Source organism: Crinia signifera, chromosome 6, assembly GCF_055691185.1.
Source record: "Crinia signifera chromosome 6, ASM5569118v1, whole genome shotgun sequence".
Classification (NCBI taxonomy): Eukaryota; Metazoa; Chordata; class Amphibia; order Anura; family Myobatrachidae; genus Crinia; species Crinia signifera.
Window position 1 is genome coordinate 288,241,907 of NC_139222.1, and position 144,179 is coordinate 288,386,085.

Consider the following 144,179-nt stretch of genomic DNA (forward strand, 5'->3'; position numbering starts at 1 on the left):
GGGCGTGGAGTGAGAATAGAATAGTGTGGCGAGCGCAGCGAGCCACCGAGCCCGAAGCGTGGCGAGCGCACGCGTATACCGGTGAAGTTATACGCGTCCCCTCGCGGGGCTCGCTGCGCTCGCCACGCTTCGGGCTCGGTGGCTCGCTGCGCTCGCCACACTATTCTATTCTCACTCCACGCCCTAGTGGATAGTAGGGGAATGAAAAGGTCGGAGGACGCGCACCGCCGCCCCTCGCGGGCTCGCTGCGCTCGCCACGCTTCGGGTTGACGTCTATCGTGGGGTCTAGCCCACTTAGTAACATTTGGGGGGGCAATTAAAAATAATCTGGTGAAAAAAATAAAAAAATCGGGTGAAAAATCGGTCGGTCGGATCGGTCGCATCGTATGCGACCAAATCGCATGCGATGCGATCGATCCGATTTTTTATCTTACGACCACAACGATCTAAATCGTTGTGGCCGTGCTAGGAAACAAGTACCAAATTTTGTATACTTTAAAATAGAAAAAACAATTTCAGCCATAACTCCATCTTTTACATTTGTGATTTCTGTGCAACTTGTGATTTATTAAGAGAAACCCCCCCCCCCCCCAAATAAAACGCTGCATATTACATTTGGCCCCCCATTTCACTAGAGCGTAATGCTCTTCCAATCTAACATGAATTTGCTGTAATATATATGCCATGTCCTGAAGGTATGTTGGAAGGCCAAGAACATGACATAGGTGAAGATCTACAAAGGTGCTGGCATCTTCAGATAATCTACCCAGTCCCAAAACTATTGGTCTTCTGGTGGTTCAATCAAGTTCTTGTGCTCAGCCGGTAGGACTATGACAGGACTACTACCATATTGTAATGTCTTCTGTTCTTTTATTATGGATTGGCTACATTAAAAGGGCTGACCCTATTTATCAACACTGTATGCTAATTATATCAATTGAGTATAGTATTTCCTGTTTCCAAACCTGTTCTTGTAGCTTTACAAAGGCATGGAAATAAACATTGCAGTGTAACTCACTTATAAGTGATTAGATCTGACCCCAGCACATACATACTGTAGACATACAAAAGGTATTCAGTTGTCCTTTTTCTACAGTCCTTGGTCCCGTGTATGCATTCTGGATCCAATATCCACATCCAACATTGAGGAGGACGCAGTCAAGTGTGCGCTTTATTTTTCATAATGTAGTCAAGCAATCTGGAATATTTTACTTTAATGCTGCCTATGGAGCCTGTTAGCCATACACTGCAATGGTTAAAACTCCTTTCCCCAGTTGCTGAGCAGCCCCAGTAACCTTTGGAGCACTAGGACCCAGGGACATGCAGCAGAATCCCTGAGGAGTGGAAAGCTGAGGAGGGCTGTGAGCAGGATGGAGCAGGAAGCAGGAGAGGAGAGAAGGCGACATTTTAGAGATGGGCAAAGTGACTAACTAAAGACTCTAAAATTATCTCCACAGCGTCAGGCCTCAATTTGTTAAACACCACACGCACAAGACAGGGGAACCATTTGGTACCAGACAATGATGTAACACACGGATGTTAGTGGTCACTGGTGTAATAGAGGTGTGATACACCAGGAAGTAAAGCAAGTGGGAGACACAGACAGATGGAGCCCAGCTCACTTGGGGGGTTATTCTGGTTTGTAGGTTATGAACGTACGCTGGCGGATCAGGTTTTTTTTTGTTCTGCGCATGCGTACCTTCCGCAATGCGCAGGCGCGGCGACTTCACAACGCTCACGGACGGGTCTTTCAGTGCAAAAAAACCTGTCCGCAAGAGTACGGTCATTGTGCGCGGCATAGGGGTGTTTTGAGGGGAGCGGCCGAAATAATGAGGGAAACTGGGCGTAAACATGGGCGTACACGGGGGTGTGCACTAAAAATGTATGGTGCTACAACCGTGCATTTCGGACAAAACAGGCGGACGCAAACGATAACTCCAGACCACCCCTATAGATACCGTATGAGAGCGGACGCCTGGGTCTGCTAATTAACGCTGATTAGTACTCAAACACATACACCTGAATGTAATAAACAATGCAGCAGCCTATTAAGTCCAAACCATTATTTCACTACCTGCAAGCCACACACAGCCCACAAACACATTGGAAGCTTATCTTTCTACACTTCTTAAAAATGTAAAGGTTGGATTCATTTTAGCTAAGATTAATTTTAAGACCGGCTTATATATGTCAAGGTAGTTAGTTTATAACCATTTACACACATTCAGTAAGTGGCTATGCTCATACTTTAAACAGCAGGACATTCAATATACACAAGTCGACATGTGTCAACCATTTCACTCTTAATACAAACATAATTTTTGGGTTATGATAAAAATACATAAACCACATCTAAAAGCTACGAGGATGTTTCAGCAATGTCCTAAGGCCATGGCCACTATTTTGCACACAATCTTTGTATTGTAGCCAAAATACATAACTTAACCACTTTCATATCTGCTATGAATTGGATGTAGCACACTCTGGATGTAAGTGGTGGATATGAACATGTGCATGGCCATGGAGAGGGTTATACATGGCAAACTTGAACAACACTTCACTAAATGCATCAAAAAATCAAGGTCAGTAAGTACACATAAATGTACTAGGTGATTCATCGCGCCCTACGGGCGCTCTTCACACCGTCGTAAGGGGCTGCGCCCCCTTAATTTGTGAACGTTTGTATATGAGAAATATGGTTAGAATTGTATGAAAGATGCCCTGTATTGCAACTTAGGTGTCCGGAATCGCGGGAGGGGGGGTCGCGGGGGGTGCCGCGAATTGCAGGAGGGGGGGTTGTGGGGGGGTGGATGCTGCGAATCGCAGGAGGGGAGGGATTGCAGAGAATTGCGGGAGGGGGGTTACGGGGGCGGGGGTTGTGGCGAATCATGGTAGGGGGGGTCGCGGGGGGTGTGCCGTGAATCACGGGAGGGGGGGTTGCGGGGGGGTGGGGGGGTGTGACGCGAATCGCCACAAGAAAAAATCAACACAGAAAGGTCAACACATGTAAATGTTGACATAAGTGTGGCACTTCATTGGTGTCCATGTCGACACATGAGAATGAATATGAAAACATTCAAAAAATGAAAAAAAAACTTCAAAAACTCATGTCAACCTTTTTCATTGTCGACCATAGCCATGTCAGTGTTTTCCATGTGCAATTTAATTCTGGAGCTGCCGCGAATCGCGGGGGGTGCCGCGAATTGCGGGAGGGGGGGTCGCGGGGGTGGGTGCCGCGAATCGCGGGAGGGGGGTTACGGGGCGGGGGTTGCGGCGAATCATGGGAGGGGGGGTCGCGGGGGTGTGCCGTGAATCACGGGAGGGGGGGTCACGGGGTGGGGTGCCGAGAATCGCGGGGGAGGTGTGTGTGTGTGTGCCGTGAATCGCGGGAGTGGGGGTTGTGGGGGTGGGGGGTGGGGGGTGTGTGACGCAAATCGCCACAAGAAAAAATCAACACAGAAAGGTCAACACATGTAAATGTTGACATAAGTGTGGCACTTCATTGGTGTCCATGTCGACACATGAGAATGAATATGAAAATATTCAAAAAATGACAAAAAAACTTCAAAAACTCATGTCAACCTTTTTCATTGTCGACCATAGCCATGTCAGTGTTTTCCATGTGCAATTTAATTCTGGAGCTGCCGCGAATCACAGGGGGGGGGGGGGGGTGTGCCGCGAATTGCGGGAGGGGGGGTCGCGGGGGTGGGTGCCGCGAATCGCGGGAGGGCGGGGTTCACAGGGGTTCCGGTGGGGGGTTGCCGCGAATTGCGGGAGGTGGGGGGTCACGGGGGTGCCGCGAATCGCCGGAGGGGGGGGGTTGCGGGGGGTGTGACGCGAATCGCCACAAGAAAAAATCAACACAGAAAGGTCAACACATGTAAATGTTGACATAAGTGTGCCACTTCATTGGTGTCCATGTCGAAACATGACAATGAATATGAAAAAATTAAAAAATTAAAAATAAATCTTCAAAAACTCATGTCAACCCTTTTCATTGTCGACCATAGCCATGTCAGTGTTTAGCATGTGGCATTGCATTTAATCGCAGGAGGATGGTCGCAGGGGGGGTGCCGCCAATCGTGCAAGGGGGGGTCGCGGGGGGGTTCTTTTTGCCGCGAATCGCGGGAGGGAGGTCGCGGGGGGGGGGTGTTTTTTCCGCGTATCGGGGGGGGTCACGGGGGAGGGTTTGCCGCGATTCGCGGGAGGGGGGGGTCGCGGGGTGGTGGTTATGCAGCGAATTGCGGGAGGGGTTGTGGGGGGGGTTCTTTTTGCAGCGAATCGCGGGAGGGGGGGTCGCGGGGGTGTTTTTGCTGCGAATCGCGGTAGGGGGGGTCGCAGGTGAGCGGGTGTTTTTGCCGCGAATCGCGGAGGGGGGGGCGCGCGGGGGGGAGGTTTTGCCGCAAATCGCGGGAGGGGGGCGCTCACCTGGTGGTTGTGGAGTAGCAGTGCTGGGCAACATGGGAAGGCAGTGGGTGTCTGGCACTGTCTGTGGGCTCACTGGGCTGGTTCTCTGTCACATACCTCCCAACATGACCATCTCCAGGAGGGACACAATGCTCTGTTTCTAGACTTCCCCTTAATGTATGATTGCCATCACCTGTTTTAAACAGGTTAATTTCTCAGAAAGGTGTTCAGCACAGATGAAGGCAATCACACATTAAGAGGAAAGTCCAGGAACAGAGCGTTATAGACACAGACACCCACTTTGAGTGACAGATGTAGCCAAATATATAGGAGATTATTTGGTTGACACAAGAAATTACAAATACACCACTTGGTTTTTAAATGTGAAAGAATTTATCTTCTGTTAAGCATCACAGCTTTTTTTAAAATTTAATGGCATAAATAATATAATTACAAAAATAAAAATCTGCCAGAACAACAAGTTGCATATCTGCAAACATGTGTTACCCAGCAACTGCAATCTCCTATATATTTGGCTACATCTGTCACTCAAAGTGGGTGTCTGTGTCTATAACGCTCTGTTCCTGGACTTTCCTCTTAATGTGTGATTGCCTTCATCTGTGCTGAACACCTTTCTGAGAAATTAACCTGTTTAAAACAGGTGATGGCAATCATACATTAAGGGGAAGTCTAGAAACAGAGCATTGTGTCCCTCCTGGAGATGGTCATGTTGGGAGGTATGTGACAGAGAACCAGCCCAGTGAGCCCACAGACAGTGCCAGACACCCACTGCCTTCCCATGTTGCCCAGCACTGCTACTCCACAACCACCAGGTGAGCGCCCCCCTCCCGCGATTTGCGGCAAAACCTCCCCCCGCGCGCCCCCCCCTCCCGCGATTCGCGGCAAAAACACCCGCTCACCTGCGACCCCCCCTACCGCGATTCGCAGCAAAAACACCCCCGCGACCCCCCCTCCCGCGATTCGCTGCAAAAAGAACCCCCCCCACAACCCCTCCCGCAATTCGCTGCATAACCACCACCCCGCGACCCCCCCCTCCCGCGAATCGCGGCAAACCCTCCCCCGTGACCCCCCCCGATACGCGGAAAAAACACCCCCCCCCCCGCGACCTCCCTCCCGCGATTCGCGGCAAAAAGAACCCCCCCGCGACCCCCCCTTGCACGATTGGCGGCACCCCCCTGCGACCATCCTCCTGCGATTAAATGCCACATGCTAAACACTGACATGGCTATGGTCGACAATGAAAAGGGTTGACATGAGTTTTTGAAGATTTATTTTTAATTTTTTAATTTTTTCATATTCATTGTCATGTTTCGACATGGACACCAATGAAGTGGCACACTTATGTCAACATTTACATGTGTTGACCTTTCTGTGTTGATTTTTTCTTGTGGCGATTCGCGTCACACCCCCCGCAACCCCCCCTCCGGCGATTCGCGGCACCCCCCGTGACCCCCCACCTCCCGCAATTCGCGGCAACCCCCCACCGGAACCCCTGTGAACCCCGCCCTCCCGCGATTCGCGGCACCCACCCCCGCGACCCCCCCTCCCGCAATTCGCGGCACACCCCCCCCCCCCCCTGTGATTCGCGGCAGCTCCAGAATTAAATTGCACATGGAAAACACTGACATGGCTATGGTCGACAATGAAAAAGGTTGACATGAGTTTTTGAAGTTTTTTTGTCATTTTTTGAATATTTTCATATTCATTCTCATGTGTCGACATGGACACCAATGAAGTGCCACACTTATGTCAACATTTACATGTGTTGACCTTTCTGTGTTGATTTTTTCTTGTGGCGATTTGCGTCACACACCCCCCACCCCCCACCCCCACAACCCCCACTCCCGCGATTCACGGCACACACACACACACCTCCCCCGCGATTCTCGGCACCCCACCCCGTGACCCCCCCTCCCGTGATTCACGGCACACCCCCGCGACCCCCCCTCCCATGATTCGCCGCAACCCCCGCCCCGTAACCCCCCTCCCGCGATTCGCGGCACCCACCCCCGCGACCCCCCCTCCCGCAATTCGCGGCACCCCCCGCGATTCGCGGCAGCTCCAGAATTAAATTGCACATGGAAAACACTGACATGGCTATGGTCGACAATGAAAAAGGTTGACATGAGTTTTTGAAGTTTTTTTTTCATTTTTTGAATGTTTTCATATTCATTCTCATGTGTCGACATGGACACCAATGAAGTGCCACACTTATGTCAACATTTACATGTGTTGACCTTTCTGTGTTGATTTTTTCTTGTGGCGATTCGCGTCACACCCCCCCACCCCCCCGCAACCCCCCCTCCCGTGATTCACGGCACACCCCCCGCGACCCCCCCTACCATGATTCGCCACAACCCCCGCCCCCGTAACCCCCCTCCCGCAATTCTCTGCAATCCCTCCCCTCCTGCGATTCGCAGCATCCACCCCCCCACAACCCCCCCTCCTGCAATTCGCGGCACCCCCCGCGACCCCCCCTCCTGCAATTCGCGGCACCCTCCGCGACCCCCCCTCCCGCGATTCCGGACACCTAAGTTGCAATACAGGGCATCTTTCATACAATTCTAACCATATTTCTCATATACAAACGTTCACAAATTAAGGGGGCGCAGCCCCTTACGACGGTGTGAAGAGCGCCCGTAGGGCGCGATGAATCACCTAGTTGTGAAATAAATGTGGACACCAGAATACGACCTGCAACACCCAGGGAGAATACTGAGCACGATACACACCAGCAAAAATAAAACCTGCATTTCAAGAGGTCAAATTAAACAGATTACTGCCATTGGCACGAGAATGGATAGATTTAGAACTCAGGAAGTGGATCCCCAGTGCAAATTAAAACATTTGGGGTCCAAACACAGAGGAAGTGACTCAGGTGTCATTATTTTAGCCCTTTTTTCCCCTTCTTGGATGAGGCCTTGGGGACAGGGGCCTTGGGGACAGAAGCCTTACGCCGTCTTTGGCCAGTGGACACAGGAGGGTCAGCAGAGGTGGAAGGTTGTGGAGCAGCTTGGGGTGGGGCAGCAGATGGGTTGTCGTCCCTTTTAGGACCTGGTGGTGGTGAGCAGCTCTGCCACAATGTCATTGTGGCGGCTGAGTTGTTGGGCAATGCTTTGCATGCCAGCCGCCAGAATGTCATTCTGGCGGTTGAAGGCCTCAAACTGCTGCCTGTTTGTCTCCTTCCAATCCACCAGAAACTCCCCAAACTGCTGCCGACGGGCTGCAGCCTCCACCCCTTGCTGCTCGATCCTGTCCAGCAGCTCTATCCACCTGGCATCCCATGTGGCCTGTGGCTGGGGAGGTCGTGTTGGTGGAGGCTGGTCCACTTGTGGCTCTGAAGGGGAAGATGCTGTCGGTTCCTTAGGAGTATTTGCTTGTTCTAGGATAAAAATTTAAAACAATGTCACCATCACATACACAAACAATATCTCTTACCACAAACAATGCATTACTGTAAATTACCGTCAAAAGCAGCAGCAAAGACCTCCACCGGGAGCTCACTATCCATATTGGATACCCCCCTGACCTTGGCCACATCAACCACATCCAACGTCTCCAGCTCCAGGGGGTATATTCCAAACTGGTTGGCATAGGCCCCCTCCCGGTGGATATGCTGTGTTTGTACCAGTCAGTCATCTTCCTCTTCAGTACAGTTTTGAAGTCTGTCTACCTACAAAATCAAAAAATAAAATATCATCATGAGATATGTGCACCACTGTACTACTGCACATCATTACTACGTTACATTTCCTAGTGTGGGTGATATGTTTTCTTTTCTGCCTACATTTGCCACACACACATTTATGTCACCATTATGAGGCATTACAGTGTCTCATATCACTCATTAGGCCGCTAAATGCACATACATAGATCACTATGCTGAAATGACAGCAGCCATGGGCAAATGATGCTCCTCCAGCTGTTGTGAAACTACACATCCCACCATAGCTTTACAGTGTTGATATTATGGAGTAATTAGACTATGGGAAGGCATGCTGGGATGTGTAGTTTCTCAAGAGGAAGAAGGGAAAGACTCTCTCTTTGTCGGGGCACTCTTTTCATGAAAAAGTTTTTTAACAATTCAAGAAAGTATTGTAGGTTTGACAGAAGGAAAACACAAGGGAACCCAAACACACGGTAATTGTTAGAGAAATTAGTGATACATTACTTACGTTTGTATATGAAATGGTTTAAAAGAATTTCTTTAAAAGTAATTTATTAAAACTAAGCACTAGACACAGACAAAACAGTAACACAACCAAACAGATACATATAACATACAACGATTAATGAGCTTGTATTGGAGATAGCACTTGAGTTTATGGGGCCTATGGCAATACGTTCCTCGTGGGAAAAACCCTCCCCTAAGTGGGCAGTAGTTGTATTTATACAGGGGTCTCAGTCCCCAATTAGGATGCTCTTCCAAGTTTGTAGCTCTAATATCGACAGTTTTTGGATAGGGATCAAATTAATCACAGAGAAAAAGAATACATCAATATATAGCTTCTTAGATGTAGGGTGACAGTATAATTTAGTCTATCCAGACACAAAAGACATTGCTTCCTCTGGATGTCTAACGTAACGACACACTGTTCGATTACAGATAACCTGTGTCGGTTCGGTTCTGTTATGGCACAACTATATGAATATCACGAGTTATGTGAAAAACTGTCTCTATAGAATACTGCTGTGTTACAATCCCTATCACTTGTCATTCCGCATACATCTGTATGGTATAGAAATAATGTACTTATGCAAATGGTGGAGTAAGTACATCAATTTGTACAGTAATAGTATCAATCACACATTAGTAGAAAATAGCGAAAATATAGCTTCTATAGATAAAGGAAGCACTGTCTCCTCTCCCATAGGGAGTAAGTGTGGGAAAAGATTAGAAAAAGTGGGGAAAGGGGGAAGGAGAGGGAGAGAAATAGATTTGAAAGAAAAGACAAGAAAAAGGAAGGAAAGCTGGAGGAAGTCAGAGAAAATATTGTTACCTCAAAGGTGACAATTCACCAACTTTATATACCTATAGTGTGCTGGAAATGATGAATTCTCGCAGTGAGGTCTCCCTCATCTGTTACTCGTCACCACCCAACATACCAGCTGCCTTCTGTGATAGTTGGGCCCTCTATGTATTGTGGGAAGTCAGACCTATGCTCTCTGATTCTACCCCACAGCACTGCTGCTGCCCAGCTCTATATACCTATGACCAAATGGGGGTACACAGGTTTCCTCACTGGGGTCTCCCCCCTCTGTGTACTCAGGTTTACCTCAAGTTGGTCAGCTTCCTTTAGCATATGATGCCACGGGGCTTTAGAGGTATTGCGGGTAAGCGAGTCCTGGTTATGTAATAACCAGCACATGTGGTAATGTTATACATGTATATATAGTAAATACCGTAAGTTAATGAACTATGGTCCCTCATAGAGGGAATAAAAGAAACCAGAGACCTTTTTACAGAAAAGTATGTGAGTGTCATCAGAGACTGTTAGGTGAACTGAAATGCCCCTCACTTTAGGCATATTGGACTAGTCTGTTTGCTTAGTCCATGCGAAGGAATCACGGACTGAACTATTTCTCCTGCCACATAGGGGAGAAAATCTCTGAGAACAGCCACTGTGAAGTACTAATAAAGTTGGGGAGCTCATGCCACAAATCCGCATGCAGAGGCATAAAAAAAAGGCAGGGGGCCGTTTGGAGGTGACAGTTGACCAGTTAGAGAGGAGAGAGACTGCAGAGCGGCACAATATAGCTGAAATGGAGAGCTGCTGTGTAAAGCAGAGTAACGCAGCTGGGGAGAAGTGGAGAGCGGCTGGAAATAGCAGAGCTACGCAGCAGTGTGGACAGCGGTGCTGGTAGCAGGCAGTCCCGCATCTGCTGTCAGCCAGCGGAGATCTTCCCCGACAGTGTGCACAGAGCTAGTGCCGGAAGAGGATACCTGCGCGAGAGGACCGCGTCGCAGCACCTAAAGCCCAGGACCGAGCTCCGGTGATCAGGTGTCCATCACCGACTTCAGGGACACTGATCCGCCGGGCGGCGTGACACCGCCCGCTGGGCGGACCCGGAGCTGCGGACGCCAATAGGAGGTGAGCCGGGTAGGAGAAGGCCGGCACTGGGCGGCGCCCGGAGACGGAGGTGCGGCTGGTTCATAGTAAAGCCATCCCATAGTGGGCGGTGCACGGCGACGGAGGCGCGGCCTAGGGAAAAGAGGTGAGCGCCTGCTATAGAGAGGGAGCGACATTCAGTAGAAAAGGTGGGCGGAGCAGTACAGCCAGGGGCACGGCAAGCACAGACTGGAGAGGAAGGGGAGTACAGTAGGAGTGACGCACTTAGGTACTCCCCACCGCTGGTCATGACTTAAGAGGTGTATTAAGCTATAACAGGTGAAAGATAGAGTGGAGAGAGGTCATAAACGGATCTAATAAGCACCTGGAACATTTGCAGTATGCCATAATCTGCCTGAAAGGATTGTATACAAAACGGAATCTGTGTGTAATAATACCTGATCAGTCTTTAGAAACGCAGCCAGAATATAGCACCCTGTACAGATAAGACTGACAGATCTTTGAGCACAGACCAGGTATAGCCTGTCAGCAGCATTAGGAGACAGCCAAACCTAGTTCAGGTTACAAGAGGGAGCATGCTAAGGATAATGCAATGATTCTAGCAGAGTAACCTTTCACTAATCGCAGGGAGCAAGGGTGTCAGAGTGCACACTTAAGTGGATACAAAGACTTGTTAACAGCACAGCACACTTACCTAGGAAGGGAATGCCATTGTTCTTCAGAAATCACCACTGTAGTTTCTACGATTAAAAAACAGACAGGATCAAGTGAAGCCTCTTCAGGGTTACAGAGCATAAATCCAGCAAGAGATCCTTATTACCAGCGGCATTATTAAAGACGAGAAGTCTAGTCCACTAAAGCACAGGATTACACATTTTAGCAAAAGGGTTGATACTTTGGACAGAAAGTTGCTGTCAGAAATAAACAGTTTATTATAAGGAAACAGTGAAAGGCGCTGTGGGTGATAAAGCACAGTGTATATTCAGGACTTTGCAGCTCAATAGGACAATCCGTAGATTAACTGGAAATCCTTTGATACATAAGTTGAGCTGTCAGTATAAAATTGAAACGTGTACTTAAAATGGTAAAGTTGTCTTTAGTCTATGCATGGTAGATGTGTATAGTAATTGAATTGTTAGAAGAATAACGCTGAATTTCGTCGTTTGTACTGCATTTTAGCTAATTGAAATAGGCGAGTTTATTGCATTGTTGACAAATTGATATTGTTTTGCTGTTATATCTGTTATACGTGGTTATGCATTGTCTCATATCCTGTTAGAAATGAGAAGTTATATATATATATTTAATATAATATCGAAAAGTATAAATAAACACCTTATTATAAAAGAAATTGCTTATACTTACCGACAAGAGAAGATCCTTGGCAGCAAAGAAAGGAAGTGTGCAGAACCTACAAAAGATAAAGGTAGAAGAAAATTACAATAAAAATTCTGGTACATTACAGTTATAGGGGTTGCAGGGAGAGAGGAACAAAGGAAAAGGAAATATGGAAAACTGCTGTCCTTTGGGTGGGGTATGTTCCCCTGATTAGAATAAAGCCAGTGCAGGGTGATTCATTCCCTTATCCCTCAGGATGAGTGTTTCCTTAGAGGGATGAGTAGGATAAGTACAGCTATGGTGCTAATGGCTGGATTGCGCTGCTGTCCGACACTTGCAATAATTGTATAGGTGGAGGATGAGCGGCATGCAGCCTATAGTTTGGCTGTTCGCAGTTTAAGATAGATATAGAGTGTAAGCAAGTGCAGGGAACCAGAGAAGGAGAGGGGGAAGAAAGGAGGGAAGGAGACAGTGGATACCTCTAATTTCACCCCGGGGATCAAGTCCTTGATCTCCGCCGGGTTTGCCGCTGTGTCAGGAGGTGCGTGATCCCCGCTGTCTCTGCCGCTTGGCGTGTGCGCGTCTCCAAAAGCTGCCGTCAATCAGCGTCTATTATGTGTGCTCTGGAGCTGCCGCAAGTCAGAGACTGTCAGCCGGGGAAGCCCTCAGCGGGATGCACGGGTGTGCAGGTGAGAGGAGGCACTAGGTAAATGAGCCGGTGTCTCCTACGTGCTGTAAATCAGCATATCTCTTACATCAGCGGGATGCACGGGTATGGGTGACAGGAGGCACTGGGTAAGTAAGCCGGTGTCTCCTGTGTGCTGTAAATCAGCGTATCTTTCACAGACGATGTGTAGTTTCTCAACAGCTACATGTGCACAGTTTGGACATCCTTGTTTCATTAGCATCATATGGAACATGTTACTACAACTCTTTTTCTAAAACACACTTGCTGTTGTCCCATCACATACTTCACATGAGCAGAACTGTGCCCATAACCTCACCTCACACCAATGGTGCATGTTTCATATATAAATGTTGGTTATTAGACATGGTTGTGTTCACATGTGTCATTGAGCACTATCTACAAACACACCTTTCTATTATTCACAAAACATACATGTAACATATGTACACACAGATTTCATTATCAGGGGGAGAAACACACTTGCCTTTTCTTCACTGACACCAAATCCCTTTCCACTCCTGACACCTGATTCACTTTCTCTGTGATCTTCTCCCAAATCTTTAGCCTTGTACTGGGAACCGGCCTCCTGGGAGCTATTTCTATCCATTCTCGTGCTCGGGGCACTAAAACTCTCAATTCTGCCTCTTGAAATGCAGGGTTTCTCTTTTTGGTGGTGGTATCCTGCTCAGTACTCGTTTTCTGGTGGCCCCAGTTCTCTCACCATGCAGTTGGTGTGTCACACATGTTTGCAGAGATGCAACCTCTTGTTCTGGCTGGTTGATTGGCCCTTGTTGAGCTGGTGGAGTTGTAACAGTGCCTGTTAGTCAGGGGCCCCCTTGCTCTTGGGCCCTCCTTCTCCGCTCCTGTTCCCTCTGTCTCAAACTTTCAAGCAGGGATTCAGCTCTTGCTCTCTGTAGGGCGTCCTCAGCTGCAGAATCATCTGAGCTTGACATGTTTGCAGCAAATATGGGCTGCATCTGACTGGATATTTATATGCTAAACTCCCGCCTTGAACAAGGGGTATATATTTTTCACTGCAATGTAGTAGCTAATTTCCGCTGATAATTCCCAATCTCAACGCACCTGAGCATTCACCTGTACATGAACATACACAGGTTGTTGACCATTGTGTGCTACATGGATAAATGTGTGCACATGTCATTCCAATGATCAGTGTTTTCAGTTGGTCTCTGTTGGAGTATGTGTATGCTTTCTTAAACAAATTTTAAAACATACCAACATTACAATGCTTTCCTTACATTTGTTATGTGTATTAATTTTTCATACAACATGTTGTATGTGCGTTGTTATAAGTGTATGTATTAGTACATGGTTGCGTGTATAATTTTTCACTCACTCCATGACGAAATCATTGTTCTGGCCCTGATTTTAACTACTAATGTAGGAATTAACTCACCTGCACAGAAACTGCTTTCTCACCTATCAAGTTGCTCTGCACATGTGCTGACACAAACAAACTAACAGGTAAATGGTGGATATGAACATGTGCATGGCCATGGAGAGGGTTATACATGGCAAACACTTCACTAAATGCACCAAAAGACCAAGGTCAGTAAGTACACATAAATGTATTATTTGGTTGACACAAGAAATTACACATACAACACGTGGTTTTTAATTGTGAAAGAATTTATTTGCTGTTAAGCATCACAGCTTTTTTATTTTATTTAATGGCATAAATAATAACATAAATAATATAATTACAAAAATAACAATCTGCCAGAACAAGAAGTTACATATCTACAAACGTGTTACCCAGCAACTACAATGGTGAAATAAATGTGGACACCAGATTACGACCTGCAACACCCAGGGAGAATACTAAGCACGATACACACCAGCAAAAATAAACCCTGCATTTCAAGAGGCCAAATTAAACAGATTACTGCCCTTGGCACGATAATGGATAGATTTAGAACTCAGGAAGTGGATCCCCAGTGCAAATTAAAACATTTGGGGTCCAAACACAGAGGAAGTGACTCAGTTGTCATTATTTTGGCCCTTTTTGGATGGGGCCTTGGGGACAGAAGCCTTGCACCGTCTTTGGCCAGTGGACACAGGAGGGTCAGCAGAGGTGGAAGGTTGTGGAGCAGCTTGGGGCGGGGCAGCAGATGGGGTGTCGTCCCTTTGGGACCTGACGGTGGTGAGCAGCTCCGCCAGAATGTCATTGTGAGTCTGAGTTGTTGGGCAATGCTTTGCATGCCAGCGGCTTGCATGTTGCCTGTGGCTGGGGGCGTCCTGTTGGCAGAGGCTGGTCCACTTGTGGGTCTGAAGGGGAAGATGCTGCCGGTACCTCAGGAGTATTTGGATCTTCTAGGATAAAAATTAAAAACAATGTCACCATCACCTACACAAACAATATCTCTTACCACAATCAATGCATTACTGTAAATTACCTGGAAGCTCAGCAGCAAAGACCTCCACCGGGAGCTCGCTATCCATATTGGATATCCCCCTGACCTCTGCCATATCCACCACATCCAATACCAAGAGCTCCAGGGGGCTATATTCCAAATTGGATGGCATAGGCCCCCTCCCAGTGGACATGCTGTGATTGTACCGGTCAGTCATCTTCCTCTTCATTCCATTTTTGAAGTCTGTCCACCTACAAATCAAAAATAATACATTTAATCAGGAGATATGTGCACCACTGTGCTACAGAACATCATTACTACGTTAAATTTCCTAGTGTGGGTGATATGTTTTATTTTCTGCATATTTTTGCCACACATACATTTGTCACCATTATGAGGCATTACAGTGTCTCATATCACTCATTAGGCCGCTAAATGCACATACATATCTCACTATGCTGAAATGATAGCAGCCATGGCCAAAGTGTGATCCTCCAGCTGTTGTGAAACTACACATTCCACCATAGCTTGCCAGTGTTGCTATTGAGGAGTCATGTAACTATGGGAAGGCATGCTGGGATGTGTAGTTTCTCAACAGCTACATGTGCACAGTTTGGACATCCTTGTTTCATTAGCATCATATGGAACATGTTACTACAACTCTTTTACAACAACACACTTGCTGTTGTCCCATCACATACTTCACATGAGCAGAACTGTGGCCATAACCTCACATCACACCAAGGGTGCATGTTTCATATATAAATGTGGGTTATTAGACATGGTTGTGTTCACATGTCATTGAAGTGTAGCACCATCTACAAACACACCTTTCTATTATCCTCAAAACATACATGTAACATATGTACACACATTTGATTATCAGGGGGAGAAACACACTTGCCTTTTCTTCACGTACACCAAATCCCTTTCAAATCTTGACACCTTGTTCACTTCCTCTGTGATCTTCTCCCAAATGTTCGTCTTTGAACTGGAAGACAGCTTCCTGGGCACTAATTAAATCCATTCTCGTGCTAGGAGTAGTATAAAACATTCAATTCTTCCCCTAGAAATGCAGGGTTTCTCTTTTTTGCTGGTGGTATCCTGCTCAGTACTCTGCCTAGATGGTGCAGATCGTTTTCTGGTGGCCCCAGTCACCTCACCATGCAGCTGCTGGGTCACAAATGTTTGCAGAGATGCAACCTCTTGTTCTGGCTGGTTGCTGGGCCCGTGTTGAGCTGGTGTAGTTGGAACACGGCCTGTTTGTGAGGGGCCCCCTTGTTCTTGCGGCCTGCTCCTTCTCCGCTCCTGTTCCCTCTCCGCTCCTGTTCCCTTTCCGCTCCTGTTCCCTCTTGCTCAAAGCTTCCAGCAGGGATTCCGCTATTTCCCTCTGTAGGGCGTCCTCAGCTGCGGAATCATCAGAGCCTGACATGTTTGCAGCAAATGTGGTCTGCATGTGGCTGCATATTTATATGGTAAACTCCCGCCTTGCACAAGGGGCGTATTTTTCTCCCCGCAATGTAGTAGCTAATTACCGCCGATAAATCCTGCTTAAATTACACAGGAACAACGCACCTGAGCATTCACCTGTACATGAACATATGCAGGTTGTTGACCATTGTGTGCTACATGGCTAAATGTGTGCATATGTCATTCCACTGATGAGTGTTTTCAGGTGGTCTCTGTTGGAGTACGTGTATGCTTTCTTATCTAAATTTAAAAACATACCAACGTTACAGTACAATGCTTTCCTTACATTTGTTATGTGTATTAATTATTCACACAGCAACATGTTGTCTGTGCGTTATTATCAGCGTATGTATTAGTAGATGGTTGCGTGTATAATTTTTCGCACACTGTATATACAGTACCTGTCTCCTTACATTGAATGCATAATGTATGTTCTGGTGTGCATATCGGAACGGTCAGCGAATCTTTTCATTCGCATACATATTGTTAATGTAAGATGGATTAATAAAGTTAACAATAAAAAAACTTAGTTTCCACCAATCCGCAACCAACAAAAGTTATATATGTACCTGCAGTTAATAACTGCGCCGTTGCCAATATGTCTACAGCAAGGGCTGCGCCTTTTAGCCAGGTGGAGCTGCTGGCGCTGGTCCAGGTGATGGACTGGGGGCCCAGGGGCCCATATGTCTCCATTATGGAGAAGCGCCGGGTGTATACTGTACTGCCTGACGACGGATCCATTAAAGAGATCCGAAACGTTGCAAACGAAATTTATGAGCTTGTGAGTCTTATTGAGGGAAGTGAGTGCCAGGTTGTTGATATATAGATATATATATATATATATATATATATATATATATATAGTACAGAGGAAGACCGCACTCGCACTCATCTAGTGCAACTTGGGGTGCCTTATAAAGAGTGTATATTTTTATGTATACACCCAAACATAGTCCAGGATTCCCACACTTTTGTGCAGGATATAAGGCACTCGCCGGAATTAAGAGTATTTGAACTCAAAAATCAATCATCAAAGGCATTTGGTTTATTTCACAAAAGGTGCTCCATATGCTCCAACGTTTCGGTCCCTGCCTTGGACCTTTGTCAAGGAGCTTGTTATGAAGAGAGAGCCAGCGTGGTAGTAGATGAAAGGAGCCTCCAGGATAGAGAGTCAGCACCTTATATCCTGCACAAAAGTGTGGGAATCCTGGACTATATATATATATATATATATATATATTTGTATTCAAAATTATTCAACCCCCACTGAAATTGAATGTTTTGGCCAGTTTGACATTGATTTTGATCATTCAGTCATCTTGCTTACATTTACATGAAAGAGGCACTTGTAGGTCAGAGAAATATAAACTTATGTTTATAATGAAATAACCACAAATGTCTTTTCTGTGCTCACATCATTATTAGTTTTTATTCAACCCCCAAGTGACATTCAATCTTAGTACTTAGTACAACATCCTTTTACAGTTATAACAGCTTTTAAACGTGAAGCATAGCTTGACACAAGTGTCTTGCAGCGATCTACGGGTATCTTCGCCCATTCTTCATGGGCAAAAGCCTCCAGTTCAGTCAAATTCTTAGGCTTGCGCACTGCAACTGCTTTCTTTAAGTCCCACCAGAGGTTCTCAATCGGATTTAAGTCTGGTGACTGCGATGGCCACTCCAAAATGTTCCAGCCTTTCCTCTGCAACCATGCTCTAGTGGACTTGGAGGTATGCTTGGGATCATTGTCCTGTTGAAAGGTCCAACGTCTCCCAAGCCTCAGGTGTGTGACGGACTGCATCACATTTTCATCCAATATCTCCTGGTACTGAAGAGAATTCATGGTACCTTGTACACGCTGAAGCTTCCCTGTACCTGCAGAAGCAAAACAGCCCCAAAGCATAATTGACCCTCCGCCATGCTTCACAGTAGGCAAGGTGTTCTTTTCGTCATATGCCTTGTTCTTCCTCCTCCAAACATAGTGTTGATCCATGGGCCCAAACAGTTCTAATTTTGTTTCATCAGTCCACAGAACACTATCCCACAACTTTTGTGGTTTGCCCACATGACTTTTGGCATAATGCAGTCGACTCTTCTTATTCTTGGGAGACAGCAAGGGGGTGCGCCTGGGGGTTCTGGCATGGAGACGCAGTGTGCGCCTTATTGTCTGAGCTGAAACTTCTATACCCACATCTGACAAATCTTTTTTCAGTTCCTCAGCAGTCACACGGGGACTTTTATCCACTCTACGCTTCAGGTAGCGCACAGCAGTCAAAGTCAGGATCTTCTTTCTTCCACGACCAGGTAGCATTTCAATAGTGCCCTTTGCCTTGAATTTGCGAATGATGCTTCCTATGGTGTCTCTTGGTATGTTTAACTTCTTTGCAATCTTCTTATAGCCATTGCCCTTCCTGTGAAGACAAATCACCTCTTCTCTTGTCTTCCTGGACCATTCTCTTGACTTCACCATGTTTGTAACCACACCAGTAAATGTCTAGAAGGAGCTGAGTATCACAGTCATTTTAAAGCTGCCTAATTGGTGCTTATTATGCTTGATTGGTGCTCGGTGACATCCACAGGTGTTTTCAATACCTGATTGAAAACACCAGAATTAACCCCTCTTCTTCAGAGTGGTAGTCTTTAAGGGGTTGAATAATTGTGGCAATGAAGAAACCACAAAATAAACATTTACTACTGTGTTATATAAACAATTGATGTCATTTTAGTTGCATTTGGTTCTTTAAAACGTCCTTGTAGGATTTCATTCTGAATACAATTCCAAATGTACACTATAGTCCCTAAACCCCTTTACAGCATTGGGGGTTGAATAATTTTGAATACAACTACTGTATATATATATATATATATATATATATACCCTTTCACTGCGCTAGTAAGAGTGTGGCTGCAACTTTATATATTCCCCCCTGGAAAAAAACACAAATGTACACAGAAAGAATATAGAGTGCACCTTCCAATGTATAACCACCACCTCAGATTATTCAATCAGACACAGTAGTCATCATTAATATTGGTAAAAAAATTATACAGACATTTTATTAAAAACAGGTTTTTAGCAGCATGAAGTGTTTTTCAATAGTATAGCGAGTCACAAAATTTTCATCATAGATAACCTGACGCGTTTCGTCACTCAGACTTCCTCAGGGGCATACATAGACTCTAGATGGTGAAAAGAGAGAACCTTAGTATATACATAGAGGGGATTTTTATGATTCCCTCCACCCAAACGTATTTTTGAGTGATTTACATACCGATGTTAGAATGCAACTTAATCATAAGATCAAAACAAAAATTGGGTCCGGTTCTTTTTTGGTCCCGAATGGACTTGATATTAGTCACTGGTCTCTGTAAACATTATATGGTGCCAGTTTTAGTGGATGAGCATTTTATAATATCAGATAAGGGATTTTTTGGAGCGATGGTACATACCAACTGCAGTGCGGCATCCGTGTATACGGTCCAAAACAAACAGGTTCAAAATGAGGGGACTTAACCGTAAGTCCTTTTGGATTGAGAAAAATCTACAAATGTCAATATATATGATATATATTTAAATGCCAAAGACTCCACTAAATGTGCCAATATATCCAACAAGAAACTTCAAGAGTGACGTTTCATTTTATGACATCCATTAATAACTGTATATATATCCTCCGTTGTAGGATTTTGCGGCTGTGGTCTATGGTTGGTGGTGCTCCCAAAATAGAGTTCAATGTTTAAACTGAAAAAATGGAGTCTGGAGGCGACTCAAAGGGAACCGACAAGGCTTTTTGGGGCACACTTTTATAAACAATATGAAAATATAAGAATGTAATGATGTCTACATATTAAAATGTAACTTTTAATGCTTCAACACTTAAAATAAAGGTTTGGTTCATCCCTCCACTTTGAAGGAATAAATCGGAGAATACCCAACTCAATGGTGGGTTTCTAGATATATACAGCGAAAATTTCTTTATACATCAACTGTTCCTCTAGAAATACAGTAAATAAAAAATCATTAATTTGACATCTGAATTTTTTATCGTGGAGGAAAATAACAGTTGAGGTGGCGCAGGACACACCTCCTTGGTACCGGGAAAAGATGAAGATGAAAATGCTGGGGGACAGTGAATGGAGGATCAAGAAATGGGGTGAGAGGAAAGAGAAAAAAAGATAACGGTCATGCATGACTCCCACAGCGCATTTGCTTCTGCTGTTATGGTGAGCTACAGCACCGACTATTCCCTGTTAGTTCCCCAGACAGGTACTGGGTCGGCCCATCACTGTTTAGCTTCTGGGTTCGGATGGTACCAGGCGATTTCAGTGAGGTATGGCTGTAAATGAATAATGAGAGAGCAACGCTGATTCGAAGTGAGCTAGAGTGTGCTTCTGCTGTTGGCTAACCCCTGAGAGTCCCTCCCTGTTACCATGTAAGCATTGCAGGGAGGTAGATTCTGGTGATGCCAATGAGAAAGTCACTTAAAATTAGGATTGTGGATAGGATAGATGGTCGGATGTGTTAGTCTAGACCCCACTTCTGCTGTCCACAATCGTACACAGTATAGGATTGTGGATGAGAGAGAGGGGGCAAGGCAGTCCTCCCTTGAATGAGAAGAAAAGATAGCGTTACCGCGAGTTGCCTGAGTTGATGTAAGTGATAGTTACAGAAGGATTGAAGAACATTGGAAAAAATGAATGAATGTACCCTCAGTCCAATAGAAGGCTAGTGTTCCGGGTGTCAGGGTTTAATTGTTCTGACCACCCGGTTCACCCCGGGGTTTGTTTAAACACTGTTATTGAACAGAACATTGAAGGTTCGCTCTGAGGTTAGGTTCTTATACAGGAGGTTCTGTTTAGGGGTGATTATTACCCTGAGACAGTCTCCACACCCTGCGACTGTCTCTTCAGTTACACAGTGGTAACGACAAAATTAGCATAAAGTTCACTTGGAATAAAAGCTGTTGTAAAGGTAAATGGCAGTAGGTGCCGTGGTATAAAAAAAAAATGAAATTTAGCATAAATAAGGCGACAAGAGTTGTAAAGTCACATTAAGTAATATCAGGGAGAAAAGTCACCTGCTGTCTGTAAGGATTAAGGCTATGTCAGCACAACATACATATATAGTGGACCTTTGAACTCCACCATTAAGTATTGGTACAGTATTCGTCCGGTGTTTTAGGAGTGCGTAAACAAACAAACATGCACCAATTAATCTGCACAATAAGCTGTGGCGTGTGTAGGTGTTTGTCAGGAATAATGCAAGGTCAAACACAGTATAGCGTATAAGCCTCTAGGCAAGCCACTCTAAGTGAACTGCCCCGCCTATTGCTACCTGTATAGGATAGAGCTATGTCAGTTAAACACCAGTGTTAACGGCTCAATAACATTAATTGACAAATAAAGTGCTGGTGCACTGCGTAACCAGTGCTGTGACTGGATAGTGCTACTTGGTGATGGGGTGCTGGCAGGCTTCTGCCTGTTTTTACCTTAGCACTCGCAAAGCGGCCGAGTGCCGGGCGGCGTATCGACCGGTAAGCACCAAGGGGTAAAAGGGGATGGCAGGGCATATCCCCCTTCAATGGGGGAGCTGGCAGGCTCGAGCCTGGTTTACCTTACTGCTGGTGGAGCTGGAGGCAAATGCCGGAGCGGCGTGTCTGGGGTGAAACAATGGAGAGGGTGTCCTCGGGGAGGTGTGTCCTGCGCGTCAGACATGTGTTTCGCTATGACGCTTGGTCACTGACGCGTGGAGGAGAAGGGGGGGAAGCCCGTCTAATGACGGAACTATCAGCCAATCAATGGGCGGCGCCGCTGATTGGCATCCGAAGCAGCCAATCAGAGGTGGCCAGTGCTACTGTCATACAGACAGTCAGTGAGTCACGCTGGTTTACACTGTTTAATGTAAGAGGTGCCGTGCCGGCATGTGTGAGGGGGACACTCAGATGCGAGTGGTTCCTCATAGTAGGATAAAGGTGACAGTATGATTAACTGCCTAAATGCCACGTAATGCCGTGCAATGGAATTGGCCTGTTGCCGAACAGGGACCTGTAAGCGATGGGGGATGGTAAATGTTATAGTAATGTGTGATGCTGGACGGGGAAGGCTGAAAACTGCTAATAGCCATTGCGTTGGAAATGAAAGTAAAATTAGAAATGAAATGTAATTACAAAAGGGGCTTGGATTGGAGGATAGAGTTGAAGTGAGTTATATTGCCCACGTCAGAGGGGATAAAAACTCCTCTTGCCAGGATGGGGTCTGTATGATAACAAGGGGGGTAGTTTGCCCTAATAGCTGTCACACATCGTGACATAAGTGGTGCATAGCATAGTTGGTGCGGGATGGTGTCCATGCAATAAGTAAATAGTGTAGCTGGGACAGCTGATGCCTATATGGCAGTGCCCTCCGATTGGCCGTATGGTGGGCAACTGATGTCTATCAGATGGTTGGAGCTGTATCCTGGAAGGAAAGTTTTTACCTGGAGATAGCTTGGTATCGCTTGCCAACATGGACTCACACTTGGAAGTAATTTATATATATATATATATATATATATATATATATATATATATATATATATATATATATATATATATATATATATATATATAATGTGTGTGTGTGTGTGTGTTACACAATTTGACAATCAAGTGCACTGTAACCAACAGTTATAAATACATGACAGCCATGGTTATAGTTGATAGAAAACACCACAAGCAAGCTAACAAATGGTGACCTGCTGACTTGGGTGTCTCAGAAAGCCTTGTATGAAAAGGGTATATGGGGTTTGAGCACTTTAAAGGTTTGAGAGGGTAGGTGAATGAAGATTTATTGTAAGAATGCACTAAAGTTGATACCCTCATTAAGGCCATTTGGTGCAAGTGTCCCTAGTTGAAAAATCCACCAACTCTCTCTTCTGAGTAATGCTTTGTTGATGTCACCCCCTCTTCTGCCTAGGTAAATTTGCTCGAGTCCAAAGAAAAGGAGGGCGTCGGTGTTAGTCATGTACTTGCTGGAAATGACGGGTGTGGTGATGGTTTTAAATTTCTTGCGGTCATTAGTTGCATTTCTTACATTGCTTATGTGCTCAAGGATTCTCTGCTTGAGAGGTCGCGAAGTCATCCCCACATATTTGATCTGGCATGCGCAAGTGATGCAGTAGATCATGTTGAGGCATTTACAATTATAGAATCCCCAGATATTGATGGCATCACCATATCTGTCAGTTATGGATGTAACATTTGTATGTCCCCCTTGGGGAGATTTGCTTTAGTTGGGGGGAAGTGGGCACTGGTGTTATGTAACAGGCTGTTAGTTGAGGTTGTTTTCCTGTACAATTCAGTCGATAAAATGTTATCTCCTCGGTAGATGCGAAGGTCTAAGAAGGTTATGCTGTCTTTACTCCATTCAAATGTAAATTTCAGGTTTAGATTGTTATTGTTTAGTTTGTGGATGAAATCTGTGAGATGCTGGTGGGTGCCTTTCCATATAATCAGAATATCGTCGATATATCGCATCCAGCTGTGTATGCACTCGGTATCCATTTCTTCCTGAAAGACAAATTCTCTTTCCCACCATCCAAGGAAGAGGTTGGCATAGGTGGGGGCACAAGCTGCCCCCATCGCCGTCCCCCTTCCCTGGATGTAGTAGTGGTTGTTAAAGACAAAATCATTTTTGTGCAAGACAAAGTCTAGTAAGTTGAGAAGAAAGTCATGAAATTCGGTGGTGCCCTCCATTTCCATGAAGTATTTTACTGCCTGTATTCCGAAGTCATGTTTAATGCAGTTATATAATGATTCTACATCTAAGGATACAAGAAGATGGTCCTCCTCCAACTGAACATCGTGAAGTTTTTTCAGGACGTCAGCCGTGTCCTTTGTATATGACGGTAAGCTCGTAACGTGATGGCGGAGGTGTACGTCTAGGAAAGTACATGCGTTTTCAATCAGGGATCCGTTTCCGGAGACAATTGGTCTCCCGGGTGGTTCATTCAGGTTTTTATGTACTTTGGGTAGTAAGTAAAACGTGGCTATTCTGGGATTTGGATTTTTGAGGAACTGATGTTCCGGTTTAGTGATGATCCCGTTGGCGAAGGCTCCATTAGTTATTCTTTCGTATGCCGTTTGAAAGTTGGTGGTAGGGTCAAATGGGGTCTTGAGGTAGCATGCTTTGTCCTCCAATTGTTTATGTACTTCCTTGAGGTACATCTGGGTTGGCCACAGAACGATGTTGCCACCTTTATCGGAAGGCTTTATCTGTACATCCTGCCATTCCCGAATTTCCTTTATAGCCTTTGTTTCCAGGTGTGTGAGGTTGGTATTGAATCTGTATTTTTTCTTTTTGTTGTGATGGAGATTGTCCAGATCGCGGGATACCAATTTTGTAAACACCTTCACTTCAGGACATATAGTGTCATTGGGAAAGAAGGTCGATTTTTTTTCTTGCAGATAACTCTACTGGGAGGTGTTGTTTCATCCTCGTTCTGTAGGTCTTCCAAATCTTGGATCGCCTGTAGCTCACTTGTGGTCCATTCGGTGGAGGTGCCGTTTGTCCTATCTTTTTCTCGTTGTGCATGGAATTTGGCAAGTAATAGTTTCCTTCCAAATAGGTTTATGTTGGTTTCCCATTTGAAGCGATTGAAGGTTTTAGATGGGGAGAAGGAAAGGCCCTTTTCTAAGACTTTGATCTGAGTTGGAGTTAGGTCATGGTCTGATAGATTTATAATCTGGAGTTTTGTGGTCAGTGTGTCTGTTGTTGTCTGTTCCGTTGAGACTGCCTGCTTGGCTGTCTCGGCTCCCATCTCGACCAGTCTCTTCTTCTGTTTCTTCCTCCCTCTTCTCATCTTCCTCTTCCTCTGTATTGGCCTCGTCCACTTCCAAACTCTAAAAAATCCTCTGAACCCCTGTTGTGGGTATTGGCATACGAGTTTCGCTATTATCGCTGGAATATTCTGATGGGGAGGGAGTACCTCTTGGTCTGTAGTTGGATTCTTGCCTCTGTGTTTTTTGGAATCTGGTCCAATTGAAGATTCTGCCAGTGGCAAAGTCGTGTTGGTCCCTGAGAAATTTGCTTCTCTTGCGTTCTAAAATTATTTATTCGTACTTGTCTAGGTCCTTTTTGTTTTTTTCAAAATTATTCTGAAAAATGGGGTCAGTTTCCCACTTCTCTAATTTCTTCCCCAATGCCTCAATTTTCTATGTGCATTCTTCCAATATGAGATGGTTGTGACGTATTAGGATTGACATTAGTTCTTGTGAGCATTTAAGTAGGCTTGCTTCCCATTCCTTCCTTAAATTTTCCGTGTGTAAGTTGAAGGCTGGAAAGGTTTTTGGTCTGAGGCCTCTTGGGGTTATTTTCTGTTTGCAATAATTTTCAAGGCTTGACAGATCCCAGCTTGATCTAGTTTGTTTTTGTAGGATTTTTTTAAGGGTGGTTAGATCTTCCTACATATATATATATATATATATATATATATATATATATATATATATATATATATATATATATATATATATATATATATATATATATAGACATTTTATTAAAAACAGGTTTTTAGCAGCATGAAGTGTTTTTCAATAGTATAGCGAGTCACAAAATTTTCATCATAGATAACCCGCCGCGTTTCGTCACTCAGACTTCCTCAGGGGCATACATAGACTCTAGATCAGTGGTTCCCAACCTGGGGTACTAGTACCCCTGGGGGTACTCTGCAGACCAGTTGGGGGTACTTGAAAATAATATTGGTAATGGCGGAAGATGAAAGTCTTTTGATGGCTGAAGAAGACCCATTGCTATGGAGAAGAACCATGTTGTGTCACTTATGGTTCTGTCTTCAGCGTCATCAGTGTCTCATTGTGCTTTTGCTTGAATAGCAATCCAATGTGAGCTACCCATGCTGCCCTCAGACAGCAATCATCTGCCCTGACCTGACACGGGTGGAAGAAGCAGTGGCATTAATCCTACAGGTGTAAGTGGGAACCCTGGAGACCATACACAGCCAGCGGCCAGACACGGAAGGGCACTAATCCTGTCAGCTACTCCTTCATATAAGGACATGCATAAGGATACGCATACCGCTCACTTCCACTCCACTCATAAGTACTGTCTATATTTTAAATTGAGAGGAGGGGGTACTCATCAATGAAAAGCCTAATCAAGGGGTACGGGAGAGAACAAAGGTTGGGAACCACTGCTCTAGATGGTGGAAAGAGAGAACCTTAGTATATACATAGAGGGGATTTTTATGATTCCCTCCACCCAAACGTATTTGAGTGATTTACATAACGATGTTAGAATGCAACTTAATCATAAGATCAAAACAAAAATTGGGTCCGGTTCTTTTTTAGTCCCGAATGGACTTGATATTAGTCACTGGTCTCTGTAAACATTATATGGTACCAGTTTTAATGGATGAGCATGTTATAATATCAGATAAGGGATTTTTTGGAGCGATGGTACATACCAACTGCAGTGCGGCATCCGTGCATATGGTCCAAAACAAACAGGTTCAAAATGAGGGGACTTAACCGTAAGTCCTTTTGGATTGAGAAAAATCTACAAATGTAAATACATGATATATATCATTTCTATGCCAAAGACTCAACTAAATGTGCCAATATATCCAACAAGAAACTTCAAGAGTGACGTCTCTTGGTGGCGTTTCATTTTATGACATCCATTAATAACTGTATATATATATAATCAGCTTATAACCACATGGATTTCATATACTTAAGTGGTTACATACAGTTTATAAAGGGTAACAGATAAATTAAACTTTTTTTTTGTATGGTGACATAAATAACAAATGGTAACTATTGTCCCATTTCCACATGGAAACAAAAGTACAATAAAGTATCAAACAGTGTGAACACAAACTGTTTTTACATAAAGGCATGGAAATCAAACAGCGGTATGTAGAGATTTTCCATATAGGAATACAAAGTAACACAAATACAGATCAAGAGAGAGATATATGGAGACGTATAGTTTAAAAAAGGGTGCTTACCGCTTACTAGTATCCAAGTGTATGCATGCACTTCCAAGCTGCAAGTGTCTCTAATGCTGAACTGCGCCGCTATATGTAGCGCTATGGGGCTGACGTCACTTCCTGTTTTACGCTCTGATATAATAGATTCCTTGCTTAATTAAAAACTTAAGACCTAATCATTTTGACAGAGGGGTATGGAGCTTAAGACTGCACTAAGGGCCTTATTCTGGTTCACTCGCAGAGGCAAATTCCTTCTCAAAAGGACAAAACCATGTGCACTGCAGGTGGGGCAGATGTAACATGTGCAGAGAGAGTTAGATTTGGGTGGGGTTTTACTTCAAACTGATATCTATTTTACAGTGTAAAAATAAAGCAGTCAGTAGTTACCCTGCACAGAAACAATAAAACACCCAAATCTAACTCTCTCTGCACATGTTACATCAGCCCCACCTGCAGTACATATGGTTTTGTCCATTAGAGAGTGATTGTGCCTTTCCGAGTGAATCAGAATAATCCCCTAAGTGTGAGTCTTATCCCGTCGTTACCGTTTTAAATAAAGGTGCGCATCAGCCCTGAGCGGGCTTGCGTTCCACACTTGTCACATAGCACTTTGCCCGGAAGTGTCTGTCATCTGCGTACCACTTGCTTTCCGAATGTGTGAGTAGGCTTTGTATTCTATCCTGTATATAGGGGTATAGTTTTACGTGATTATTTATATATAAAGCCTGTGGTATATTAATTACATAGTTTCACATGTTGTTTTTTTAATATAGATAAAGCCAGTGATATGTAGATTCTCCGATCGTGCTAATTGTGGAAAATACCTAATGTATCTAAGGGAGCTTTTAAAAAATCTTAATAAATTCCAATATTGGAATTCTTAATGTTAAAGTTGTGCTAACGGTGGTGGATGAAAAATACCTAGGTACTGTGGAGGACTATAAGTGATTTAGTCCTGAAAATATTAATTGATAATAATAAATAATAAAAAAAAATTAAATAAAAAAATTAAGTAAAAATAAGATAACAAATATTTAATATCTCTGCTAAGTGTCTCCATATTTACAAACCATCACTATCATTGCTGCAGTGCAAATACAGGGGATTCATACTCTCAAAATAACCCAACTGGAACTCTCATACCAGTGTAGGTTTACTTCTACATAAATCTTGCTAACAGAATGAAGACATGGAAGTGATAAATTCACAAGAAACCATTGTGTCAGGTGAAGAATGAAGAAAGAAAAATGACAGTAGAAGTAATAGAGTACTAGTGTGATCTAACTTGATTTTGGTTACCCCAAAAATGAGACCATGTCTATGTTTTCATTAAGCCCTTGAGGACTCATAGTCTGAAACGCGTTGGCAGAGGGGACCTGTAAACACTGGACAACACATCAGGACTGGAATACCGACAGAAAGCATCCAGAAACGCCTGTGGTTTGTCATCTTATGCTCTGTTTGTCTGCTTTTACACAGTAGACCATTTCATCTTGTGAGAGTCCATTGTTTACACCCATTTTTTTATATTGTATTGTTTTGAACATATTAAAAACATACTTCACCATTCTGGACACCTATCTCTCTGGTTCTTCTATGTGGAACAACTTGGAGAGGATTGAAGTATTCTTTGGAGTCACATCACTCCCTCAAACCAAAGTGTGAATAGTCCACCATTCATTTAGTGGACCACAGCACAGGGTACGGTTTTCACCATATAAAACCCATTATTGGTAGAAACTGCATTTGAAGTTATCAGACTATATGTGGTTTCTTTCCTTTTTTCATGTCACATGAGCAACCATTAGAGACATCTATGACGGAGTTGCGTCTGGATACATGAAGAGAGGGAGCGCTTGAAAATACTGTCGGTACTCTTTCCTACATTTGTATCTGTTCTGTGTGTTGGGTGACAGATTCACCAGACAGTTTTAAGCTTGCTCCCAAGCGCAGTGTTTTATCTTGTAAATCTCTTTGATAATAAATCCAATAGGTTTCTCTTTGATAATTTTTGATCTTTATCTCCTCCTCTCAGATCTGTGTGGATTTGCTCAAGAACTGTAAAGTTTAAATTGCTGGCATTAATAAGAAAATTATTCTTCTCCATAAAATGCCTTGGTAGGCTATGCGTGGTGATCTTATTTTAGGTATTTCGCATGTGTTCTTGGATTCGTAGTTTAATTTGGCGTTTTGTTTTCCCTATGTACGCCAAGCCGCATCCACAGGTAATTCTATAGATCACGTATGTGGAGTTGCAGGTAGTGGGTGAATTCAGTGTATGTTCTCTATTGTTTATCATGCACTTAAAGGTTGTTTTTTCTAAGAAGCGGCAACAGAAGCATTTTCCGCATGGTGAACACCTGATCACTTTGTTCAGGAAGTTCATATTTGGACTTTTCTCGGTGTTGCTCTTTAGGCAGCTTGGTGCTACAATGCTTTTCAGGTTATTGGCTTTCATGTAGATTATAGTAGGCTTTGAAGGCAGGTGCGGACCCAGGATCGTATCTTTCAAGAGTATCACCCAATGTCTTGTGAGGATTTTTCTGATCTTCTCATTCTCCTTATTATATTGAGTGATGAAGGGCCTACTTTGTTGGATGGTCGAGTTGGCTTTCTTTGGATTAGTAAGCATTTCCTACCTTGATCTTCTTGAGGCTTTGGTCCTAGCTGACTCAATTCTTTGTGGATCATAACCTCTGTCTACGAATCTTCTTGAGAGCATTCTCGACTGTCTCAGTCATCCAACTTGCTGCAATTTCTTCTTCTTCTGGAAAATTGAGCGTACGGGACGTCCTCTTTCCACCGAGATTGGTGGCAGCTGGTGTACGGAATGTAACTGTTTGCATCAACCTCTTTAAAGTGCGTCTTAGTGATGTTCTTTTCTGATACCCCGGTGAGGTTTAAGTCCAGGTACTCAATGTTTTCTGCCAGAGCTTTATAAGTGAATTTTAAATTGAAATCATTTGTCTGTAAGCTGGTAATGAAATTTTCCACACTTTCAACGGTCCCCCTCCAAATAAAGATGAGATCTATATATCTCCGATAGAAGATTACATGTTCTGCCAGGTTTGAGTTATGCACATATTGCTCCTCCCATACTGCCATTAGAAGGTATGCTGGGGCAACTTTTGTGCCCATCGCCGTCCCATTAGTTTGAAGATGGAATTTTTCTTTAAACTTAAAGTAATTGTGGGTTAGTATATAGTCTATACTTTTCAAGATAAAGTTGATCTCCTCCGGTGTGTTCTTTTATGTCTCAAAAGGATAGTTTTAACTGCTTCGATTCCTCTGGCATGTAGTATCGAAGAGTAGAGGGCTTGTATGTCCACGGTTATCCACAAGAGATCTTCTTCCCATATAATTCCTTCTATACTCTTCAGCAAGGTGCTTGAATCTTTCAGATGTGATGGGTTTAAAAGTACATATGGTTGCAAGAGTAGATCAATATCAATGAAGTGTGACAGATTACTGCTCAGTGACTGGATTCCTGCAACAATAGGTCTACCAGGTGCGTGTGTGTGTGTGTATATATATGTGTATATATAAATATATATGTGTGTATATATATATATATATATATATATATATATATATATATTATGTATATGTGTGTGTGTATATATATATATATATATATATATATATATATATATATATATATATATATATATATATATATATATATATATATATATATATATATATATAGCAATATTGGCCAGCACTCAGACTGAAAACAGCAAGTCAAATAGAAAAAATGACAAAACCCACGGGTAATGCTGTCAACGTTTCGGATAGTGAAATCCTTTATCAAGACATAGATGCAGACATGTACAAGGTTACTTACATTTATAGATGTGCTAATAAACCAAAGTGCCAAACCGTCACCTGCACGCTGCCGGGGGCCTGATGACGTCATTGGAGCGCCAGTGCTCCTACGAAACCGGGGCGCCCGGAGGCATGCCAATCAAAGTGTCCGTTACCATAGTGATCTAACAAACAAAACACGTAAAAATACTAGATGAGAAATACGGTAAGAAATACAGTTAAAAACACACGAGAAATACACGAATCTACACGGTACTGGTTGTATCTATGCAAAATCAACATGCAGATACATGTAACATTACGATAAAGCACTGTGGCTATGAGCGGCTGTGCGCGCTGGAACCTAATGGAGGGTGCTGAAATCTAGCACTCACGGGTCTGTCAGGTAGAACTGCTGTGTACATAGTTCACACCAGAGGCAGTTGGTAAACAACAGAAGGCTGTTTATAAGAAGCAGGAAAAGGACAGTTGTTCATTTAGACCTAGTGGGCTGACAGTCTGCAGGCGGTGTATCCATTTCGCTTCAAGCTGCAGAAGCGCACGGCCTCTGTCACCACCTCGCCTGTTGGGGGGGACGCAATCAATAATTTTATACCGTAATGTTGGTAATGGATGATTTAAAGCCTTAAAGTGCCGGGCCACTGGCTGGTCGGAACCTTTACCCTCCAACGCTGCACGAATGCTGCAGCGGTGCATCGCAATCCATTCTTTAAACTGGCGGATCGTTTTTCCGATATATAAGAGGCCACACGGGCATTTGATATAGTAAATAATGTACTTACTGGTGCAAGTGAAGGGATAATTAATCTTAATTTTATCCCCTGTACGGGGGTGCGAGAAAGAGTCTCCTATCTCCAGGCTAGCACAAGTGATGCAGCCTAGGCATCTGAAATTGCAGTTTTTGCGTGTCAGAAAATGGGCTGGTGTGGCAGAGGTGAAGTCAGAGATGTCATTATGGACTACCAAGTCTTTAATATTTCTACCACGTCTGTAAGACGGAAGAATGGTGCAGTTTTTTAAGGATGGTAGGTTGTTGTCCTTATTTATAATTGGCCACATCTGTCTCGCTGTCTGCATATTGCGCTCACTGGCGGTGGTGAATTTTTGGGTCCAAATCACTTTATTACCAATTTGTTTGGTATTGGGTGAGCGTAATACAGTCATCCTATCAAGGGAAAGGACTTTAGTCATGGTATTAGTAAGAAGTTTATAAGGGTACCCCCTGGTCAGGAAGTCCCCCAGCATACGCTGCATCTCTCTCTTGGCTTCATCCAAACTACTACAGATTCTGAAAGCCCTCAGAAACTGCGAGTAGGGCAATCCCCATTTGAGAGCGGGTGGGTGGTGGCTGGAACCGAGGAGCGTGGTGTTTCTGTCTGTCGGTTTTTTAAAAAGAGAAGTCATGATTTCATGGTTGTCAGATAGATGTATTTGTACATCCAGAAAATTCACCTGTGTGGTGCTACACGTATACGTGAATTTAATGTTAGAATCAGCTGTATTAGCGAATTCCATTAACTGGTGAAAGCTATTTTCATTACCAGACCAAACAATAAGCATACTTCAAGGGAAAAGGGGAGGGGGTGGTGACCGGTGCACAAGAGATAACAATTTAGTTCAATTTTTTTATGAAAAGAAATAAGAAACATTGGATGTAGAAGCACTCTACACTTGCATCGAGCACAAACTCGGATTGGCAGCAGTAAGATATTTCATCAGCATGGAAGGGATGACCGACTTTGGAGAATTCCTACTCAGATTACTGGAATTTGTGCTTAATAAGAACTATTTCACATTTGACGATAAGTTCTTCCTCCAGACCCGGGGAACAGCGATGGGCGCGGCCTGCGCGCCCACGTATGCCAACATGTTCCTCGGGTGGTGGGAGAAGGAGCATGTCTTCTCCGAACAAAATGAAGTACACACGAACAAAGTCATATCATGGCTAAGATACATAGACGACATTATGGTGATCTGGCAGGGAGATGAAAAAAGCCTCATTGAATTCATCAAAACACTGAATAGTAACAACCTGAATTTAAGACTGACATATAATATTCATCATGATGAAATCACCTTCCTAGATGTAGCTATATACCGGTCAGATAACAACAAGCTGGAGACCAAACTATACAGGAAGGAGACTGCCACCAACAGTCTACTTGTCAGCAGCAGTGCACACTTCCCGCCCACTATAAAGAATCTCCCCAAAGGGGAATTTCTACGTCTAAGACGCAATTGTTCGACAGAAGAGATGTACGAAATCCAAAGTCAGGCACTCTGCAATAGATTACAGATACGAGGATACAGCAAAAGATCCATTAAGAGTGCCAAATACAAGGCGTTGAAATGTCAGAGAGAAGATCTTCTGTTTTCAGATCCCAACACACGAACCAACAGAAAAAAACCCGTCACAAGATTCATAACGAACTTTTGTGACCAATGGCAAGATCTACAGGGTATAATCCGCAAGAATTGGCACATTCTTGAGATGGATCCTGACCTTGAGGATATTACATCTATCGGACCACAATACAGTTGGAGACGGGCCAAGAACCTGAGGGACAAGCTTACCCAAAGCCACTTCCAAAGAACACCGAGAGTTAAACCTAGAGTCACGGGTACATTTCCATGCGGTAAATGCAAGGCGTGTGCATACATCATTAAAAACAGTAAAATAACCAATCGATTCGGCAAGACACTGGAGTTAAACCTATTCATTACATGTGAGACTTCAGGAGTAATATACTGTCTAGAATGCCCCTGCGGACTCCGATACGTGGGGATGACTAGCAGGAAGTTCAAACTCCGCCTGCTAGAACACGCCAGCAACATCCGCAATGCCGAGGCAGATACCCGAAAATTTAAAAAATTAACCTCAGTGGCCAGACATTTCTTGACCAGACATAGAGGATCACCCCAGGAACTCAAGGCTTTCGGTTTGGAAAACATTCGGTTGGGGATCAGAGGAGGAGACCTTAGTAAAGAATTACAACGAGCAGAAAGCAAATGGATCTTCTACCTCAACTCTGTCAACCCACACGGCCTGAACGAGAACAATAGCTTTGAATCCTTTCTGTAAAGTAATTACCCAGGCCCTTAGGATTTCCATCACCAGCCCTCCCCTCTCCATAACACAACTCTATACCCCCTCCGGGTGGCGCCCTTCTTCTTTCCCCCCCCCCCCCTTTTCCCTTTTTCCCCCCCCCCACTACCTGTCCTCTTCTCCTTCTTTCCCCCCCCCCCCCTTTTCTCCATCTTCCCCACTACTTCCATTTTTTTATTACAACCTTATCCCCCCATTGTCGCGTCCTTTAGCGGCCTCGCCTTCACATAAAAATAACCCAGACCCTCCCAGGTCCTTTACCTTAGGGATTTCTGTCCCCCTTTTAGATAGTATATAATCAACAATCCCCTCATTAAAATTATTCTATCATCACTACCTCAAACCTGCACACCGCACTAGCACATCCCTATCAGTACCTTTCTTGGTCTACTCCTATTCACTATATACACACAAGTGATGACTTTGGACCTCATAAAAGAGGCCTTCTTGCACTAGTATACACTTAGGCATCACTTAAACTGTTACTGAGTTTCACCTATTTTCACATTTCAGTTTTGTTTTAAGCACCCACACCTCGTGTATATTTCCTTATATTTCTAATTCAGTACACAGCTGATCATGTAGGCACCCACTAGTCACCTCAGGCACCAGGGGCTCACAACCCAGCTAGCTTCCATACACCTTTAACACTTCATCTCAGTTCACCTCTGACTGGAACTTCATCCCCCTTCTAGTCTAAATATTTATACTTGTTCGGCTCCGAATGGACTTATAGTCCCTAAAATCCTGACACTTTGTCAAGATGATATGTAATCATAAGACATAAAGGTCTGCCACAACATGTCGGACGTTACAACATGATCCAACCATGTACCTGAGTTGGATGGGCTTCACTTAATAAATATGCAACCACCCATATGGGAGCATCGACATGCTATGGACGACACAGAAGCCCGCCTCAGCACGTCAGAGGACGTAAATTAGTCACTCTGTTATTCTCTAAGTTTAGCCAGTCTTATACTCGCACTAGACCCTCATCCTTCAGACTGAACATAACAGCGCGCCGACATGACCAAGGACGACACATGGGTTTACCACAGTTTGTCGGAGGGTAAAATGTGGTCACAACGCTCACCACAATTGTGTCAAACCAGCTTTATAAATACGTGACCTACCCCCTTCCCATAATAAACCCCCCCCCCCTCTTTCCTCCTCTTTCCCCTCTCATTTTCCCGTGCTTTCCCTCTTCCATTCCCCTTCCTTTCAGCGGACACTTTGTGGCGCCTTATAAATAAACGTACTACTAAACGTACTACTACTAGCCCATTACCCCATGAGGGTTTCTCATTTTTGACTGCTAAAATGCCAAATCGTAGCCTGACATTTTATTATGAGAACCACAGTCGGCAACTTCAACAACTCTCTGCATCCAGGAAAACTACAATGTGACCTAATAAAGACCCTATAAGCATATGCAAAAATGGGTATAATTCAGCACTCGCTACGCTACCCCTTTTTTCCTTCACCCTCATGCCTGATTCTTTATATAACTCCCTCCCAATAGAGGTGCTTTATTACCTATACACATATTCCCTGTATATGAGTATCTTCTTATTCCTTCCTAATTTTTCAAAAAAAATTTTAAATAAAATGTTTTAAGCAGCTTAACATGTAAACTTCTATTAATTAGATCTATACCCTCTAATACAAAGAGGGTTGTAGAAATCAGATAATTGTGTAACATCAGTAACCAATATGACCTAATTAACGCTAATGCACAACATGCAGACCAGTTAAAAGGCGGACACACGCCCTACCTAGCCACACATTGACCCTGAAGAAGCCTGACCTCAGGTGAAACGATCGTTGGTTCTGGTTCTGAGGGAGTGACGCTTGCACCGCGCGCCTCCCATTCTCAGCCGCCTCAGCCGCAGCAGCAGTCGGAGCTGACCGTATCCCCGACACAGGACGGCTCCGGCATCTGACAGACAGCTCCTGGGGAGAGACGCAGACACTGTGCGCCTCCCCGCTCTAGCCGCACCGCTCACGGAAGTGGCTGATACTGTCCGGGACTGAGAGCAACTGAGCGCTCATAGTGGGACACAGACGGTCCCTCCTAGTGCACGGAGTGCACGTACAGGTACCAGTTCTACCGCATCCCCCACCCCTCCTTCCTGCCTGGCTCCATACCTTACCCCCCTTCCTTCACTCTCTGCAGTTCCCAGTCTATATCCAACTCTCCCAGCTTATATCTATTCAGCCGGACAGGCACCGCTCACCCTCCACCAGTGTACACCTTGATACAAGGGGAAGACAGCAGTGCGCCCTGGAAGGCCTTTCTAATTCTTTCCTCTCAGGGATCACACAACAGGTTTGGGTTAATCAGTAACTCACCCTGCGCTGGACTGTGTCCATTCAGGGGAACCTGGCATACCTACCTGACAGTAGTATCCCACTGCATGATCTGTGATAATAAATCCCTTCTAGTGTAATATAAAGCCCGCTCACCCGCCATACCTTTAAAGTCCACCAACTAAAATCGATGGAAACTTGCTTGGGGTGTATGAAGGTACTATAGGAGAAGGGTGACCTCTCCTAGCAATACAGTATTCTACCTCGAGTGACAGGTATACAAAGCTGGGCAGCAGCCGCTTTTTCACTGAAGGGTTAACACAGACCTTTTTCTCTTTCTCACTGACCCCACATTGAGCAGGGTGCCTCCCCCACAATACCCACAAAAGCCCACCCCTACCAGGTGGAAGCTAGCAATGAGAACAGGGGCAGCCTGCCAGAGGTGAAAGGAGACTTTCTAGCCTCTAACCAGACAATTCCACCATTGCTACAGGTATATAAAGTTGGTGGGATCACCCATACTCTTTGGGTACTGTCAGACCCCTGACCCCCATCTATATCCCCTCTTTCTTTCCCCCCCATTCCTTCCCCTTTTTTCCTTATTTCTTCTTCACCTTACCTTTCCCCGTCCCCACTTCCCTCATTCCCCATACCCATCCAATTACACTGCGGGAGTACCTGTTATACTTAACGTCACTCATCTGTAGAGCTAAACACGATATCCGTGCACACAACCACCTATCTTGATTGTACATTTATAGGCCTGTTGCATGTACTTAATCAGAAAGTCGCCCTGAATAGCACAGCCTAACCTGTCGACACACTAGCCGCTGACACCGATAACAATAACCTTCATTACCGGTGATTAGAAGTGTATATCAGCGGCAGTGAAATCTGAATGTTAATAATCTGTACTGTATGCACGTATTGTTACATATTTTGACTGCTCTGCTGGATTGAGGATTTAAAAATTCTTTAGCGAATACTTATGCCCGCCGTGGCAGCAATAGGACCTCAATGTGTGAAGAAGTTCTGATACCTTAATGATAACTATTGAATGTTCCTAAAACACTGAGACCTGAATACTGCAAGGTGTACAAATTGGCCCTTTGTGGCGGTTATGTGTTGTATATCTAAATATTGATACTTGAATTTTGCAGCGTGTGATAATTGACCTTCTGTGGCATTAATCCGATACTCAGGTAAAGGAACATTTCCTGTGTGTAAATGTGACGGGTGCATTTCCACCCATCCAGCCTTTATTACATACAGCAATTTTGTTGCAATAACTTATGTATAAAGTTACAACACAGGAGCTAAATTGTGTATGGTTACCAGTAGTGGTATCAGACTGTGCTGCATTGCAATACCCTGCTGCACAAATGTTTGTTTATACGTATACATGTTCTTGTTTTGTCTACATGTTTGTCTAGTATATTTTAAAGAGTTTTCATTAAAAGCTACATTTTAATATTAGTAACATTCTCACAAATAGGACTCGGAGACAGCCCCATTCATGGGTACTGCAGCTCTGTTTTCCTAAATACCTTGTTATCTAGTATTTTCAGCCGGTTACTTTTCTCATTTCTGGGCCACACACTGGCAAGTGGTCTGTGAGGTTCACTCAATACCTATATATATGTGATATTATCATTACTGTCTAAATCTTAACAATCCAAGAGTGCCCCAACAAAGAGAGAGTCTTTTCTCTTCTTTTTCCAGCAAACAATAAGCATATCATCAATATAACGAAAGAATGCTACAACATTACATTTGATTTCTGGTCTAGACAAAAACATATCCTTCTCGATTTCAAACATAAAAATGTTAGCCAGGCTCGGGGCGACGCAAGAACCCATTGCGACCCCCGAGCGCTGGACATAAAATTGTTTGTCAAAAATAAAGTAGTTTCGTGAAAGCGCTAAGTCCAATAGTTCAATGAAAAACGCCGCATCTGGACCTTTATAGAGCTCACTGCTCTGTACCGCTCGTTTAATGGCTTGGATGCCTCTTTGGTGCGGAATGTTAGTATAGAGTGACACCACGTCAACTGTACAAAGGATGCATTTAGACGGTAATGGGGTCAACTCATTCAGTTCCAGTAGAAGGGTATTAGTATCTTTAAGGTATGTGAATTGCTTCTGCACAATGGGCTGGAGAAACATGTCTAAAAATTGGGACACCACATAAAAAAGGGAATCCCTGGCTGATATGATCGGCCTGCCAGGGGGGTTGATCAGATCTTTATGTAATTTGGGGATTGTATACAGCACCGGAATTTTAGGGAATTCAACGGTGAGTGCCGTGCAAATGTAATCAGGGATAATACCCGCTTTCGTGCCTGCTGCCAGTAAAGAGTCAAGTTCATTTTTATAGGTGACTGTGGGGTCTTGGGGCAATCTTTGGTAGACAACAGTATCCGCTAATTGGCGGTGAATCTCATTCCTGTATGCATCAATGTCCTGCACCACAATCCCCCCCCCCCCTTTATCAGCAGTGCGGATAACAATATCCTTATAATTACCCAATGCCGTCAGAGCCGATTTCTCCTCCACCGATAAGTTGTAGGTGCCTTGTCTGGAGTCCGTAACACCAATTCTGGTCTCCATAAAATTCAGGTAGGCTTTGATGTTGGGGTTGTGCGTCTGCGGATCGAAGTAGGATTTTTTAGCCAAAGTGGGGGTGGTTGGCGGTGTGTACGTGGAGGTGCCAAAGTGTTCTTTAAGCCAAAGTCGGCGTCCAAATTTGTACAGATCCACTCGATCTTCAAATTGGTTGGCTGAAGTGGTGGGAACAAATGAAAGTCCTTTCTGCAGAACTGATGTCTCAGCGGGGGTTAGGATTCTTGAAGAGAGATTGAATATCAGGCTTTCTTGGACGATTTCTTTTTTTCGGAGTTTGATCCACTCGTCACCTCTGCGAGTACGGGATCTAGTAGCGGGCCACCTCGTGCCCGTGTCTTCACTCCTAAAGGGGGTAAATGTTGGAATCTTCCCCTGCCACGTCCTCTGCCACGTCTCTTTTGCGAATTTACACATTCCGAATCACTGGATGTAGGTTCACCACTGGAGCGATCAGTCTCAAATCTGTTTCTTCTTCTATAGCGTTGTTGTCTATCCTGGGGTTGTTCACGACCATATGCCCAGCTGTAGACTTTGTACTCTGCGTAATCTTTATCAACTGTGTCACTTTTGGATTTTTTAAACGCAATGAGGTCCAGCTGGTATTGGTCAATTTGAGATTTCAATTTTAGCAGCCAATCTTGAGATTTGTCCGATTTTATGGTGTCTGTGTGTGTGGTTTCAAACACTCCAATTTTCTTGCGGACCTCGGTCAGCTCCCTTTTGGATTCCTCTATGACGAGAAGTATCAGATCGTACGAGCACTTGTTAAGGACCGCAGTCCACTTGCGACAGAATTCTGGGCTGGATCTGCCGATTGTCGGAATGTTCTTAATACGAAATCCTTTTGGGATTTTTTTACTGCGAAAATAGTCTGAGAGTCACTCCATGCAAATAGAAGTCTACTTCCCTCTTTTTAAGTCTGGTGAGTTGGGTAATCAGTGTATATATATATATATATATATATATATATACAGAAATATATTCCATCTTCTGTATACTATATACTTCATACACTATTATGACATGTAAGGCCTTTAAATTAAGTTATTTAGCGTAAATATCTGTCTGCCATGATGTAATCAGTATACATACCGTGGAAGAGGTAATCAGTATCGTGTATTCACCCTAAAAATACAGAGATACACAAATACCCTTTAATCCTTTTATTGATCAGGACCCCCACAAACCTTAATGCAGCCCTCTACATACATACAGAAATATATTCCATCTTCTGTATACTATACACTTCATACAGTTATATGACATGTAAGGCCATTAAATTAATAAATTATTTAGCTTAAATATCTGTCTGCCATGATGTAATCCGTATACATACCGTGGGAGAGGTAATCAGTACCGTGTATTAACCCTAAAAATACAGATACACAAGTAAGCTTTAATAATTTTATTGCTCAGGACCCCCACAAACCTTAATATGGCCCTATATAGAAACATAGAATTTGACGGCAGATAAGAACCATTTGGCCCATCTAGTCTGCCCCTTTTTTTACCCTTCAGGTAAACTCATCCCTTTTTAATCCTTATCTCTTTGTAAGGATATTCATATGCCTATCCCAAGCATGTTTAAATTGTTCTACTGTCTTAGCCTCTACCACCTCTGATGGGAGGCTATTCCACTTATCCACTACCCTTTCTGTGAAGTAATTCTTTCTAACATTTCCCCTGAACCTACCTCCCTCCAGTTTCAGTGCATGTCCTCGTGTTTTATTACTTGTTTTCCTTTGAAGAAAATTTCCCACCTGTACTATGTTAAAACCCTTGATATATTTGAAGATTTCTATCATGTCCCCCCTTTCCCTTCTCTGCTCCAAACTATACATTTTAAGATCTTTTAGTCTATCCAGGTAAGTTTTGTGATGTAGGCCATGAACCATTTTAGTTGCCCTTCTTTGTACACTCTCCAATGTATTTATATCCTTCTGAAGATATGGTCTCCAGAACTGGACACAGTATTCCAGATGAGGTCGTACCAATGACCTATAAAGTGGCATTATTACGTCTTTTTTTCTGCTACTGATTCCTCTCCCTATGCAACCAAGCATCTGACTAGCCTTCCTCATTGCTTTGTTACATTGCCTCCCTGCCTTTAAGTCACTTGAAATAGTGACTCCTAGATCTCTTTCCTCCTCAGTAGTTTCCAGGGTTTTTGAGTCCCAAGTGCATAATTTAGCATTTTTTAGCATTAAACTGTAGTTGCCATTCTCTTGACCAATTCTCAAGTTTACTTAGATCATCAGTCTTTTGATTTACCCCTCCTGGTGTTTCTACTCTGTTGCATATCTTTGTGTCATCTGCAAAAATGCATACTTTCCCTTTAATACCATTTGCAATGTCACTAACAAAGATATTAAAGAGCACTGGTCCAAGTACAGATCCCTGGGGTACTCCACTGGTAACATGTCCCTCCATAGAATGCACTCCATTTACTACAACTGTCTGTTTCCTATCCTGCAACCAGGTTCTTATCCATTTAATTGTTTTATAATACAATCCCACACTTTCAAGTTTATTTAGCAGCCTGCGATGTGGGACAGTGTCAAATGCCTTACTAAAGTCTAGATATGCCACATCTACAGCCCCCCCTTCATCTAGTATTTTGGTCACGGAGTCAAAAAAGTCAATGAGACTTGTTTGGCATGATCTCCCTGCAGTAAAACCATGCTGTTTTGGATCCTGTAAGTTGTTTAATTTAAGATATTCCACTATTCTTTATTTTAATAGAGTTTCCATTATTTTCCCTACTACTGATGTAAGGCTCACTGGTCTGTAGTTACTTGCTTTTGCTTTGCTTCCGCTTTTGTGCAGTGGAACTACATTTGCTTTTCTCCAGTCCTCTGGAACTGCACCTGTATCTAGTGACTGGTTGAATAAATCTGTTAATGGCGCTACCAACACATCTTTTAGTTCTTTTAGTTCTTTTAGTATCCTTGGATGCACTCTGTCTGGCCCCATTGATTTATCCACTTTCAGTCTTGAAAGTTCTGTTAGGACTTTCTCCCTAGTAAATGTACCTCCATCTACCTTATTTTTATGAATGTCCTTGCAACTTATCTGTGGTCCCTTCCCTTCTCCTTCTATAGTGAATACAGAGCAAAAGTAATTATTTAGATGATCTGCAATTGCCTTGTCTCCCTCCACCAAATTCTCAGTGTCTGTCCGCAGTCTTATTATTCCTCCATTTGATTTTCTCCTTTCACTTATACAGTATACTTTAAAAAAAGTTTTGTTTCCTTTATCTACTGACAGCCATTTTCTCCTCAGCTTGTGCCTTGGCACGCCTGATCACTTTCTTAGCCTCTTTGCGTCTGGCAAGATACACTTCTTTGTCATTATTATTTTGAGTCTGCTTGTATGTAAAGGCCATCTTTTTTGCTTTTACACTAGTTGATACCTCTTTAGTAAACCACACTGGCTTCCTTTTCCTGGTACTTTTCTTAACCCTTTTGATACAAAGGTCTGTTGCCTTTAGTATTGCACTTTTTTTCTCCACCTCTCCTTTCAAATTCATCCAATCCGCTAATGAGTCGCTTAAACATATCCCCATTTTTGCAAAGTCAGCCTTCCTAAAATCCAACACCCTAGTTTTTGTGTGACTGGAGTTGGACCCTGCCTTGATACTAAACCATACTGCTTGATGATCACTGGATCCCAGGTTCTCACCCACATATATGTCTGATATCCTGTCACCATTTGTGAGTATTAAATCTAATAATGAGTCTTTGCGAGTAGGCTCCCTCACCAATTGCTTGAGAGAGGCTCCCTGTAGGGAATTTAGAAATTTGACACTTGTAGATGATCTTGCAAAAGACTCCTCCAAATTCACATCAGGTAGATTAAAGTCTCCCATGATTATGACTTCTCCATTTAAAGCCATTTTAGTGACATCAAGCAATAGGCTCCTGTCCAAATCCTGCCCCTGGCCTGGTGGCCTATAGATGACCCCAGTACGAATAATGTCCTTCTCCCCCATTTCTATGGTCACCCAAAGGGCCTCAGTTTTTTCTTCAATGTTTTGTATTAAAGTAGCATTTATGCTTTTCTTTACATACATTGCTTCCCATTCTGTCCTTCCTAAATAAATTGTATCCTGGTATAGCTATGTCCCAGCCATGGTTCTCATTACACCATGTCTCTGTGATAGCCACAATGTCTAGGTCATCCCTTGTCATTATTGCAATTAGATCAGGAATTTTGTCTCCTAGGCTTCTAGCGTTTGCACACATAGTTTTAAAAATTTTGCCTGTGCATCTGTTATTCCTAGCCATGTTCATACAGTACAATATCGAAATCTAAAGTTGAAATTACCTGTTTGATGATGTTGTTCAATGTCTGTTTTTATTTTTTTACTGTTCAGAAAAGCTGCAGGTCACTAATTCTAAGAATATAGTGAGTCTGTTCAGGTCGGGCTACACCTGAACACTAACGGCCAAATGGTCAAAGGAGATAATTTGCACTGTGTTTGAGTAGACATCAGGCAGAATGCAACACTAAACTATGCTTCACTGAACAACATCCCCAAACAAGTAATAACAATTACAATCAATTCATTAAATCAGAACTTTTCAAATCATACAATAGTTTGCATAACACAGAAATAAAGAGAGCATATTGGAGAGGAATTACATACTCTTGAGATATCAATGCAGTCCATGTGTGTTTTTGTTGATTTGTAGTAGTTTGCCTTCAGTTTTCCTTCGGTGTAACGCAGGTATAACGCTCGTAGTTATGACTCCGTTTTCCCACTTTAAAACGGCCCACTTCAATACAGGGCCACAGCTAAACTATGGCCACAGCCGTATGCAATGAGAACTAATATACTCTAACAATGCCTTCTTCCCAATTTCCAATAATTGGAATCTACACCCTCAGTCCCCACCCACTGCTATAAAGAGCAATAAAAGTGGCTTACAAAAACAGTTCTGGCATTCCAGGATACTATATCTCATTTAGAATAAAAAATACATGTCTCACTACACACAGGCAAGGTACTGTTGTTATTTACACAGTTCAGATATTTGGTTGAATTTACCTATAAGACAATCCCACACACAAGGGATGCAATGTTCTGCAGTGAAGACACTTGGTTGCAAATGTACCCAGTAGAGTTCAAAAGCATGTGGATGTTACAGCAGAGAGAGATAGTCTGCACGTATGCCTGTGATAAAGTTGAATTTACCTGTTGGAGACAAGGATAGAGGAGGGGTCAGATGAATCAACGCAGGTATAACGCTCGTAGTTATTGTGAAGACTCATGGGTGCACGGAGGGACCTATCGCTCGTATCCGCCTTGAGAAAGGCAGTGTTTACAGCATTGGACAGTCCCGGGAGAACTTCGGTTCGCGGATCACACAGTAAGGCCACAACAGCGAAGGTACAAAACGCACCTTTATTTCATATTAACTGTACATGAAAACCATAACCACACCACTAACACTACACAATACAGGTAGCCTACAATATACACAGCACACACTAACTATATCAGAACCACACAAAGATTAACCCCTCCCTTCCACAGTCAATAATCACCTTGGGCAGTCTCTGAGCTGGGGGCTTAGCAGGGGGCAAATCTCCGGTGGATGTATGGGCTCCACTGAGCCAGGGCCGATGCCCGCTGCTGATCCTGCAGGTGGTGAATCCCAGCCGCTTGGCCTGTGGGTGCCGTCGGGGTGTTGGCACGCTGGATGCAAACGCTGGCGGTGGTATGGGCTCCACTGAGCCAGGGCCGATGCCCGCTGCTGATCCTGCAGGTGGTGAATCCCAGCCGCTTGGCCTGTGGGTGCCGTCGGGGTGTTGGCACACTGGGTGCAAACGCTGGCGGTGGTATGGGCTCCACTGAGCCAGGGCCGATGCTCGCTGCTGCTGTTCTGGTGGGGTCTGGAGGGACCTCAGTCTCCTCCCCAGGGCCGATTGCCCGCTGCAGGTGTTCTGGTGGGGTCTGGAGGGACCTCAGTCTCCTCCCCTGGGATCCTGCCTCGCCGGGTCAGGGATCCTGAATGGAATCAGAATGTCGAACCCAGAGCTGTTGTTTCAGCCCATTTTATCCTTGAGTTCTGCGACCGGATTGGTCGTTGCTTGAATCCTGAGATGTAAATGCCCCTGAGTCCTGTGTAGGGATTGGCTGCTGCTGTAGCCCTGGAAGCTTGTTGTTCTCTGGGTCTCTCTGGCCCCCTGCTGGTCTGGTGCCGGCCAGTCTATAACAAGTCCCCGGGGAGAACAAAAGGCCAGGAACCATTGCTGATAAGGGGGCGGCCCAGGTGTGAAGTCACAACAGACCCTATTGTTGGTTGTGAAGTCTCAGCCTATTCAGCTTGCTGATGCTTCCTGTGAGGGGGATGAGATAGGGGGGTGTCGGCTGTCCGCATTAGACAACAAGATATTACACACATGCAATAAACCATACATTACTGTGATAGAGGCATATCAGGCTCAGGAGTATATGCCCTGATGGGCGCAATACTTATAAACACGCGGTACTATTTCCCATCGCAGACAGACATCTGGTATGTAATAAAGTCCTGTCCTAGAACTATAGAACACACAGTCCTGTGGAAGGCTCTATTAGTGTGAGAGGCACGGCTCCCATGAGATGGCAGGCAGGGTGTTATATTGGGAAAATGTTGTTAATTCAGGTAAGAGAGTGTCTGGGTCTCTGGGCTATATTTAGGAATCTTGGGGTGCCTACCCCCTCATGATCCAGGTGGGGGTGCCCAGAGGGTGGATCATGACAGTTATGACTCCGTTTTCCCACTTTAAAACGGCCCACTTCAATACAGGGCCACAGCCGTATACAATGAGAACTAATATACTCTAACAATGCCTTCTTCCCAATTTCCAATATATACATACAGAAATATATTCCCTCTTCTGTATTATACTGTATAACATCCCTCTTATACCTAATACCTCGCCCAATAGGCCCAGCATAAATTTCAGCTCCAGGCCAATGCAGACCATAATCTGACACTGACTGCAGGTGGGGCAGATGTAACATGTGCAGGGAGAATAGATTTGGTTGGGTTATATTGTTCCTGTGCCATGTAAATACTGTCTGCTTTATATTTACACTGCAATTTAGATTTCAGTTTAAAGACCTCCCCCCCCCCACCTAAATCTAATCTACCTGCACACATGTAATCAGTCCCACCTGCATGGGGGTGATTCAGCAAGGAATGGATAAGCAATCCCAGCCACTCTGGTTTGGTGTTATATATAAGCCCTCCTATTCTGTTAACCATCACTCGTACCACCTATTGCTCAGACTTCTGATTACATGGTATATATACACCGGATGCACTCGTACCACCTATTGCTCAGACTTCTGATTACATGGTATATATACACCGGATGCACTCGTACCACCTATTGCTCGGACTTCTGATTACATGGTATATATACACCGGATGCACTCGTACCACCTATTGCTCGGACTTCTGATTACATGGTATATATACACCGGATGCACTCGTACCACCTATTGCTCTGACTTCTGATTACATGGTATATATACACCGGATGCACTCGTTCCACCTATTGCTCAGACTTCTGATTTACATGGTATATATACACCGGATGCACTCGTACCACCTATTGCTCAGACTTCTGATTACATGGTATATATATATACACCGGATGCACTCGTACCACCTATTGCTCAGACTTCTGATTACATGGTATATATACACCGGATGCACTCGTACCACCTATTGCTCAGACTTCTGATTACATGGTATATATACACCGGATGCACTCGTACCACCTATTGCGCGAACTTTTGATTACATGGTATATATACACCGGATGCACTCGTAGCACCTATTGCTCAGACTTCTGATTACATGGTATATATACACCGGATGCACTCGTACCACCTATTGCTCAGACTTCTGATTACATGGTATATATACACCGGATGCAATCGTACCACCTATTGCTCGAACTTCTAAATACATGGTATATATACACTGGATGCACTCGCAATATACGGTGATATTTTGTGCTTGAAATGCACATCCAGTAGATCTATAGTAGGTTATTTATCATTCGTTAGACAGCAACTAGGTTGGCATGACTGAAGGTCGACAGTCAAAAAGCCAACATCGGGTTTTTCCACTTTTGACATTACTGCAGATAACCAATGGGCACCAAGGACTGAATAGGGAACACAACCAGAAAGCAAGTTTGTAGTATGTACACAGAATTGTTTCATGTTTAACCCCATGGTGGTAGGTTTTATTACCATGTCACCCCTCCCAGGCGGGTATTAAATGATGACTTGATCACTTAAATTCATATTACAATAATTTAAAAATACAATAAGCAGATTTCAAAATATTTTGCCATGAAGGCCGAGTATATAAGCAAAATTCTAACAAATTCTAATACTTTTATATTCACTTTCTTCTGAAAGGCTGAAATCATCTGCAGATTTATCTTCCATAAAAGCAAGAATGTCCTCAGCATATCCTCAGGTTGACATATATTTGGTCAACATGCATTAGGTCGACCATGGAAGATAAACATGACTGAAGGTCAACAAAATCATTAGGTCGACATAAGGAAGGTCGATTATGGGAGGTTTATAAAAAAAAAATTGGCACCAAATTTCGACAGTCGTGGACACTGAAGCGTAGTGATGCACTCACCATGCTTCAGGCACGGTTCCTCACTACACTTGGCACACTTTTATTCTCCCACCATGCCCTAGTGGTTGATAGGGCATGAAATACTGCCTGTCGGCTCAAAAAAAACGTGAAAAACCCCATGTAGACCTAATGTCTTGTCAACCTTCAGTTATGACGACCTAAACATCAATATCAGACTGCATTATCTTTCATGTTTTCATTTTTTTATCGATTATGCATTATACTGCCATATCTTTTTGATCTTGAATATAATTAATTTTTGCAGAAAAATCTACTCCACATTGAATTAATAGTGGTGAATACAGACCTTGTAACCATTAAATAAATAGATTATATATAATAAATTTGTCTGCCATGATCATTATTATTTATTTTTAAGGTGCCACAAAATAATTGTGATATTCAACGGCTCTGAAATTAGGATGGTGTGTTTCATAATGATTAATTGCTTCTAAGAATACAGACTGTTGGCCATCGAGATTACCGGGTGGTGGGCCCATGTGTACATCATTTGGCGTGGGCGATGCAACCTGTTCATCATTGGCGGCCAGCGTCTCATCATCCGGTGATGCGGGTGCCTGTGACTGCACTTAATTAAGAACCTGTTCATGCGGACATGTGCTAGTCGCTGTGCCCTGCAGTGTTTTATCGTTCTCAACCTGCATAACCATTTTAAAGCTTTTTTTCAATTTTGCTTGTTGGAATAATTGTGACATTTTGTAAAATGCATTTGTTTTCATTTGTGTTTTTTTCTTCTTACAGACATTTAAATTTAAGATGCGTTTCAAGCCGTGTCCCCACATTCAAAGTCATGTATGTTTCAATAATTCCTGGGAAATGATGTACAGTATACTACAAAACCACCTGTGTATGCATTCCACTCAACAATTTGTGATGTTACTTCAATATAACGGTTAATAATGCTTTCGAGAATATATTTTTTACCCTGTGGGTGATTTTTATACTCCCCCATTAACGCCTTCCCAAATTCAGCCATGTCTTTTGTTATTTTCTCCATGAAACTGATACAGTATCTGAAGAAAGCCGCCCTATCAATACATAATATTGTAATTCACCCACTGAGTCTAGTTGAAATGCGTTTTCCTGTCCAACAGATGCAGTGTTTGTTAGTGTAACAACACCGGGTGAGACCCTTCCCAGTGGCGTTGTGCTAACAGACTCTGTGGGATCAAAACTACGTTATCAAAAGACTATCCGTTGTAAACACAGCGGGTATTCCTGTAACCGCAGAAGAATTCTCATCAATAGTATTATGTGTTGTGTGGTGTTGACTCTACAACGGGTGTAATAAAAAATTCTTCAGCATTATATCATTTAACGAATCATCGCTAGGCCTGTATTGTGTTTTTGTAATAGGACTTTCCTGCGTATTGTATATTAGGATTGTCTCAGTTTGTGTCATGTGTGCAACCTTGTTGTCTTTACAATACAAATGGTGGTAACAAGCGCTGTCGCCCCAAGATGTAAAGATATATTAGCTGTTTGAAGTCCAAAATATTGGAGGTCAGCTTCAAATGATGTTTATTCTATGGTCCGCCTTTATATATCACAATACTGGTAACTGACCTGGGGTGTAATCCCTATGTACACATAAAGGTATCTTTATCTCTTATTCACTTGGTCCAGGTCACAGTCAGTAGGATATATAACGGTGTCCTCATGCCATATAATAACAAGCTTACTGACCTGAATCAGAAGCCCTATATTCACATAAGGGTTTCTTTATCGTTAAACCATGTATTCACCAAGGTCTCAACGTAATCACGCTTAGAATAATGGACTCCTCACAAGGCGCCCCTTATTATCAACACTCACCTAGGGTATAATCCCTATGTGCATCAAAAGGTTTCGTTTATCCCATTGCCTTCCGTTTGATGAACCAGGTAAATAGTCGAATCCACTTCACCATAAAAAGGATTTTATTCAGTCCAACACAGATACCATTAAAAATATGAGGACATAAAACATCAAGGATAAAAATAAAACAAAAGTAAAGAGCCAAGGACCTGATGTCTGGAGAATTCCGGGGTGCCCTTCGTTACGGATAGGAAGGATCCCCGAAGATGGAAAAAAGAAAAAGGGGTGACTGAAAAAGTCAACCAGTCTCAACAAACAAATCAGGTGTACTCCTCCACATCTAACGCGTTACGAGCTGCACTCATCCCTTTTTCAAGGTGTGGAGACAGTATACAGATAGCTGGTATTTATACCTGCTGCAATAAAAAGTCCTTCACAGATAAATTCAAAACATGGAACGGATCTGGAAAATATACTTAATCTAAACACGCTATATTCAAGTTCCTGGCCGATATAAAAACATCCACAGACAATACAACAATTCAATGGGACAATAGAAAAATAAAAACAAATACATCATAAAGAATAATTAAAAAGAACATGCCCGCAATCCGGGTTTTTCACATCTCTCGGCTCTACAACAGCTGTTTCTAATTAGAACTGGTGTCCAGTCTATGATCGGAAGTGGATGTGCCGCACTTCCGGTCTGTGAACCGCTGGACTTTCGGGGATTTGACCCGCAAATTACGATAGTTCATTTTAGTGCTTCCGGGTTTATACTTCCGGTCCGTGGAACGCGGAACTTCCGGGATTTGACTCACAAATTGCGTCAGTTTCTGCTGTCCCATTCGGGACACATGTATCAAAATACAGGTTCCTCTTCCTTTAATAGCCCGCAGATAAGACTCTTATATTTCGTATGATGATAGTGTAGTAAACAATGAAGACATCAATGTATATGACACTTTTTTTTTTTCTGGCAATCTCTTGTGTATCACTGGGAACAAGTGTCCATATTTAAATTTCCAGATGCATATTCCGATCCCATATCATGATGCTTCCACCGCTCTGGTTGAATGCGCTCTAATTCCCTTAGGCACGTCCAGATTCCTAGCCTTATACGCCTCAGCTATGCAGCTCCTGATCCACCTAGCTATAGTAACTTTTGTAGCTCCCAATCCTTTTGTTCCTACCTTCCATTACCAAGAATAGCTTTTTAGATCTTCTCCAAGACTCGACTCTGTGAAAATATATCATTAAGGCTCTTTTGACATCAAGCTTATGTAGCCTGGCTTCCTTGTCATTGGTTGGATTGACACAAAAGGAAGGTAATATGATTTCCTGGTTTATATGGAACTGAGACATTACCTTAGGTAGAAAATGTAGATTCGTCCTTAAAACCACTCTTTCTTCAAAAAAATTTAGAAATGGCTCTTCCGCCCAGAGCACCTGCAATTCCGACACTCTTCTGGCCGACGTAATGGCTACTAGAAAAGCTACTTAAGCTGTAAGGAATTTAATAGGCACCTCTTCTAGAGGTTCGAAGGATCATGGCGTTCAGTACCAGGTTCAGGTCCCAAGGCGCCATTGGATTATGAAAAACAGGTCTTATTTTTTTTTATTGCTTGCACAAATCTTTGTACATACCGATCTTCAGCTATCTTCATATCCAAAATAGCGCCCAATGCTGACACCTGCACTTTTAAGGAGCTCGCTGAAAGCTTCTTATCCAGACCTACCTGTAAGAACTCTAGAATAGTGGGTATAGACCTAGGATCTCCACCACTCACTTTGCAAAATTGGACGTACAGTAGGTTTTCCAAATTTTATAATACGTGTTTGACGTTGACATTTTTCCTATCTCTTAACAGTGTCCACCACTTCGAAAAACCCTTCTCCTCTAGATTTCTGATCTCAACAACCACACCGTTCGTTTCCAATTGGCCGGCTGAGGCTGTACGTATCTTCCTTGACGTAGTAGATTGCTTTGCTCTGGTAACCTCCAAGGCGCCTCTTATCACCATCCTTGTCAGTCTGGGAAACCAGGATCTTCTTGGCCAAAAGGGTAGAATCGCCATTACTGTAGCCTCCTCTTTCTGTATTTTGCTCAGTAGCTTTGGAATTACTGGAAACGGAGGAAATGCATCAGCCCTGTTCCCCATGGAGATGTCAGCGCATCCACTTGCCAAGCCTGGGGCTCCTAGTATCTTGACCTGAACATGGGAACTTTTGCATTGAACTTTGTCGCCATTAGGTTTACCTGGGGCAGACCCCATCTCTCCACTAATAATGTGAATATCTCTTGAGAGAGTTCCCACTCCCCTGGCCTCAAAGGTCTCGTGCTGAGGGCATCCGCCAACTGATTTCTTTTGCCTGCGATAAAGACCGCTGTCAGGCTTCTCGTCCACTTCTTGGCTCAATGTAGCAGTTCTGTCACTCCCAGCATCATGCTCCTGCTTTGTGCCGTCCTGCTTGTTGATATATGCGATGACTACCTGGTTGTCTGATCTGACCACCACGTCCTTTTGAAACAACTGGGACTGAAAGTAGCGACATCCTAAAACAACCTTCTGCATTTCCCTTACATTGGAATTAACTTGGGCGAAACTCCTTGGCCACTCGCCATGTGCTTCCAGGCCTGCACAGACAGCACCCCATCCTGTCTGGCTGGTATCGGTAGTTATTATTTGTTTTCCTGCCACAAACGTTTTTTCTCACTGAAGTCTGCCTGTGACCCTCTTCAGAGGTAGATCCTTTGATTGAGATTCTTTCTGTCTCCGTCCCACTGGGACAGAAAGCAATTTTGAAGTGTTCTTGTATGAAAACTTTTTTTATTTTTGCTGGGATCCTGGCTAGCATGCTTCCTAGATGATGCAGCCCGTTTCCTGGTGCAACCAGTCACCTCACCATGCACCTGCTGGGTCTCAGATGTTTCAAGCAATGGCACATCTTGTTCTGCCTGGTTGCTTGGCCCTGCTTGAGGGCCACGACTTGGCCCAGGGTCTGCTTGAGAGCCTGACGCTTGCTCTGACTGGTCTCTTTGGCTGCTCCTCCTCTGCTCCTCTTCCCTGCTCATGATAGCCTCAGTCATGGACTGCAGTTTAGCAAGAATTAGCGCATTTTCTGAGCCTGACTCATCAGATCCTGACCCAGACATGTTTGCAGCACATTTACTATGCTGCTGGTGAGCTATATATAGGCCAGAATCCGCCCCTTTTGATTTTAAAAATATTACACATGTTAATGCACGCCAACTTGCCGCCAAAATCACGGCGTGGTTATGGCGTAAGTAGCGCGACAACACAATCAGTTTGTATGTCCCGCTATGGCACTGTAAGCATAGGCTTCGTGTATGTGGCTGCGTTTATTTCTGTGAATTATCATTTGTAAAAATATAAGAAAAATGTACGCACAATACTTGACTAAACATGTGTACGCACATGCAGATTGTACAGGCTTGCTAACAGTATAACGCATACATACTGTTAATACAGAATTGATTAATAAAGTTTATACCAAATAAGAAAGTTTTCAACCAATCAGAGAACAGCATAAGTTATATATGGAGCTGCAATTAATAGTTGCGCCATTGCCAATATGACTTCCATTAGGGCCGCACCCTTCTCCCATAGGGAATTAGTGGCCCTTGTGGAGGTGATGGACCGCTGCCTGGGGCCCATACATCTCAAATGCTGCAAAACGCCGGGCCTATAATGTGGCCCGGCGCAGAATCCGCAGCATAACGGGGGTTTGGCGCACCGTCGCTCAGCTAGAGCGGTGGTGGTTGGACCTGAGGAGGAGGCAGCCTGAGCTGCTAGAGAGGATCCACTGTCATGTCTGCCACTGTATAGTATCTAAATTAATGTTCATGCGAATGTTTGCAAAAGTATGCAAATTTTGTGTGTATGTCTTGCTATTTTATTTTAGTTGGCTAATTTTCCACTTCATAATAGACAGGATTTATAAGTAAAATAATGTTTGTTTCATATTTATATTTTCTGATTAACCTATCACCGGAGGAGGAGTTTCACACCACATCTCCCCCTCCACTACCAGCACCCTCTCCCCAGCCTACGTCTACTCCTCTACCACCACCCACTCCCCTGCCTCCATTCACTCCCCACCAACCCTACCCCATTTCCTACCACCCTACTACTCTCCACCACCCAGTCCCAACCCTTACCAATCACCACTACACCCAACAACCTTCATCCCTGGCTCACCCTTCATTGGCCCCCCATCCCCAAACCAACAGGAGTTGGAGCACACAGTGGCTCTGCTGCAGTGGACATTATTATTGATGGCCATGCTACTTGGGCAACTGCATGGGCGTCAATAATTTTTTTTTTTACAGAAATATTGTTAAAAATAAAAGTTAATGACAAGTTAGAAGTTGTATTTGGTTTATGTAATAACATGTTAGTGTTTCTGTGTGCAGGTGGAGATATATACATGTCAGATATACTGTATATGTCATTTTAAAGTGAGGGGTAAGGGATTAATTTTGTGGACATGTGTGGGTTGTAGGCGCAAATTGCACATGATTTCTATTTGTTGGTGTACAGTAAAACATCACACACATCAATAGTGTAACTACACATTAAATACACATGTAATTAGGGTTAAATTGTAGTAAAAGTAAGGGAGACAAATGAGGTAATCATAAGCAAATCATACATGACACTAAAGGTACCCATAGACGGTCCGTTCCCGGACCGTCCGTTTTGTACTATGCGATGCGCGCTCCCGCGCATCACATAGTACGGTACAAAAAGTATGTGCTGCACATACTTTTTGTACTAGCTAAACATCGTATCGGATCGCATTGCATGCACTAGGCATGCGATCCGATACGATGCATGCTAATTAAGACCCAAACGGATCCGTTTAACGGACCGTGTATGGGCCCCTTTAGGATAATTGGAAAAGTGATAGAATTCTACTTCAAACAGATTTCCCTTTGAAGTTGGATTCTACCAATTTTCTCATTAGCAGACCAATTGTTGGTCCAGACAAGTGAGTCGTATGCTCCCGTGCTCGGGTGTACACCACCGCCTCTGATCGTTGCTGCATTCCGTCTCCGATCGATGAGGCTGTGGACTGTCCGTGCACGGGAGCGTATGATGATATGAACGCCACTCCCCATTGTCGGTTGCTGACTCCGTCCATGCACGGATGTGCTGTGGGCGGACTCATGCTCTCCCTGAGGGAATGCGGGATTTGCTCTGACGGACCGTGCAATGTGGTCCACCCGCATCAACCAGAATAGGGGCCACTGTTACATTCATTGGTTACATTTTTGTCATTGTGTTGTTAGTATTTAAGATTTAAAATGGGACAGTTTATATAGGGGCTACTTGATAATGTTAAATATATCAAATTTATTTTTCGTATGCCTATTCTAAATTTCTTAAAGGGACAGTGTCCTGAAAAAAACGTGAAAAAATTCAAATATTCTGTTGAGTTTTTTTATACAAATTTCGGATTTTCGAATAGGTTGCAAAAGAGGAATGTATTTTCCTTATTAGACCGTGTGCACATTTACAGCTAAATTCCCAATTTTTCATTTTTATTTTTGATTTTTATAAATCTTGGATATAGGGATTCATTTCGTAGTTCTCATATAGTCCTACTTGGATCAGTGTGTTCAATGTAATTATCCAAAAAGTGTCTCTTTTTGTTAGCTTCTTGTCCCTGTCCCCTCCTCTTATCTAATGCTACGTGATCTATTCGAGTGAATTTCATCAGACTGGGGTCCCTGTTGTGGTATTGTGCAAAGTGTCTTGCAACACTATTTTTTAATATTTCTGGTATCTTTCAGTATTCTGATTTTTAATGATCTTTTAGTTTTCCCTATATATTTTAAGCCCACAAGGGCAGATTAGCATGTAAGTTAAGGAAGTTTAATTTATATAGAGCACCTTCTTCTCCAACAAGACTCAAGGTGCTTTACAGACATTAATAAACAATGCACATTATACAGAGGATGGTGGTAGTACAGTAACGGACAGTGCACATAATACAGAGGATGGTGGTAGTACAGTAACGGACAGTGCACATAATACAGAGGATGGTGGTAGTACAGTAATGGACAGTGCACATAATACAAAGGATGTTGATAGTGATAAATCATAAAAATATTATGGACATCTGACTCCATCATTTTCCCAAATACAAATTATGCAAGATGGTTTATTTACAAAGATAGAATAGCACAGCATCATAGAAGCAATGAAGAGTGGGAGCATGGTGACATCATAATGGAGACATGGTGCTGGGCTTCTTATTATTGCAGACCTCATTATGCAGATTATTACAGCTTGTCCCGTCTCTGGCTACAGCTGTGACAGATCCTAACTAGCCCAGCACCAGCTCCCTCCCAGCTCAGGTCACATGGTACAATATAATGTGTGTGTATGTATGTGTATGTATATATAAAGAAGTGCACCTGCTGATGCAAACGGGTGGCACTCTCACGGATTTGATAAATCAATAATTCAGATCCACAACTGGATAAAGTCTGACGTTTCGGTTTTTATTAACCTTTTTCAAAGACAACATCAACATAGAAATGAACTTACTTTATAGGAGAGTACACCCGTGCATCCTCCCTCGTTGCACACGTCTGCGTCCCGACCGCGCTTGTGGGTGACGTCATTGGAATTACGTCCTTAGCCGCGTCCCACAGCCAGCTGGCGGCGTTACCATGGTAACCGAGGAAGCTAAAGAAAAAAAAGTGTAAAGAAAAGCCGTTTAAGCACAGAGTTGAAGCTGTAGCAGAATGTCAGAAGACAATGAATTAAATATGCAGTCACAAACACTGATTATCATATGAATACTACAAAAAGCAGAAACAAAATCACTGAGCAGGATGAAGCATATGAACAAAGATATTAGGAAAACATAAAGACTGATCATAATGAAATATTGGATAAATATGGTGGCAGTGTTATCACAATAATCAATAAGGAAGGAGGTCTGAAGGAAATTAATATATGACTATTAAGGATAATCTACATAGTAATTTTTAACTGCCGCACATGTAGCCATGAGATCCAGTGTTACAAAAAGCAATTAAGTGAAGAATATTCATTAATTCCCGATGGTGTTACCACATTAAGTTTAAAAATCCATTTTGCTTCCAATTGAAGCAATTTTTTGTCACGGTCACCACCACAGATGCTTTGTGGGACCTGGTCTATCATCTTATATTTTAATGTGGGGAGACTGTGTCTGAATTCTCTGAAGTGCCTGGCCACCGGTTGTTCTGATGTTTCACCTTCAAGCGCCTGTTTGATAGATGACCGGTGCATGGCCATACGCTCTTTGAAGGTTCTGGTTGTTTTGCCCACATACATGAGACCGCAGGGGCATCGGATGATATATACCACATAACGGCTCATGCATGTGAACACCTTAATCTTGTAACGGTAACCGGTATGCGGGTGTGTGAAGGTGTCTCCTTGTTCTAGATACCCGCACGTCACACATCCCGTGCAACGATAGTTTCCCGGTTTTCTCATCAAAAAGTGAGTCTTCATCTGTTTGCCCATATTGGTGACATCATTTTTCACCAATGTATCACGGAGGTTGGCATTACTTCTTTGTCACGTAGGGCAGGTAGATCTGGGTCTTATTTCACCAGTGGCCAGACTTTTTTTTACTGTGTTTACCAACATGGAGCTACCCGTCGAATACGTGTTGATAAAGGGTATTTTGCTTAATTGGGCGTTTTTGTCCTTACTGTGTAAGGTATCTGCTCTACTGATTGATAAGGCCCGATTCTTTGCACGCACCAAAGTTTCATGCTTGTATCCTCTGCATTCAAACTTCTGGACCATGTCATCCATATGTGCAACTGCTGCTGATTCGTTGCTACAAATTCTCCTTGCTCTAAGCATCTGGGAGAATGGGAGTCCTCTTTTGGCCGCAGGGGGATGAAAGCTAGATGCTTTAAGGAGTGTATTGCGATCTGCTTGTTTGTGATAAAGAGATGTTGTGAGCTGATCACCGCAAACTGTAATTTGTAAGTCCAGATAACTTATGGTGGATGGGCTTTGATTCGATGTAAACTTGATGTTGTTGTCAGCTGTATTAGCATATGTCAAGACCACATCCAAGTCCTCCTTTCCCCCTGTCCAGATGAGCAGAATATCGTCGATAAATCGTACGTATAATGCGATGTTGCCTTGGGCTGCTGGGTGGGAGAGGATTAATTTATTTTCCATCTGGAACATATATGCATTTTCATACGTCGGGGCCACACAAGAACCCATTGCACAGCCCCGACGCTGCAGGTAATATGCCCCATCGAAGTAGAAATAATTTCGTTTTAATGTCAGTTCCAATAAACGTAGATAAAAATCTGTGGCTGGACCTTTGTATTCAGGGCAATCCTGAATTAGGTTGGCAGTTGCAGAGAGTCCATCTTGATGCGGGATATTGGTGTAAAGACTCACCACATCAAGAGAGCACAGAATGACAGATTCAGGCAATTTGCCTAGGGCTTCCAATCTCAGGATAAGATCAGTAGTATCTTTGAGAAAAGATTGTTGTACCTGCACAACAGGCTGGAGATAGGCATCTAAAAACTGTGATATCACGTAGTATAGTGATCCTCTGGCCGAGATGATCGGCCTACCCGGCGGGCATTCAGCATTTTTGTGCAGCTTGGGTATAGTGTAGAGAAGCGGAGTTGTTGGAAATTTGGTATGCAAGGCTTCAGCACACTTTTTGGTGATGACTTGATTCTCCATTGCTGCTTTCAAGATATCGTCCAACTCCACTTTGAATCTGTTGGTTGGATCTCCCCCGAGCCGCTCATAAACCACAGGATCAGATAGTTGTTTGTAAATGTCAGCCTTGTAGAAATCTACATCCAGGATTACAACTGCACCGCCCTTATCTGCTGACCGCACGACTATGTCGTCATATGATTGCAATTGTTTCAGGGCTTTTTGCTGATTTATAGTCATATTATTGCACAGTGATTCCTTCATGGGGTGAGCTGAATTTGCTTGGTCAAGCATTCTGTTCAGATATTTAATGCTTGGGTTCGTAGAATGTGGATCATAATTGGATGCGGTCTTAATGGGCAACTGCTCAGTGGGAGTGCTGGTGTTGAATGCACCGAAATGCTCTTTCAGTCTCAGGGACCGGGCAAATTTATAATTTTCTACTTTGGTATCAAAGGCATTGTGATAATTTGTGGGGACGAATGATAATCCTAGGTTCAATACTGATATTTCTTCAGTTGTCAGCATTCTCTTTGACAAGTTGAACACTACTGGTTCCCCTTTGGTTTCGTTTTTTTCACTTCTCTGCCATTGATGCCCTCGACAAGTTCAATGCCCTCGACAAGTTCGATGCCCAGGGCTCCTACTTTGGCCCTGGTATGTACCCCTAAAGGGGGCCTCTGTGCCTGTGATGAGGTGGATGGGACCATTCGTTCCGTGTCGCTTGCTGAGGAATCCCCTGCACTAGACGTGCCTCTTGAGGCATTGCCTCTGCTCCTCTGTTGATAACGTCTGCGACCCCGCTGTGCCTGCGGCTTAACAGTTGGATTATTGGCCCATTCATACACTTTGTTCTCAAGGTAGTCTCTATTAACTGTCGCAACCGTGTCCCGTTAGAATTGTATCAGTTCTTTGTGGTATTTTTCAACCTGCAGCTTCAACTTCGCTGCCCAATCTCCATCCTTGTCTTCAACAATTGTCTGCCAGTGTGTAGCCTCAAATGATTTAATTTTTTCTTTAGCCAATTCATTCTCTCTGGTGGCTTCTTGGATCACTAATAGCATAAGATCGAATGATGCTTTATTTAGAATTGCTGCCCCATTGTTGCAGAATTCCACATTGTATCTCCCTATTGTGGGGGCATTTTTTATGCGAAATCCCCTCGGGATTTTTCTGTCCCTATAGTAATCTGATAGGGAGATACTGTGTAGCAGAAAATCCACCTCACGCTTCTTTAAACGTAGTAACTGGGAATACAGACGGTCCACCGATTCCTCACCTCCTGCAGCAGCCATACTTTGTTGATTTAAAATCTGCTCGGCATCGGAATCCGAAAAGGACAATATCTTCCCACCCTGAAACGTGAATATATATATATATATATATATAACAATGGCTTTGGATCCACAACTGTGGAATCACGAGGCGGCACTCTCCGGGTTTAGTGCAAAATAAATTGTATTTAAATCATAGCAAAAAAAGTGCAGAAATCAGGTCATGGATGTCAACAGTTTCGGGGAGTAATCCCCTTCCTCAGGACGACCAACAGGGTAGTGGTGTGCAGAACAACAAAACAAGAACAAAATCTGTGCAGTGTAGCAGTGTTTAAATACCTGGTGTTGGTAATGAGACGCTGCGGGGGAGGACGGCACTTCCATTGGCGTCCCGGAACTGTCCGTGCTGCTGCGTCTGTTGGTTGTCTAGGAGACGTCTCGGGACGCTCTCCCTGCTGTGAGGACGCGCGAGCCGGCGTCTCCTGTTGCCTTGACAGCAGCCGCTGTCAGAACAGTGTGGTATCAGCCATCGGGTTCCGTCTGGAATGAAAGGCAGACGGGATGTGTGATTAAACATGTATATAAGTGAACTATGCTCTGCGGCTTGCTTGCCGTGTGTAAGTGAGCTATGCTGTGCGGCTTGCTGGCCGTGTGTAATATAAAATAGTCAGTGAAAGATGAATTTAAAAAGGTTACTTAAAAACATGCACTGCGCTGGCAAAATACGTGTATGTGCTGTGTCTGATAAACTGATATTTCTTTATGAGTGTGAAGCTGGAAGCCTCTAGCTGAAAGAAACCTTACTCATATCGTAAGGATGTGGGGGCGGCCGTGGCTGCAATTAAGGACAATTCACTGATGGGGCGCCAATTGCTATGAGCCTTATAGGCGCTCTCTTTAAGTAATTAAGACATATATCATATTTAATATGGCCTTAAAGTATCTGGGCAATAGTCCAGTGCTTATTAGGAAGATCAAGGGTCATGTTATTACTGCTTAAGATGCATGATCTACTGCATTATGGAGTGTGGCTGTATAGTGAAATAAATACTAGTGTGTATAAGACACTAAGCAATCCTACAATGTATCAGAAATGCTGAAAATATCTTAAACAAAGCAATAATATATAAAATAAAATAAAACGTATAATATAGAAAAAACAATATAGAAAAAACAATATAGAAAAAAGAAGAAAAAAGAAAGGAAAAAGGAAAAAAAAAAAAAAAAAACGAAAAATTAAAAAAATGAAATAATGCAGAACCAGGGTAGCAACCAGAGATGGATGAAAACGGTGATGTTCACAGGCAGGTGTTCCATGAAGTTTTTTCATTGAGGCCTCTTGGTGATGTTGTATCGAGGGTGTGGATCCTGAACAGTTCCCTTTGGCCCAGTATTTTTTGACGATTGCCACCTCTTGGTAATGGTGGTATGTGGTCAATAATTTGATATTTTAACGTGGCTAGCGGGTGATGAAAAGCCTTAAAATGTTGTGCCACTGGCTGGTCGATGTCTTTGCCTTCTAAACAAGCTTTAAAGGCCATGTGCTGGTACAGATGACCACTTGATTAATACGATATTTATGGTCCCTGTGAGGGTGTTTGAAATTTGAACCAGCAATTAGGAAACCACAGGTGGTGCAAGATGGACATTTGTAGCAACCAGGTGCCTTAGCTTGTGTGCCCACTGCGGGTCTTGGTGTGAGGTTGGTCTTAACTACCATGTCTCGGATGTTTCTGCCTCGGCGGTAACTAGGCATGATGGAAGAATTATGAAAGCAAGGTAGTGCTTTTTCCGTGGACACTATGGGCCACAATGCTTTTAAGGCTCTGGGAAGTGCTACACTCGTGGTATCAAAGGTAGTGACAAAAGGTACTCTATTAGTCTGTTTGGAAGTTCTGGGAGTTAGAAGTTGTTGGCATGGGATGGCCATTACTTCACTTTTTGATTTAGATAGTAATGCTTGTTTATATCCTCGAGCAGAGAATTTTGTCACTGTCATCCACTGCTGTCTCAACTTCTTGGGGGTCACTAGTGATCCTGTCCGCCCATAGCATCTGGGACTTTGGTAAGCCATTCTTAAGTGCTGGTGCATGGCAGCTACTATTGTACAGAAGGGTATTGTGATACGGTTTTTTTTTCGGAAAAGTGTGGTTTTAATGATACCCTGATGGTTATGAATGGTTACGTCCAAGTAATCAATGTGATTAGCGTCACACTGGTATGTCAGTTTGATCGGACCAGGAAGTGCATTGATGATGTTGACCAGTGCATTAAGTTGACCTTCAGACCCGAGCCAAAAGATTAGCAGGTCGTCGATATATTGTACAAAAAAAGTGATGTTTTGCGAAACAGAGGGATTGGAAAAGAAAAAACTTTTTTCTTGCGCAAACATGTATATGTTTGCCAGCAAAGGGGCCACATTGGACCCCATCGTGCACCCCGTTAATTGGAGGAAGTACTCTCCATTATGTAGAAAATAATTTTTCGTTAACGTGAGTTCTAGGAGTTCGATGAACAAATCGATATCCAAAAGTTTGAAGTGTTCTGATGTCAAAAAAGAACGCATGGTGGCGAGGCCCTTATTGTGTGGAATAACTGAGTAAAGGTTTTGTACATCCATGGTACACAACAGAGTTCCGGTGGGGATCTGACCATATGCTTGCAATTTCAGTAATACTTGAGTAGTGTCCTTTAAGAAATATTGTTGTTTGGTGATGAGCGGTTGGATCAATGAGTCCAGAAACTGGGCAATAGGTTGAAATAGAGATCCTCTTGCTGAGATAATAGGTCGGATGGGGGGGTCAAGTTCATTTTTATGGATTTTTGGAATTGAGTAAATAACTGGGACAATTGGGTGTGATGTTTTTAAAGTCGCCCAGACTTTCTTACTGATGTGTCCATCTTTGAATGCCTTATCCAACACTGTGTCCAACTGTTTTTTGTATGATAATGTGGGATTGGATGATAGCTTATAGTATGTGGAAGTATCCGATAGCAGGGTGTCCAGTTTTTGTGTGTACTGAACCGTATCTTGTAGTACGATTCCTCCACCTTTATCTGCTGGACATATGATAAGTTCGGATTTAAGAGACAATATCTTTAAAGCTGCTAATTCCTCTTGTGATAGATTATGGTGGATCCTATGAGGGACCGCATTCATCTTTACTACAGCATCATCCAATAGTCGGGAAAAAGGTTTGTGTAGAGTGGCTTTGTGTTGGTGGGTTGAAAGTGGACTTAGAATGTTTGTTCAAGAACGGCTGATGTTTATCGATGGTGGGAGTAGGGCTGTGTTTAAAAATTATTTTATGCGTAAATTCCTGTTAAAGCGATGTACATCCACCTTCCACTCAAAGTCTCTGTGTTTATTGGTAGGTACGAAGGACAGGCCACGGGATAGTACTTTGCGTTCTGCAATAGATAGCGCGTGAGAAGAAAGATTGTAAATTAGATCCTCTGTTTGTTGATGGGAGGTTTTTTTGATCCTCTCTGTTTGGCCTCCACGGAGGGTGGGTCTGGAATAATGCCTCCTGTGCGTGATCTGGTTGCTCTGCCTAAAGGGACGGCAGCGGACGTGGATGGGTCATCTGAGTCAGGGAAATAAAAATCGCTGTCACTATTAGAACCCGCTTGTTCTCTTCTTCCTTTCCAATTTTGTTTGGGGCGGTATTTGGGTCTAGAAGTATTTGGTTGGGTACCACTCAACCATCTATATACGCGGGCTTCCTCATAATCAATTTGGACCAAATTTAGTTTTCTAATTCAAGTCGATATGCTTTAATTTGAGCCTCCAATTTAGTCTGGAAAGGTTCAAATTTTTTATCTTCCAATGTTGATTGATGGGCTGTATGCAAGTTGGTAATTTTAGTTCTTGTCTGAGTAAATTTCCTGATTCTTCTATTACAAGGATCATGAGATCTAAACTGCACTTATTCAGTACTGAGATCCAATTGCGACAGAATTCGGTTGTGGGGATGTTGGTCACTCGAAAGCCACGTGGAATTTGCTGCGATCTGTAGTAGTTGGATAGAGAGGTCCCGTGTAACAGGTAGTCCATCTCCTTCTTTTGCAATTTTAATAGTGCCTGGAAAACGTCCTCGGCCGGTTCTGATAGGACTGGTAGCATGTCATCTTGTTGGAATAAAATGCTTTGAGCTTGATCAGTGGTAATAGATAATGTGTCATAAAGATGTTGTTGAATGTCCATAAATGTAGCGGGTACGTCCGAGACTGGAGTGGCTTCCATGCTGGACATACAAGGGGTAAACAATGCCGAGATGTCTTGTGGATCGTTGTAGTGACTGAAATGTAGCAGATTGCAATAAATGATGAAAAACAAAAATACTAATGATGGTTCCGGTGCCACGGCTCTGAAGGGAACGGGACAAGTCCTGGCCCTAAATGTAGAAGTCGGACGGTCTGGCACTCTGGACGAGGTGAGTCAACCACCGGGGTGCCTTCCTGGGTAAGTATAACAATGGCTTTGGATCCACAACTGTGGAATCACGAGGCGGCACTCTCCGGGTTTAGTGCAAAATAAATTGTATTTAAATCATAGCAAAAAAAGTGCAGAAATCATATACATATATATATATATATATATATATATATATATATATATATATATATATATAGCTACAAATAGCATGGGGTGGTTTCATATATGGGAATATGCTAACTATCTATTTAAATCATTTACATATATGGTGTACAAGTCTTAAGCAGTTCTTTTGTCTCTGAAGTAAGATGTCATGTTGTAAGGTTTATATTTTAAAACCAATACATGCAAGTTTTATTGACAACAGTAGATGACACCTTCTATATAGATTGTTGCTGGTAGTCTTTGACAGGAACAGGTGATGCTTCAGAATAGCTTATGCCACTTCGAGAATTCCTTGGAATTATACGTATATTGTATATATAATGTCTATTAACTTAAAATCTTCATCTTGTGTGGAAATACAATTAAATTTTTTCCCAACAATAGTACAGTAACAGACAAGTCACAGACAAAAAAAAAAAAAAAAAACCTTGAGCACACAGTAAGCATAATGCAGGATTGGTGCAGCATTTTGGATAACTTCCATGGGTTGTGTACTCCACCATGACAAGGTACCAGGCAGCCATCTTAGGCACACTGTGTAGGATTACCCTGGGTGGAATAGATTACCCCTAAAAGAAATTACCCAAAATGGGTGATTTCGGTGTATACTCGGGTCCATGTATTCTTCATCCCAACCACAAGCGCACCAGATGAGGCCGCCATGGTGGGTGCACTACAAAGGTTACACCTAAGGGTGATGAGCCATAGAAGGACCCAATGCATATATCGGAAAGCAAATACTTGTGTAGTAGTAGTAGGATAAACCCTGCACAAAACATCCACGTGACCCACATCCTGCCAGCAGAGAAACCATCTGAGGCAACGAGCTTGGTGCACTGCATAGGTTAGAGCCAGCAGGGTGTGCAATCTGCGGAGGTACACAATACAGGAAAAGCACATGGTGGGGTAGATGTATGCTGCAGGAGAGGGGGGGAGACATGAACACACCTGACGATAGGGAAATATAAGAAATAATTTTCATAGTCGGCAATGTCCTGGTCTCATGAGAGAAGTACAGGTGGTTATGAGAAAGTGGGGAGCACATAACCGTATGGGGGAAGTGTTGCTGCATAGGCTGGTTCTGGTGCTTAACAAAGAAAGAAGGGTTGTGTGTGGTGCGCAATTAACAGCAGCCGGTACTAGGGGTAGTCAGCCCCAAATGTATGTAGAAAGAAAATTATTGGTTTGTACTGGCGCTGGTTGTTTAGAACAAAAAACACACAATATTGGGCGGTGTGTAGTTAATAATAAAAATTATATTTTTTACTGAATAATAATAAAATCAACAAGATAATAATTACATACATCTACAAATTAATTCATATTAATACATTTTTAAAAAAGGACTAATGGTGAGTGGGCTCAGTCTCTTCCACCAATGGGTGGTGTAGAAAAAAATATATTATGGTATAAAAATAGAATTAGAAAGTTAAAAAGTCAAATAGCAGCTGGACCACACTGAGTGGCAACACTGAGCACAGAAAAATCTTGGTCCAGTATAAACCCTTGGATTACAAATCAAAGTACAAGGAAAATCAAGGATGGTAATATAATTACAATATTATACCCCAACAGCTGCTATTTGACTTTTTAACTTTCTAATTCTATTTTTATACCATAATATATTTTTTTCTACACCACCCATTGGTGGAAGAGACTGAGCCCACTCACCATTAGTCCTTTTTTAAAAATGTATTAATATGAATTAATTTGTAGATGTATGTAATTATTATCTTGTTGATTTTATTATTATTCAGTAAAAAATATAATTTTTATTATTAACTACACACCGCCCAATATTGTGTGTTTTTTGTTCTAAACAACCAGCGCCAGTACAAACCAATAATTTTGGTTCTGGTGCTTCCCCTCACAGCTCCATGCTCACCATGAGGGGTAGGCCTGGGGGCTGTCCTTGTGTTCCCAGCCATAGGTGTGGTGCGCGTGATCCAGGTTTTCTCATGGCATAGGTGAGTTGAGGCCACATGATGTTCCTGAGTGTTTTGGTTATAATGCCGTCCTTCAGAAGTAATGTTGGTTTGTTGTTTGCCTTCTGGTTTCCTTCGGTATAACGCCGGTGTAACGCGGCTATTAATTTAAAACTGACCTTTTATAACTAGACCCTTCACACACTAGATCTCTAACGTCGTAAAGGACTTATGTTCCAAACTATACTGAATATATCAGCCTATAGAAACATATGGCCATCCTGATTCTACTGCCCCTCCCAATACACCTCCCCCACCAGCAAAATGTGCTAATCAGACCTAACAAATGACACAGCACAGATAAAAACCACAATAACAGCTTTTTACAGATTTAAAGCGATATTCTGCAGTTGAATTCTTAAATATGATTACCTAGATGTTTAAATAAATTCAGCATTAGAGGTGGAATACTCTGCGGCCCAGATCAGTATATTGAATGCTGGATAGTTACCTGTTGATGTGATGGAGAGAGGAGTCAATTCACAATGCCATTATTATGCAGCTATTAATTTAAAACTGCCCCTCTCAGCATCTGCAGGCAGATCTTAACACTCCCACATGGAAAAGAGCCCGTTAGCCCCCCCAAGCATTCTGTTTACTGGTTTATCTGGCATCTTTTCTAGACAGCTTTTTGAGACCATGGATTTTATCTCTTGCTTTGTTATATATAATGTCAGGTCTTTTGAGTTTAAGAACATGCCAGTTTTTGCACAGTGCTTTATTGATGCTATCTTCTGTGTCACTATACTTAATAATAATAAAGGGACAGTAGAAAGTATTCTTATATTTTCTCCTTCTTATATTTTAGAAGATAGGACCTGTTGGCATCTTTTGATTTGTTTTGAGCTTCTGCCACTAGTTTTTCTGGATAGCCTTTCTCTTTAAATCTCTGTTCATAAATTTTTGATTGTTTCAAACATCTCTGTACTTCCTACGTAGTCTTGTAAATTGAGAATACTGCATGCTTTGCTTCCACTTTGCAAGATGACAACTTTGAAAATCCAAATAGCTATTGCTGTCTACTTGTTTAAAGTGTGTATAGGTTTGTATGTGTCCTAGGGTTTCAAAATTCTCTGTATTTATTACCAGATCTAGGAATTATATACTGGTGGTACTGATGGTGTGTGTGAATTTTAAGTTGTAACTATTCACATAGATCCATAAATTACTAAAATTCTCCCACGCTCCCATTCCACACTATCAACACATCATCTATATATCGCTTGAATGTTATTAATTTATACTTATAGGGACCTTGTAGGATGTCCCTCTTCCAATCGACCATGTATAAATTAGCCAAGCTTGGTGCACAAATGCTCCCCATGGCTGTCCCACAGCATAGTAGGAAGAACTCTTAAAGGAAGAAGTAGTTATATTTTAGAATGAAGTTAAGGCATTTACAAATAAAGTGAGCTTTATGGACCTCAATTTCTGGATCTTCTGCTAATCTCTCACGGATTGTTTGTATGCCTTTTGCATGCGGATTGGTGGTGTAGAGAGACTGTATGTCTATTGTACACAATTTATATTCTGGTGACCACTCTCTAGATTGTTTTAAACTTGTAGCATATGGGTGGAATCTCGTATGTATGTTTCCAATGTTGGTACATATTTTTTTATATAGGCGTCAACGAATTCAGACATCCTCGACTTTAAAGAGCATATCCCACTATTTATGGGGCAGCCGGGTGGTTGTGTCGGATTTTTGTGAATTTTTGGAATATGATAAAATGTTGCAATCCTAGGAGTTTTATTAAAAAAATAGTTGTATTCCTCTGTGTTTATACTTTTGTTAGCAAGTCCATCGTTTAGTAGTATTTGAAGGTCTAGAACATATTGATCAGTGGGGTCTTTAGATATTTTTATTTAGGATTTTTCATCCCTCATTAGTCAATATGCTTCTACATAAGTTTCCCTGTCAAGTAGCACGATCCCCCCTCCCTTACCTGCATTTTTTATTACAATGCTTGTGTCTTCTTCCAGACCTTTAAAGCTTTCAATTCTGCTGCAGTAAGGTGGGGGGTTTTTTGGTTTCTCTAGATTTTCTATGTCTTTTTTTACTAGTCGGGAGAACATTTCTATATGGCCATTTTAACTCTAATGTGAAAAGGGGGATTTGCATTTCAAACTGGAGGTTTTAGAAGACTGGTTACTTTCCCAATTTTTTATTGTTGCATTTGATTTACGGAGGAAGTGTCCTTTTTAGTGTTCATTTTCTAACATATAAATTGTGATCTATGTAGAGATTGAAGTTGTCCACCTCTCTTGAGGGGGCATAGGACAATCTTTTCTGGAGAACCTGTTTTTCAACTTCTTTTTTAGACAGATTGAATAGAACAAACAGCGTCCACATGCTGTCAGTTCGGCGGGGGAGACCGGGACCAATCCTTCAACACCGCCACAGACAGTGGCGGTAGTTCTATATGCAACCAGACGACCCACAGCAACCCCTCGGAATATGTGCTCACCTTAGGGACATGCCCTATTTTCATAGAAAGGTATCTTTAATCCCAGATAGCCAGTAGGGAAGCACTCCAATCCTTGTTAGTGAAATGCAGCTCAATTTATTCCAATGTCCATTCACCATAAAAAGGTTAAAAATAGGGTTTTAAAAAAAATACATAAAGTAATAATGATTCAGGTTTCCAGCTCCTACTTCACCTCTGTACACCACCACTCTCCCGGGATATGAGGGGGTGAGTATCCTCTGGATGGAAAAAAAGGGGACAAACAGAGGGGCCGTGATGCTGGTCTCCTGACTTCACAAACCACTGATGCGTTTCGGACCTTAAATTGGTCCTTTTTCAAGGTGTGGAGACTCTGGGTGCCTGGTGGGTATTTATACCCCTTCAGCATCCAGGTTTACAAAAAACATATGGTAAAAGATGGCCCGGACTATTCCGGATTGACAAAATCACATAGCACATTTCAATAAAAAAGATAAAAGAATTACTACAATTCTCAATCTACTTCTATGCATATACATTACAATATGGTTTCCCATAAAAGGACATCATATTGGAGTGTTACACGAACATAACATTACTACAGCCGCAGGGTTCCAGTGCAGGGTTTCCTCAGACGAGCATCAAGGTTATTATCCGCGATTTCCGGGTTGGTCAGCGGAAGCGTAAATGACGCAAACTTCCGATATCGGTATCTGAGCCGCAAGCTGATTCACTTGGAACGCAAGTTCCTTCCTGTCCACTAGCCCCTTCTTTGTTGATTGTTCTTATAGGGTTTTGGAATGCACATGGCACGCATCATTCAGGAAGAGGTTTACCAAATACTTTGTGAATTGATGTATATTTGGAGATGAATATCCCATTCATTACTAAATACAGTAGTCAGTACAAAAGATTGGAAATTGTGATTAGGGCCCTTATTCTGATCGGTGCGTACTTTCCCGAATTCTTTCGGATCGCGTTTTTTAGCCGTCTGCGCATGCGTGGGGAACGCTATGCGCATGTGCCACGTATGGTCTCCGTACTTGTTCTCACTAATACCGTACAGAAATGTGCACCGCAATCATTCGGCCAATATGGGTGTGTTATGGGCGTCATGCGGAATGACACAGGGGCGTAGTTTCAAAGTGGGCTAAACTGGGCGGAAACATGGGCGGACATGGGGGAGTACACATATTTGGGTAGGCGTGCATTCGGACAGCACGCCGTATGCACGCGAACAAAAAGGGTAGAAATGTGCGGTGTCCAAAAGGCTAGTATTGCTTTGCGGACACCACTCGGTCATGCGCTAGGCAATCGGAACGCCTAATCAGGACGGACGCACCTCAACCAATGTCAGCTGAACACAATACAATAACCTACTTTACTCATTACTTGTTAATGACACGCTTTTCACTGCTACAATTGGAAGCATTGCAGCTTAAAGGGAACATTACATGCTGCACTTGTCACACACTTTTACACAGCAAATAATCAACACAACTTAATATTAATAATACTAATACACATGTCACTTCTGCGTGTATCAATTAATACAGACATTTGTGGGGCCAAAATAACATTTATTAAAGAAACTTTGCCAAAAATGTCAAAAACATCACAAAACAAATGGTACCATAACAGGACTAAAAGTAAATAATATATAATAAATAGCCACAGCAGAATCATTAGGAACACATCAGGTGGCTTCACAACAAAAGTACAGCACCAACACTTCAAGTACAGCACACAGTAATGGTAGCCGAAACAGGGCAACAGGGGAACCAAACATGACATTTGAACCGCGGGCAAATGTGGTGACCCTCGGCACGGATTTTGACACAGGAACCTGACACACACAGCTCAATGGAAGATTTGGGAAGACATAACGGTGGAGATTAATGGGGACACAAGTTCATTTGCGGGCACGTTTGCCCCTGGCAGGCTCCTTGCCACGTGCAGCAGCTCTTCGGCCTTGCCCACGGCCACAGTCAGATGGTGGGTCACGTGGAGCACATGCTGGGGAGGGGGTGGATGTTCTTCCCCCTCTGGCAGCAGGGAGTGATGATGTTGGTAAAGCACCAGAAGCGGGTGACATTAGGACCCTATTGGTGGTAACTAGCTCCACCATAAGTTCATTATGGCGGAGGAGGAGTTCATTTTGCCGCAGGGCTTGATCAGCCAGCACCTGCAGGCTAGCAGCAATAGCTTGCTGGCTGGCACTCATAGCCTGCAGGCTCGCAGCAATACTCTGGTGGCTGGTGGTCAAACCCTGCAGCACCTCCTCGGCCCTACGCACCCGCTCGAATGCCGAGTCTCCCTGCTGCACAATACTGTCTAGCACACGGCCCCACGTGGACAATTCAGCCGCGGACATTTCCGGCTGCTGCTGCACGGGCCTGCTACTGGGGCCAGGTGGCACAGACTCCACAACCTCCTCAAGAGAATCTGGACCAAGCGGTGGGGATGCTGTTGAATGAGAAATTACCAATTACCACACATTCCATGCCAAATTCAAAACATCTACTTATGGCCTGGCAAATAATTACCTTCAAGCGTAGAAGCCATCACTTCCGCTGGGGACTCGCTGTCTATGGTGCTCACCCCCCGGACCTCCTCCACTGCAATGCAGCACTGTGCCATCTCTTCCAGGGGGGTGAGCTTCAGCTTGCCAGGCATGGGGCCAGCCCCAGAGGTGTGGCTGTGTTCCCACCGCTGGGTCAATTTCTTCTTGAGGTTGCCTTTGAAGTCGTGCCACCTGCAATCAAAGTGTACATATTAATACATGTAACTCCTCATGTTTGCTGTAGCACCCATTGCAATCTGAAACATAATACAACATGTGCCTACTGACACCAAACTTACATTATATTCATTTTTAAAACCAACCCTTAGAAGATACAACAACAGTCACCTTCCAATAACTATCAATTCAATGTCATGGCCAACATGTCTGTGCCTACAAGCAACGTGAACACCCATTGACCAACTCCATCTAATATTGAATGTAAACATTACTGGACTTGTACTGCTCAAATGTAACACACATGTACTTGCCTCTTCTTAATGTGCTCCGCCTCACGAACTTGTGGAGCCACTGCATTAATCTCCGCCGTTATCTCCTCCCAGATCTTCCATCTCCTTGTGTGTGTCAACTTTACCGCTGGGCACTCCATTAAATCACGTGCTCGGGTCACCAGGATGTGAAGCTCCTGCGGTTCATATGCCATGTTTCTTGTGGTTGGTTCCTCTGTTGCCCGACTGCGGCCACGGCCACCGGTTGCTGTACTTGAAGTGCTGGGCTGGCTACTCTGTTGGGAAGCCACCTGCTGTGTTCCCAATGATTCTGCTGATGCTGAGGATGGGCCAGCTGCTGATTGGCCTGATGTTGATGGCCCATCTGGCTGCTCTGGGTTGAGGGGGACATAGGTCGTGTTGGCTTCCATGCGGGACAAGAGATTCTGCACCACCTGTTCTTCCTCTGACTCTGAGCCAGCCATGTTTGCAACAACTGTTTGCCTTTCTAGGACAACTTTAAATACTATTTCTGTAATTGGCGTTAATCAGCTGCAACCTGCGTTCCGTACGCCAGCGTCAACCGTGCGGCGCATACGGGACGCCCCTTGGTGTGGACAATTATTTCTCAAAAACCTGGCAAACTGAGTAAGTCTGATTTAGTAGCTAAATGCAGATTCCAACACCAATGACAAAATAAAACTGAGGTCACACATGAAATGTATATTTGAATGTACATCTGTACTGTGCACTTGTTTTCTATGTAGTACAACTGACACTACCCATTCCATATGTAAATCCAGTCCACCACTTAGCCACAAGTAATCAGTGCTAGCATCCAAATCACATGTGAAAGCACTCCAAATTCAGGCTGGATGCTAGCTACTTTTCATTCCACCTCTGTAGTATGGGCCAGTAGAAGGTAAGTGTACACATGGCAGCATGGCCTAATTTTTGGAAAAGGTCTGCCACTATTTGCTATGTTTCTGCTGCATAGCTTTCATTATAAAATAGCTGTTTAGAACCTTGTTGAGTTAGGTGTAAGTGTCTAGTGATGCAGACTATTTCACCTGTTGCTTATACCCATGTTTGGTGGATGGTATAGATTATATATAATGTGTTTCCATCTTATTTTACACTGTCTGTTTAGGATGGGTGTGCGATGCAATGGGTTAGCCGTCTGTTCGGGCGCATACACGCTGTTAGTGTAAAAATGAACAATAAAGTTAATACCAAATATCACTCTGATCAACCAATGACAGCACATGATTGTTTGATTTGTGCCATTGCTAAGATGGCGGCCTATGGGAGAGCAGCCCCATTCTCACCCGCGGAGCTGAGAACTCTGGTCTCCGTTATGGAGACCAGGCTGGGGCGGGCGGGCCTCTTTATTACCAACCGCCAGAAGCGCAATGCCTATGCGGTGGCCCGCCGCCGTATATTCGCACGCACCCAGGTGCGGCGGACCATCGCTCAGCTGGAGCGGCGGTGGTCCGACCTCAGGCGCAGGGAGCCAGAGAGACTGCAACAAATAAGGGCCAGCATTGCTAGATGTGAGTATTTCAACAGTAAATGGGGATTTGGACATGATTGCTTACCTGACATTATTTAATCCACTAAGGTCACCAGCCTGATCATGAGTTAAACATGGCATACAATATATGAGTGCTACTTCCTGTTTGACACCCTGTAATGGTCATAAAATATGTTATTGGGGAGGATTAATGCTTGTGATGCTTACAATGGGCCAAATGTCACAGCATACCTGCCATGTTACAGGCTGTGTTTTGTAAAGGCCACTAAGGAGCTGTTTGCCTGTACAATTATCTGTACTTCTAACCTTTGCATTTATAGCTTGATAAGGCTTAATAGTAATTACCACTAATTGCCACTTTTTTGATTTTTCCCATACACAGCACGTGATCGCGCAAGACAGGCCCGGGAGGAGGCAGAGGTGGCCCTGGAGGACCTTCCGCAGGAAGGGAGCCCGGAGGAGGGGGCCCAGGAAATGGAGGAGGAGGAGGCAGAGGTGGCCCTGGAGGACCTTCCTCAGGAAGGGAGGCCGGAGGAGGGGGCCCAAGAAGTTGAGGATGAGGAGGGGTGGGCTGTGGAGGCGCTGCCACCCGAAGAGGACGTCATCCAAGGGGAGGACGAGGTGGGAGCATTGGAGGCCCCTGAGGAGGAGGTGGAGGCCTGTGAGGTCGTCCAGGCGGCCGGAATTGGTATGTATACATAAGGATTAATTTATCCGTTTGGCATTTACTATTTGCTATGTAGCACTGGTGATTCAATTGATTTTTACAATACTATAAAGTGACAAAACAAACGGGATAGCAACAGACACACTTTGGGGTTAGATAGGGTGGGCAAACCATCCCTTTCATCCAGGACACATATTAATGACACAGGTTGTGAGGATGTCTTTCATATCGATTTAAAGTGCCACTGAACCTGTGTAGTTAATCTGTATCCTGGAAGAAAGGGATGACTTGCTAATGTAAGTGTTTCATGTCCCTGCTGCTTGCATACAATCTGTAGCCTCATATAGGTGAGTAGAGTTTACTGGTGAATGATCTTTGTAAACTAGATTCAGTATGGCATAAATGGAGTATGGACAGGCGTGGCTTAGACTGGAGTAACAAGTGGTCAGTGCCCCTGGGCCCTCCTCTAGCTAACCACCCCCTGCGGTCTGCATGTATGTTTTGCACCATAATTGTGTGTGGATTTGGTCTTAGTAATGCTTTTGAGCATGGGAGTGGGTTAGTGCTGCAGCTTCCCCTAACTGGCATTCTGACAATGATTTCTGGAGCAGACCATCAGCAGGCAAGCCATGCTTGATTGCACAAATGTACTGAGCATTCCTGAGAGTTGTGTAACTCCCCTGCCAGGCTCCATCATATAAGAGACACTGAACTTTGTTTGCCGAATTGTGATTGGTGCAGCGCGTGACATGCTTCTCAGAGCTTAGTCATGGGTGGGTTTGGATTGAGAAGGAGCAGTATGACTGTGAGGTGTTCTACAGAGTAAAGGGTAGAGGGCCAAAATCAGGCTTTCCATGTATGTATGCATGTATGTATAGGTGTATGTCTCATATATATATATATATAGTTATATATGTATATATGTGTATATATATATATATATATATATATATATATATATACACACACACCTGTCACGGTGCATGTTTAAAAAGTAGGTTTGACTATGTTAAATGTATGCATGAATATCATTAGTCATTTTTCAATTTGTATTTCCTCCACAGATGAGCCTGCCCAAGCAGAGGAGGGTCGCCGTGGGGCCCTCCTTAGACTGCGAGGCCTGATGCGCCAAATGTTGGCGGAAATGGACCGCATCATTGATGTCGAAAATTCATTTTGATGTTTTGGACACTTGTTTTGGAATAAATATTTATTTAAAGTTCAAAGTTGTCAGTGTTTTTTTCTAACATGCTAAAGTATATGTGTAACTTGTTTAAAATCTTTAAAATAAGCAAAATGTACAAAGTGTATCTAGATGTATGTTAGGGTCACATGCTGTTAGGGTTAATGTGTGTCATGAATGTAGTAGGAATGTGGGTCAGTATAGATGAGCATTTAATTGATTGAAATTGATAACAATCCCTTTTTCATGAGGTTGCCTAATTGCCTAAGTGGGTCATGTGATCGCTGTGTGTACTCAGTAAAAAAGTGTGGGATTGAGCGTAAATACTCCGCATCGGGGCATACGGACAGCTTCCCGTACGTTCTGACGCGGTAAGACCGTGCTTGTGCGGGAAGACCGTGCAAGAATCTGTACGTGTCCACCGCACACGCACGGTTTGTATGTCGTCCGTACACACGCCCTGTTCTTAAAGAGTGAGTCCGTCCGAATGCGGAGGACACGTGGGCGTTTCTACGGACGATGCCCGCACGCCGCCGCACAGCGTGGCGTGCGGACCACACCGTAAGAATTCGGGAAGTACGCACCGATCAGAATAAGGGCCTAGGAGACATTGGGATATTCTACTGCATGATCCCACCCTGAATGAATTTTTGGACAAAAAAAACCTAAATTTGTCTACCGCAGGGCTAAGAATATTAGAAATAATTTGGTTAGTAGTGCACTAAACCAACCTGAAAAAAGAGCACCATCAAAACTGAGGGGTTCCACAGGTGTGGTACGTGCACTATGTGTAAAAACTGTCGAAGTGACCAGTCAAAAATAATTAAAGTCACTGCATCAAAAACTGGAAAAGAGTTTACCATTAGACAGTTTATTACTTGCCATAGTAAAAATATTATTTATTTATTACAGTGTTCTTGCAAATATATTGGGCGAACATCTAGACGTTTAAAAGACAGAATGGCAGAACACGTGCGAAATATAAAAAAAGGATTGGTCACCCATAATGTATCTGGACACTTCAAAGAATGTCATGATAGTGACCCAAAACATCTTGTTTTATTCTGTGGCATACAACTGGTTAATGGTACATGGAGGAAAAATAATATAGAAGAAGTACTGGCTCAAACAGAAATGCGCACTATTTTTTATTTTGGCACCTTACATCTAGGAGGGTTAAATCTCGATTTTGAGATGAAATGGTTTTTATGAATATTTTTAGATGTTTCCAAATTTATTTTTCAAATTCTTAATCAAATTCTTAATCATGTTTCATCTGATGTGAAAATTCTTTTAACCATTGTGCATTGATATGTATATTTATGCGGGCTAAGGAAAGGATGTTATATCCTTTTGTTTTATGTGTTGTAAACAGCTGGGAATATGGAGTAAGGAAGTGACAAAGAAGTTGCGTTTGCGTTCCATTCAGATGGAGCGCACGTGTCATACCCATAGCGTCTCATATACCGGAAGTGGTCATGGTCCGGTGAAACCAGAGTGGAAATACGTGCGTTCCACGGGTATGGAACGCAAATCACCGGAGACGGTCCTAACTGGGCTCCGAGCAGCCTGTGAGTACATACTCTTCCCCCCACCACCTTAGGTCTATTCAAACTTACGGTGCATGATGTTTATTATATGTTTGCACGTTGGAAAAAGGCTTTTTATATGTACTTCCGCTTTGAGTGGATGGACACTCCCCGGATGGGATGTCCTTCCTCCTTTTAGGTATAAAATGAGTAATAGGAGTGATGCAAAGTACACCTTGATAAAGACAGTAGTGGAAACGCGTTGGTGGCTTTTTTAAATTAGGTAATTACACTGGTCAGGACCTATCTGGGGTGAGTGTGTTCCGGTCACCTTTGCCCTATGTATGGCCCGTTTGCCAACTCCAATGTTTTACCTTTTTATTGTTCCATTTTTAAAAATAAATTTGAGTTTGTGAAAAACTTGGAAGCATCTCTCCTTTTTGGGATCGAGGACCATTAAAGAAACCCTGATATGAGGATCCGCAGAGATTGCAAGTAAGCATAAACATGAGCATCCATCTTTTTCCATAGGAAATGAAAATTTTGAAAAAGATACCTTTAAGTGTATGGTGGTGCTTTATTTAATGTAAGCACAGTGTAAGCAAACTTGGCTTATATAACACAAGGGTGATCCTTAAAAATTATACTGTACCTCCACATCCCATAGCAACATTGGGTATGTAGCCAGGCTAGTTGTAGAAATTTACCTTACCTTCTCTGAAATATTATACACTGATACTATCCCTCCTCATCTACATTTCATAAACCACACCTGAGAGGAAAAACAAGAGAAGAAGGCGGGGAGAAGGAAGGTGGTGAAAGATACCTTTTATATGTATGGTGGCATCTTACTTTATGTAAGCAAGTGTAAGCAAAAACTAACATCTCAACACTACGGTGACCCCATAAGAAGTAATCCCTTCACGCCCTAGAGTGGAACATATTGGGATTTTTTTGAGGAACTTATTTGTCAAGACTTTCTACACCATTGTATTTTCTTCTTTTCATTTTCTCCTATGTCACTGATGTGGGAAGGAATCCTGGAAAGAACAGAAAACGGAGAACTTTAAATCCTCCCTAATTTAGGTAGAGGTGGTAAGAGCGCTGTTTTGAGAGGAATATCTACTTGTTTTCTTGTCCTAGGAGGATGTTGCACTGATCATAGTGGAGCATGCCTTACAACCACTACATTTGTAGGACCCTTTCTTGCGGATCAGAGGAGGCTTGGTTTTGCCTATGTGGCTGTGCACCAATACATCTTTTAGGTTGCTACCTCGCCTTCAGCTAATCTGTACTCGATCCTCCAAGATGTTATTGAGGTCCTTGTCCATTTTAAGACTCCCAAATGCTCATTGAGGATATTTTGGATCTTTCTCCATTCTTGATGGTATGTACCAATATACTGTACTACACTCTTTCCATCTTCTGGATCTTTTGCACATGGGACAAGTAGATCTTCACGATGATATGTTCTGGCTTCCTTGGAGGCTCTCTTGATGTGGCGTCTGCTATAACCCCTATCTGTCAATCTTTCTCCCAGTTGCTTGGCCCTTAAATCGTATGTGCACATTTGGGAGCAATTCCTTTTGATTCTGAGGAATTCTCCCTTTGGCAGGCCATTGAGGACTGGTGGGAAATGAGAACTGTCGTGATGCAATATACAGTTGGTGGTTGTGTTCTTCCTGTAGACATCTGTTGATATGTGCCCATCATTTTCCACTGTTAATCTCAGATCCAGAAAGGTTATCGTTTTTTGGCTCATGTCTGTTGTTAATTCAGGTTGAGGTGGTTGGCGTTCAGTACACTGATGAATTCAATGAATAGGTCATTCTCTCCCTCCCAAATGATTAGGAGGTCATCTATGTAGCGTAGCCACATCCATATGTGTTCAGTGTACTTCTCATTCTGATCGGAGAATACATATTCCCTCTCCCACCACCCTAGGTACAGGTTCGCATAGGTAGGTGCACTAACGCTACCCATCGCGGTTCCCTGTACCTGGAGGTAGAATTGGCCATTGCATACGGAAACGTTTTTTTGGTGAGTACAAAATGTAGTAGTTTTACAATAAAGTCATTAAATGGATCACTGCGTTCCATACTGAGGAGGTACTTGGTAGCCTCTATACCATATCTGTGTATTATACTGGTATAAAGGCTCTCCACATCACACGTTATCAGCCAGCAATTCTCATTTAGGGTAATATCCTGGATTTTGTTTAAAACATCCATTGTATCCTGGATGTAGGATGGAAGTGTGCACACATACCCTCTTAGGTAGTGATCGACAAATTTGCTGGCGTTCTCCGTCAGACTCCCCACCCCTGAGACTATTGGTCTCCCAGGTGGGGTTTTGTCATTTTTGTGTATTTTAGGTAACAAATACAAAGTCGAGACTCTGGGTTCCGCTACTTTTAGGAATTCATGTTGTGCTTTAGTGATGGTGTTGTCCCTCAGTGCTTTCTGTAAGATGCCATTATAGAGTTACAGGAAGTTATCCATCAGATTGAAGATCAGTTTTTAATAGCAAGAATTGTCATCAAGTTGACATTCTAATTCATGTACATATTCCGAGCGGGGCCACAGAACCACATTGCCCCCTTTGTCCGATGGTTTGATTATTGTATCATCCCATCTCTTAATCTCATCTAGGTCTTGTCTTTCGGCCCTGGTGAGATTATCAAAGTGGAATTTAGCCTGTTTTTGTCTCTCCAGTTTATCTAAATCATGGCTGACCAGGTCAACATACACTTTGATCTGGGGACACAAATTGATGTCTGGATAGAAGTGTGACTTTTTCTTCGGGGTCTGTAGTCGTGGGGTGTGTGTCGCTGAGTCGCCTGTAGTACCATGGTCATTGAGATTACCATCAGATAATTCCTCCATCATGGAAATCACATCAAGTTCTTCAGTGGAAAAGAAATGGGTAATGGTGGTCTGACCCGTACCTACTGGGGCGAGATCAATGTCTTGGGTGGGGTTGCATTCTGCTATAGCACCTTTTTTCTGAAAGATCTTTTTGAGGAGAAGTTTTCTGGCAAAAAGGTCTTTCGCAATTAAAGCGGTTAAATGTTTGTGATGGGCTAAAAGACAGGCCCTTGCTCAGGACTTTGTGTTATAAAGGCGGTAAGTATGTGATCTGTTAAGTTGATGACTCTTAGGGTATCAGGCGTGTCTAATATCTGTGTTTCCTGTAATACCTGTTGTCCTCCCTCCAATCCCTTGTCTGTCTTTTTCTTCTTGCGCCCCCTCCTGATCTTTCGGGGAGCCTTCCTATACTGTCTCTGAGCTCCCTGGGGGTGACCCCTAAAAAATCTTGGGGGGTTCTTGTATTTGTGGGGGTTCACGTGATGACTCACTTCCTGAGGAGTCGAAGTCTGATGTACTGAGATGGGTGTTGGAATTGTTGGGTACTCTCTTTCTGATGTTATTCCATCTGTAAACATTGCCAGATGTAAAATCTTGCACATCTCTCTGGAGCTTGGATTTTTTGCGGTTAATCAATTCTTTTTCCATTGTCGTTTATCTCTGATTTAAATCTATGGTACATCTTCTGAAAATTATCTAGACCCTCAAAATCTTTGAGTTTAGTACTCAACCTGGAGATCTCTGTGGCATACTCCTGTAATTTCAATACACAAATAAAATATGGTGGGTTAGCGCTATACTGAGGGTTTCAATTTGGTTATAGATAGATCTCACACAAGCTGATCTCCCGGTTCAAAAGTTCACAAACGTAGCTTTGTCTTTCTTCCAGATGTTTCCCGTGGATATGTGAACATAAAGATAGAAAGTACATATAGTGAAGTATGTCCAGATGATATAAATCAGTGGGGATGGGATACTTTAAAGTTCTTTCTTATGGCCCATGTGGGGATATGTTCTTTATGGGATCACCACGTGTGCTGATTTCAAATGGTGCTTACAATAAAGCTTACATTAAGGAGTTAAGACCCCCACACATAAAGGTTTCTTTATACTTTGTAAAAAACTGTCATAAAGTCGACGGTGTAGATAAATGATGCTCACTTGTATGCTTACATGTATAAATGTCGATCCACTCACATCAAGGTTTCTTTGGTAAAAAAATGGCATCTCGATAATATTGAATAAAATCCAAAAAATATTTATTTACATTTAATATGAAAAAACACACACCATGGGATAACCGGTGCCAGATGTAACAAAAACAACCCCAACCGAGGATGAGATGGAATACCCGGGAAATTTTACCTCAGGAGGGTGATTGTTTAAGGCTGCCAGTACCTCCAATGGATGAATAAAACAAAACGGACACCGCACCAACGCGTTTCAACCTTCACAAGGCCTTTATTCCTAGTCACGCTGGGGTTTAAATACCCACTCATCAAAGGGGCATATCCTGTGGGCGTATACTAATCATCTCTAACAATGGTATAACCCAAAATAGTTTTATATACAAACATGATGAAAAGTATAATACATATAAATATTCCACAATGATAACGGTATAAAAACGAAGCTGTAAAACCTGATTTTTGTGTAAAAACATTAGGGACCGGAAGTCCTAATATGGACATGTGGTCGGAACCATGTCCGTTCGTGCATCTCCTAACATAGTCCCTCTAGGTACCAATAATACTGCAAAGGTGTTCCCCCTGTCTGGCAGGTGTAGTCAAACGTACCGGTGATGCAGATCATTGTTCCCCTTAGGGAAGTGAGGTGCCGTCTATTGCGGCGCTATTGGAACGCACCGCCATTTTCAATGACATCACGTGATGCGTCCGTGGAACGCATGGCCATCTTTGTACACCGGCCTGTGCGTCTCTGGATTTTTACTTAGTGGAACGCACCGTCATAGAAGCGCCGCGTCTATGGAACACACGGCCATATTCCTTAACCTGATCTGTATGCGTGAAGGCTTTTTACTGGGTGGAACGCATTTTTACAATTGGTGGCACGCAAATATAACAGGGGTATTTTAATGCTATCCTGGCTGGAGATGGTAATGGTGCTAATAATATAATGATTTATTTTTTTTTTTAATCCCAAAACATCTGAAGAATACAGTAGCTCTAATAGTCTTATAAAGAGGTCAAATACCAAGAGTACATAGATGACAGCAAATACCTAAGAGTTATATAACAGAGTTACATTGAATTTCAAACCTGACACATCTTCCATACATATAAGTGTATTAATATACCTAGCTGGTATTTCAGGTGGGTGGGAATAAATGCTTTTATAATAGAATGCTACTAACTATGATGGAACGTATTGGGAAAAGAAACGGATGAAATGACTAACAGGGGATATTTTTTGAAAAAAGGGGATTTTCCGGCTCTATTGAATTTATTGTATAGTTATAAGAACCATTTTAATTCAAAGTCCCCGTTAAGTCCTCTTGGGGCAAGGGTGCTCATGTTGTATATGTACTTCATTTCAGTTTGGGCGAGCATAGTTTCACAGCCCTTCTGTCGCCAGTTACCCCAAACTTTTTTGATTTCTATAACCTTTACGATATCCTCCGTGGAACAATTGTGTTTATTTTTAAAATGTTCAGAGAGATGATGTTTCTCCATGCCTTTTTTGATGTTCCTGGCATGTTCTGTCCATCTTTCACGTAAAGTTCTTGAGGTCTTTCCCACGTATTGCAGGCCACATTTGCATTCGATCACATAGATACAGTTTTTGGAGTTGCATGTGATAAATTCATTGATCGGATGGACGTATCCATTAGCTGTAGCTACCACTTTCTCTACTTTTGTTGGTGTATTTTTATGAATTTTGCACATGGGACAGGTTCCACATCTATGGAAACCTTTCGTTAGAATGCGTCCTGATCTTTTCTCCGGGACTGCACTTTTGACCAAGCGTGTTTTTAAATTGTCCGCCTTTTGGTAGACAAATTTAGGTTTTTCTTGAATGTGTTCTTTAAGCAGGGGATCTCTAGCCAGGATGTGCCAATGCATTTTTACGATTTTTTCTATTTCTTTGTGTTGATTATTGTATTTTGAAATAAAGGACAAAGTGGATTTTGTATCTTCTGTTTTTTCCTTGTATTTTAACATAGGTGCTCTATCCTTTTTCATCAGGGCAGTGATGGTTTTTGTGATATTATCTTCTTTGTACCCTTTTTCCACAAAACGTGTTTTCATTAGTTGCGCTCGGGTCTCAAAAACTTCTAACTCCAAACAGTTTCTTGTGATCCGCTGTAATTGCCCCGATGGAATATTTTCCAACCATAATTTATGGTGGTTGCTGTTCACCGGAATGTAGGTATTATTGTCAGTTGGTTTTGAATAGTTTTTAGTATGGAGCTTATTTTCTTTTATGTATATATTCAGGTCCAAAAAGTGTATTTCTGTTTGGCTGATGTCAAAGGTTAATTTGATGTTCCACTGATTTGTGTTTAAACCTTCACAGAAATCCTTCAAATCATTCTCATTGCCTCTCCAGATGAACAGAATATCATCTATATACCTCTTCCATATTAAGATGTTATCCAAAAATTTGTTATTCTGCCAAATTGTGTTTTCTTCCCGCCAGCCCATGAATAAATTCGCATAGGCTGGTGCGAATTTGGTACCCATAGCTGTACCTTGGACTTGTTTAGAAAATCTGCCTTTGAACCAAAAAAAGTTGTGGGTTAATATAAATCCAATTGCTTCTATCAAAAAATTTACTTTCGTTTCCGGGACTCCTCCTTTCTCCAAAAAATGGTTCACAGACTCCATTCCTTTCTGATGGCCAATAATAGAATAAAGCGATCCGACGTCCGCCGTGACCAAAAAGTCTCCCTCCTTCCAGGTTATGGTTTCCAGGGCGTTAATCACATTTATTGTGTCTTTTAAATATGCTTGAATCTTGATTACTTCTGGCTGTAATGAATGGTCTACAAATTCAGATAGGTTTGCAGTTATCGAATTCGTTCCAGCCACTATCGGCCTCCCCGGGGGTTCTTCCAGATTTTTATGGATCTTAGGAAGTAGGTAAAATACCGGTAATGATGGATTTGGGTTCATAATGAACTTAGCTTCTTTTTCCGAGATTGTTTTCTGTTCTTTATAACCAGTGATCATGGTTTCCAACTCTTTAGTCACTTTGTTGCTCGGATCTCCTCGCAGTAAACTGTAGGTACTTCTATCGTTTAGTTGCCTGAGGGCTTCCTTTTCGTACATTCCACGATCCATTAGTACAATACTCCCCCCTTTGTCTGCCGGCTTTATTATTAAATCATCCTTTTCTTGTAGTGATTTGATGGCATCTCTTTCTTTTTTACTCAGGTTTGATTTCTTCGGCCACTTGGAGGTAATCTTCTCAAGATCTTCACACACTAACTTTTGAAATGTTTCTACGTAACATCCTTTCGCAAAAGAGGGATTGAATGTTGATTTTGGTTTAAATTATTTTTCAACTGTAACTGTATCCTCTGAAGCCGGATTCTCCTTATCAGAAAAGAACCTTTTTAATGCCAATTTTCTTGTACATTTTTGGACATCAATATATGTTCCAAACTTGTCAATGTGATTGTCTAAAGCATATTTTAAACCATGATTCAAAACTGAAGTTTCTTCTTGAGTATGGTTACTCAAATTGAAGATCCTATTGTCCTTGGTTTTTTCTGGACTCCCTGCTGGTATTGAAGTTGTTATTTTCTTCACATTTTCTATTCGTTTCTTTCCCCCTCGTGTTCCTCTTATAGTTTTTTTCTTCTTTTTCTTTTTCTTTTTTTGGGGTACATCCTATGTTCTGTTCCTTCTCCTCCTTCCTAGGTCCAAAAAAGGGGGGGGGGGAATTTCATGTAAATCTCTTGTATCTTCATTTCTTCTGTAGTCATGGTTTTTGTGGTTTTGGACTATTTTTCTTGGACTACCAGAGATCCTTCTGTTCTTCCTCGTATTTTGGGGTATGTTGATTTCCTTATGGTATTTAGATGTTGTTTTGACTCGTAAATTTCTGTATGGTGTTTTTTTAATTGAGCTACCTTCCTTCCATTCATCTTGTATTAGAAAATGCTTTTTTCTTCCTTCTTCTCCATCCCGAAAAGCCCTATACTTCGGTCTTATATCTCTTTCCATCTTATCTTTTCTGCCTTTGTACTCCCTCGATCTCGTGTCTCCTTCGTGTTGTCTCCATTCTCTTATATTACCAAATCTTTTGTAGGGTTGTTTTAAAGGCCTTCTATTCTTTGATCAGGTTCTTGATCTATTCTCTATCTTAAGATTTGGTACTCGTTGGGTTGGGATCGTGGAATGACAATCCTCTTCCGTATGGGCGTCCAGTTCTGGCGCCCCTGCCGTTCCCTAAAAAAGGCGCCGGATTTTGTTGGGGGGTTTCCTTTGTGGTATAGTGTTTTTTACTTCCCCTCCTCCTTCTCCTGATGATTCTGTCTCAGATGACGAGTATGCATACCCGTGGCTTTCTTGTGTCTCCCTAGAATAGGTTCTGTTGTTTCTCCAGACAAAGATTTGTCCGTTGGCAAAGTCTCTTTTGTCGCGTATGAATTTAACCCTCTTTCATTCGATTATGGTCTTTTCATAATTTTCCAAGTCTTTTTTGTTCTGTTCAAATGTGTCCTTCTCCCACTGTTCAAGTTGCTTGCCTAATGATTCAATTTCTTTTTCACATTCATCAAGAACTAGGTTGTCATGTTTCAATAAGATATTGGTCAAGTCATGTGCACATTTGAGGAGACAGTTTTCCCATTCTCTTTTGAGATTCTCTGTAGCCAGAGGGAATGCTGGGAAAACCTTCGGTCTTAGACCTCTCGGGTAGATTTTTTGTTTTTGATCGTTTTCAAGGGTTGTGATGTCCCAGCTTACCCTCATTTGTTTCTGGAGGAAGTGTTTTAGTTTTCTAAAGTCAGTTTCCCATTCCTGGTTTGGTCCAGAAGTGTGTACGTCACTTGGGAAGATATTGTCGATTTTTCTTCGTTAATTTTTCTTTTGGAAGTTAGCTCATTTCTGAGACTGAAGCTTATCATGTTCCCAAGGTTTTGTTTGTTTGTAATATTTGTTTTGTTTTGTTTAGAGAGAATAAGCGTGCATAGAAATGATCAATCATTAATAAGTGAAATAATATTGTGAGACCCCTATTCAATCTGTCCGTGCTGGCACCAAGAGAATTAAAACCCAGTATCGGTATATAGGAGAGGGAAAGAGTTGTTTTTGGAGCCGCACTGGATGGTTCACCCCTATGTATAGCAAATTTTCGAAGAGCTAGAGATTGGGGTGCAGTTTCTAGAAACCAAACTACCTGTACATTTTGGGGTTGGTATTTTTACGAACCTAATGAAGTTTTAAATGGTGTTTGGCGGTGCTCCCTGAGAAACAGATTGTGCCTATCCTGGTGGATACTTCCGATTTCCCTATAGATTGTATGCTTGCGAGCAGGGCTTTCCAACCCCTGTCTGTCTGTAATCAACAGTTTGTTTTATCACTGTTGATTCCAATTGTAAAGTGCAACAGAATTTGCTGCACTGTATAAGAAATTGTGTAAATAAATAAATACATAATATTCAGTTTAGTATAAAACTTCGTGACTCCCAAATGAAGGTATTGGGAAACTGGAGCCATGCAGGGGTTTGTCTATAAAATCTCCGATTGAATATAATTTTTTTTGTGAGCCAACGTGAACTCAAGCAAAAACAATAGAACATCAATGTCAGGGCCATTAAAGTGGATATTGCCAGTACCCAACCTCAGCACTGCCGCCAAACCCACCTGGTGTGGAATGTAAGTGTAGAGGCTGGTTACGCCAATAGATGCTAAAACTGTATCGACAGGTACCTCCAAAATTGAAATTCTTTATTTAGTAACATACTAGCCTCTCTTAGGAATGTAAATGTGGTCTGTAAACATTACTGCATATACGTATCTGAAATAATCAGACGTCCAGGTGGTCATTCAGCATTTTTATGAACTTTAGGGATGGTATAGAATACTGGAACAACAGGATGTTTTGTATGCAATTTATTAAAAACATCAGAATTGATAATGTCCTCATGAAGAGCTCGCTGCAAAATAATAACAACCCAAGTTGAGAACTGAGTAGTGGGGCTCCTTATGAGGGTTTCATAAGTGGAAACATCCCCCAATTGTCAGTTACATTCCTGGACATAAATGTATCATGGATAACAATGGAGCCACCTCTTCTACCTAGATTTTTCAAAGCACGAAACTGCAGTGGTGTCAAGTTAGATAATGTTTTGGGGAAATTCTTCAAACCTTCTTGTTCCAACAAAGACAAGAAAAGATTAAATAGTCCCAAGGCGCAGCCTCTATGCAAACAGAGGACCATAGCAATGTCCCTACTAGCGTAAACTTTGGGTAAAACGGATGGGATCGTCGACGTTGGACTTGCATAGATGTATGCAAAGAAAATACAAATTAAAATTGTGTAAATATAGGGATACACTAATTTTATGTTAATATATGGAGGGGTTCAGGGGATGTTATACAAAACGTAACCAACTTACAGTGTGGCGGGTAAGAATATACACATAAAGGTATCTTTTCTTCCAATCCTGTATGATCACCTCAGTGTGTATAAACTAGGATGACAATAAGCTGCGTACTGTACTCACTCACAGGCAAGATGTAGTGAAGCCTATAAAGGTTTATTTTGCCGGAAATGATGTCGTGCAGAAATGTCTTTTTATTGCGTCACCACGTGAAACATATGAAATCACAAGGTACCAGAAGGAGTCTCGTTGTTCTATATATAGTGCATACCGTACTCCCTCAAAGGCAATGTGGTTTAAAGCATATCATGGTATCTTTATACAATCATATACTCCATGTCCTCACCATACTCCACCATATGGGTAGAAATGGCAATAAAAAAGGAAAGGAGGTTGTCTCAGTAAAATCCCCACAAATGTTTAATAAACAGGAAAAATAAATATGGAACTAATAAACAAAAATTAAAAATCATATGAGAAGCGGCCACATTGGCCAAGCGCCACAATCCCAGGGATAGATGGTATCAATATAGAACCAGTCACGCACTCTGCAAACATGCTTTGATGACTGCTGCCGTCCTTGACAGAGACAGCAGGAGCCGTCAAAGCATCCAATTAGGACATTCATTCAGTGGCAGAATTGGTCCATAGTTCTGCTAAATGTACTTCCTTGAACTTGCCGATCTTTTCTTTTACTAAATTATATTCTCTGGTTGATTCTTCAACCACTAAGAGGATCAGGTCCATGGCACATGTATTTAGTATAGCGATCCACCCAGTGGCATAACTACTGTAAGGCAGCCCCAGCAGCCGCTTGGGGGAGCAAGCCACAGTGGGGTCTGTGTGGGTGCCGGCACCCGCTCGATGCACCGACATGCTGCTGCCTGACACTGCCCACTGACTGAGCACCGGAGGCTATTGGCTACTGTGTACAGGATGGGCATTCCAGGGCGGCCTGGGATGCGTCAGAGCCAAGGGAAGCAGCAGTATCTGCTGGTTTCTCTTCCTCTATCCTGCTTCAGCTTCTCCATTATACACACTGCCACTGGATCCACCACTTGAAAAAGTTAATATTCTGCTTCCCTATCATAGGCATGTAATGGACCAGAGACACCAGGGATCCGCTCGTAAATAGTCCGTTTGACACGGATATAAGTAGTCTAGCTCCCTTTTTCTTTGGTAATTATTTACAATCCTCAGAGAAATACTTTGACTATGGATTAAGGTATACTACCAAACTGTACATCACACTTATCAGTCTGTTTTCCTATACAAATCCTCAAAGCCTACAGTATCTATCAAAAAAGTATATTACACATATTTTCAAATTACATTTACCTGTATATTGTAGAATACTGTCTATTACATAGGCAGTAAGGAAAAATAATTTCCTGTGTATAATAAATATTTTTTTATTGTATTTGCAGAGGTAATTCTTTTTGTATCATATAATTCCACTATTGCTTTAAAGTGGGATCCAATTACTTAAATAACCTTTCTTGAATAGCTCACATGCTTCCTAATAACATATCTATCTAGAGGGGACTAACAAAAAAAACCACCCAAAAAATAAACAGCCCTATAAAAAGGACTGAATAACAGCCATTGCTAATGCACTAATTAATAACTGCTTCCCAAATGAGTACAAGGGTTAGAAACCATATACAGTGTTAGCACAGGTTAACAAACAAATCTTCAATTTTGCTTTATAAAACTGACTTAGCAGTGTCTGAGATGTGTCCTTCTGCTAACTGTGGGATGAAGTGGGTCCACACTGGGGGGTATTTATACCTGCAGGTGATGACCTCACTTAACATACTGACTATGAAAAACCAATTAGTGAAGTAATTTCAAAAAGCTGTGCATCCATGTGTATTACCATGATGTGATCTGGAGTCCTAGGATTTGGGTGTAAATGAATGTATCTGGGTAATGATTAATCAGGTTTCATCAGCCTAAAGCAGCCCATACACGCTGCGATGCGGGCTGTGCGTTCTGTGGTTTGAGGTGCGCGCTCCCGCGGCACCTCATCGCACAGTACAAAAAGTATGTGCTTGCACATACTTTTTGTATTTAGTTTTCATCACGTTGCATCGCATTGCATGCACAACGCATGCACAGGCAATGCAATGCAATGTGATCCATGCTAGTTAAGCACGAAAAGCACGCCCGTATCGCAGCATGTATGGGCAGCATTAGAACCCATCATTTTAAGCATGGCTGGAACATAAGGGGTGCTATACTATGCCGTGTTCCAGCCATATTCTGTATGTGATTTTTTATATCCTAAATCTCCGCCACCACTGCCAGTGACTTCCGCCCACCTGGAACACGTGGCGCAGTAGGCGGCATGATTGGAACACTGTTATTAAATAATGTATATGTAGTAAAACATCACTGTACATTATTTTTATTTCTTAAAGGGACAGATACTCATTGTATGTGATGTGTTTATGTGAAGAATTATTATTAGAAAAATTATATATGTGATATATCTAAAAATGTACAATATCAGGGGTGACATAATTGCATAACTATAAATATGACGTTTCTTTAATAACCTTTTTAACAATAGATGGTTGTATATATACTGTAAATCTCAAAGTAATTACATATAAGGTAATTCATATAACTCCTAATAAATAAAAAAATTATGACATATAATCTATACAAAAAATGACTATGAACTATATTCATATTTAACCCTTTGAGTGCCATCGTTCACATTTGTTATATAAATTAAAATAACAAATGTGTAAAATAATATTTCCTGTATAAGGTAACATTACAGGTCATTATGATGAAAAACAATGTTTGCTTTGCAATTTTTCACACCTATTTTAACAAATTCACTTGGCACTCAAAGGGTTAAATAAAAGACAATATCTGTGCCTTTATTAAGGCCATTTGGGACCTGAGTAAGTATATATCCCAATATGGTGACAGTGCGTTCATTGGTAATAGTTATGATGGTCTGTAAAATGGCTACGGATGCTTTAGGGTTTTTTGTTCCTGAATGCAGACAATTATAATTTATTATTTTTATGCTTCTTGTGGTCTTGCCCAAATTCATTAGGTTACCACTACGCAAAATTCTATAATCTATGAAGTGTGTGTTAAAGTACATATAGTGGAGGCTCTTACCTCTGTTCCACCGCTGCTGGTCCCCACCACCCATGCCCATCGGTCTGACCCCCATCGCGGGACTGGCGAATGTGCAGTAGCTTCTTTGGTAATGCACATGGCTTTGACAGCTTTGGCTTTTTTCAAGATGGTGTACAGTATGCTGCTGTTTATTCTAAAAATGGAAAAAGGAAGTGGTCACCAGGATTTTGGGGGGAAACACTTGTAAAATTACCTCCGTGAGTCTCATTTGTCCATATATTATGGATATATAAAATTATTTGCAAACCCAGAGTTTTGGTAGAGAAAGTAGAAAGAAAGAGATTTGATGCTGTGTTTAAAAAAAAAAAAATTAAACTCAAGGAAAAATAAAGATGAAAAATAAATAAAAATACAAATAAATCAAAATGAGATAAAAATAAAATTATATTAGAAATAAAATGAAATCAATATAAGTGAAACATTTAAACAATAAAAAAAAAATATTTGTGGGAGTTTATAAAAAGGCATTCAATTCAAAGTCAATGTTTATCCCTTTTTGGATGTAGAATCTGTAGTTCAAAGAACCATTTAAACTTTAGTCTGTTCCAATTGCTTGACATAGCCTCCACCTCTCCAGTATGGGTTGACTTTCTTGATCCCAGTAAAAAGCAGGCCAGCTGGATTTTTGTTATGGGTTTCCAAAAAATAGTTTGACAGGCTGTGGGTGGTCAAGCCCTTTTTTTATATTATAAATGTGTTCCACCAGTCTTGTCTTTAGATGTCTATTTGTCTGGCCCACATGTTGTTGGCCACAGGGGCATTGTAGTAGATAAATTACGCCTTCAGATTCACATGGTCTTTGATGGAGATGTGGGAAGAGACGTTGTTGTCCTATTAGCATTCCTGCATGCCTTGCATTTTAGGCAGGATTGAGGTTGCTGTTGTATTGAGTAATAAAGTTGAGTTCTTGTTGTTGACTTCGCGGACTGGCGGTTTTATATTTAATAGTTTCTTGGCGGTCTGTGTTGATAACTAGCTGTAATTGTCTTCTTTGTAGCCTTTTTGTAAGAAGTTATTTGTCATGGTAGTGCTTTGTTCTAGAAATGTGGCTTGTTCCATCGTAATCTTTTGTATTGTAGGTCTGTGATGATTGCTGTATACTGGGAGGATATTTTTGCCAACTGGTTTCGTATTTGTGTCTTTATGATGATGATTTCTTCTTTTATGGCAATCTCTAGGTCCAGGAAGATTACATTTTCACGGCTCTTAGTCATTGTAAAGTGACGATTCAGTCAGTTTTTGTTTTAAATAGTCCTTGAATTCTTCTAATTCTTCTTCTGTTCCTCCCCATTCAAAGAAGACAGTCAGTGTAACGTTTCCAGAGTATTATTTATTTACAGTTTCTCATATAGCGCAGCAGGTTCCGTTGCGCTTTACAATAGTAGACAGTGATAAAACAAACTGGGTAACAACAGGCAGACTTGTGTGTTAGAGGGCCCTGCTGCAAGCTTACAATCTATAGGGATATACACAAGGACAGGGATCAGTAATAGCATAGCAGTCCCACCAAGTTAGAAGTCCAGAAGGGAAGCTATATAATACATAAGTGCCTCAGAGGGTTATGCATGTAGAACTTAAATATGGTAGGCTTGCCTGAAGAGGTGAGTGTTCAGGGAACGCTTGAAAGTTTGGAGGCTAGCGGAGAGTCTTATTGTGCGTGGAAGGGCATTCCATAGGATGGGAGCAGCTCGATGAAAGTCCTGTAATAGTGTATGGGAGCTAGTGATCCGTTCAGAAGAGAGACGCAAATCTTGTGCAGAGCGGAGTGGTCGAGATGGGAGATATTTTGTGATAAGTAGAGAGATATATGCTGGTGCACTATGGTTAATAGCTTTATATGCTAGTAGAATTGTTTGTATTGGCTGTATCCTTAAGACCTACGGAGTGTAGTGTTTGTAAAAGGAGAGTGTGATCCATAGTGTCAAACGCAGCAGAAAGATCTAGAAGAATAAGCAGTGAGTAATGGCCTTTAGACTTAGCAGTTACCAGATCATTCACCACTTTAGTCAGTGCTGTCTCAGTGGAATGTTGAGAGTGAAAGCCTGACTGAAGCGGGTCTAATAGGGTGTTAGAATTAAGAAAGTTTTGTGAGGCGAGAGTAGACAAGTCTCTCGAGTAGCTTGGAGAGGCATGGGAGCTGAGAGATAGGACGATAGTTAGAGAGAGAATTCGGGTCAGAATTGTGTTTTTCAGAATGGAAGTAATCACTGCATGTTTGAGCAGAGACGGAAAAGTACCAGTATCAAGAGAGATTGCAGATTTTAGTTAAGGTTGGAATAAGCACAGGAGATAGATTTTTAATGACTTGTGCAGGTATAGAATCAAGAGGAGAGGTAGGAGGATAAGAAGAGTGCGGATACTTCCTTTTCATTTGTGTGCTCAAAACGAAGAGAAAGTGCCAGAGGGTTCAGGTGTGGAAGAAAAAGGGTTAGAGGTTGTCGAGCATACCGTTTCATCTCGGATGTTATCAATCTCGTCCTTAAAGTAGGAGTGCAAGTACAATCTTGTGCACTGATGGTAGCCGGTGGGGGGGAGGGTACAGAAGAGACTTAAAGGTGTTAAAAAGTTGCTTAGGGTTGGTGGCATGAGAAGAGATGAGAGATTCTTAGTATGTTTGGTTGGCCATGTCCAAAGCATTGCAGTAGGAGTGGTAGCTAGTCTTATATGTGAGGAAATCGGTCATATTACGAGATTTACGCCATTGGCGTTCTACTTTTACGTGACTGATTTCGTAGTTGTTTTGGAGTGCCACGGTTGACATCTAAGCCTACGTGGGGTATAACAGGTAGCTGGAGCCACTTCATCAAGGTCTGTTTCAAGAGTCAGGTAGAGGTGGGAAACAGCAGAGTCAGGAGAGGTAAATGTAGAAATTAGTGAGAGCTGTTGTTGGAGGGAGGTGGAAAGTTGTGGAAAATTAATAGCATTAGTGTTTCTGCGGATTAGATTAGGCATGCATGATTTCTGTGTCAGTTAACTTGAGGTAATTGAGGAGAGTGAGAGGGTAATGAGATTGTGATCAGAGAGAGGGAAGGAAGTGTTAGTAAAATCAGAGATTGAGCACAGCCTGGTGAAAACAAGGTCAAGGCAGTGGCCTTCCTCATGAGTAGAAGAGTCGGACCACTGGGAGAGGCCAAGAGAGGAGGTTAGAGAGAGGAGTTTGGAGGCATGCAGAGATGGTGGACTGTCAATAGCAATGTTGAAGTCACCCAAGATGATAGTGGAGATGTCAGAGGATAAGAAATGGGGGAGCCAGGCAGAGAAATCTTCCAGAAATTTGGATTTAGGAAGCCCAGGTGGGCGATAGATAGCAGCAACACGCAGAGAGAAAGGGGATAAAAACCCTACTTCAAATTATGTAAATGTGAGTGAAGGAATTGGTGGTAGAACTGAATATGTGAAGGCTTGTGACGGTAATATACCAACTCCACCTCCTTTACAGTTACCAGTCCTGGAGGTGTGAGTGAAGTGGAAACCACCATGTGACAGTGCTGCAGGCAAGGCCGTGTCTGATTGTGTGAGCCAGGTTTCTGTAGTGGCCATCAGATTGAAGTTGTGAGAGATGAAGAGGTCATGGATGGATGTTAATTTATTGCAAACAGAGCGTGCATTAAATAGGGCACATTTAAGTTGTTTGGTGTGTGGTGGGAGGCATGTGATATTTATGAGGTTAGCTGAATTTCCAGGCTTAGAAGCAATTCAATCTGAGTGGGACAGGTGGTTTGAGTCTGGGTTTGGTGATATGTCACCAGCTAATAAGATTAGAAAGGAGAGATAGATATAGGTGGATGTTTGCAGTTTTTTGTATTGGTGGTGGGAAGTGGATGTGAAAGTACAAGTAGAGAAGTAAGTAAAGAGCTCATGAGTGTTTAGAAGAGGGGAGTGAATAATGGAAGAGGCAATGTGCACAGAGTGGTGAGTGTCAGGGAGATTAAAGGATGGTTGAAGTTTGGTGAGTATGCCATGTAATGAACTGAGAAGTAGCAGTTTGGTGAGCATGATGTGATAGTTTGTATGTTGGTGACCAGGTAAAGTGCAGATAGTGTGAGTGTGTGGAATAAGTATTGTATTTACCTTGCTTGATGTTGTTCAATGTTTTTCAACTGTTATATAACTGTTCTTTATAAGTAAATCCCACTTTGTATATTTCTCACTTCGGATATTTCTCAATTAAAGAACTGCCTTCTATATGACCAGATATAGCTGGTCTAATTAGGAGAGACTACAGCTGAGGTCACATGACCAGCTAATCAAGGCCTGTGTAACATAAACACTAGCCAAAACATATACGACAATACATTATGCCTCACTGAACACAGCTTCAAACAGGGACTATAAAGACTTACTGTACATACACTTACTAGTCAGCGCTCCACCACCCATTTTTTTCCTTACTATTAAACTAGAAACACATTAACAATACAACATTTGTTATGCAATGGGCAAAATACAGATTATTAGTTATAGTGTTTTAGATTCCAGTTTAAATCACATACATTGTATACCGCTGCAATGGGCTCATAGGAGTTTATATAGAGCAGAATGCTGGGACTTGTAGTGAACGGACCAGTTTAAATCACATACATTGTATACTGCTGCAATGGGCTCATAGGGATTTATGCAGAGCAGAATGCTGAGACTTGTAGTGAAACAGACCAGTTTAAATCACATACATTGTATACTGCTGCAATGGGCTCATAGGGGTTTATATAGAGCAGAATGCTGGGACTTGTAGTGAAATGGACCAGTTTAAATCACATACATTGTATACTGCTGCAATGGGCTCATGGGGGTTTATGCAGAGCAAACTTCTGGGACTTGTAGTGAAACGGACCAGTTTAAATCACATACATTGTATACTGCTGCAATGGGCTCATAGGGGTTTATATAGAGCAGAATGCTGGGACTTGTAGTGAAACAGACCAGTTTAAATCACATACATTGTATACAGCTGCAATGGGCTCATAGGGCTTTATGCAGAGCAGACAGCTGGGACTTGTAGTGAAACGGACAAGTTTAAATCACATACATTGTATACTGCTGCAATGGGCTCATAGGGGTTTATGCAGAGCAGACTGCTGGGACTTGTAGTGACACGGACCAGTTTAAATCACATACATTGTATACTGCTGCAATGGGTCATAGGGGTTTATGCAGAGCAGACTGCTGGGACTTGTAGTGAAACGGACCAGTTTAAATCACATACATTGTATACTGCTGCAATGGGCTCATGGGGGTTTATGCAGAGCAGAATGCTGGGACTTGTAGTGAAACAGACCAGTTTAAATCACATACATTGTATACTGCTGCAATGGGCTCATGGGGGTTTATGCAGAGCAGACAGCTGGGACTTGTAGAGAAATGGACCAGTTTAAATCACATACATTGTATACTGCTGCAATGGGCTCATAGGGATTTATGCAGAGCAGACTGCTGGGACTTGTAGAGAAATGGACCAGTTTAAATCACATACATTGTATACTGCTGCAATGGGCTCATAGGAGATTTATGCAGAGCAGAATGCTGGGACTTGTAGAGAAATGGACCAGTTTAAATCACATACATTGTATACTGCTGCAATGGGCTCATAGGGATTTATGCAGAGCAGACTGCTGGGACTTGTAGAGAAATGGACCAGTTTAAATCACATACATTGTATACTGCTGCAATGGGCTCATGGGGGTTTATGCAGAGCAAACTTCTGGGACTTGTAGAGAAATGGACCAGTTTAAATCACATACATTGTATACTGCTGCAATGGGCTCATAGGGATTTATGCAGAGCAGAATGCTGGGACTTGTAGAGAAATGGACCAGTTTAAATCACATACATTGTATACTGCTGCAATGGGCTCATAGGGGTTTATGCAGAGCAGACTGCTGGGACTTGTAGTGGAACGGACCAGTTTAAATCACATACATTGTATACAGCTGCAATGGGCTCATAGGGGTTTATATAGAGCAGAATGCTGGGACTTGTAGTGAAACGGACCAGTTTAAATCACATACATTGTATACTGCTGCAATGGGCTCATGGGGGTTTATGCAGAGCAAACTTCTGGGACTTGTAGTGAAACAGACCAGTTTAAATCACATACATTGGATACTGCTGCAATGGGCTCATGGGGGTTTATGCAGAGCAGACTGCTGGGACTTGTAGTGAAACGGACCAGTTTAAATCACATACCTGTGAGAAGAGAAATAAACAGAAGATCAGTCCATATTCAGGGAAATTCAAGCAGGATAAATGTTTTATAACTGTTCATTATAAGTAAATCCAACTTTGTATATTTCTCACTTCGGATATTTCTCAATTAAAGAACTGCCCAGTATTATAATATGTAAGTTTTTATTGTTTGTCCAAATGAAATCAGCTTCCCATTTCGAAATGAACAAATCTGGATGTAGAAATTGGCATCATTCCAGAAATAGTTGTGATGGAGTATGAATTAAATTCCCTCCATAATGAAGTTGATTTGGTAGTTAGAAAGATATGATTTAGTGAGGTAATGGTGGGTGTGGTCACATCGTTCTGATGTCACGTCCCTCGTATAGAGGGACGTGACATCGCTGGTGCCTTAGATATAATGGGCCAGTCTAGATTTTCTAGAATCTGTAGGATAAGGATTGCATCTTTTAGATGACTCCGTTATGTTGTAACTATTGGTTTTAGAAAGGAGTCTAGGTAATCTGATATGTTGGATGAAATTGAATTTATGCCTGAAACAATGGGTCGAACAGGTGGGTTCATGAGATCTTTATGGATTTTCGGCAAACAGACAGTCCCTGGGCAGTCCCTTAGAGCCAGCCAGGAAGTAGATCTGCAAGACCCTCTTTCCCAACTCCTTTCTTGAGAGATCTCTCACATCCCCAACCGCCAAACTCCACTTGGAAATCATCCTAATGGCACGAATCACGTAGATCGGGAGGTAACTTCTCCTATTCCAAGGTTTCCTCAATTTGCCGCCATCTATCCATGCTCTGGAGTAGGGATTCCACCATTCTAGGAAACCTTGTACCCATCGAGGGGGATCCTCTTAAAAGAGGCTACCAATATTTAGCTTTAAAAAGCTGTCACAAAAAAGACTACAGGGTTGACCATATCTTGGCCTCCCTCTGCCCTCGACCTGTACACGATACCTCTCTTAACCATGTTCATCCTATTCCCCCAGAACATCTGGAAAAATAAGGAACATAGCCTGGACCACATAGATTGAGGCAAAAAACAGACATAGCTGACATACAAAAACATTGGTACCAAATAAGTCTTGCAAATGTCAACCCTTTCCCTTAGAGAAAACTTTTGTCTCTTCCACAGGCATACTTTCTTGGTTGCATCTTCTAGCTTCCTTTCCCAATTTAGAGAGGAATAATCTCCGTGGTCAAATTGGATGCCAAGAATTTCGATGTTATCCTTGGCCTCAGGGAAGGTGTCCGGGAGGGAAAATTCTTCCCCTCCTTCCCCCATCCAGAAAACTTCACTCTTATCCTGGTTCACTTTGGAACCGGAAGCTACAGAATAATCCTGGACCAGTTGGTCGATGACACCAGCCTCTGCCATGGATGACAGAACAACAGTGACATCATCCGCATAGGCTGTCACTTTCAATGTGCATCCCGGAGACAGCTGCAACCCCTCCAACGTGCTGTTCTCAATCCTTCTGACGAAGGGATCGATTGCAAACACGTACAGAAGGGAGCTCAGGGGGCAACCCTGACGTACACCAGGGCCCAACCATTGATAAGAGGGAAGTTTTCGGCCTTCTTGTATAAAATCTTTAGCCAATTTACCATTTTCCCTGGGAAGCCATACCTTTCAAGTAATGCCCAAAGGTACTTGTGATTAACACGATCGAAAGCCTTAGATTGGTCCAAAGCCAGCAAGAATTTTCCAACCTTCCCAGCTCTGCACCGTTCCACGGCTTCCCGGACACCGAGGACCGCACTAAAGGTGCTACGCCCTTTCACCGTGCTGTGCTGGGAAGGAGAAAGAAGCTCCCTTGAGAACTCCATTATTCTGTTGAAAAATAATTTTGCCAAAATCTTTCTATCCGTATTAAGAAGAGCTCGATCCTTGCCTTTGAACAAGAGGATAAGTGCTGACCGTCTCATGGAAGGGGACAACTCTCCCTCTTCTAAACAAGAATTAAAGACTTCCGTGAGACGGGGAGCTATAACATCAGATAGTTCTTTGTAAAATTCCGATGTCAGGCCATCAGGCCCAGGTGACTTCTTTGATGATAAACCACCAATTGTTTCCCTAACCTCTTCTACACTTATCCTGTTGTCCAAACAATCAAGAGAGATACCTGGGTTAACCAAGTTTGGGGTTTCCCTCAGGAAGGCTTCCATCTTTTCTCTGATCAGTGATTTCTCAGACAAGAGATCGGAATAATAGTCTTCCACAACTTTCAGGATGCCTTCTTTCCCCTCCTGAAGCACACCCTGTCCATCATGTAGACCTCTGATCTCTTTTTCCTCGACTGCCCTTCTACAATCCTGGTAGGGATCAGGTGAGTGGTAAACTCCATAATCCCTCTCCAGGGTCAAAGAAGTCAAACGATCATACTGACATTCCCTCATCTGAGACTTCACTCTGGAGATTTCCCCACCATCTCCATTCTCAGAGATCAAGAAATCCAATTCCCTTTTCAGAGCATAATAGACATTTTTCTTTCTCAAGTTATTTCTCCTTACCAGCTTCTTGAAGAAACCTTGGACTTTCTTTTTCAGTACCTCCCATCACTCCGATCTACTCCATCCTGCCTCCAACAGTGATTCATGGTCTTTTAGGAGATCTCTTAGAGACTGCAACATGCTCACGTCCTTCAGGAGTTCAGAGTTCAATCTCCACAGGCCTCTTCCCTTCTGAATGGTCTCCGAAGCATTCAAAGAAAAAGAAAGAAAACAGTGGTCAGAGAATTCTACTGGCTCCACCTTTGGTGGCAGAGTTTTTGAACCTCCTTTAACAAAAAACCTGTCTGTCCTAGACCTATGCTTGCCACTAAAGAAAGTGAAACCTGTGAGATCTGGAGAATGTTTAATATGAACATCCTCCAGACCTGCCTGTCTTGTCATGCTAACTAGAAAATTTGCATCATAGCTAAGGGTCCTATTATTTTTGGGCCCTCCTCTGTCTTTTGGTCTTACGACGGTGTTAAAATCACCCCCAAAAATGACCTGCTGAGCTTTGAACAGAAATGGTTTTATCGATCTAAAAAGACATTTCCTGTCCCAATGTGTTTGGGGGCCATAGATATTAATCAGCCTCAGGTCCTGTCCCCTGAGATTGACGTCCAAAATCATGCACCTACCAACTTCCAACTCCACAAATCTATTCACAGTTACCTTGTCGGTGAAAAGGACCGCCACCCCACTATAAGGCTCAGCTGCAAGAGACCAGAATAAGGGGCCTCTAGTCCATTCTCTCTTGGCTCTATGAAGAACCTCAAGAGTCTTCACCCTGGTCTCCTGAAGGAAAAGAATGTCAAAATCCTTGCCTTTCAAAAAATCATAGGCCATAAACTGAGCCTTACCTGATGATATAGATGCCACATTAATTGTGGCACATTTAATGAGGTGGGGAGCCACGAAAAGATTTGTGGAGGAAGCACCATAACAAAACATTTACTTTCTCCTTTTCCACCACCATCCCTACTTTCTCCTCCACCATCCTTACTTTCTCCTCCACCCATCACTTTCGAAACCACTTCCATTTCCTCATACATACCATCACCAGTATCATTTAAGTCGGGTGGTTTTTCCTCTTTTCCATATTCAGAATTTTTGTCAGTTGGAACATCGGTTTCAACTGATTTTTCTTTACAAGGCGTTAGTTTTCTGAGAATACCTTCCTCGGAATCACCAGATTCCGCTTGAGGTACCGATTTTTTTGTCTCTTTGTTTGACGCCTCACTATTAATTTCTATACTACCAGCTCTTTTCCTGTATTTAATTATCTCCTTCTCTCTTTGTTCACTTTGTCTATGTTTTAATTTCAATTTTTTATTTGTTTCCCTGTCTTTTTTGGTTCTCTGCTCTTTTTCATTAGATTTGAGACCTAAACCATCTTTTTGTATAGGATCCTCACCTTCACCTACTTCCTCCATTATTTCCTCTGCCTCATCCTCTTCTTCATTATCTGAGAAACCTAAGAATCTATTTGATAGATCAAGATTTGCTTCTCCTCCCCTTTTTACTTTGGCAGCCTTTTTTCCTTTCTTTACAATTTGAAAAGAATCCTCCTCTACAACCTCATCACTTTTACACCATTTTGCCTGTTTGTCTTGATTAATTACCACTTTAGAAAATTGTTTTGCTCTGGCCTCCTGCATTTTGTTCTCTAAACTCTTCAAGGACCTTGGACATCTGCTATAGGGATGACCTTCCTGTCCACATAGATTACATTTGACCTTATTACATACACTTGATATGTGGCCAGATTCCCCACACAATGTACATTTTAACTTGCCACATTCATTACTGTTATGTCCTATTTGGCCACACCTGAAGCATGTTCGCGGTTGGCCGGGATAGAAGATCTGAATTCTATCCCGGCCGATATATGCCGCTGATGGTAGGTGCATGGTCCTACCCTCTTCCTGGTTTAATCTTGCCAGGACAGACCATGCACCTCCCCATACTCCTAGTGTGTATCCAACTTTTGTAAAACTGCTTTTTAATGTACACTGTCTATTTAGCCAAAAACCAATGTCTTCTGCTGGGATTAGATCGTTTCTGACTAATATCTTCAGCCTTACATGATCTGGTTGGGAAGAGAAAGCAGATACTGTGTAGCCAGCATATCTTTTCTCCAGCTTCTTTGTTTCCCACTCATTCAACACTTTATGCATTTTAACAGGAGAAATGAAGCTTAGGTCAAAGAAAGGGGATCTGTTCGGGTGTATACACGCAGACAGATCTCCTGCATAACAATTTAGTGAAAAAATCATGTTTAAAAATTCTGCCTGTGTCGGCACAGAAGCCGAGTCGACCCATTTAAATTGTAAAAGGTGGTGTCTCCCATAAGAACTCCTAGGAGTATAACCTTGGTCCATCACTTTCTCTCCGGGTTTATCATTACCTTTTACAATTTTGGCATAGGAAACCGGAGTTTTGCCATTGGTCGACACTGACTCTGTCGACATTTGTGCATTGACATTCAAACCTTCACTTGCATTTTTTTCTAAGTGACTAGCAATTAATTGTAAAGCATTTCTAGCACCTTATGGTGCTCCAATTGGTCCAAAGATTGTATCATACACCTGCTTTTCACTCCTAGACAATACATTCGTGTCCAGACTTTTCTTCCCTTGAGACAGTTTATCAGTTTCAATTGCCTTTTTAGAAACATCTAGGATGCTAACATCTTCGTACATATTTCCACCAGACAGTTTCTCACTTGCAGGTAACACATTTTTTCCAGCAAGGTCTCTATCATGTACAACAAAGGACACTTTCTTATCACTTTTCTTTCTATCATCCCGCAAATGGCTCGGTCCTGGTCTCTGACTGTCCACAGTAATAAACCCAGCCTTACTCTCTAGTGCTTTTTCTGCCTCAGACACTGCCGTCACCCCGCACTCAGTGACCGGCAGCGTCTGCAGCATCACTCGCGGCTGTGATCTGAAGACCACCGGGGTCCCCAGGTACGTGGTGTCATCCTCCTGTACTTCCATCATAGCGTTCATACTTACCGCGTCCTGGGGAACTCCCGGTCCACACGGCCCCTTCTCCAATCCTGCTGCAGGCGCCATGACAGTCTGGGCTTCAGCTACTGCCGACTTCCTGGTTCCCACGGCACAGGGATCTCCCGCTCTGACGTCACTATCCAGCTCGGCTGCAGGGGAAATCCTTGCTGCTTGGGCTGCAATTAACTCCGATATTGCCGGGGAACTTTTGACTGAAACATTTTCAATCACTTTGACTTGCAAGCGCTGCTGTTTTTTTATTCAAAGTTTTCAGGTGTCTCACGATAACACCATTGAAAGCATATTTGTCTATTTTGTGTGCAGCATTTCACCACTCCTTTGCTTTGGACAGTTTGTTGTTCACATACACCACTTCTCTTTTCAGATCTTGCAGGCACATAAGATCAAGGTGCCTGTCTTCATCTTCATCATAACTTGTCTCGTCCGAGACCAACATTTCAAACAACTCCCCCGTGGCCGCTGTTATGCCGCCACGGCTAGATGCCTCTACAGCGGGTTCTCCCATGCTTTCCCCCCATGCCACGCTAGGCACAGGGGTACCTCCAGGATCATCCGAGGGATTTTCCAGATCACCGCTCACCTCCATCACTACAGCCGCAGCTACAGATGTTTTGTTGGCTGCTTCTGGCTGGATAGCTTTACTCCGTTCTGGTGTTGCTTTGTCAGTCTGACAGCCTGCCGCCGTCCACCTCTCTTCACCATGTTATATGGCTAGGCAACCCCGCACCGGGTGCTTGCCTTCGGTTCACCCCGCCAAGGTCCCCCCGAGCCCGGGGAGGCTGGGGGAGGGGCTACCGCTGGGCTGGTTCTCATGGGAGCTGAAGTGAACACGGCTGATGCGGTTTTCTCCACAGCGTAATCTAAGCTTCTATCTGGTGCTCATCCTTAGGCAAATAACACATATATCCAGGATGGATGTCACTCAGAAAATGCAAATAAGGCAACAGCACAACTGTGATCTGATAGCCAATGTTTCAGGGCATGAACCCTTTTATCAAGACCCTGGTGTACAGTGTTACAGAAGACCTATATATACAAGGTGTAATTACAAAATAACTTACATTCAAGTGCGCCCTCCACCAGCCGCGCATCGCATTCAGGGTCCGGTGACGTCATCAGACTGAGCCTCCAGTGACGCTCCGGGTGCTCCCCCAGCATCTCCCTGGTAACCTTATCGTGTATCAGTACACCGTATGTAGCGCCAAGCAGTAGGAAAGATACCTTACTGTATATCACTTGCTGGCATCATCTTACTGGGGCAGACTGGTGGTTGCAGTCACGGGAAATGGCTGTATAAAATAAGGTGAAACACACCTCGAGTACTACAGTCAAGAGTGCTAAAACATGAAAAGATACAAAAATGTCTAGTACATGGGAAAAAATATCTATAAGCAATTACTGGCAATATGTTAGAATGCAATATGGGAAGTATCAATGTCCAATGACTAGAACAGGAAAAAACACACGATAAAGCATAACGCTGTGTATGTGAGAATTTCATTCAGACCCTTTGGATGTACAGTCTGTAATGAAAAAATCCAAAAAGTTTCTCTTTGTAGCAATGTCCGTCCTCGGTCACCCCCCTATTGTTGGTTGGGACGTGATCAATCATTTGAAATTTGATACTGGCAATTTTGTGATGTTCGTCCCTCCAATGTCTGGCGACAGGTTGGTTGGCCGCTTTGCCTTTAAGGGCCGCTCTGATGTGAGATTTGTGCAGTGCCAGTCTCTCCTTCATCTGTCTGGTCATTTTGCCTATATATCGCATGCCACATGGGCATTTGATTTGATAAACTACGAATCTGCTTGAACAAGTTAGTGGGTATTTGATGCTGAATGTTTTACCTGTGTGAGGATGATAAAACTTATCTCCTGGTTTCCATTGCGCTGCAAGTCACACAACCTGTGCAACGGTAATTGCCCGGTTTGCGGGTAAGAAAGTGAACAGGCCTGGGTATTGCCATACTGGTCATGTCGTTGTGTACCAGGCAGTCTTTTATGTTTTTGCTGCGGCGATATGAAGGTAAAAGTTTGACATCTTTAAGGGCTGGTAAACTGGGATCCTGTGTAACTAAGGGCCAAATAGATTTGTCCCGTTGCATCAGTTGTTTACTGGTGGTCGTGTATTCTTGTGTCCACACGATTGACTTGGTAGACTCCTTGACAGATTTATTGGCGAGTGCTTTCGCTCTGGGTATAACCAGTGCTTTGTTTTTGGCTGTTACAAGTGCTTTATGATGGTAACCACGGATCAGGAATCTTCGTAACATAGTGTCCATCTGTGTTTCAGTATCCACTGGATCGCTGCAAATTCTTCTAACTCGCAAAAATTGCGAGTATGGGAGGGATTTGATGAGGGCTGCAGGATGATGGCTTCTCACTTGTAGACAGGTGTTCCTGTCAATGGGTTTGTAGTACATCGTGCTGGTGAACTGCCCTGCAGTGTTTCATGATACCTGTACATCCAAGTAGTGTACTGTCTCAAAGCTGCACTCGTACTGTATGTCAGCTTAGTTGGGCACTCAAAATTATTGATTCTCTCAATGGTTTGTTTGAACAATTCAGGACTTGCGGACCACAGCAGAAATATGTCATCGATATAACGGGTATAGCCCTCTATGTGTTGTGATGTCTGGGGATCCCTGAAGAAGTTGTCATTTTCAATGTCAAACATATGAATATTCACAAAGGTCGGGACTACGCAAGATCCCATTGCGCACCCCGAGCCTTGCAGGTACAGTTGCCCATTAAACAGGAAATAATTCCTAGTTAACGTGAGTTCCAAAAGTTGCAAGAAGAACTTGAGATCTGGCCCCTTGAAGTTCACATTGTTGAACAGAAAACGCTCGATGCTAAGTAGACCAGCTGTCTGTGGAATGCTTGTGTACAAGCTTGATACGTCAATAGTGACCATTTGTATTTTATTCTGTAACGTTGACCATGATTGTAGTTTCTGCAAAAAAGTAGTAGTGTCTTTGAGAAATCGTGGGTGCGATTGAAACAATGGTTGTAAGAAGTGGTCTAAATATTTGGATACGTCATAGAATAAAGAGTCTCGAGCCACAATGATCGGTCTCCCTGGGGGATTGACTGCATCATTGTGCATCTTGGGGATGGTGTACAATGCTTGTATTCTGGGCATCTCTTTCTGAAGTGCATCTCGCACAGTAGTGTTAATCTGTTGATTCCTTACAGCTTCTTCCAATAAGTCATCCAATTCTTTCTTGTATTTAAGCATTGGATCAGACTGTAATTTTCGGTATACTTGTGAGTCGGCTAAGTGCCGATCGATTTCAGATATATATTGATGTAAGTCCTGTACGACCTCCCCGCCCCCTTTATCTGAGGGTCTGATCACGATGTCCTTATAGTCACCCAATTGCTTGAGTGCTTGTTTTTGTTGGACAGTGAGATTGTGGTTGGTCAGCTGTTGATATCTAGCATTGGTATTGATTAATTTCTCCATATGTTCAGTGAAACATTTGATATTTTTGTTGCCAGATTTGGGTGTGAAAGTCGATTTTTCTCCGTACAACTTGTGTGGAATGGGTGCTGGTGGCTGGGGTGTCTCCAAAGTATTCCCACAGTTTCAGTCTGCGGTCAAACTTAAACAGATCCAATTTATCTTGGAAATTTATCTTGGAATTGGCTTGCATGGTGTGTGGGGACAAGAGACCAAGGTTGAGTACTTCAATTTGTGTGGGTGACAGTTTTCGTGCTGATATATTGAAGACTACATTGTCTTTACTCCTCTCTGATTTCTTTGCCTCCCTCGCCCACTGGCCTCCACGCCTCGTACGGACTCGTTGCGGAGGTCTAGTGTGGCTCTGGTTGCAACCCCTAAAGGGGGACGTGTTGAAGATTTTTTGGTGGCACATTCTGCGTCGCTGGAGGAGTTGGCCCCACTGGAGTTGTCTGTTTCCAAAGGAAATCTTTTTTGGCGTCTGAATTGGGTATTCTGTCACGCTGTGGACCACGATTGTAGGCCCAGCTGTATACCCGCTGCTCAGAATAATCCTTATTGACTGTATCAAATTTAGATTTCTTGAATTGAATTAAATCAGCCTTGTATTTATCAATTTGTGTGGTTAAATTGGTCATCCAATCTTGCGACGTGTCGGTCTTAATGGCTGTGATGTGTTTTTATTTTTATTTAAGTCTTTGATTTTGTCAATGGTAGAATTTAATTATCTGGGGGATTCCTCGATAACAAGCAGTATCAGGTCAAATGAGCATTTGTTTAGTACTGCTGCCCATTTGCGACAGAAGTCGGTGTTGTATCGTCCAATTGTCGGTGTGTTACGTACGCGAAAGCCTCTTGGTATCTTTTTCTCACATAAATAATCTGTACACACCATGTAGATAAAAGTCAATTTCTTTCTTCTTCAATCTGGTTAATTATGCAACCAGTTGTTGTATGGATTCTGCTCCCGCTGTGGCTGTTAAGTTATCACTGAATAGGATGCTCTCAGCTTCTGTATCAGTGTGTGTGAGTACTTCCCCCAGCGGTAACACCAGATTCACAAATCCTGTTTGTTCCTCAGCAATAGACATTCCAGTTGTATCAATCAATGTAATAGTCTCTGATGTGATAATCCCACAGAGTGAGTATGAATACAATACGGAGTGCACAAAAAAATAAGTCTTGTCCAACAATATCAGTTGTAAACCAACTGGGTGCCTTGACCATGAGTGTGTGAACACACTAGTTATATCCGTCCCAAATGTCCAGCACTCCTCAGTAAAAAAAACAGCTTCTATCTGGTGCTCATCCTTAGGCAAATAATACATATATCCAGGATGGATGTCACTCAGAACATGCAAATAAGGCAACAGCACAACTGTGATCAAGACCTGAACTGTGATCAAGACCTGGTGTACAGTGTTACAGAAGACCTATATATACAAGGTGTAATTACAAAATAACTTATATTCAAGTGCGCCCTCCACCAGCCGCGCATCGCATTCAGGATCCGGTGACGTCATCAGACTGAGCCTCCAGTGACGCTCCGGGTACTCCCCCAGCGTCTTCCTGGTAACCTTATCGTGTATCAGTACACCTTATGTAGCGCCAAGCAGCAGGAAAAATACCTTATATCACTTGCTGGCATCATCTTAACGGCCGATCTCCCTTACTGGGGCAGACTGGTGGTTGCGGTCATGGGAAATGGCTGTATAAAAACATAAAATAAGGTGAAACAAACCTCGAGTGCTACAGTCAAGAGTGCTAAAACATGAAAAGATACAAAAATGTCTAGTACATGGGAAAAAATATCTATAAGCAATTACTGGCAATATGTTAGAATGCAATATGGGGAAGTATCAATGTCCAATGACTACAACAGGAAAAAAACACACGATAAAGCATAATGATGCGCAACTCAACCCTGTGGGTTGCTAAATCGGAAACATATGCGTCTCATAGAAACGCTGTGTATGTGAGAATTTCATTCAGACCCTTTGGATGCACAGTCTGTAATGAAAAAATCCCAAAAGTTTCTCTTTGTAGCAATGTCCCTCGGTCACCCCCCCATTGTTGGTTGGGACGTGATCAATCATTTGAAATTTGATACTGGCAATGCTGTGATGTGCGTCCCTCCAATGTCTGGCGACAGGTTGGTCGGCCGCTTTGCCTTCAAGGGCCGCTCTGATGTGAGATTTGTGCAGTGCCAGTCTCTCCTTCATCTGTCTGGTCGTTTTGCCTATATATCTCATGCCACATGGGCATTTGATTTGATAAACTACGAATCTGCTCGAACAAGTTAGTGGGTATTTGATGCTGAATGTTTTACCTGTGTGAGGATGATAAAACTTATCTCCAAAGTGAACAGGCCTGGGTATTGCCACACTGGTTATGTCGTTGTGAACCAGGCAGTATTTTATGTTTTTGCTGCGGATATATATATATATATATATATATATATATATATATATATATATATATATATATATATATATATATATATATATATATATATATATATATATATATATATATATAGTCACGATAAGAAGCTGCACACACCGGACTTGTCAATGTGATATAATTTCAGCCAACCATGCTGGTTATCAGCGATGTTTCGGGATTTTATTTCCCGTCCTCAGGCTTATACAAGTGAACAATAACATACATATACAGCTTACCTTAAATACCTCCATGGTATCTGCCCGGCCGGCGTGTCCCTCCCCCGTCCTGCTTCACAGGTACTTCCTGTCTGTGTACCGCAAAAATTCTTCCCCCAACTAGTGGTGACGAAGGAGAGTTCCGCTGCCGTGCAGATGACCATGTTACAAATACACCACACTAAAACAAAACAAAAGTGAAATATAAGTACATAAAAAATCCATCACATTTACAAAAAAAGCACTTCTGTTTATTATTAAAAACATATACGTGTTGGTGCAGGATCTGCCAGACGTATTGCCACATAACATTATATTCCTGTTTTAATTCTTCTTATTGTAGCAATATCTGCTTATTAACACTTCCATTTGTGTGGGTGAGATTTCAGAGAAAAATATTAAAATTCAGGTGGTCATTTAGACCCCGTGGTTTCATGGTCCCCAACAAATGGATCCATTTTGCTTCACACTGGAGTAACCTCCTGTTTCTATCTCCTCCCCTTCCATCATCTGGGACATGATCTATAATCATGTGTCTAAAATTGGCCATATTGTGCTTTGCTTCCACAAAATGTCTCGGGATAGGTTGGTCCACTGGTTTACCATTTAATGCGGCCCTTATTACCGACCTATGCATGGCCATCCTCTCCTTGAATGCTCTAGTAGTTTTGCCTACATAGGCTAATCCGCATGGACATTTTATTAGATACACAACGTGAGATGTAGAACAGGTTACGTTGTAATTGATATTAAATTTCTGTCCACTGTATGGGTGATAAAAGCATTTACCAGTTATCATATGGCCACATGTGGTGCACCCCGTACATTTATGGCAACCAAGTAGCCTTTTGTTGGGTCTTTTCAAACTCTGCAGCTGTTTGGCTATATCGGTGTGCACCACCCAATCTCTTATATTTTTGCCCCTGCGATAACAGTGTCTCACTCTGGTTAGTTTTAAACTCTTAAATTCGTTCTGTACAGCTGGCCAATTATCCCTCACCACCATTTTCGCAGTCCCTGACTCCACATTATATTTTTGAACCCAGTTCAATACTGGAGTTTGTGTGTTCTCGCTTTCTTTGGGTTCCAGGGTTCTATTGCGGGGTATTAGATCTACCTTATCCCTAGCTGCTTTAAGAGTTTTTGGATTGTATCCTCGTTCTCTAAATTTTGAGGACATAATGTCCAAAGTTGTATTTAGAGCTTCAGGGTCACTGGTAATGCGTTTGGCACTTAGAAACTGGGAAAATGGGAGACTCTGCGTTGTTGAGATGGGGTGAAAGCTATCTGCTCTCAAGATAGTATTTCTATCTGTGGGTTTGGTGTAAACATATGTGCTGATCTTCCCATCCTGTAGTTTGATACTGACATCTAGATATGCAATCTCTTCCAAACTTATATTATAGGTATATTTGATGGGACAGTCAGCTGCATTGACCCCCTGCATTAGTATGGCAAACTCATCAAAGCTCCCACGCCAAAACAGTATCACGTCATCAATATAACGACGGTAAAAGAATATCTTATCTCGTACATCTCTGTTAAAAAAAAAAACAATATATCAATTTGCGCCATGAAACCATTAGCATATGTCGGCGAGACATGTGACCCCATAGATACCCCTGTCTTCTGCAGGTAGTATTTACCGTTAAAGATGAAAAAATTCCTTTTTAAGATAAATTCCAACAACAACATGAAAAAATCCACATCAGGTCCCACATATAGTGGGTTATCCTTAATTAGTCTACGGATGGCTGCCAGCCCCTCCGTATGTGGTATGTTAGTGTAGAGGCTGGTGATGTCCAGCGTCACCATCCAGGTGTTTGCTGGAACATCACCAAGCCCCTCCAACAACACCAGCAATTCTGTGGTATCCCTTAAGTATGTTGCACCCGCCTGGATGCACGGCTGCAGATAGAAATCAAGAAATTTCAAGATATTACTGCACATAGAATCTCTCGCCAATACAATCGGTCTGCCAGGCGGATGCAACCTACTCTTGTGGATTTTTGGAAGGGTATACAATACCGGCACTCTCGGTGCTTCAACTTTAAGGAAATTAAACGTATCCAGGTCAATTACACTATTTTTTAATGCATCAGAGAGAAGTGAATGTATTTCTTTTTTAAAAATTTCAGTGGGATTTGATTTCAACAGTTGGTACACTTCAGTGTTATTCAACTGGCTATATATCTCTGAACAATATGCGTCCGTGTCCATGACAACGACTGCCCCGCCTTTGTCTGCAGGTCTAATGCAGATGTCATCATATTTGCTTAAGTTCTGTAGGGCTGTCCATTCTTCATGTGTCAAGTTGTTCCTATGACCTTTATTTTCTGTCACAGATTTTTCTACACGGGCATCCAAAATCTTCATGAACCCTGCTACGGTCACATTATTGGACCCTGGATCAAAGTCCGATTTGTTTTTAAATCTTTTTGTTGTTGGTGGTGTTTTTGACGGTTCCGTTCGGCTATCAAAAAATTCTCTGCGGTGTAACTGTCTGGATAGAAATTGTTGATCTATTTTCCAATCCAAGGATTGAAGCTTACTGTGGGGACATATCCGAGACCCTTGTTTAGGACAGCATTTTCTGCAGATGTTAAAGTCCTTTTAGAGAGGTTATAGACTACTTGTTCCCTCTGCGTCCCCGTGTCGTCTTTTTGCCGGCGACCTTTGAGGCTTCTTCTGACCCGTCTGTTTTTGCGCCGTATTTCGCCCGGGTCTTGACCCCTAAAGGGGGCTTGTTTCTTGAGGAGGGTCCTTTGTTGTGTGTCGCTTGTATCCTCTCGAGATGTTGTCTGGGCATCACTTGAGTATCTGTTGCTTCTATTCTTGTACCGGCCTCTGTTCCATCTGGGTTTCTCAGTATTTCCTGAAAGCCATCGATAAACACTATGGCTCTTGTAGTCCCTATTTACCGTTTCAAATTTTTGTTTTTTGAAAATGACAAGTTCATTCTTATAGCTTTGAACTTGAGCTTCTAATTTTTCCATCCATTTGGGTGGCATCACCTGGGCAATCTGATTGGCATTGGTTTTCTCAAACTCTGTTCTCTTTTTTTGAAGTTTTTTTAATTCTTTAGCAGATTCCTCTACAACAAGTGTCATCATGTACAGGGAACACTTGTTGAGAATAGCAATCCATCTCCTCACAAAGGCCCTTATTCTGATTGATGCGTACTTTTCCGCATACTTTCGGATAGCGTCTTTACGGCGTCTGCGCATGCGTGGAGAACGCAACGCGCATGTGCCACGCATTGACTCCGTACCTGTTCGTGCAAATCCCGTACAAAACTGTGCACCGCAATCAGTCTGGAAATATGGGCGTATTATGGGCGTCATGCGGAATGACACATGGGCGTAGTTTCAAAGTGGGCAAAACTGGGAGGAAACATGGGCGGACACGGGGGAGTACACTTATGTTGGGGGGCGTGCATTCGGATAGCACTCCGAATGCACGCGAACAAAACCGATAGAAATGTGCGGTGTCCATAAGCAAGTATTGCTTTGCGGAAACCACTCGGTCCTGCGGTAGGCGAACGGAACGCCTAATGACTACAAGCATTAACACCTGAACCCAATACAATCGACTCCTTTACTCATTACTCACTAATGGCACGCTTGTCAGTGCTTTAATTGAAACCATTGCTGCTTCAAGGAACCTTTACTAAACACACACATATGCTGTACTTGTCACACACTTTTAAACTGCTAAGAATGGACATCACTGAATATTAATACTATCAATACACATGTGTATTCTACATGTACTAATTAAACCACACAATTTTGGTTAACTAAAGAAATTTATTTAAATACATTTCACAGACAATGACACTGTGAAGCAATAAAAAAAAAAAAAAAAAAATACCAAAAACCATGCCAGGAATGTACCGAAATAAATTATAATACAAAATAAATATTATTGCACACATTCATAGCCACAGCAGAATCATTTGGAACACAAAGGGACTTAGCAACATCACTTCAAGTACAGCTGACAGTAATGGCAGGCAAAAGAGGGCAACAGGGGAACCAAAAATGACATATGAAGCAAGGGCTCATCTGGTTACCCTCAGCACGTGATTGGACACAAGAAGCTGACACACACAGCACAATGAAAGAGTTGGGATAACGGTGGAGATTTATGCAGCCACAAGTTCATTTGCGAGCACGTTTGCCCTTGGTAGGCTCCTTGGCCTGTGCAGCAGCTCTTCGGCCACGGCCAGATGCTGGGGCAGGTGGAGCAGATGCTGGTGAGGGGGTGGATGGTCTACCCCTCCTGCCAGCAGGGAGTGTTGCTGGTGGTAATGCACCAGAAACGGATGACATTAGGACCCTATTGCTGTTAACTAGCTCCACCATAAGCTCATTATGGTGGAGGAGGAGATCATTTTGACGCGTGGCTTGCTCGGCCAGCACCTGAATACTTGCAGCCATGGCCTGATGCGCCTCAGCCATGGCCTGCATGCTCCCAGCGATGGACTGCTGGGTGCTGACCAAGCTCGCCATGACCTCCTCGGTCCTACGCATCCGTTCTGATGCCAACTCTCCCTGCTGGTTAATGTCCCCAAGCATCTGGGCCAAGCTGGCATAATCGGCTTGGACCGATGCCTGCTGCTGCACACGCCTACCACTGGGGCCAGGTGGCACGGACTCCTCCACCTCCTGAGAAGAGTCTTCACCAAGCAGTGGGGTGTCTGTTGAAAATGATAAACACAATTAGGACACATTCTAAGATAATTACTTGCACAAGCTTATGGCATGACAAATATTTACCTTCCAGAAAAGACGCAAACACTTCAGCTGGGGCCTCGCTATCCATCGTGCTCACCCCCCTGACCTCCTCAACTGCTACACAGCACTCGGCCATCAACTCCAGGGGGGTGAACTCTAGCCCTGATGGCATGGGCCCGGCCCCAGATCTCTGGCTGTGTTCCCACCGCTTGGTCATTTTCCTCTTCAGGTTGGTTTTGAAGTCGTGCCACCTGCAATGTAAGTTGACATATTAATACAAGTCACTCCAGATGTTTGCTGTTGCAGCCATTGCTCTGTGCTACATATTACGACATGTGCTTAATGTCAAAAAGATAACATTACATTCAACTATGATATCAACCGTTACAATACACATTCACACTCACCCTACTCTAACTCTCAACTAAATAACATGGCAATAATGTCTGTGTATCGTACCAACCTCACCGGCCATTTGCCAAATCCATCTAAGCATGAATTCAAACATTACTTGTCTATTACTGGGCACATGTATCACAAAACAACTTGCCTCTTCTTGGCGTGCTCCGTCTCACGAACTTGTGGCGCCACTTCATTAATCTCTGCCATTATGTCTTCCCAAATCTTCCATCTGCGTGTGTGTCAGCCTCTACGGTGGACACTCAATCCAATCACGTGCTCGCGGAACCAGGATGGCAAGCTCCTGTGCTTCATATGCCTTATTTCTGGAACTTGGTTCCTCTGTTGGCCTCTTTTTCCCCTTGCCACGTCCATGCCCACGCCCACTGGCACGTGTCGCTGTACTTGAAGTGCTGGCCATGGTAGTATCTTGTGAAGTCCCCGGTTGTGTTCCAAATGATTCTGCTGAGGCTGCATATGAGGCAGCTGCAGGTTGCCCTGCTGTAGAAGGGCCAGGTGCAGGTTGCCCTGCTGTAGAAGGGCCAGGTGCAGGTTGCCCTGCTGTAGAAGGGCCAGGTGCAGGTTGCCCTGCTGTAGAAGGGCCAGGTGCAGGTTGCCCTGCTGTAGAAGGGCCAGCAGCCTCATCATTTCCCACTGGCTGCCTGTGCAGTGGCACATAGGAGGTGCTGGAGTCCATCCTGTCAAACAGTAGCTGCAACTCCTGGTCCACCTCTGATTGCGATCCAGACATGTTAGCAGCAACTTTGTCACATTCTAATACACCTTTATATACTGTTTGTGTATCCTGTTTGGCGTACATCAGCGGCAGCTGCGTTCCGTGCGCGAGCGTAACGGCCGCCTGCGTACGGCGCGGTTTTTCCGCGCCGCATACGCCACGGCCATAGTTGCGGAAATTCCATTGTGTAAAACCTGGCGAAACTTCTACATGAAATATTGGTCACCAATTCTAACATTGCATAGAATCTTCTGATACACCTGTGACTATCGCACAATATACATGCTATTTGGTAGCATGACATGACATTTGGTTCATGACTACTGTGGTATTGTTGAGTTTGATTGCAATCTAAAAGTAGCCCAATCCCTTAGAAAATCCAGGCCACAAGTCATGCAATACTCATCACTACTGTTATAGACAACACATGTGAGAGGCCTATAAATAGTGAATTGCTGCTAGAATCATTTGTCTCCAGATCTGTAGTTGTCAGGGTCTAAGGTAAGCTCTTCCATGGTCCTTGTAGATATGATATACATTAACAATGTAAGTGTATGAATGTATGCACCATTGCCTCACTGACTACAGATTGTTGGGCCAGCAAAGGCTTTGTAGCATTATTGCAACATGTCACATGTTCACTATTTCACTCACAGGTCTTAAACCTGTGTGTGTCCATCTATTGCAGGACAACATGTCCCAGCAATAGGTGAAATGTCTCATAGTACATGATGTCGGCAACAAATGCAGACACCTTTGATACTCAAGTAGTGTTTAGTAGTTAGATGTTGTAAGCATCTGTGTGTTTAGGACGGTGTGTATTGAGTTCATATTATTGTTACATCATTATAGAGTCAAATGGATATTCGTGATTTCACGGGGCGGCCATCTATTGTACGTATTGAAGCCTACAAATCTATTTGTTGTCGGATATGGCCATTATGTGCATAGGTGCATCATTATTTATGTTCATTTATTTATAGGTTGCTGAAGCAATGATGGCATTCATGGCAAGGAGGCTAAGGGCACTTGCGGCTCTCCCCACTCGTCGCCCAAGGAGGCCAGGACGTGCTAGAATCTATCGCACACGGGTGACTCTGTTTGGTATGCCCGATGATGAGGTACTTACTAGGTACCGGTTACCGCCACATGTCATTCTGGATCTGCTCTCGTTAATTGAGAGTGATCTGGAACCTCTTCACGGGATCACGACAGCAATTCCGCCTCACACACAGCTGCTGGCGGTGTTGCATTTCTGCGCCTCAGGATCATTCCAACAAGTAGTGGCAGTACTTGCTGGAATATCTCAGCCGGCCTTCTGCCGAATCCTGAGGCGTGTGACGTCGGCCATGTTTAGGCGCAAGGGGCACTTCATGGCCATGACATTTGCCACCGAGACCCCTGCGCAGAAGCCAGCAGGCCTTCCATCAAATTGCTGGCTTCCCTAATGTGATAGGGGCTGTGGATGGCACCCATGTACCATTTGTGCCTCCATCTCGAAGTGAGAAGATATATAGGAACCGCAAATTGTTCCACTCACTGAACGTGATGGTGGTATGTGGCCCATCCATGGAAATTCTCTCCTTCAATTCGAAGTTTCCCGGAAGTGCCCATGACTCTCATGTTATCCGACAAACCGGGATTTGGCAAAGACTACAAGAGCTGGAAGGCCGTGATGCGTGGGTTCTGGGTGACTCCGGTTACCCATGTACGCCCTGGCTACTTACGCCGTACAGCTCCCCAGCACCGGGCCCACAGGAGGCATTCAATCGGGCGCATGTTGCCACCAGGCAAGTGGTGGAGCGCTCAATTGGCCTTTTAAAGGGTCGATTTAGAGTGCTCCACCGCACTGGTGGTGACTTACAGTATGCGCCTGAAATGGTGTCGAGGATCGTGGGCCTGTGTGTATTTTTCCATAACATTGCTGTGCGGCGTGAGATACCCTTTGATGAGTGGGAGGTTCCATCTGAGCCGCAAGATCCGCCCATGCGCCCATCCCGCGCCCCTGAATGCCGGAGGGGATACCAGCTGCGGGACTCTGTGGTGCAAAGATTCTTCAGGTACATTTTATATAGTTGACCAGAACACACCAATTGTTGTAAAAATCACCCCTTCAAATAAGTACAGTGTGTTAGTTGTCAGTCTTACAAAACGACAATTAGCCAGCCTGCCCTCCTAATGGCAAAGAAATAGGAGATATTTATCATATGTGCTTAGTTTTGGTGGAAGTACAATATAGGTGGGCATTATTATACCTTGTGCAAGGGATCTTATGTGTTTGTTATATCTTCATTATTGTAGTTGATACTATCACTGATGTCTGGTGAGTACATTGATTTATTCTCTAATGTGGTGGTGACTTTTTTCTGTGTTGATGTATGATTTGTTTGCAGATATATATATATATATATATATATATATATATATATGATATTTGAATTTATTAACATGTTTAGCAATTTCAAGGAGCAGCCAGGCAGGCAGGCAGGCAGGCAGGCAGCGCTGGTGTATAATGGTGGACTCAGGATACCTGCAAGTATGTGTATGTGTCTTTTAAACATAAATGTACGCATACACATAGATGCATAGAGTAAGTAATGCGAAGTACAGCTATGCGTTGCCAAGCTATAGCACGCGTTGCTTGGCGGTGCGATGCGTTATTTGATTTGCAAAGTGCATACACACTGTGTTTTATATATCAGATTTGTTCATTGCCATACATCAGCACTACCGTTTTTAAGGCATGCGAATTTTTCGCCATTTGTGTTGGCGCAGAGACGCTGTTCATGTAAAGATGAACAATAAAGTTATTAACACAAATAACTGTGATAAACCAATGACAGCACATGATTGGTTGATTGATGCCAGTGCTAACATGGCGGAGACACGCAGAGCAGAGGCATTTTCACCTGCGGAACTTAGGGCTCTGGTCTCCGTCATGGAGACAAGGCTGGGCCGTGCAGGGCCCTTTATTACAAATGGCCAAAAGCGGCGGGCCTATGCTGCGGCAGGGCGCCGTATTTATGCCCGCACCCGGGTGCGGAGGAGCATCGGCCAGTTAGAGGCGCTGGTCAGACCTCCGCAGGCGCCAGCCCCAGCTACTCCAAGAGATTAGGAGGGAGATAGCTATTTGTGAGTATTTTCGCTATGAAATTTCGCACTTACATCATAGCATATATAAACAATAAAAATTGTCTAATGATAACTGGGTGTCCATGGGTTTAAAAGTCCATAGACTGTTATGTGTGCTTCTTCCTGGTTAACATGCAGTCATGTGGCTTTTATATGTAATTACATAGCATTCTTGATTCTGATGCATACAATGTGCCAGATCTAATATGTGTTAAACATTGATAAATGCAAGGGTTGTCATGATTGAACAAATTACTAACAATCACATAATAACTTATATGTCACATTTTGGAGTCCATTAACAGTAAGGAGCAACTTTCAAGCATCGTTTTCGATCATTATCACCCTTCCATGTATCTCTTGTTATGGATTAATACATGTGCCCCAATGACCCTACATTGACAATGATGTTTGTTTTCTACCACACAGCACGAGCCCGAGCACGACAGGCACGGGAACAGGCCGAGGCAGCCCAGGCCGAGGAGGAGGTGCCTGAGGAGAGGGAACAGCCTGATGAGGAGGTGCCGGCGGTGGTCGAGGAGGAGGATGTGCTTGTGGAGGAGGAGGAGGAGCAAGTGGAGGAGGAGGAGCAAGTGGTGGAGGAGGTGGAGGAGGAGGAGCAAGTGGTGGAGGAGATGGTGGAGGAGGAGGAGCAAGTGGTGGAGGAGATGGTGGAGGAGGAGGAGCAAGTGGTGGAGGAGATGGTGGAGGAGGAGTATGTGGTGGAGGAGGAGGAGGTGCCTGAGGAGGTGGTGGTGGAGGAGGTGTTGGTGGCGGAGGAGGATGTGGAGGAGGTGTTGGTGGCGGAGGAGGATGTGGAGGTGTTGGTGGCGGAGGAGGTGGCTGAGGAGATGTTGGTGGCGGAGGAGGTGGCTGAGGAGCCCAGGATTGTCCCGGAGTCGGCCGAATCACAGGGGGAGGAGGCGTGTGAGGCGGTGGAGGCCGAACAGATCGGTATGTATACATAATGCATCATTCATGAATTAGTTGTACTGGTATTTGTTATGTAGCACTGGTGAGGATAAATTTTGTTACAATACTATTAATACATAACCCAAAGTGGGTAGCTACAGATACAGGTACGGGTTAGATGGGGTGTCCAAGGCATCCCTTTCATCCAGGACACCTCTTAATTACACAGGTTTGTGGGATGGCTTGGAGCTCCATTTTGACTGCCACATAACCGTTGTAGTTAAACAGGATCCTGGAGTAAAGGGATGAGTGTATCATTTGTGGATTAAATTCACCTGCTGCAAGCGTAGATTCTGTCCCATCATATAGCGGAATATATGTTTTAGGTGAATGTTATTTATAAACTATATGATGTATGCTATAAATGGAGTATGGGCCGGCCTACCTTGGAATGGAGTCACAAGTTGACAGTGTCCCTGGAGCCTCCTCTACCTAAACACCCCCTGTAGTTCAGATTGTTTTTTCCCCTCACAGAATTGTAGGTTGGTTTAGACTGAATTATGATTTTGAGGATGTGTACTGTGCATTCCTGACATTTGCATAACTCCCATGCCACGAACCATCACTGAACTTATACTGAGGAGATTGTGACAAGTTGTTATTGACGGAGGACATGACATGCTTGTCATTGGTTAGTCATGGGTGGGTTGTGAATCAGAAGAAACACTATGACTGTTATGTCTTGTGCAGAGTAAAGGGTAGAGGGACAAAAACACAGTATTTATTAAATAAGTTTGCATGTATGTATATATGTATGTGTCATATCTATTTATCTATGTGTGTCTCTATCTCTCTACACATATATATATATATATATATATATATATATATATATATATATATATACATATGTCACCTAGCATTTCTGCGATTTATGTAGCAGTATGTGAAATGTATGCATGAATATCATGACTAATTTTTGCCCCTTTGACATGCCCACAGATGCCACAACACCAGCAGATGAGGGTGTCCGTGGGGCCCTCATGCGGATGGGCCACCATTTGCGGCTCCTAATTGCTGACCTGCAGGACCTCCGGGACTTGCTCCTTTAATTTTATTTTTTTCGTCCTTTATATTTAAATGTTTCATTGTTCAAAAAATAAATATTTTATGCAAGTTCGAAGTTGTTGGTTTTCTTTGCACATTAAACAGTATATGTGTAGATTGTTTATAATATTTTACACAGGGACAAATACAAACCATTGCACTTCAATTGCTGTAAGGGTTAATGTGTGCAATGCATGTGTTAGGCATGGTTGTAAGGATATATTGGCATGTAATTGATTCCAATTCCAAATAATTTTTTTTTTAGGAGGATAGGTAATTGAATAAGTGGGTCATGTGATGTATTGCAGAATAGACATAATAGTGGGTAGTTTTGCGTAAATACACCGCTTCCGTGCGGACGCACCGCTTGCCATCCATTCGGATGCGGTATCACCGTGCATACTCTGTAATACCGTGCAGAATCTGAGTGTTTCCCCCGCACACGCATGGTTTGTATGTCGTCCGTAAACACGCCCTGTTCTTAAAGAGTGAGTCCGTCCGAATGCGGAGGACACGTGGGCGTTTCTACGGACGATGGCCGCACGCGGCCGCACTGACTGGCGTGCGGACCGCACCGTAAGAATTCGGGAATATCCGCACCGATCAGAATAAAGGCCAAAGTCCTTGTCATATATTCCTATTGTTGGGGTATTTTTCACCCTAAACCCCCTAGGGATTTTTCTCTCTCTTAGATATGCTGAAAGGGTGACCCCATGTAGCAGGAAGTCTATTTCTTTCTTTCTGAGCCGGAGAATGGTATTGTGAATCTCTTCCTCAGTGATGGCTCCCGTTGTTTCCCGCAGTCTCTCTTTAAAAAGGGCAGCTTCCATTTCATTCTCAGAGAAGCTGAAGATTTCTCCTGGACGTCCGTCCGTCCACGTGAACCCGCTTGCTTGGTCCATGTCAAAATTGGCTATTGTGAATTATCATCCACAACACACAATGCGTTGGATAGTAATCAATTATTTATGATCACGCTGGCGGCAGTTCTCTGCTTGGACGCACTTGCCTGCTTGTGTAGCAAGCAGTCGTCCCCAATCCTCCGTGTGGTTTGTAACAGCCTCCAAGGTAAAACAATCTTGGCTTCGTGGTGCTTCCGCCTTCGGGTTATCTATCCAGGTTGCCCCAGAACAAACCCATATGCAACAAACGATCTGGCGTGCACACACTCTCTTAATCAATCGCCGGGGTGCCCGCTCCAATGTAGAAGTATGCAGTCACTTTAAGAAGCTGCACACACCGGACTTGTCAATGTGAAATAATTTCAGCCAACCATGCTGGTTATCAGCGACGTTTCAGGATTTTATTTCCCGTCCTCAGGCTTATACAAGTGAACAATAACATACATATACAGCTTACCTTAAATACCTCCATGGTATCTGCCCGGCCGGCGTGTCCCTCCCCCGTCCTGCTTCACAGGTACTTCCTGTCTGTGTACCGCAAAAATTCTTCCCCCAACTAGTGGTGACGTAGGAGAGTTCCGCTGCCGTGCAGATGACCATGTTACAAATACACCACACTAAAACAAAACAAAAGTGAAATATAAGTACATAAAAAATCCATCACATTTACAAAAAAAAGCACTTCTGCTTATTACCGACCTTATATATATATTTAATTGAGAACGCATACAAAATACGCAATTATAAAATATATAGTTGTGAGGACCCCGGGCTCATAATGTGCAATTAACTTTTGCCTCGGGCTCATAATGTGCAATTAACTTTTGCCTCATGTAATTTCCACCTTGAGAAAGGCAGCGTTTACAGTTGCGCACGTGTCCAGGGGCAACACGGTTCTCGGATCACACAGAAAGCACGCAATAGCAAGGTACAAAACGCACCTTTATTTCCTATTAACAGTACATATGAATACCATAACCACACCACTAACACTACACAATACAGGTAGCACTACTACATAACACAGCACACACTAACTATTATCAGAACCACACAAAGGCGAACACTTCCCCTTCCCCTCCACAGTCAATAATCACCTTGGGCAGTCTATGAGCTGGGGCACAGCTGGGTGATGCTCCTGCAAAGTGTTGGTCGCTGGATGGGCTCCACTGAGCCGGGGCCGAATGCCCACCGGTGATACCGCAGGTGATGAGTCCCAGCCGCTTGGCCTGTTGGTGCTGTCGGGGTCCTGGTGCGCTGGATGCAAACACTGGCTGCTGGCCCAGAAGATGATGCTGATGTTCTGGTGGGGTCTGGAGGGACCTCAGTCTCCGTCCGTCTGCCCCTGCCTTTCAGGGTCAGGGCTCCAAATGTTGTACCCAGAGCTGCTGTTTTCAGCCCATTTTATCCTTGAGTTCTGAGTCAGGATTGGTTGTTGCTTGAATCCTAAGATGTAAATGACTCCTGAGATCTATGTAGGGATTGGCTGCTGCTGGAACCTTGGAAAGCTTAGTGTTCTATGGGGCTCTTGGACTCCCTGTGGGTCTGGTGCCGGCCAGTCTATAACAAGCCCAGGGGGGGCACCCGAAGGATCGTCACATTCCTCCCCCTTCCTAAACCCGGTCAGAGGGGCTGGCTCTTGGATCGGGGCCAGTCGGGAGGATCGGGGCCAGTGATTTCCTGGGAGCGGGATCCGGCTCCTCCTGTCGGGACAATCCATCAGCATTGGCATGGTCCTTCCCCTTTTTGTGAGAGAGAGAAAAATTATAAGTTTGGAGGGCAAAGCTCCACCGTAGCAGCCTTCCATTCTCCCAGACGTTTTTTGAAGCCAGCTCAGGGGGTTGTGGTCTGTCGAGACTGTGAACACCTTCCCATAAAGATATGGTTGGAGCTTCTTCGGTGCCCACACAATGGCTAAACATTCCTTCCTGGAGGTGTGATCCTGCTCCTCCTGTTCTGGATGAGGAGGGTCTGAGGTCAGCAATTCACCATATTTAACCCGCCTTCCAGTATCCCAGTTACCGGGTTTGCCCCTGTCATGTGGAAATCTTTCCTCCTCTCCTGCCTGTTTGGTTGTCCCTCCTCCCTCCGCCTCTGGCGCAACTGGGAGGGGCCCGATTTGCGCACACTGACTACAATCCGGAACCCTGGCTGTGGATTCTTCTCCTAACAACAGTGCTGACATTGGCTGCAGGGGAGCATTGGGTAACAACAATGCCCCTCCCAATGCCGCCCCCTCAAAAGCCTTCATAGTCACCCCACTTGGGCCTGAAACCTCCCCCAGCCCCTTAAACTGCTGGTCCTCCCATGGGCAACCTTCCATCCCTGTCTGTCCATCCACCTTGCAGGGCCTCAGCACACCCTGCCCCCGCCTGCCCTCAGCAGTAGGCAGTGGCCCAGGGAGTGCTCCGTCCCATAATGGCTGCAGTGGAGCAGGGAGTATCCACAATTCTCTTGCTGCTCCTCCCTCAAAAGCCTTCACAGCCACCCCACTTGGACTGAACCCCTCCACCAGTTCTTCAAACAACAACTGCTGGGCCTCACCTGGGTGACCTTCCGTCTTCCTCAGCTCACCACGCTTCCCCAGCCTGACTGGTACGGGGCCTGGGACAACACTGTACCGTGGTACCGATGGCACCTCCCTCACAACTCCAGGTGCATACTCGCCTTCCCTCGCTTGTGCCATGCTGGCTGGAGCGAAGACTTCCTCTGATGGGCCAGGGGGTGGCGTGCAGTGCCCCCTGCCATCCTGGTTACATGTCCCGGCTGGTGTTCCCCTTTGCTGCGGCGCCTCCCTGGACAAAGAATTACAGACCACAACACTCATAGGAGCCTCATAGCAGAGCCACACATAAGCCTCTACTTCTGGCTCTGATCTTGCATTAACATTCGCTGGTAAATCTGTCCATCGTGGCTCCCCCGGTACACCCCAGTCCTCTGATCCTAGCTCCTCATCCTCCACATTGCTACTCGGGTACATGGAGTAATCACCCTGGGGTATTAGGATGGCCGAGTGCACACAGGGCATCTTCTACTTCTTCCCCAGCCGGACAGGTAGGACCACTGGAGGGAGGAGGTTGTCCCCCACAGGGATGCTTGCTGTAGGGTAGGGGTGTAGTCCAGCCCCCTCTGCTGCCTCCTCTGTTGGAACCCAGTCATTGTAGATCCCCGGGCAGCTTGTTTCTAAGTCTCCATCTCCCACATCCGCAAAAGGGAATATGTACTGCCATTCCTCCTGGGGTGCCAAGTTTGTGTGCACCCCCATCCTTTGGCTAGCAGCCTCCCCCAGCTTAGAACATTTGGTCCGCTGCTTGGAGCAGGGGCTGACCACCACTTGCTGCCTCCTGTTGTGAGGACCCAGCCATCCCAGACCCAGTCTCTGAGCTCCGCCCTGCTCTGGGGCTATTCTCTGTGGCTGCCCGGTATATTGGCCCTGCTAGGTCTACCCCGGGCTCCATGGGCACCAGTTCATCATCACCCTGTGGGACCACAGCGTCCAGCTCCACCCCACTACCTGGCACGGTGTAGGGGAATGAATATCCTTGTTCTGCCATTCATCTGCCCCAGTCACAGTCCATGAGGTTAGGTTAGGGCTCCTTTAGAGTCCTGGGTCCCTGATGTGATATCGCAGGGACACTTCCCAGTTAGCACCTCATTTTCCAACTCACTGATGGGAAACAGTTCCATGATTTCTCCCTGCGTCAGCAGGGGATCTGTTTCTGCCGCTCCCTGCAGGGCCAAAAGCTGCAGTAGGCAGCGTTCCTCTGCGTCCCTCCTCTGGCACTGGTCCAGCCACCCTGGAGAATTCAGCTGCCCCTGTGTGGTCGCAATCTCCTCCGCCTCTTCGTAGCACTGCAATAAGTACTGTAGCTGATCCTCCACACCTCCCAGGGCTCCGTGACAAAGGACCCACTTCCTATATAGGCTGAAGGCGTGCAGGGGGTCCTCCTGTTGCTCATACACCCACTGAATAAGGGTTCGGTGGGAACAGCCGTCGGTGGGGAGGCTGCATCGTAGCTTCCATTCTGCAAGTAAATCCTCCAGACTCATTCTCGCTAATGGAGCTTCCCATTCTGCATGCCGCAGTTCTCCTGTAGTGGACCCCTCGGTCGTCCACCCAGGTGGCACCATCAGCTCCTCCTCCCTCTGGGTTCTCTTCAGGGGCTCCTCCCCATGACCCAGATCACCCGGTGCTGGCGCGCTGGCCTCAGCTACCTGGCTTCTCTGCATTATCTGCGACATGGAGTTACTCACTTCCATGACAAATGCTCTCCATTCCAGAGTTCCTGGCAGATTTCTCCCATCAGCATCACTTTTACACTGCACAAATTCATCCATTAGATAGGCAATTTTCTCCCCTATAGTAGCTCCAGTCCACAAGCTAGTCCACAAGCACGCTGCCTCCCAGTGCTCCCAGAAAGGCTGCATCTTTGTGGATGGACTCCTCAGGTACCAGTCCTCAGCCCTGAGCTTCACTGCTCTAGGAGACTTGGGGCACTGCTTGCCTCTCATCAGGCGCTTCTCTCCCATTCCTGGCGCCATTCTCCAAAACGTGCTGCACAAGTAGGGCTTGGTCAGCATCACTTCCGTTCCCGGGCCACGGCACACTCCACCATTCCCTCGCTTGCAGGAAATGTCCCCCAGGACAATCCGGCACTTTTAAGCGGAATTCTTCCCTCGCTTACTGCCCTCACACATTATCCTTTTTCTTCTACCCCCACATCCCTGCTAGGGTTACAAGAGCTCACCTCTGTGTGGTTCTATACTACTGGTTATGGGCTATTGCGCCAACAGAACCTGGCCATATAACGATGCGGGCCCCTTGTTCTGCCTGGTCTACATGACTGTGTGGTCCCCACTGCTTGCCACCATTTGTGAGGACCCTGGGCTCATAATGTGCAATTAACTTTTGCCTCATGTAATTTCCGCTTTGAGAAAGGCAGCGTTTGCAGTTGCGCACGCGTCCCGGGGCAACACAGTTCTCGGATCACACAGAAAGCACACAATAGCAAGGTACAAAATGCACCTTTATTTCATATTAACAGTACATATGAATACCATAACCACACCACTAACACTACACAATTCAGGTAGCACTACTACATAACACAGCACACACTAACTATTATCAGAACCACACAAAGGCGAACACTTCCCCTTCCCCTCCACAGTCAATAATCACCTTGGGCAGTCTATGAGCTGGGGCACAGCTGGGTGATGCTCCTGCAAAGTGTTGGTCGCTGGATGGGCTCCACTGAGCTGGGGCCGAATGCCCAGCTCTGATACTGCAGGTGATGAGCCCCAGCCGCTTGGCCTGTTGGTGCTGTCTGGGTCCTGGTGCGCTGGATGCAAACACTGGCTGCTGGCCCAGAAGATGATGCTGATGCTCTGGTGGGGTCTGGAGGGACCTCAGTCTCCGTCCGTCTGCCCCTGCCTCTCAGGGTCAGGGCTCCAAATGTTGTACCCAGAGCTGCTGTTTTCAGCCCATTTTATCTTTGAGTTCTGAGTCAGGATTGGTTTTTGCTTGAATCCTAAGATGTAAATGACCCCTGAGATCTGTGTAGGGATTGGCTGCTGCTGGAACCTTGGAAAGCTTAGTGTTCTCTGGGGCTCTTGGACTCCCTGTGGGTCTGGTGCCGGCCAGTCTATAACAAGCCCAGGGAGAAACAAAAGCCAGGTAATTTTGCTGATAAGGGGGTGGGGGTGAAGTCAAAACAGACCCTATTGTTGGGTGTGAAGTCTTGGCCTATTCAGCTTGCTGATGCTTCCTGTGACAGAGGGGGATGAGATAGGGTGTTGTCGGCTGTCCACATTTCCTGCTGCCCTCAGGCATCCTTAGAGAAATGGTACCATCCTACAGGTGGCCTGGCATTCTCAGGCCTGAAAATGTCTGGTAGTCACTGGGTAATGTTTAGGAATAGGTGGGTGTCCATCACCCTGTGTTGGGGTGTAAGTTGGTAGGGCTTTAGGGGGGGACTACCCACTGACGAACCAGGGTGGGGCACCCGAAGGATCGTCACAATAGTGTAGCAAACATGTTTCTTTCAAGTACCCATACCGTAAAAATTATTTCATACCCATAACAGTCATTACACATAATGAGTCCTTGATCGCATTACTCATGCAACAAAGACACCTGGTAAAAAATGCTAGTTGGAGACAAAGATACACAACATTACTCCTTATTTAGAGCGCATTTATATGGGAAAACAATATATTTACCCTAAGTAAAATGTACAGACGACCAATTATTCCATTTGTAAGTGGACAGTATTCATAAAGGCAATACTAGCACCTTAAACATCAATAGCCGGTCTGCAGTTAATTGAACGGGATTATTTCATAGCCCGCGTTCAAACCTGCCGGTGCTAACGTGTTTAGCATTAATATCCATGTTGTTTCTCTCCAACAAATATTTTTCATGTTCACCTCCTCTTTTGCTTGGCTTTACCAGTTCAATTCCCTTAAACAATAAGCTAGAGGGGTCGCTGTTATGAACCTCTTTGTCGAGAGACACTGTGGTTCAAGACACCATGTCTAATGTTGCAGATGTGTTAGATGATGCAAACCTTTAAGCATCTCTTGGACTTGCCAATGTACTTAAGTCCACACCCGCACATCAAAAGGTAGACCACAGACGTGGTATTGCAGTTGATAAAGCCAGTCACCTTAAGATCTGTACCATCGATGCTGTTACCCTTCTTCATAAAAGGACAGACTTTGCATCTGTTACATGGAAATAAACCATGGACACTTAAAAAAGTACTGGAAGCCGATCTTCCTCCAAAAGTTCTAATTGGCTTTTGGAGACCATCGATTTCAAGGTCTTCGCACGTTTATAGATCATTTTGGGGGCATTAGGAATATGATCTGCCAAGACAGGGTCAAGCTTCAATACACTTCAGTGTTTTTTCTTTAAATATTATTTAATCATTTTTCATGAGTGTTATACTGGGTAATGAAAAATGTATCACTGGAATTAACAGAGTTCCTAACCAAATCTCCATTTACTATTGGAGTAGGGGGAGCTGCACCCTCTATATTGGTCTCCAGTAGTTGTCTACGGTCCAAGGCTCTGGATCTTTGAAGAGCACCTTGGACAATTCTGTTTGGATAACCCTTTTTTCAAATCTATTGACATAGATTTTAGCTTGTTCCTCGAGCAACAAGGGATCAGAACAATTCCTCTTTAGTCGAAGGAACTGCGAATAGGGGATATTGTTTTTCCATGCCCCAAGGTGACAACTTGAATAATCAAGGTAACTGTTTGCATCGACTGGCTTGAAAAATGTCGACGTCTGGATTTTTGTTTCATTGGGGAAGTTACCTACATCTAACCTTAGATCCAGAAACTTAATTTTTGATGGATGGAACACAGAGGTGAACTTCAAATTGTACAAGTTGACGTTTAGTGTGTCGACAAGTTGGAAAAAGATGACTCATCACCGTATCATACGATGATGATGTCGTCAATGTACCTCTTGAATAATATTAGATTATTATGTGGAGCACTTGTCACCATATGGGTTTCCCATTTTTCCATGTATATGTTGGATAGGCTCGGGGCACAAATCGTGCCCATAGCCGTGCCACATACCTGAAGAAACCATTCTCCTAGAAAGTCAAAGTAATTAAACTTTAGTACAAAATTGAGGCATAGGCAAATTCCCTCCTTTCAGGTGATATAGAGGTATCATTTGCCAGACATCTTTCAACAGCAAGGATGCCACCTTGATGCGGAATGCTTGTGTACAAAGCCTGTACATTGATAGAGGCAAAATTATATCCAGCCTTCCACTCAATGGCATCCAATATCTGTAAAAGATGTGATGAATCCCTAATGTATGTTTCAATTTTAGGGACATATTTCTTTATATAGCAATCCACATACTCACGTGAGGTGAGGGACCCCACGCTGGCAACGATGGGACGTCCCGGCGGGGGTATCAGCCCTTGTGGATTTTCAGTAGATGGTAAAATGTAGCCAAATTAGGAGAACTATTACATTTTTATACTCCATCAAGAGTCTGGATTTTGTTAGCAAAACCTTTCTTAAGGATGTTTTCCCAGTTCAATTCTATACTCTTTGGTAGGATCCCCTGTTAATTTCAGGTATGACCTGGTGTCCAATAATAAGTTGTAGGCTTCTTTATTGTAATCACATCTGTCAACTATGACAACACCTCTCTCTTTGTCTGCAATTTATTTTAATACAAATACATCAATAATAAAAAGCAAAATTAAACCTATACTTAATACATCATTTAATACAGATACATAGTTCAAAAATACATTTTATAAAAAACTGTATACTACAAAATTTTTACAGTGCTTTATGTGGTTAAAATTTATGTATCCTACACTTTCTGATTTAAGAAAAATATGTTAAATGAACCTAGAGAGAGCAAAAGTACAACAAACATAGAGACCATCTGTATATAGAACAAAACAAAAAAATTAGAAGATACATATTAGTCACTTATAGACATATAACGACTCTTAGGTCCATCATCATACATATATCACTTTTGATAAACCTCTTGGGTCTAAGAACGAAAATAAATGACATTAAGTTTGCACCGATCCGAGCCTTCCCCACGCAGGTTATCGGTGCCGACAAATTAGCCGCAGCTCAACAGCAATGTGACACTCACCTGACAGGGGGAGTTCAAGGATTTAGCGCAAAAAAAAGGGATTAGGTCAATACTTTCATTCATTCCCTTGGGGACCATGGTACTAGCAGAATGGATCCAATATGTCTCTCTTTTACTAAATTTACTCAATATGTCACCTCCTCTTTCATCCAATGTGACATGTTCTATTGCCTTAAAGGTAAATGAGTTTAAATCTGACTGACAGCATTGTGCAAAATGCTTAGGTACACTGTGCAATGTGGTCTTATTTCTTATGCTTCTAGTATGTTCTAGCATACGTATTTTTAAGGGGCGTTTTGGTTTGCCGATATATTTTTTTACCACGTTTTCAGCTTATGTATATTACATGAGTAGTTAGACATGTTATACGATCTTTAATATTCCAAGTTTTTGTGTTGTCATGATTGGAGAATTTAAATCTCTCCCTATCTGCATACTGGCACATTTTGCATTTGTTACATGGATAGAATCCATCCACCTTTTTTTAACCATCTGTTTTCATTAATACTAGATGGTTTTTTAAGCATGCTAGGTGCTAATTTAGATTTTAAAGAGGCCTCCTTTCTAAACACCAATAATGGTTTAGAAGGTAGCATAGTACGCAGTAATGGATCTAGAAGTAACATGTCCCAATGTCTGTTCAGTATCTGACGAATTTCATGGCTTTAAGTATTGAATTGGGATATAAATGGTACAAAATTATTCCTCTTCTGTACTTTAGTTTTATATTGTAGTAGTTCAGATCTATTCCTTAGCATTGACTAAGTCAATGGGATAATTTTTCTCTATGAATCTGTCACTATAAATTTAAGCTTGTTCTTCGTATTTAGTGGAATTCTCACAGTTTCTGCAGATCCTTATGAACTGTGAATACGGTATATTTTTTAACCACTTGTTGTAGTGACAGCTATCATAATGGACGTAACTGTTACTGTCCACCTTTTTTATATAGGTAGATGTTTCAATTACTTTGTTTTCTTGTGTCCAATTAGTGGAATCCAAGAAGAGATCCAGAAACTCTATCTGATTTTTATTTACTTTGGACATAAATTTCAGATTAAATTAGTTGACATTAAGATCAGTGACAAATTCATTAAAGCGACCCTCCTCTCCATCCCAAATAATCAGGATGTCATCGATGAATCTTTTATAGCCAACAATGTTGTTTTTATATACATGATTTATATTGGTGCTATTCTCTTCCCACTGGCCCAAATACAAATTAGCTAGACTGGGTGCGTATGGCGTCCCCATAGCTACCCCTTGTAGCTGAAGAAAGAATTCACCTTGAAAGACAAACACATTATTTATCATCACCAAATTGACACATTCTATAATGAACAGTCTAAAATTCTCATCGATGGTGTCGTCTTTGTCAAGATAGTACTTGATAGCCTCCAATCCCCCTTTGTGTGGGATTGAGGTGTATAAGGCTTACACGTCGATCGTGCACCACCTATAAGATTCCTGCCATTGTATTTCTTGTATATACATCAATATATTTGTGGAATCTTTAATATAACATCACAATTTATTAACATATTTTTGTATATGTAAATCCAAGAATTCGATAATCCTGAGGTTGCTGAATTTATGCCCGCTATTATAGGGCGTCCCGGGGGTTTTCTAACCTCTTGTGGATCTTGGGGATATAATAAAATGGCGCCATAGGTGGATTTTCATTAATTATATACCGGCGTTCATTCTCTGTTAGACAACCTTTTTTAATACCATCATATAAAAGATTTTGGTACTTATGTAATATCTGGACTCCCGTTTTTCTTATGAGACCGCGTCCCCTCGCGGGGCTCGCTGCACTCACCACGCTTCGGGAACGGTGGCTCGCTGCGCTCGCCACACTATATAAGATCAACTCCGTGCGTAGTTGGATAGTAGGGGTATGAAAAAATGGGGTGCATTTAACATGGGAGTCCAGATAATACATAAGTACCAAGATTTTAATTTTTTTCTATTATTATAGTATAGTAAATAGAACCCCTTATAATAATTTGGCGGCCTGGTGGCGTGACAGTCTTTGTGTAGTTTTGGAAGAGTATATAGCAAAACACAGCTTTGTGTGTGTGGTATCTTAAATTATGTTCTTTTGTACCGCCTGTAGTAAGATTTCATCTAGTTCTTTGTTGAACTGTGGGGTGGGATCCTCAAACAGGGGTCAATAAACAGAGCTATCACTCAGTTGTTGGTGTACTTCAGCATGATATTGTTCAATATCTTGGATAACAATACTGCCCCCTTTGTCAGAGGTGCGGATTATTTTGGTTTGCTCCTTGCTCAAGTAGAGTTAGCAGGTTGTCTCCCACATAGAGAACTGCATAGGGTCTCAATTCCCCAGGCAGGGTACACACCTAAAGATTTATCTGTCCTATATATCTGGTTGGAACAAAAATGAGGAAATGTTTTGGGCATATGACAATGAAACATTTGCTCCCAGACAATGGTCATTAAGACAAACTGGTAAAATATATTTGATTTAACAAATTTATAAAAAAAAAAAATAGTTTTGTATACACTTTCCAGCATTTGAGAGTGAATGAATGGTTTCTTGTCATTTGCACACATACTTTACCAGGTTTTTGTTCGCACCAGACAGATAATCTGTGTACCCAGCTTAACTCAGTTTGGCAGCCTTTTCACAAACCCCCCACAGCTGGAGGTACTGATTAGCCTTCTGTGAACCCAAGACCGAACTTCGCCTTATGGATGGTGAACCCACCCTCTCTTCAACCAATAACCCCCAACATAAGGGTGAGTGGGAGGGCCCAAGAACAATTCCGTTTTTCACCACCTTTCCTTTATCCCACTGCTGTGTGGCAGCGTTTCATATATATACTGTATGTTCCAAACTGCCATCTGTTTGTGCCACTGCTCTGTGACCTAGTAGTAAGTAACCAGCCAGCTTGCTGCAGACTTTGACCTAAAGTAACTGAATATAACATTGTGAGCTATAAGGTAGTCAAAATTGTCTGCAAATTACTGGAGATTAATATAGATTCTTAAATACATAGTAATATAGTAATTAAGGCTGAAAAAAGACATTAGTCCATCAAGTTCAACCTATCTAACTTGTAAATACTGACATCTATAGGATTCCCTTAGTGGCCAATAATGCATCCAGTTTTGATGTAAATTCATTAACAGTAGTTGCTGTACGTACCCCCACCGGCAATGAGTTCCAGAATATTACTGCTCTAATGGTGAAGAATCCTCTTGCTGTAATTCAGTGCGGAATTTCTTTTCCTCGAGCCTCAGTACATGCCCACGTGTCCTAAGTATAGGCCTGTTAGTGACCAATCAGCTCCCAGTTCCATATGATTCCTCTATGTGAACATACTAATCATATCACCTCTCAACCTCCATTTCTCCAGTGAAAACATATCCAGCCTGGTTACCCTATCTTTGTATTCTAGTGATTCCAGACCTGTTACTAGCTTAGTCGCCCTTCTCTGCACCTGTTCCAATTCATTTATGTCCTTTATAAGGTGCGGGGCCCAGAACTGATCACAATATTCCAAGTGTGGTCTCACCAATGCCTTGTAAAGAGGCACTATCACATTCAGGAGAAGCTAATGGTGTGGGAGGGGCACAGAGAGCTACTCCTGGCTGTGATAAGGGAGCAGAAGGGGTGGAGAGGATCAAATCTGCTTTGAAATTGTACATGTCATCTTGTAGTGTGTACAGTCAACATAAACACTAAAACGTACCACCGTGTCCCCTCGTATGCCTCGGGCACGGTGCCTCGCTACACTCGGCACACTATTTTCTTCTCCCAATACGCCCTAGTGGATGGTAGGGCATGAAATACCGCCTGTTGGCACAAGTCATGTCGGCATGGACACCGAAATGTACCACAGCAATACCTCCTGTCAGCACATGTCGGCACAAAAAAAGAAAAACATGACGACCTTTTGACTGTCGACCCCATGTCGACCTAATTACCCTTTAAATATAATGACCCTGTCTACCTAACCCATGTCAACCTAACCCATGTCAACCTATAGTCATATTGAACCTCCTGCATGTTGACCTAAAGTCATGTTGACCTAGTGGTGTCGACCTACTTGGTGGTGACCCATCGACCTACTTGGTGGTGACCCAATGGCCGTATCCCAACTGGGCAGTGCCTTCACAAAAATGTATCTCGCTGCACATCACTGCTAAGTATGAGGCCAGAAGATGTGTGGCAATGTGTAGGAATATGTGATCAGTAGCTGTTGGCAGACTCAGAACTGGACTTACTTTATAGGTAACCGGCCAAGATCATTAGAAACATTGTATATTTTTTCTCCCGATGTTGAAATAAAAAACGTTTTCTGCAGGTTATTTTCTGTATTCCAGCATTGAAATGATATAACTTTGATCTAAAATAGACCTTTTCTTCTTCTGTGAGCGCAAATGTCGCCACTTGATGGGTTGCCGTTTTGTGTTGCTTAACTCCCACAATCACCAGGATTTCTGATATAAAGGTATGACGAATTCTCTCATGCCATTCCTCTTCCTAGGAATATGAAGATGCAACATTAATATAAAACATATCATCAATATTTTCAGTTTAACATGTTATTAATGTGAAATAGTAATAAGTAGTGAAGATTTTGCCTGGGCTGCTACGCCCTCGCTATATTCCACAGCCCTCTTCTCTCTCACTTCGTTTAAGACTCTCTCCTACATATACCCATTTCATACCGCATCAAAAAGCCGGGTCGTAGCCGGATCAAACATGGTTGAGATGCGGTGTGAAAGCCAATAAACTGATTACCCGTGTCGAACAACCCGGGATTTCTACCAATATTATTATAAGTAGGGTTAATCATGGGTTGGACCCGGGTCCCTGTGCAATGTGAATGGGAAACCCGGGTCGATGCGACCCAGGTCCCATTCACACTGTGGGCTTTATTTAGATCTGAGCTCAGTACAAATGTGTTTGAAAAATGGGCAAAACCATGTGCACTGCAGGTGGGGCAGATGTAACCTGGCTAGAGAGAGTTAGATTTGTGTGAGTTATTTTGTTTCTGTGCAGGGTACATACTGGCTGCATTATTTTTACACTGCAATTTAGATTTCAGTTTCAGCACACCCCACCCAAATGTAACTCTCTGTGCACAGGTTACATCTGCCCCACCTGCAGTGCACATGGTTTTGCCCATTTTCCGAACACATTTATACTGAGCTCAGATCTGAATAACCTGGTTGGTTAAACATCTGGCAGCTGATTTTTAAACCAGCTGTAAGAGGATGCATTTAGTATCCCACGATCAAGATGCCAATGTTCAGTACACTGACGCTGGCATCCGGACCAGCAGAATACCAACACCTGCGACTGTCATTGTACTCCCTATATGGATGTCTAGTGCTGTGCTTGTCAGACTGACATCTTGTGGTTCTAATAGTTACCATAGTTACTGTAATGGTTAGTTCTGTGCTTCCCTGTATTCTTCTAGAGTGTGCTGTATGTACTGTACAATGCTGTGAACCACTTGTAGCATCTAATAAATAAAATATAATAATTAGTACTTAGAGTCATATTGGCAACTACTCCAGGTCTTTGCAGGTGTTTTAGAGTAAAGCAAAGCCTCAAGATAGTAGAGAATGCAGATCGGGTCTTTGACTGACAATTGTTCACCAATATCAGCCGTGTGGATGTGGTTTTGCCACATCTAGCAACTGACGACATTCCTGTGGCTGCAGGTGATCTTTTGTCAGTCTATTGTACCTGCAGATCATATAATAAAAATGTTCACTCACAATGATCTAAATAAAATGAAAACTCACAATAGTCTGTAAGTATTGATCTCACTTTTTGATGACCGTTTCCCGTGATATGCCTCAGTTTTTTCTGAATTGCATTAGTGACATGAAGAAAATGTCTGCAGGCTTGAAATAGTTCAGGATCAGTTGCTCCTAAATTGGTGGCTGTTGTCTGACATTGTACAAATCTACGTATATTTTTTAAATAATTAAATTGGGTTTGGCTGCAGAGACAAATAACCCTCAGCTTTGTGAAGTATAGATTTGTTTTTTCTATGTTTTTCACAAACTCCATGGATGCTGTTTTTGTGTTCAAGAAATATAAATATCGTGAAACATGTTCTACCTATATACAAAGAGATAGGAGGATATTAGTTTTGCAAACGTGTTCTGCTGACATTGTTTAGGTGACGAATGCTGTACTGCAATAGGATGAAAGTACGTTTTTGTAACCGACTGCAAGACATGGCACTTACATGAAAAATATTAGCAATACATATTCTGGGAGCCACAGATGCATAATACTTGGATTAATATTTAATTAAGTAATTAAGTAAAATAATATATAAAATAACACGCATAAGTCAAAATATACTGACATCCCGGTGCCCTCCACTGACCGTTTTTGCCTGTCAATCTGTAATAGTCTCTGTAGTGACGGCGGCACTCAGAAATAAAACACATACACCAGACTTGTGATGCCAACGTTTTGAGGCTCGGCGTCCTCTTTATCAAGGTGCTCAAACAGTGAATACAGTGCCAAACAGTGCTTAAATACCTAAACAGGTCCCGTCAGATCACGCGGCTTGGTCCGGCGTCTCTGGCGGCTGCTGATGACATCACCCGAGACCCGTCACAGGCCGTGGGACCGAGAGGCAAATACACGCAAACACAACAAATCTGCATAATAACATAAAGTAATATGTGTTAAGGTCCACCATATGTTTTACCATATACTGTACATGCATATATTAAAACTATGCAATCCTGCAATAAAGTGCCATGGTGCTTTAAAGGCATCTCCTTTTAAAGTGACAGTGCATAGAAAAAAGTTCATATACCTATAGGCTTACATACAAGTGAAAAACATTAATATAAAGAAAACAATACAAAATGATAAAATGCATACAAGTCTGTATCAACCTACAAGCCCTGAATTAAACTATCTGTATTACTTAAAGAAATAAGTGTCCGCTAAGCGGGCCAAATGTTGGCACTATCCTATGTCGATGACTGGAAACCGCTGCATCTTCCTATTAATGACAATACTAAAAGGTCTGATCAAATCCACTAAAAAGATGTAGTGTGCTCATTTTTATAAGAAACATGACAAACCAGCATGTTCGTTAAGGCCCCTAGGAGCCAGGGTGTCTAAACGAAAAATCCAACGGCTTTCCAATTGGAGTAGCCGTAATGACCTGTCACCACCACGAGAGAGTGGGGGGACATGGTCAATAATGCAGTACCTCAATGATGTGAGGCTGTGTCGTGCCTCTAAAAAATGTCTTGCGACCGGCTGGTCACTGTGTCCTGTATTAATAGCCGCTTTGATGGCTGACTGATGAGCTGCGGCCCTTTCTTTGAACGTGCGGTCGGTCTTGCCGAGATAATGTCGGCCACAAGGACAACTAATTAAATAGATGATGAATTTGGTGGAACAACCAACTCTCTGGAAGATTTTTAATTTCTTCCCCGAGTACGGATGATGGAATGTATCCCTCGGGGTCAGGTAGCTGCAAGTCGTACATCCACAGCACCCTTAACATCCCCCCATGGGTTTCCTTTAAAAAAGAGGGATTGGGAGTAGAGGGAAAAGTGACGTCGTTTTTGACTAAAAAATCTTTGAGGTTCTTACCCCTGGTGTATGAATTCATGATTTTTTTAGTTTGAAGGGAAGGTAACCATACATCCAAAGTGATGATGGGCCAATGAGAGTTGACAATATGCTTCACCCCTGCACGGGATGGGTGAAACAAGCCCGCAGCATCTGCGAGAATGGCAATCCCTTTTTCAGGGGCATTTGATGGAAACTTGTGGCCAAGAGGGTGTTATTCCGGTCAGTGGGTTACGTAAAAAGCGATGTGATGATCTGTCCCTTCTCCAATCTAATGTCCACATCCAAATATTGGACAGAAATTTTACTTAGGTTGTACGTGAACTTCACAGGGGAATCTGACCTGTTGTGAGATATACAGTATGTTGTTCCAATTTGTCATGATCCCCTGACCAAATGATTAGGAGATACCTAGTATATAGGATTAACTGATCTTTAACAAGTGCATTATGTGTGAACAATTGTTGTTCAATGACAATCATATAGGAATTGGCGAGCAATGGGGCCACTGTAGACCCCATCGCACACCCCCTTAGCTGTAAATAAAACTTGCCATTAAACCTAAAATAATTTCTTTTCAAAGTTCATTCCAGCAAGTGCATAAAGAACAGGATGGAAGGCCCAGTGTACAGATGGTTGGATATTCATTTTTTGACCGCATCCAGACCAGCCTGGTGCGGAATGACCATGTATAAACTGGACACATCCACCGTGCCCAACACGCAGCAGGAACCACTCATATGGCTGAAAGTTTCTGTAGTAATGCATTGGTATCTTTGAGGTACACACTATAATTCTGGACACACGGTTGCAAGAAGTGATAAAAATAGATCGACACGACCTGGTATAGAGACCCCCGGGCAGATATGATGGGTCTGGCCGGAGGTTTCTGAGGATTTTTGTGCACTTTGGGGATGGAGTACATAATAGGGACAATAGGGTGATGGACTGACAATGCTTCCCTTGTGGATGCATCAATGTTGCCATCCAATACGGCCTTCCTCAAGATATTGTCCAGCTCCAATTTTTATTTGGCCGTTGGGTCACTGGATAGCAGCTAAGTGTCCACATCCCGCAATTGTGCATCTAGATCAGGGCTGCAATTGCGGCCCTCCAGATGTTGATGAACTACACATACCAGCATGCCTTGCATCAGTTTCAGCATGGCCACATAGCAAAAATAATGCAAAGCATCCTGGCATGTGTAGTTCATCAACATCCTGGCACTTGTGTCCATAATAACCGTGCCCCCGCCTTTGTCGGCGGGGCGGACGACTATGGACTGGTCAATACTCAAGCCCTTCAACGCTTTCCATTCTGAGATATATATATATATATATATATATATATATATATATATATATATATATATATATATATATATATATAACAATTGGATGGCTGCAGCACTCCTCCTAGGTCAATAGGTACACAACTGGTGCCCCCCGCAGAAGATCCCCTGAGGGTGTCAATAGAGAGCGTGGTGGGAGCGGCGGCACTCAAATAAACTGACACAAACGACCTGGATAACCCAACGTTTCAAGACCTGGTGGTCTCTTTATCAAGGAGTGAAGACAGTGCATATACAAACAATGATTACCTTTATGCAGGTCTGAGCCGTCCACACACCTCCCCAGCGTCCCTCCGGCGCAGCATCATGACGTCACCGCCCCCTCAGGCGCCGTTGAAGCCGTGGAGGGCGTCCAGAGACTGCCCATACCCTAAAGTGCAAACACACAGTAAAAACATGTTAAAAATACATTAAAACAGTGTTGAAGAGGCATAACAATGCCATATAAGATGACTGATACAGTCAAATGTTTAAAACAGAGAAAAATAGTGATAATAATAAATGTGCCAAAAACGCATGAACACAGCAGGGATTCTGACATTGCTGTGCATATTGACAGCTGTTTGGTCTCACGTTATGTAAACAATGTTATAACTGCACTAGGTCAGGGGTGCTGCAGTCAATGGAGACCCTTAAGGCTTCCTACATGATACAATACAACATTTATATATACTCTCAAGTAGTGAATTATAGGTATATATAGCTTCAGGTGTACTAAACAACCAGATGTTAACTTTTAGTTATTACAAAAAATAGGATAGGCCGGCATGCTCGTTGAGGCCCCTGGGGGCCAACGTATCAAGCCGGTATATCCAGCGGCTTTCTGCTCTACAGAGCATAAGACCCCTATCTCCCCCTCTTTTGGGTTTGGGGATTTGTTCAATGATCCTGTATCTAAGTGATGATAGGGGGTGCTTGGCCTGCGCAAAGTGCCGTGACACAGGTTGGTCACTAGATCCTGAGATCAGGGCATGTTTGATTGCTGATCTATAAGCAGCTGCTCTCTTTTTAAAAGCACGTATCGTTTTGCCAACATAGTATCTGCTGCAAGGGCAACAGATCAGATATACTATGTAGCAAGAAGAGCAAGTAACCCTTTGTTTGATTTTGTATGGTTCACCGGAGTATGGATGGCTAAAAGTATCCCCGGTGACCATATAGTTACACGTAGTGCAACCGCTGCACTTAAAGCACCCCATTTTGGGTGTGCCCAAGAATGTAGGTGTACTCAGAGGGCTCTCAGTATCCACGATGTCATTTTTTACTAGGTAATCTTTAAGATTTTTGCCTCTAGTATAGGCACACATTATTTTTTTATGATGCAAGGACCGAAGTATGGCATCAGTGTTGATAATTGGCCAGTGGGATTTGGCCATCCTGTTGATGGCTCCACTTTTGGGGTGGAACGTATTCACCCAAATGACCTTCTCCTCTTTGGCTCTCTTAGGAGGAGTCAATGACTGTTCCCTGGTGAGTGACAGAACCCGTTGTTTGGATTTTAATAGATCAGGTAGGGGGTACCCCCGTTCCATGAACTTTTTGACCATCTGAGATAGTGAGGATTCCAATTCCTCAGGGTCACTCACAATCCTGCGTACTCGCAACATTTGCCAGTACGGGAGACCTGCCTTTAGTGGGACTGGATGATGACTGGAGTACAGTAATAGGTTATTTCGGTCCGTTGGCTTGCAAAATAATGACGTGGAAATCACCCCTTCTGAGATCTTTATGTTAACGTCCAAAAAATGGATACATTCCTTACTGATGCTGTAAGTAAGTTTTACAGGTGAAGTTGACCAATGGTGTGTGTCAAGCACGTTCTCCAACAGGGACTGGGGTCCTGACCACAGTGTCAGCAGGTCATCTATATATCTGGTGTATAACACCAGATGACTGCTGATACCGGGGGCATTAATAAGCAGCTCCTGCTCCACCATGAACATGTAGCTGTTGGCTAGCGACGGGGCCACTGAGGACCCCATCGCACAGCCACATTGTTGGAGAAAGTACCGATTGTTGGACATAAAGTTGCGTTTTAGAGTGAGACTGAGGAGTTGTATAAACAAATGCACCTCTGGACCCTTGTACAGGGGATTGTCTGTGATCAAGGTACGAACCGCCGCGAGCCCCCCTCATGCGGAATGCATGTATAGAGGCTCGCGACGTCGACCGTGCACAACAGACACTCCAGAGGCACATTCCCCAACGACTGCAGTTTGAGTAAAAGCGAATTCGTGTCCTTCAGGTATGTTGGCATACCCTGGACACAAGGCTGCAGAAAACTGTCCAAGTAAATCGACACAGGTTGGTATAACGACCCCCGGGCAGAGATGATGGGTCTGCGGGAGGGTCTGTTGCATTTTTATGCAATTTAGGAATGGTATATAACAACGGGTTGATAGGATACGGAGTCGTGAGTGCTTCATGGGTTGCTATATCAATGAGAGAGTTCTTTAATGCTGAAGAGAGAATGTCGTCGAGTTCCCGTTTGTATTCCAGAGAGGGATCCCTCTGTAAAGGAAGATACACACTGGTATCTGACAATTGACGCGAGATTTCGCGTAGATAGTCCGTGGAATTTTGAATTACCAGTCCTCCTCCCTTGTCCGCCGGACGAATAGTAATCGACACATCAGAGCTGAGTGACTTTAATGCTCTCCAATCGGATCCGGAAAAATTAGAGCTGGAAGGTTGTACAGATGTTATTATGGTCGTAGTATCTTGTTCAATCATACAGTTGAAAGTCTTTATTGACGCATTGGACGACAGGGGGTCAAATTTGGATTTTTTGCGAATGGCTGAGGGGAGCATTGCAGGTGGTGATACCACATCTGGTTTGTCCTGGAAGTACTCTTTTAATTTAAGTTGGCGGTTCAACTTATATTGTTCAATCTTCACTTGGAAGGGATCCGCTTTATTAGTTGGAATAAAATTTAACCCTTTCCTTAACACCTGGATCTCCTGCGGAGTGAGTTCCCGTGATGATAGATTGAAGATTGGACTAGTTATTTCTTCTTGGACTGCGATTTGGCTGGTTTTTTGGAGCCTTTTATTTTGGCCTCCCCGCCTGGTGTTACACCACGCTGTATCTAAGTGATGATAGGGGGTGCTTGGCCTGCGCAAAGTGCTGTGACACAGGTTGGTCACTAGACCCTGAGATCAGGGCATGTTTGATTGCTGATCTATGAGCAGCTGCTCTCTCTTTAAAAGCACGTATCGTTTTGCCAACATAGTATCTGCTGCAAGGGCAACAGATCAGATATACTATGTAGCAAGAAGAGCAAGTAACCCTTTGTTTGAGCTTCCGCGTGCGATTTGATTCCTTGTACGCACCCCAGCCGGGATGCGGCCTTGCGAGTTTTTTGAATTATCATAATCGCTGGCGGATGACCCTCCTTCTTGAGAAGAATCGGTTTCACGTATGGTGTGCTGAAACCGATGAAATCTTTTCTTTCTATACGGGCGTCCTGGGGCGTCTCCCCCTGTGAGCCAGGGGTATACAAGATGCTTTTCATAGTCAATATTGACTCTGTCTTTCTTGTTTTGTTTTTTTTTGTATGCCATCAATTCTCTTTTATATTTCTCCATCTGACTGGTTAATTTCTCCATCCAATTGGTCTGGGCATCGCTGGTAAGGGTGGCTGTATGGGAGGTTTCGAATGCCTCAATTTTCCCTTTTGTAACCAAAAGCTCTCTGGACACTTCTTCAATCACAAGTAACATGAGGTCAAATGAGCACTTGTTTAAGATTGAAGTCCAAGTTTTGCAAAAAGGTATGTTATATCTGCCCAGGGTGGGGACATTTTTAATTCGAAACCCCCGGGGGATTTTTCTTTCCCGGATGTAGTCGGACAGGGTTAGGCCATGGTAAAACAAATCTGTCTCTTTTCTCTTTAAATTCAGCAAATCATGATACAACTGAATGTTCTCAGGTGCAATATGGCTGGCCCCTGCATCCGCTTTAAATAATAAATTGTCATAATCTGTATCAGAGAAGCTGAAGATAGCTCCATGAGTGAGCTCCACACGTGACTGTGCTGTGGCTGCTATACTAGCAGAAAATGAAGGAGCATCCGTGCTGTGGGTCTCCATGCGTGGTGCCGTGCAGGTGAATAACACCAATAAGTGCAGGTGTCACTAAATAGTGATGTGCAGAAATGGACTTCTCAGGCTTGATAAACACAGACTGATATAAACAGCAACTTCTTGCTGCACGATGACAGTGTGGGGTGCCGACAGGAACAACAGGAATAGACCGTCCCCGTGGTGTATATAACAATTGGATGGCTGCGGCACTCCTCCTAGGTCAATAGGTACACAACTGGTGCCCCCCTTAGAAGATCCTATCTTCAGTTTGGAGGTGCGGCACTCACGGCATAAAGAAAGAAGATGCGGTACACTGAATCAGGTTACAACGTTTCAATGTCGTTTATTTCGACGTTTTCGTCAGGTATAAAGAACAAACATATGCATACATTTATACCCCACCGTGTGAGCTTGATCCAGCGCGTCTTCAGACGCTGGAAGATGACGTCAGACCCTAAGGGCTGCGTGCTACCATCACCATGGATACAATACAAGATACACATAACATACAAACAGCGATACTTTACAACAAATTTGACACTGTCAATCGCGAAACTATACGAAGTTAAATATCAGGTATAACGGCAATGGGTAATTCAACAACAAGTACAGGGAAACAACAGGATCGGTCCCGTTGATAAAAGAACGGATAAGTCATATGTATAAAATTCTACTAAGCGTAAAACTTAGGGGTCAACCTTTATCCCACAAAGCACAATTTAACCCCAACCGGAAATTTAGTAAGCCATTCAGAGACAACCATATAACACACTTAATATGCATTCAATAAGTAAGACACATGTGAGATAAAACACCGGCAGGGAGCAGATAACAGAATAGAGCAGGTAGACAATAATAATATCTAAATCCTGGACAGGCAGCTAATGCCCAGGTGTTCATTAAGACCTCTGGGTGAGATCGTATCTAACCTGTGTATCCACCGGGTCTCGCACTTTAATAACTGTAACCCCCTCTTGCCTCCACGTATATTAGGAGGCACATGATCAATCATGCGATATTTGAGCGATGGTAAAGTGTGCTTCATGGAAAGGAAATGCTTAGGAACTGGGAGGTCACATTTACCACCTGACAAAGCAGCCCGGATAGTAGATCTATGGGTTGTGATTCTCTCCTTGAAGGTTCTTTCGGTCTTACCGATGTACGATAAGCCGCATGGACAGATCAACTGATAGATGACAAAACGAGATTCACAACTAAGTGTATGATTTATGGTGTACTTTGTGCCCCGATGCGGGTGGTAAAACAGCGGGCCAGGGATCATACAGTTACAGACAGTACATGTGCATCTAATGCAGCCTCGGGGTGGAGGTTTTTTCTGCTGTCTGAATGACGATATATCAGTTTTTACCAATATATCGCGCAAATTAGGTGCCCTCTGATAACTTGCCATCAATCTAGAATTGGAAATATTAATATCTCTATCAGTGGATACTATAGGCCACAGTTTTTTAGAAATTTTATAAATAGTTTGGCTAGCATTAGAAAATTTAGTAACCCACGGGATGACTTCTTGCGTGGGCTGCACATTTTTGGATTTAGGTGTTAGTAAATGCTCACGGGTCAGGAGTGATACACGGTCTTTAGCTGCTAATAGATCTTGGAGTTTATAACCCCTATCGAAAAGTTAATTAAGGCATCTATCTGTAGATCTGCCTCTGTGGGGTCAGAAATAATGCGTTTTAGGCGGACCATCTGGGAATATGGTAGGCCTTTGATCAAACTCCTCGGGTGGGCAAGAAAAAAACAAGGTTATAGCAGCGCTCAAATTTAAATGAGTGAATCAAGATTAAAGGGTAAAATACACTTATTTATTAATACCAATTAAGGTATAGCATATTATAAACACATGATTGAATAGACAAAAAATATATAAAAAAAATGTTGGTTTAAAAACGAATGGTACCAGATCTCACGTGTATGGGGCAGTCCCAGGGGAGAATGTGGTTAGATTAAACCTGCACTGTCCTTCCAATTGGTCCCAATTTAGGCTGGAGTCCCAAGAACGGCGATTTGTAATCCAAGTGAGCCAATCGAGGGAGGAGCAAGTTGTTGGGGGCTCACCTACAACCTCGTGGCTAGAATATTCACTCTTCTGGAATTTAAGCCGGTGACATCCAATAGTGTGGGATAACGTGGGCAGTAGATTGAGCAGGTAGATCCTCCAATGTTAATCCTTTGATCTGGAACCAAGCAGTAACACAGCACCTACGCGTTTCGCTGGCCTTACACCAGCTTTATCAAGGCATGCTGTCATGAGCCTCAGACTCATATTTATACCCAGTGTCCTCTGGGGACACTTTGCATAATTAATTGATTCACTCATAGAAAAAATTAAAATAACGCTGAAAGACACGGTGGACCAAATGGAGACAGACCTTATTCTTCCAATACTCTACATATATTACAATAAAGAACCAA

The 144,179-nt window shown here is 43.2% G+C and overlaps 1 pseudogene; it reads right to left on the minus strand.

The window, feature by feature from the left end:
- Positions 1-20,596: 20,596 nt before the first annotated feature.
- On the minus strand, positions 20,597-20,715 carry LOC146011523 (5S ribosomal RNA; annotated as a pseudogene).
- Positions 20,716-144,179: the final 123,464 nt, after the last annotated feature.